Source organism: Marmota flaviventris, chromosome 4 (genome assembly GCF_047511675.1).
Source record: "Marmota flaviventris isolate mMarFla1 chromosome 4, mMarFla1.hap1, whole genome shotgun sequence".
In the NCBI taxonomy this organism is placed as follows: domain Eukaryota; kingdom Metazoa; phylum Chordata; class Mammalia; order Rodentia; family Sciuridae; genus Marmota; species Marmota flaviventris.
In genome coordinates, this window is record NC_092501.1 from 132,098,497 (window position 1) to 132,242,675 (window position 144,179).

General features: G+C 40.5%; 1 protein-coding gene across 1 annotated transcript; it reads left to right on the top strand.

Moving 5' to 3' along the window:
- Positions 1-2,806: 2,806 nt before the first annotated feature.
- Foxo1 (forkhead box O1) lies at positions 2,807-96,183 on the top strand. The gene is made up of 3 exons (XM_027928809.3): positions 2,807-3,853; positions 91,027-92,376; positions 92,872-96,183. Exons 1-2 carry the CDS (start codon positions 3,230-3,232, stop codon positions 92,362-92,364), a joined length of 1,962 nt encoding a protein of 653 aa, XP_027784610.1. The 5' UTR covers positions 2,807-3,229; the 3' UTR covers positions 92,365-92,376; positions 92,872-96,183.
- Positions 96,184-144,179: the final 47,996 nt, after the last annotated feature.

The following is a 144,179-nucleotide window of genomic DNA, read 5'->3' on the forward strand; positions in this document are numbered from 1 at the left end:
AAAAATGCCCTGCCATCTGTGTTCTACATGACAGCATTTTCTTATTTAATACATATGTCCCCCCTTTTTGAGAAGCATGTTAAGAGTTTTAATATGACAAGAAACAGAAATAAAATAGTGAAAACACATTGTGTTTCAAACATGAATGCAAGGTTCAGATTTTGTGACATTCAGAGAATTTGGAATTTCATGTGCCATCCATTAATTTTAGGGAAATGCTAAGAGGCCTCAATGTTAGAAAAATGTTAATTTTAATGTGTATGCTGTTTGGGGTTTGAGTTATTGGATTATTTAAAAGAGTTAAAGACCTAGTGTTTAAAATAGGATAAATTTGCATCAAATAGTCTGAAAAAAAAAAAAACCCACTTGCAAAAGGTAATGCCACAAAAAGCAAAGTAAGGAAATATAAAGTGTTTTTGCCTGGTGGCTGGAAGTGTAGCTCAGTGTTAAAGTGCATGTTTAGGATGCACAAGGCTTTGGGCACTAGGAGATCTGAATTCTGGTCCCAGCACTATTAACTGCCTTTGGGCAAATCACTTAAATTCTCAGTGTCTCCATTTCCTTCTAGGTAAATAAGAGGCTTGTGTAAGACTAATAATCGTAACACTCCATATGGTGTCACATACCTGTAATCCCAGCAACTCAGAGGCTAAGATGGGAGGATGGTAAGTTCCAAGTCAGGCTCGGCAATTTTGAGAGACCTTATCTCAAAATAAAAAATAAATATAAAAAATGGGGGCCGGAGAAGTAGCCCCGTAGAGAACCACTGGGTTCGATACCCAGAATAAAATAAAATAAAACAGTTCCAGAAATTTCAAGAATTTTGGGAAAGTCTATAGGAAAACTTCCTTAAACAAATACTCTCCCGTGATTGAGGCCCTGAAAAACCAGAACGGAATTGAAGGCAAAGCCAAATTTGCAGCTGGTTTTCTTTGCCAAGAATGATGCAGTATGTCACCCGCCTCTTTGTAGGGTGCGGCTGTCTGAATGGGGGCTGCTTCTGCAGAGTGTAATTGGAAAGGATGGAGGTAGGAGTTGTACTTTGTGGCCTTCCTTTGAGCTCATCGTCTGGGTTACTGAGGTTCCCTAGCGGTTGGCAGAGGAGGCCCTACCGATCCAATTTTGACAGTAAATGTAAAGAGACCACGACACTAAGAGGGTGGCAACGAACTCCTATTTCCTATTATCCGTCTCCAAATTCCCACCCCGGCTCCATTATCAGTGGAAAGCTGTTGTGATAAACGGATGATGAAGAAATAGATACAGAAATGATAGAATGAAGAGAAATAAATAAATCTCTAAGTCTTTTTTAACTTTTAAGAGGCCTAGTTCTTTTTAGATGCCACTTGAAGAATTACTTGTAAGAAAGGGGATTTTTTTTTTTAAATTTTAAAGAATTAGGAGCTGTGGTTTTAAATAAGATATTTAAACTCTACTGACTACCTTCCATTCTAAGTGATCCCATCCCTCTAAAAGGAAATACCTTCCATATTCCCCCTAAAAAAGCAAGAGCAAAACAAAACAAAACTTGAAAACTGTGTCTTCTGCTCCATGACAGACAGTAAGGCCATTGTCTTCTACCTTTGGCCTCACTGATCCTGTACAGGACGTCCTGAACCAGGAGCCCAGATGAGGAAAGGTGGGGTGGGGGTGGGGGCTTGGCAGCCTAAAAGAAGCTGGGGGTGGGGCAGGGCTGTGCCCCAAGGCTCTGCTCTTGTCTGCTTTTGCGTTTTTACTCAACACCTCATCACTTCCATCCTAAATAAAAAAGAAACATCAAGGAACCAGCTAAGCTTAATTAGGGGTAAGTAATAAAGTGACATGGTTCTCACTAAACGTTGTCCTCTGACCCCTTTGGACCTAATGAGGTTTCCGCTCAGGGGAAGAGGTCCCCACAGTATGTGGTCTAGGGTGTCTGTGGATCTGCGTGTGCGTGTTCAACCGGAGTTATCTTCTCCTGGCGCCGGGCCCCCTTTCCTCAATTTTCTTAGGTTTTTAGGTTGAAAATGCAGTGAATCCGGATAGTGGCTGAGGGTGGGCAACTGGCCCAGGGTAGATCCAATGGCTGAGACTCAGCTCCCGGGTGCCTACAGGTGGGATCCCTGCGCTGGGGCGGCGGATAGCGCACCCTCCACTAGGACTTGACCACAAGGGCCGCGGCGCTGGGGGGCGTGTGCGGACCGCACGGGGGCTGGACAACTTGACAGATCGCAGTGAAAGAAAACATTCTACAAAACCAACACCGCCGACTTCCCCACGTCGGTCTCTAAAGACGTGGGTGGAACAGAGGGGGGCGACTGCGTGGAATTCCGCGAGGTCGCCTGCGCCGCCCACCCGCGCCCCCGCATCGAGCTGCGTCTTGGGCCCCGCCCCACCCGGGTTTGGGCTCGGAGGAGGGGGCGGCTCGTTTGGGCGAAGCGGGTGACTTGTTCCACTTGGGCTTCAGGAGTACTCGGCTTTGCTCCTCCGTAGTAAACAAAAGTGTCGCCGCCGCCTCCACGCTGACTTGCCTCCTAGCAATCAAAACACTGAGAGGGGGAGAGACTCACAGAAACATTCGAGAATTACCAGAAAATAATAACAGAGACTCAAGAGAGAGAGTGTAAGAGAGAAAGAGAAAAACACCCCACTACCCCCCACCAACCCACTGCCTCCTCCCTGTGGAAAACCAGCCCCCGCCCAGGCCCGCGCCCACTGGCTGCCTGGGCGGCGGCGGCGCACTTACATTGGTTGTGCGGGTTGTCAGTTAGGGGCGGGCCGGCGCGCGCGCCGCCGCGGGCGGGGGGCGGCAGCAGATCCCGTAAGTCGGGCGGCCGCGTAGTTGCTGCAGCCGCCGCCGCCACATTCAACAGGCAGCACCGCCGCGGTCGCGCCGCGGGGGAAAGCGAGCGGCTAGCGATTCGCGGTGTCCGTCCGTCTGTCTTTGTGTCCGCGACCCTGTCAGCAGGAGCGCAGTGCTGGCGCTGCCTGGCCCGGCGGCTCCGGCCCGCCGTCCCGTCCGCGCAGCGAACCCGGAGGAGCCTGGATGTTGATGGACCCGCGAAGTTAAGTTCTGGGCTCGCTCTCCTACTCCGCCGCGCTTTCCTCCCGGTTTCCGTCCGCTCGCGGCGCCGACCTCGGCCCCCCAAATCTCAGACCGGCTCTTGGCGCCCCCTCCCCTCCGCACCCTGGTGCTGCGCTCTCCCGGTTCTAGGCTCTCCCGCGGCTGGGGGAGGGGCGGGGGGTCACCATGGCCGAAGCGCCCCAGGTGGTGGAGATCGACCCGGACTTCGAGCCGCTGCCCCGGCCGCGCTCGTGCACCTGGCCGCTGCCCAGGCCGGAGTTTAGCCAGTCCAACTCGGCCACCTCCAGTCCGGCGCCGTCGGGCGGCGCAGCTGCGAACCCCGACGCCTCAGCGGGCCTCCCCCCAGCTTCGGCGGCCGCTGTCAGCGCCGACTTCATGAGCAACCTGAGCTTGCTGGAAGAGAGCGAGGACTTCCCGCAGGCGCCCGGCTCCGTGGCGGCGGCGGTGGCGGCGGCCGCAGCTGCCGCCACCGGGGGGTTGTGCGGGGACTTCCAGGGCCCCGAGGCGGGCTGCCTGCATCCGGCGCCGCCGCAGCCTCCGCCGCCCGGGCCGCTGTCGCAGCACCCTCCGGTTCCCCCCGCCGCGGGGCCGCTCGCGGGGCAGCCTCGTAAGAGCAGCTCGTCCCGCCGCAACGCGTGGGGCAACCTGTCCTACGCCGACCTTATCACCAAGGCCATCGAGAGCTCGGCTGAGAAGAGGCTTACACTGTCTCAGATCTACGAGTGGATGGTCAAGAGCGTGCCCTACTTCAAAGATAAGGGTGACAGCAACAGTTCCGCTGGCTGGAAGGTGAGCGACCTCGGGGCGCGCGGCCAGAGCGTGGGGGCGCCGTGGGGCAGGTGAAGGGAAGGCTGTGCAGGTTTGCCCTGCCTCTGAAAGCGCAGGGTAGGAAAGTGGCGCGTGCGGAGAGAGCGGACGAGAGTGGCAGGTGTGGTAGGGGGCTTGCTCCCGACTGGTCGGGGGACTAGAGTGTCTGTCTGTGTGTGTGCGCGCGCGCAAGGGAGTTCTGGTGGGACAGGGAACAGGGTTTGGGTTTTAAGGAGTGACGAAATTAATGCCACGGAGCGGACATCGGGATGGGTAGAAAAGTTTGAGGGTAAAATGAGAAAGGGGTTCATTCGGGGAGTGTGTCTCCTTTTCTCTAGCACCTCCGAGGGGAGGGCGGCTCCTTTCCGCCCCCGCGGTGCGCGTTCCTCCAGCCTTGGGCAGCTCTGCCGATCCGTTTCCGCTGCGCGGGGCCCAGCGGAGCACTACGAGGGGCACTGGAAACCCTTCCTGGCCCCCAGGCTGCAGGTGTAGGGCACAGGCAGGGCACAACCGGTTGGGGATGGTGCGCGACGCGCCGCGCAGGTTCTGGAGGCAGTGCGCATTTTGCTTTGTTTTTGGTTTTATCCAGAGTGGCCCCGAATGCAGGGGGCCGGGCGCGCGGAGCCCGAGGTAGCGCCTCCGACACGTGCGAAGGGGCGGCCACCGCTCGTGGAGCGCCGGCGACTGGCCGCGCTGGGCGAGCTAAAGTTCAAGTGTGACCCTCGGCGGGGGCGGGAGCTGGCGGCGGCGAGGGAGGGATCGCGGGCTCAGGAAGCAAGCGCCTTTAAAGGGCCAGCGCGTCCGGGCCGCGGGTTCCAGCACTTTTTCATGGAGGGAACCGCCCCCAAACTTGATCCGGAGTGTGTGTGAGGATTGTAGTTAGCCAGGGGCTGGGAATGTTGTGCGCTTTCTCTTGCCTCCCACCGAAGTGTTGTGAAGCGCTGAGGGGCAGGGCCGGGAGCTTTGTGACCAGTGTTTGGGAGAAGTCGAAGTTGAAGTGCGCGCCTCGAGAACTGGCCAGGACCTCCTGCCTCGACGGAGGATTGTAGATTTGTGGAGCCTAGAGGCACCGGGTAGGGGCTGGCCCGTCCGCACCCCGAGGCGGTGAAGGCCCTGCTGTCCTTAGGAAGAACTGGCAGCCTGACCGGGAAGTCTGCGGGCCACGCGGCCTCCCCATATTGACAGTTTCTCACTGTCATAGGTGGTGGGATTGATACAAGGGCTCTTCAGTTGAACAGTCACCTTTCTCACCCCTTCTTGTTCCTCTTCTTGACGGTACTGCTTCATAAAGATCGGTCTTTGCCGCGGGATTGTTACACCAAGGTTGTTTTACAGACTTCCCTGTGCTTAATGTGTGTCAAAAAGGTCATGTTATTCATGTCATATTGAAGTTCCTGGAAAAGGAGCCAAGAGATCTTTTATTTTTTCCAAAGTGTGTTTTAAAGGTGTCACTTCTAACTTCATTACTAGGCATTACATGCAATTTTATCGAGTGTTTCAAAAAAGTAAAATACATTCTTTAAGCTCGACCTGTTGCATATTTTAAGTCAAAAAATCAGGATTGTCAGCCAAATCCAATTTTACTTAACATTTGAATTTAAGTACTTGACTGACTTGCTCCTATATCAATCCTATTTCAGCTATTATAAAGTATTTACTATTTGAAAAATCCTTTGTGGGGGGGGGTAGCATTCCTTATTACCATTCTTTTATGTCCTTGGAATTGCATACAACCTATTTCAGCTTGCTGGAGTTCCTTAAAGATAGAGAAGGCAATATTTAAGGATATTTTAAATTTTGCTTCTCAAATGGCTTTGCCAATGTATTCTTAAGCTAGGAGTATAACTTAAATTAAAAAAAAAATTAAAAATAGATTCCAAGGTCATATTACACTGTTGACCATTTTAGTAGGTTCTTGTTCTGATTTTTTTTAAGAATAATTATTTTATTAAAAATTTTTTTTTTTTTGCTTACTGTGGCCAGGAGACCTGTAAGTGTCTAAAACTAGAGGCCCAGCAATAGTTCCCATTGAACCTAGTGGAGTTTGGGAGGAAGCAGGCTGCCTTTCTTAAATGAGTAGATGTTTCAGGTGTAATGGGAGTCAGTGGGTGCAAGTCAGAGTGTGTTTTCAGTTTGAGTAAAAGGGTATTTTAAGAAGAAAGGAAACAACCTGAACTGTTCTAACTCATAACTAGTCTTCTGGCTAGAGTTTTCATAAAAATGAGTTACTTGCAAAACCAAGTTTTACTCTCAGATCTAAAAGATCATAAATTTATAAAAGGGAGAAATTTTACTATGACTTTTAACTTAAGAATCCAGTTTTAAAATGCAAATGAACCCATACTTAACTGTTTTAGGACTGAGGAAAGGCTGCTTTGGAACAAAATATTTCCTGCGATTTACTACTGGGAATTAGACTGAATCGTTAATTAAATATAGTTTCTTGTACTCTGCTTCCTGGGGCCTGCTTGAGAATTTAAAAAAGTCATTTGCTGCATAGGACAGAGTAATTGAAAAGCAGTTAGTGTCTAAAAATTATCTTTTGATGTAGTTCCTTAGAAACTGGTTTTATTTGAGGAATGTGCCTTTCGTGTTTGGGGGGATGTATGTGAAATCTGTCTTACACTTGTTTTAGCATTAGCTAGAACTGTCATAATGTTTTAAATAAAGTGGAACCTAAGACTTTTGGAAAACCCAGAATCTTTTAAACCAGTGCAATATTTATAAATAGTGAAACTTCATTTCCATGACCAGCTTTCTCACATAGAAAGCTTTCTAAAGCCTGGGGAGTAGTATTGTGAGCTCCAGTGGTGGTTGAGTCTTTTTGATATTATTTGGAACACTTCATTTAAAATAATGTTTTTGCTACAGTATTTTAGAGTTGTTAAAAGAGATTTTTAGACTACTTTATTATGAACTAGCTGAGTGTTTTGGTGGTAAATTCTTGGGGAGATGATGGGAAGAGTAATTTTTGGCAGTAGCTTTTTTTTTTTTTTTTTTGAGGTATCCTTTTGAGTACTGAAAAGAAGGCATCTTAATTTTCATGTAAACTTAAAACAAATTGAAGTTATTTGAGACCTGAAAATTGCTAAAAGGGTAGTAGCAAATATCACTGCATTTTATGCTCTGCACAAGGGAATACAGTGGTAAGTTAGAATCCCCTGTAGGTCAGAAATGTTTTTCCTGTCTTTGTGCTTTTGACTTCATCCAAACTCCAGAACTGCAGTTTGTGTTTAGACTTTTCTAAAGAGCAGCTCTATATTTGCCTGGAATTTCTTTGGGAGAACCTGAACTATTTGCATTTTTCTGGAATACTCTGCCCTTGGAAATTACCCAGTATTCTGGTATCATGGGAATTTACCCAGCTTTTTTTTTGGTGTAAGTGTATGCTAGCTTTTGGGGCTTCCTGGAATCCTCATAATGATTGCAGAAGAGCAGATTTTCAGTTGCATGGAAGGTAATGGGTTTGTACCAACTTTCTTGCAATTTAAGACTTACCTTGGCCTTCATAGCAACAACTTGTAGAGACTTTCCCAAACCTCCAGGATCTCCCTTGGGTTAATCACTTTTTCTTGGTGTATACAAAATTCTGAAGTTTGGTGTTATTCTTCAATCGTGAAGTAGGACCAGATAAACTTGGGAAAAAAAAAGTTTATTCTGGTGTCTAAAGGCTTGTATTCCAATGGATATACTATATACAGATATACTTAGGTATAGAAGCATCCTTCCTCTCTTTTTTTTTTTTTTGTACTGGGGATTGAACTCAGGGGCACTCAACCACTGAGCCACATCCTCAGCCCTATTTTGTATTTTATTTAGAAAGGCGCTCACCAAGTTGCTTAGCGCCCGCTTTTGCTGAGGTTGATTTTGAACTCTCATTCCTCCTGCTTCAGCCTCCTGAGCTACTGAGATTACAGGCATGGCCACAGGGTCTGGCTTATAGAAGCATCCTTCCTCTTTGCTTATAAAGACAGAAATCAAATCAATAACACAGAAATTTTTGGTAGAGAATGACTACTTGTTAATTTAGGTTTTCTAAGGAACATATGAAATATGAGAGTACTTTTTGTACATCAATAATTTTATATGGTTCAAACTTTATAAAGCTTTTTCTCACTGGCATCCTGGTTTAACCTTCCGGGTTAGACACTTCAGATGTTGAATCTTAGGTTGACTTCTTATTGTCATTTGGAAGGCATATGGACCACTTTCCTTTTTTCTTTCAATCCTCTTCCTATAACTTTGATAAAAGCTAAGAAAAGCAAAATGTAGTAAATTTAGTAAATAAATGTGCATCCATATTTCTAGTTCTGATATTAACCCTTATTCAAATGGAAAGAGAAATCTACAACTCCTTTCAGCGTATTGTGTAGTGAATTTTTACCTAAGCATCTTATTTAAATAAGGGCACAAAGTCAATAGGTTTCCTTTATTTCAAGCCATATTTATTAAAGAAAAAAAAAAATCAAGTGAAAGCTGTGAGTGTTATTAGCCTCTATAGTCTCATTATGATTTTTGTTCTGAAAATTGCTAAAGGTGTTTGTTTGTTCCCTGTGGTCAGTAGTCACTAAGCCTGGGGGATGGGTGGTGTGCCTAAACTTTTACTTTGAGAAATTACATTATACTGTCCTGGTCCTCCTCTCAGTCTGACTTCTCCCCCTGATTGACTTATTTTTCTTTCTCTTATCTGGTAAGTATACTCTAGGACCAGTTGTGGACTTTTTCTCAGGTCATATTCTAATTCTTTACTGATCAATGTCTCCATTACCTGAGGACTATAAATATCTCTTTTTTTTTTTTTTTTGGATACTGGGGATTGAACTCAGGGGCACTCGACCGCTGAGCCCACATCCCCAGCCCTATTTTGTATTATTATTATTATTTTTTTTATTAGAGACAGTGTCTCACTGAGTTGCTTAGTGCCTCACTTTTGCTGAAGCTGGCTTTGAACTCATGATCCTCCTGTCTGAGCCTCTGGAGCCACAGGGATTATAGGCCTGTACCTGGGCAAATATCCCACTTTGGCTTTAGATTTCACATGTCTAAACCCAAACTACTGTATTTCCCTTTTTTCTCACATAAGTTTCCTGTCTTTGGGTCCCTGGTTGCGCTAAATTGTTTAGTTAGCCATTGTCCTAGTTTTCAAACCAGATTTTCCTCTTCAGCACTCCCCCAAGTCTGTTCTGTTAACTTTTCTTTGTCAGAGTCTCTTGAGACTTATACTTCCCAGGCCCTAACTATTCCTGTAGGCTAAATCATATTATTTCAGGCCTAGACCATCATGTTTCCAAAACTTGGATCATCCTGTGTACCTACTGGAAATTCTGCACATTTTATTTGGTATGTAGTTTAGTCAGCTTTTTTTGCTGCTGTGGTCAAAACACCTGATAAGAACAATCAGAGGAAGAAATGTTTATTTTGGGACTCACAATTTCAGAGGTCTCAGTCCACAGTTAGCCTGCTCTGTTCCTTGGGTCTGAGGTGAGGCACAACATCATGTTGTAAGTGAGTAATGGAAGAATGTGGCTCAGAACATGATCATTAGGAAGCAAAGACTAACTTCAGCTCAGAAAATACATATACCCCCAAAGCCAAAATTTTCTATTCAGTTATATCTTTGTAATCTCAGTAACTTGGGAGGCTGAGGCAGGACGATCACAAGTTTGAGGCCACCTCGGGTAAGTTAGCAAGACCGTGTCTCAAAATGAAAAAAGCTAAAATTTAAATGTTTGGGGTTGTAGGTCATTGGTAGAATACCCCCCCCCCCAAAAAAAAAGTATCCCCCCCAAAAAAAATCTGGGGAAAAAATATAATTTATTTATTTGTACAGGCATGCATACATACATACATCGGATTGAACCTGGGGTTTTCTGAGCTCTATCCTCACCCTGCCCCTCCTCCTCCTTTTTTACTTTTTATTTTGAGACAGTCTCCATAAATTGCTCAGGCTCATCTTGAATTCCCAGTTCTTCTGATTTACCTTCCTGGAATTATAGGCATTCACCCCTGTTCTTGTCTAGTTTTAAATTTTTAAATGTAACCTCTTTTTTTTCTTTTCTTTTTTTGGTCGTGCTGAGGCTTGAACCCAGGGCCTTAAACATCTAAGCAAGGGCTCTACTACTGAACTGTTCCTACTCCTTCAACCTAATGTTTTAGGAACACATTCACTTTTATATAAATATAGAGACCCATGGAATGCAGTTTAAAGCCGATGAACTGCATTTGATTTTCAAAATAGCATATAGGATTTGGCAATACATGGAGCCAATTATATCATTGATAATGTGAATAGTTGCCATTTACAAAATATTTAGCCTTTTGCTTGTTCTGTTCCTTAAAATTAACTTTTATGACTGATGTCTTGGTAGCAGAGTGGTTCAAACAAAGATTACTACTAAACGTAATTTTCATTTTTTGAAAAATGGGAAATTGTTTCTTTTTTCTTTATTTTTTGGTATTGGGGAATGAACCCAAGGGTGCTTTACAACTGGGGTACATTCTTAGCCCTTTAAAAAGTTTTTGAGTCAAGGTCTTGCTAAATTGCCCAGGTTGACCTAGAACTTGTGATCCTCCTGTCTCAGTCTTCTGAGTCACTGGAATTACAGATGTGTTCCACCATGGCTGACATTTCATATTAGCTAAATGTTGGATATTCTTGATAACTTTCTAAATGCATGTATCATTTCTCATTAACTCAAGTTCAGAAATGAAGATTAGAATGAGAAATTTCAATGGATCCAGAAGCTGTTAAATTTGGATAGGCCAAACTCCAAATTGATGCCAACCAGCCAGACAAAACTGAATGTATTCAGAATACTTGGAGTGAGTCTGACAAGCTCATGATAAACCCCATTTTTTTTTTTTTTTTTGGTACTGGGGATTGAACTCAGGGGCACTCAACCACTGAGCCATATCCCCAGACCTATCTTGTATTTTACTTAAAGACAGGGTCTCACTGAGTTACTTAGTGCCTTGCTTTTGTTGAGGCTGGCTTTGACCTCGCAATCTTCCTGTCTGAGCCTCCTGTGCTGCTGGGGTTACAGGCATGTGCCACTGCGACTGGCCCAACGTTTTATACAATAAAAACAGGGGTGTTGTGGTGCATGTCTGTAATCCCAGCTGCTCTGGAGTCTAAGGCTAGAGGATTGCAAGTTTGAGGCCAGCCTCAGCAATTTAGTGGCCCTATCTCAAAATAAAATAAATAAATAAAAATGGCTGGATATGGCTAAATGGTTCAATCCCCAGTACCCCTCCAGAAAAACCCAGAACTGTACTGTGATGTATCAAAAGGCTGGAATACTGATTTATTAAAACTTAGCCATTTTAGAAACAACAAGTGTTAAACTATTTTACTAGTATGTTTATACTTGTAGTAGACATTTTGTTTGAAGGATACCCTGCTGGGGGATGGGAGTCAGTTAAACAAAAATAGGTAGAAATGCCTACTGCTGTGAGATTTTATTAAATGTGTATGTTACCTTTCACATGGAAAAAATAGCTTTCAGAGCATACTAGATATCACACTTGGATCGTTGCTAATAAAGCCAGGCTAACCTAGTTAAGATCAGTAGGAAACAATAGGGAAGTGGCCAATCTGATTTTTAAAAAACCATTATTAATGTTTTGGATCCACCGAAGTTCAAAATTTTGGCCTGTCTTTGGTCTTTTCATTCTGTAAGTGGAGAGATATTATGTAAAACATCCTCATCCTCAACTCTCATCTCATCTTGGTTCTGATTTGGAAGGGGAAAAGTAGGGTCCTATATCGACTTCCCAGAGGAGAGGTAGAATCTAGTTTGTCGGCCTTTGGGGAGAACATTCCTTTCAGGATAGCTTTCTGACATTGTCAGGTTAGTTCTTTAATTCTTAGGGTGAAGAGATGTCTGCTTTCACAGAGGAGAAGTGCCACCTCTGAAGTGTCGTGTCTCATTGGTCTACACACCAGCACGCCTGATCTGGGAAATGTAGTTGTCTTCAGCAAGCCCTATTTCAGTCACACATGGAAATCCTGAGGCTGTCAACTTTTTCAGCGTGATTTGGCTCCAACATCTCTGTATAGATCTTTGAGATCTAAAAAGAAAAAAAATTTTTTTCCTGCCTTGATGTGTTTTCCCTCCTAGATGATATTTGTCTTAATTACAGTGTAATTCTTTACATGTCTTAAGTTACAGAACTGGTCCTAATGACATACCCTGTGACTGTAACAGCCATAGGAGTCCATCTGATTAAAGTGAAGCTGTGATGAGGAGAGTGGAGTGGAAAGAGAGGGTGGCTTGTTTCTGGTTGTTGTTGCTCTCTTTTTAATTAGAACTTTATGCATTCTGGTCATTCTCTTTTATTTGATTAAAGGTGTTTCTTAGCTAAACAGGTTTTCCTCAATTGCTATTTCTTACATATCTGGAAAACAGGTCATGTTTGTGAATCTCTACTTTTATTACACTAGAAATTTGATTAAACATTTGATCTAAGAAAAAAATGTATATCTCTTTACAACCATGGTTACCCCATCTTGCAGTTGTTACAGTACTGTCTTGGCCCTGCTTGTAACTGCAGTAAATAGGCCAAAGAGGGCGATGAACCTTGTCAGTCATATTTGGGCCATATTTGGGTCATAAGCAAGACAGGAGCCTAAGAAAAGAAGAAGAGGAAAGCTTATTTGGATTATGGAGGTGGGGGCCTGGGTAACAATAGTGTTTTCGGTGGTCTGAAGAGTTAGTGAGTCCTGGTGGCACTGAGCTTTGCCTCCTTAGTGTTTCCCCTCTCTTTTCATATCAGTTTTCCTTTTTTAATCTAGAAAATTGGTGCTTTTCCCGCACCTTCGAAGCCTGCCATTCAAGTGGCAGAGTGAGAGGGTCTTTATCTTTGAGGGGCAGGAGCTGGGGGGGGGGGGATAGTGAAAAAACATTCTCCGCAGTATAGCTGAAAAGAAATGCATTTAGATTTCAAATGTAATTTGGACAGAGAAATTATAATTCAATCACCTAATTCCAAGGCTTGTAAATATTGTGTGTCCTTCAAAGCTTGAAAACAAAACACATAAATATTTGGGAATGGTCTGTACAAGTAAATGTCAAATACTTAAGACAGTTTGGTTGCTAGGAAGCAAGGTCAAAGGAAATGATTTGCATATGGTTTAACTAGAGACCTTATTTTGGCAAGATTCTTGAGATAGTAATAATCAAAATATGGATTTTACTCTATTTTGATATGAAAAAAAGCACAGAAGCATAGACATAAATAGTATTAAGATAGGTGCTTTCAGTCACCATGATTTTTATAACACAGATGGTATAGCTTTATGATCTTCACTCTGAAGCTTAATTTGCAGAATCATTGATTTGTCATACTGCTGAGAGCTCAGTTTCAGGTGTCAGTCCTTCTGTGCTTTGAATACTGGAGAAACCCAGCTACCTGAAGGCAAGAGTTAGTTACCTCATCTGTCTTTGGGAGTACCTTCTTAAAATGGGGTGGAATTGAGGAGGAAGGGAGCAGAGGGGAAATAGCAGAACTTGTAAATATCAACTGAGGTTGTTTGCCTACTTGGTACCAAGCTGGTTGCATCTCTAAACTTGAATGGAAAAGTTTTCTCACTGGATGGGTAGGCTGTCATGAAATTTACATGCAGTGAGTGTTGAAAGCTTCCTGTGGACCATTTTACTGTAATCTGTGACTGAATTGGCCTCTCTCCTTAAATCTTTTAGAATTTAATTTTCTCTTTAGTGGCCCTTTATGGCATTTGCATACACTGAATGTGATGATTCCTATACTCTCTTCTGTTACCTGTGTTGTTTATTAGCAATTTTTGTTTTTTTTTTTAATTTGTGGAATTGGTGAAATAGAACGAATTCTGTAGGTACTAGATTTATATTACATACATTTGTATTAACATGAAGACTTTCAGATTATAATATAACATTGATTTTAAATGTTCAGCATTTGATATCATTACATTTTAGAAGAATTAACAAGATGGTTTCTGTTTTTTCTCTCCTGAAGTATTTGGTAATGTTAGGGAAATTTTATTAGGGTTAAAAATTCTGTCAATTTGGCATGCTTTGATGGCTTTGAGATATATATATTTCTTTAATTGATACTTCATCAGCTTTGACCACACCGACCTGTAGCAGTCTTCTTGTTGTTTTCTATTCCAGTAATCCTGGGATTCTTTTTTAAGGTGGTTTATATTTCTTGAAATGTCATTTTGACACCTTTGATGATCTGAGTTATACCAAGAGCATACTTGAAAAAAGAAAGCAGAAAGATTATTCATGTAAAAATTTAAAAGCATGATTATTACAAACTTCAAGAATTACCCTGCTTGCTTGAAATGTGAGTGCACTTGGCTCTGTCCCTGATGCCATGGAATCAGAGACTGCCCTCCACGATGATACTAGCTTGGAATTCTCCCCATGCTACTTATTCAGAAAAAAATATTCTTAAAGTAATCTGTTCAGCTTAGTTGGGTTTTAAGCAAATTAATGAGTTGTTTGAATGTTAAAGTTTGTGTCATTGCCTTTCTAGTATGATTACAAAAGCTAAGGGTGGAGGGTGTGGGAGATACAGAATTAAATGGAGAGAATATTATATTGGTACAGATGTAGTTCATTATACTATAATGATTTTCTTCCACAGACTTTTCAGAAGGTGCATGTTTGAAGTTAGTCAACTTCTGAATTCATTAACCATTTGATTGCATGCCTTATAAATTACAGTTTTAAGAAAAAGTTTGAAAATAATGATTATTGTGCTATGTGGTATCATTCCACAATATAAAAGATCTTGAGTTACATTAAATGCTGACAGTATTTAAGAAGGACCCTATTTAATTTCTTCAGTGATGAAAGTATAAAGACATTTTAATCAAAGACAAGTTGTTAATGGTTATGGACTAACCATGGCTTTTACCTGAATTTTTAAAAAGAGGCAAGAAGGAAAAAAGGAAAACACTTTCAACTATGGAAATTGTGAGCTGAGATTGACTCTCTCTTTCTCCACGCCCCCCCCCCCCCCCCCCCCCCCCCCCCCGCCACCACCATTTGTCTTTCAAATACTTCATTTTAAGTAGTATTGGTAAGAAGAAGAAAGAGGGAGAAATAAAAACTGTTATTTCAGATTCTAGGGTAATGCATCAGAGGGTTTGTTTTCATGATTAAATTCTTTGTGATCCTTCACTTGTTTGAATATGCCCCTGGGATTTGAAATGGAGAAATTCCTATTCCTCCTTAGTCACATGCCTTGTTAACTTTGATTCTGTGTGGCTTGCTGAGACTATTTCAGGGATTCCCTTAAAAAAATGACTTCCATTTACCAAATTTTCCCTTCTTGCCTTTTGGCCTTTTGCAGAAAAGCTCACCTCTCCTGAGGAGATGTCTCTGCTCCCCCAAGTTGCTGTCTTGTTTCTGTGGCCTAAAGTGAGTTAGCAGTTACCTTCTGCAGACCTGTGCAGGGCACATCATAGCAAGGGTCCACTGAATCAGAGCAAAATGATTTGTTAGATCACTTATATCATACAAATGAACTTGATTGTTCTTTAGAAAGCATACCCTTATAGGCCTAGAAAACTTAACTGAATGTTCTTTCAATCTTTTGGATTTATAGTTACTAATTCTGGCTGTAAATATATTAGTAGTATTTTGGTGTGGCCAAATATGGGGCATGACCTTTGACATCCTGCTTGGCTATGCCTGGGAATTTGACATTCTTCAGTTTAGATGGAATTCCCTTGTTTTGTTTCCTGTGATAGCATGGGGAAATACACATTTTGGCTCTTTCACCCAGAGGTGGAGCAAGACAGGAAGAAAGTAAAATTGAAATGCACAAAGTGGGTATTAATGACTTTATTTCAGCTGGGTGTGGTTAAATTGGCATACTTTTATAGACATCTGAGACTATGAAAGTATTTAGTTAGTGCAAAACACTAAGAAGATGCTATAATCATACTTAGTTTTTATTTTCTTTGATCTAGATTCATTATTCTTTTTTTGACTAGTTAGACATTTTAGGGTCTTTGAACTGTTGCATTTAAGTATACATGGTGTTAATAACTAAAATCACTGTCATGTCTTTTTGTTGATTCTTTTTCTAGTCCTACATTCATCATCAACAGCTGAGAAAAGCTGCAAAAAGAAACTGGTTTGTATTTCTCCCTGAGAAAGGGTGATGTTTTGCTACTATTAACTAAAAGTTTACATCTGTGATTTTGTTTTCTAAATATAACCAGAACCACCATCAATAATTATCCTTATTGAATTACCATAGAACTCAAGTATTCAGAAGCAGAAATTGTTGAAGTCAGGGTTTTACAATATTTTCCTTTTAAAAGTCACAAGAGTTAGTGGGGTGTGGTGGCACAAGCCTGTAATCCCAGTGACTTGGGAGGCTGGGCAGGAGGATCACAAGTTTGAGGCCAGCTTAGGCAACCTAGTGAGACCTTATTTCAAAATAAAAATTAAAAAGGGTTGGGTAGAGCTCAGTGGTAGAACACCTTTAGGTTCAATCCTTAGTATCTCTCCCTCCATCATAAAAGTCAACTTTTGCTGTAAGTTCTTTAAACAGAAAACCACAACTCCCCCATCACCCCTAAATGCCCCATTAATAGGCTTGCTTTTTGTTTATTAAATTTTTAAATTTCCCATGTAAGGCTGATGTCCAGGGTAAGCTAGTCAAAATGTAGGTCTCAGGGAGTCTGTTTTTTGTTTGTTTATTTTGTTTTGCTTTGTTTGATGCTAGGGATTGAACCCAGGGGTGCTTAGTCACCGAGCCACATCCCCAGCCCTTTTTATTTTTTGAAACAGGATTTCACTAAGTTGCTTGGAGTCTTGCTAGGTTGCTAAGGCTGGCTTTGAACTTTCAGTCCTCCTGCCTCAGCCTCCCAAGACACTGGGATTACATGCGTGTTCTACTGTGCTCAGAGATTGTTTTGTTCTCAGTTACCACCTAACTGTAGAGTGCCACATATGACTTCTGGGCCTTTTTTTTGGTGGTTGTAGGGATTGAACCCAGGGCCTTGTGCATGCGAGGCAAGCACTCTACCAACTGATATCCCCAGCCCGACTTGTGGGTCTTTGAAGGTACAAATATAAATGGCTCATATAAAAAGGGCGCTGCTTTTTCACCAACCTCTTCTCACCCATCAACATTTTCATCTCCTCTTTGCTTTCCTTTTCATTTTTGGTCCCCTGATTTAAAACATGTGACTTGAATAAAATTCTCTAACCTATTAATGTAAATTAGGGGAAAAGTTTCTTTAAAGGTCATTTCTTGTTGCTGGTCTGACTTTTTTATTCACGACAACCACATTGTATTTACTGCTGCCTTTGGAAATGGTCATTAAATTATTAATAGAACAGATCCCATTTGGAGATATTTGCAAGTAGATTTAACATCTGACAAGTTATCTATAGAATTCTCTTAAAGTGTTGCCATTCTCATTTGTTTCCTAGTTCATGGGTTTTGGCTCAAGGGCTTTTGAGTTTATTGAACTGTGTAGCAACAGGTATGAAGAGCCATAGGGTCTTAGTTTGAACCAATTTTAAAGCTTATCAGCTGATTTGCTTGGTTGACCATTTGATTTTTGATAATCTACAACCTCCATACTGTTACAAAATTTGTTTCTAGGACTGGGGACATAGCTCAGTAGTGGAGTGCTTGCCTAGTATCCACCAGGCCCTGGGTTCCATAATCAGCACGGGTGCAAACACATACAGACATGAATTATTTCTATATTGAGCCTGTGACTTCTAAAATGTCCCCCTCCTCCATCCCTGACTTGTTTCTTGTTCTAGGTTTGGGAGTTACATTAATTTAGCTTAATTTGCTTCCCTTTTAGGTACTTGTAGCTTATTCCCTAAATCCTTTTTTTTTTTCCCTAGCTTACTAGCCCTAACTTACTAATAAGCTCCTCAGAAGATTTAAATTTCTATACTTGACTATCATTGTCAAAATGTAGGATCCTATACTGAGACTTCTGGATGGTAAATGACCTACAGAGAATACAGGATTCCAGGCTTCTGGGAGAGTGGCTTGAGAAAGCCTGTGTTGGTTCTTGGTTTGCTGTGTTGCATTTTTTTTTTTTTTTAAAGAGAGAGAGAGAGAAAGAGAGAGAATTTTTTAATATTTATTTTTTAGCTTTCGGTGGACACAACATCTTTTTTTGTATGTGGTGCTGAGGATCGAACCCGGGCCGAACGCATGCCAGGTGAGCTCGCTACCGCGTGAGCCATATCCCCAGCCCGGCTGTGTTGCATTTTGAGGTGAAAAGGTGCAAAAGAATTTAGGACTAGAGAATCCCGTGTTTTATTCCTTTTTCTTTTTTTTTTTATACTGGGGATTGAACCCACTGGTGCTTAATCACCTAGCCACATACCTAGCCCTTTTAGTTTTTTATTTTGAGACAGAATCTCATTAAGTTGCATAGGGTCTCGCTAAATTGTTGAGGCTGGTCTCTAATTTGTAATCCTTCTGCCTGAGCCTCCCCAGTTGCAGGGATTATAGGTGTGTTCTATTGTGCATGGCCTATATATTATTGTTATTTTATTATTTTTATTGATACTGGGGATTAAACCCAGGGGCACTTAACCTGAGACACATCCGCAGCTCTTTTTTTTTATGTTTTATTTAGAGACAGGGTCTCTCTAAGTTGCATAGGGCTTTGCTAAATTGCTGAGGCTGGCCTTTAACTTGGCAATCTACCTGCCTTAGCCTCCAGAGCCACTGGAATTACAGGTGTGCACCACCATGCCCCACCCCGTGTTTTATTCTAACCAGTATTTGGAGGGTGGTGGTAAAGTGTTTTTATACTGGGAGTAAATATGCTACAAGCCACATTGAGCAGGGCTCACAAAGAGGAAATCCCTAAGAATTATTTAGGAGAGTGAACTAAATTGAAGCCACTCTGTGTATGTTAGCTTTTTAGCCAAAAATCTGTAAACATGTGTTTATCTCTGTCTTATAATACTTTTGCTGACTTTGGTTTTGTTCTGGTAAGTAGGACCTTTGAAATGGTAGGGTTATCTGTAACATGTGATAACACATCTGATAGTTTGTATTAAGTGTAAATTTCTACTGAGTCTGCATGTAGCCAATCCTTACCATTTTGTGACATGTAGTTAAACCATATTGACATTTGGGGAGAGGAACCACAAACTTATGCAGAAACTGCAAGGTGCAAGGTAGGTAATCATTGTCATTTCAATATTGTTGTAGGTGTGCCTTATCCTCGCTGTTCTTATTGAACTAAATGCCTTTATCATTTTCATTGGTGAATCTTGAACTGTGTCCCCAGCCAGGCTGATTTAGCAAATTCTGCAACCTTTCTGCCATGTCTTTATAGAATGCTAAAATTATTAACTTTGAGACAGGTGGTGTTACTTGCCTTCACAGTTTGAAGGTTTTGTTTTCTTTTGTTGGTACTTCTTTTATTGATGCTAGGGATTGACCCCAGGTACTTTACCACCGAGCTGCATCCGTATTTATTTTGAAACAGGGTCTAAGTTGCTCAGGTTTGCCTTAAACTTGTGATCCTGCTGCCCCAGCTTCCCAGATCACTGAGATTATAGGTGTGCTGCTACATTTTGAGGTTATTTTATTTTTGGCACCAGAGATTGAACCCAGGGGGTGCTTAGCCATCTAAGCCACATCTCTAGCCCTTTCTATTTTATTTTTTTATGTTGAGACTGGGTCTTTCTAAGTTTCTTAGGGTCTCACTAAGTTGCTGAGGCTGGCCTTGAGCTTGTGGTATTTCTGCCTCAGCTTCCTTGGCTGCTGGGATTACAGATTTTTGCCACTGTGCTTGGCTTAAAATTCTTAATTTTAATTTCTGGTCTAGAGAATATGAGATCATGGACTAGAGAAGTCTGTGTTAGTATAAGGAGTTAAAATTCTCAGGGTAGTTTGTGTTTTGTGCTTGAATGACGGTGGGAGATGATGCTGCCTCTGTGTATTGTGTGAATAATTCCATAGACATTTTATATATTGGGACTTAAGAGGTTTGGTTCAGTCAAATCAGGCTCTGTGTAATTGGAATCTCCAAGGCTGAGGGCTCTCAGTTCCTGTAAACTATTTTAGAGGGCTGTGGGTGTAGCTCAATGGCATATCGCTCACTTAGCATAGGTAGTGCCTGGGCCTGGGTTTGATCCCTAGCACCCAAAAAAAAAAAAAAAGTTTAGGAAACAACCACTCTGGAAGTGCCTAAGCCAGTGCTGTCTGTGTGACTTCATCATGAGGTTTCTCCGGCTATCTTTGAATTTGTCTCTAACCCGTCTGTCTGATCAGCTAATCTTTTTCATTCGTCTTCCACATTTTCTCTCCCAGTTAATTTTTGCTCTCTGGAGGCAGCAACGTTCACAGTCATTGCCATTCTACATGGAAGCTATGTCTTTTGTGTTCCTTGGGGTGGAGTCAAGTGGGAAAGGAAGTCTAGTTCTGACTGAGTCACACATTATTGGTGATATATGTTTCAATCTCATGTCTCAGTTTCCCAACCTGAGTAATAAGTGGCCAGCCAGTCTAAGTGTATGCAAAGCGTGCTTGGAGATCCAGGACTAAAGGTCTAGTTAGATGTATTTTCTAGTACACCCTGGAAGTTGTCCTTAAATCACCGGGGTGTTTCAAAGCCCATGTTAGGGTTATTTCTGAATTCTCAGAATTACCTCTAACACTTGCTTTTTATAGTGTCCTCAGGAGCCTCCGCCAGATCAGTAGTTTGGCAGTAAATATTTGGAATCTTTGGTTCTGTTTCTAGATTGCCAACCAGATAATTCATATTTAGATGGGTCAACATTAGTGCTGTACTAACTTCCTCATTTGTAAAGTAGGCTTAATGATACTGCTGGGAAGTACCTGAAGGTCAAGTTGAGGTGCTTTGAGCTAGAAGCTGTGTGATTATGCCACATCACACATTTTAGCATTGGCCAAAATACTTGGGCTTAAAATTCAGAGGATCTGAGAGTCTGGGGCTTTCATTTTTTATTTATGACTTCATGATTATATAGAATATTTTAAAGTAAAAACATAGGTCAGATCCAAAGAAAGAATCCAAGCAGTTACCTAGAATGCTCTTTCCTTTTAATTCTTCAGCAGGTTTGATAAGGGCACTCTGGGAAGCTTGTGTTGTGGAAGAACTTATGATGGGATAGGGGAATACCTGGCACCATGGGGAAAACAGAATATAAGATAGTATGTAAGCTGGGTGCAGGTAGTACCTGCTGGTGATCTCAGCTACTTGGGAGGTTTAGGCAGGGATATTACTAGAATCCAGGAGTACGATCAACCTGGTCCGTAACATAATGAGAACCAATCTCAAAAAAAAAAAAAAAAAAAAAAAAAAAAAAAGGAAAAGAATGTAGACTGATTCCAGATATTGCAGTGGGATATATTTAGTTTGTAGCAATATGGGTAAGTTTTTCTTTATTTTTTGTTTTTTAACCAACAAATACTTTAATAGAAGCATTAAGGTTTTTTTTTTTTGGTTTTTGATGAACCTTTATTTTGTTTATTTGTATGTGGTGCTGAGAATCTAACCCAGTGCCTCATACATGCTAGGCAAGTGCGCTACCACTGAGCTACAACCCCAGTCCTGCATTAAGGTTTTTCAAAGCAAGGGAGATATAATAGCTTTAAAACAGTATTGATTGATTGATTGATTGTGGAGCTAGGACTTGAACCTAGTGCTTTGCATATGCTAGGAAAGTGTTCGCCACTGAATTACATCCCTGTTTTCCCAAATAGCTAATATTTATTATGTACTTGTTAGGTCAGGTATGGCTATAAATATTTTTTGTTTATTATTATTATTGGTAGTGGGCACTCAGTCACTGAGCCATATCCCCAGTCCTTTTTAAATTTTATTTTACTTTCTTATTTTATTTTGAGACAGGGTCTTGCTGAGCTGCTTAGGGCCTTGCTGAGTTCTGATGTTGGCTTTGAACTCACAATCCTCCTGCCTCAGTCTCCTGAATCTGGGATTAAAGGCATGCACCACTATGCTTTGCCTTTTATGTATTGTTTAAACTCATAAACATGTAAGGGAGCTATTGTTACTTTCCCCAATATGTAGATGAGGAAACTGAGACACAAAGTTAAGCAGTTGGTCCAGTGTCAAGTGATAAATGATGAAACTGAGATGGCAGTGGATTTTTGTCCAAGTCTTTGACTCTTATTTTTTTATTTTTTGTAGTCTCTGACTTTAACCACTTTGTTACTCAATCAAAGAAAATAATTATGTTTGGAATCTTGGACTTAACTAGGACTTAAGTTAAAATTGGGAAAAAAATATTATTTTTGTACTGGGGATTGAACTCAGGGGCACTTGACCACTGAGCCACATCCCGCCCTATTTTGTATTTTATTTAGACACAGAGGCTCACTGAGTTGCTAAGTGCCTCACTTTTGTTTAGGCTGTCTTTAAACTTGTGATCCTTCTGCCTCAGCCTCCCAAGCTGCTAGGATTACAGGCTTGTGCAACCGTGCCCGCCAGGAAACATTTTTGATTGTCATAACTTGTTTGAGGTAGGGGGTTTCTTCTGGCATGTAGTGATTAGAGATGGGGAATATTGCTAAACATTCTACATCGCACAGGACTGACCTATGAACAAAAAATTATCTGGTCCTAAATATCAAAGGTATTGAGGTTGAAACTGGGTTTGGTGTTGCATACCTGTAATCCCAGTGACTGGAGGCTAAAGTAGAAGGATTACAAATTCAAAGCCATCTCAGCACCTTAGCCAGGCCCTACCTAACCAGTTTAGTGAGACCCTGCCTCAAAATAAAAATGAATGAATGAATGAATGAATGAAAAGGGTTGCAGATGTGACTCAGTCATCTGTAGTAAAATCCTTCTATTTATTGTTTACTGAGTGACTTCAAACACTTGGCAACAACTTAAAAAAATAAGTAAGAGAATTCCAAATTTGTTACTATTTTGTTTACTGCATCTAAAACCAGAGGAATAAGTGGGGCCTTAGGCTGTTGGCATAGGACTCTGGGAGAGCCGGGCAGGGTTAGAATGTTAAGAGAGTCAGGGTGCCTATTTCATCAGCCAAGAGGCAGTGAACCTCCTTGAAGAGATGGCAGAGATGCCTCTCCTCTCCTACCTTCTTGAACCTTTTACATATTCCTGCTTTTTCTTGTTCTGGCTACTGCTTTGAATTTATTGTGTGGTAAGTTACCTCCTCTGTCCTCCAATCCTCATGTCCCAGCTGAGAGAGTAAAAAAATCTTTCTGGAAATAAACATTTGGTGGTATAGCCACAGATGATATTCTTAACTTTGCTATCAGTTCCGTTTGGTAGCTTCTGCACCAGTAATAAATCTTTTGCCAGGAGGGTTTCTTATGAAATATGATGTATAACATTCACGTTAGTTTTAAAAGAGCAGTTGCCCAAGTTCTTCAATTGCTTTCTTTTAGATCAACTTTCCCTTACCATTCCCATCTCCACTTTAGGTGAGATTGTGGAGATGCTTACCTGGGTGGTGCTTGTGGTCATGAAGGTCCTCCATGCCCTTCTAGGGTTCCCTGTCCCCCTATATGCTTCCATCTTGAGTTACTCTCGGGACATTGCCATTTCTCATATTTCCATTTCAAAACTTCCCTGGAAGTTTCTTGTGCTTCTGTGTCCTCATGCTCACATGCTCTGGAGTTTGCTTCACTTCTCATCACTGTTATAAGAGGGCTTGTGTTTACTAATAATATCATGACAGCCTTCTGGAGATCTGGGGTCTCCCAGGTGTGTGTTGGCAAAGCAGGCCTGTCCTCACACCTGTACCCAGTGAGTTGCTCCTGCCTTCCTGGGGCACCCCTGCCCCCACACCTCTTTTGCATCTGCCTCCTTCAGGAAGGCTGTCTTGATCTCTTCCCCAGGTGAATTGACCTCTCTGCTCTTTGGTTCTCCGGAAAACCATGCTTTACTACCTTGGGACTTTTCTAGGGTTAGTTCTTGGCCCTGTCTCTCATTTGAACTGCATGCTCTTTTTTTTTTTTTTTTGTACCTGGGATTAAAACCAGGGGTGCTTAACTACTGAGCCACATCCCCAGGCATTTAAAAAATATTTTTAGAGACAGGGTCTCACTGAGTTGCTTAGAGCCTTGCTAAGTTGCTGAGGCTGGCTTTGAACTCATGATCCTCCTGCCTTAGCCTCCAGATCCAGTGGGATTCCAGCTGTGTGCCACTGCACCAGGCTGGTCTGCATGATTTTTTTTTTTTTTTTTTTTTTTTTTGTGGTGCTGGGGATTGAACCCAGGGCCTTGTGCATGTGAGGCAAGCATCTACTACCTGAGCTATATCCCCAGCCCTGGATGGCATGCTGTTTAGGACAGAATTCTATTTACTTCTCTTTCCTGGTCCTGGAAGCACCTGAATATAGTTCCTTATGTATAATGGGCAGAAAACAGACATTTAGAATACAACAAATCAGCTGGGCATGAGAGCACACACCTGTAATCCCAGCAATTTAGTGAGGCTATGTTTTAAAATAAAAAATAGAAAGAACTTGGCATGTAGCTCTGTGGAAAGTGTCCCTGAGTTTAATCCCCAGTACCAAAAATATAAAAAATATAAAAATTAAATATAACAACTGAGTTTTTTTTTTTTTTATCCTCCCCCCCGTTTAAGTTCATGATCTCCCTTTTCCCTTCCCCTTTTCCCACTGGTCCTTGCTTCCCCTCTTCCATTCTCCTTTCTCTACTTTATTAGACTTCCTTTCACTTGTCCAATAATTAATATTTACAAACCTCAGTTTTTTGATGGGAAATAATAATTTGTTTCATATTATGTCTTTTTAATCTCATTTTATGTTGATATTTATGAGTTTTTATCTCAATGATGATGATAAAGGTTCTTATTTGGTTTGGCGTCATTTTTCTTGTGCAACCTTTAAATTGCTAGGCCCTTAAATTATTTGGTTTATTGCCATTATTGTACTAAAGTAACCCTAATCCTATTCTTTTTGTTAAATTTAGAAAAAGAAACTTTTGCAGTATTCTAGTCTTTGCTATTGAACTATGCTGGCCAAAGGAAAAAAAATTTTTAAATGCAGAATGTATAAAGTAGACATATCATTATTAATGAAATAGTAGACACTTGGTAAAAATGTGTACTGCAACTTAAAATATCCCTAAGTATGGTGCTTTCAAAATTTTAGTCTTATCTGTAATCTCTGATTTACAGGTAAATATGAATGTTTTCTGAAATTCTGTTGTTTTGGTTATCTGAACCATACATTTGGCAGTTAAAGTATTAACTTGCTGAGGATGTCAACATATTAGAGCAGTTAAGAGCTTAGGGTTTGGAGGCCATACTGCCTAAGTGGAATTCTGCCTTCAGTACTTAGCACCTTTCTCACTTGTGCAGTTGACCTCACTGAATTGCACTTTTCTCATCTGAAAATGTAAATAGTAAACTCATAGGCTGTTGTGAGAATTGAATAAACTAGGAAATGTGTTCTAGAGCAGTGTTTGGTGTGGAGAAGTGTTCTTTAAATGGGAGCTGTTATTATCATTACTTTAGCATAGAACAGAGTATATATAGCAGGCAGGAAATAGGAGGCTGACAATTTTTGAGTTGGTTAAAATTTGATAAATAGAAAGGATAAGGTCAAGGGTGAAATCTCAGCAGGGACCTCTTATAGGCTGCAATAGCCACTGCTTACTGTTGCTTTCATTGAGCTGGGCATCATTCTGTCTGATTTTCAAGTCCAGACTTCCATTTGTGAGTCAAGTTCTTAATTTTGTACCTCAGTTTCCATTTATAAGTTGGGGTAATGATGGAGGGTTGTCATGAGGATGTATGAGTTAATATTTGAAAGGTGCTTAAAGAACAGCCTCACAGAGCCAGTGTTTATGAAGTGTGATTGTTTATAATTACTACTCAGTATTCAACACGTTCTTAGGGCCAGGCCAGGCTGGGCTTGTTGTAGACATTATTTACCATCCCATCTTCACAAGTCAAGAAATGGAGCCCTGGAGAGGTTGAGGACTCTGCCCAGGGTTGTGTAGCTTGTTAAGGCAGAGGTCTAGCTGATCCTGCTGCTTTTCCTACGGTTATATGCTATTGTGGGTCTGTGACATGGATGCTTTGGGTGTCCCGGGAGGGGGCATTAGTGACAATGCAACTCATCCTAATGGCTGGGACCACTATAGGGTACTCAGGAACAGACAAGGTGCACTCTGAGTGGAGGGAAGTTCTTGGTAAAGCCATCATCCCCCATCAGAGTGTGCCTAATGGCAGGGGGCCCTTTCTGCAGAAGGGACAAACCCTGCCAGTTTTAGAGGGCAGTGACTAGAGGTCAGAAATTTAGACCAAGGAATTTCCCAGATATGACATCGTCTAAATTTGCATCTGTAGAATCGTTGTGAAAATATTTTCATTATAGTCTCAGTAGAGTATTTATTCAAATATTATAAACTGGGTTGCAAAAATTTCCATAGTGTTTGACAGACAAATTATGAAGTGAATAAAAACAGAACTGGCCAGGATTTTATTTTAAAACTGCCCCCAAAACATATATAATTAATGCTTCCTCCTGTCCCCATGGATTGCAGTATTAAAGTATTCTCAGAATGAGACTTGATAGTGTTTTATTGGGTGTAGTACTTTGTAACTTTATGATCCTAGGTGCTTGGCAAAATATGTAGTGTGCATTACTACTAACAGGGCCTGTCCTGAGGGAAGTTGAGTTTCTATTATTGATTGTAAAGGAGACTTTGTGAATTCTCTCATTTTGGTATTAGGGATTGAACCCAAGGGTGTTTTACCACTGAGCTACATCCCAGTCCCTTTTTATTCTTTATTTTGAGACAGGGTTTCACTAAGTTACTTAAGGTCTTTCTAAATTGTTGAAGCTGGCCTTGAACTTGTGCGTCTTCCTACCTCAGCCTCCTGAGTTGGGATTACAGGAGGGTGTCACTGCATATAGCTTGTGAATTCTTTTTTTTTTTTTTTTTGGCCATTCAGAAAGTTACTGTGACTAGTTATCATTCAGGTATGGATGAATAAAGATATCCACATTCAAATTTTTTTCATAATAGCTTTATTGAGATATTCACATACCCATACCCAACTCTGATTTAAAGAGTACTCTTCAGGTCGCTTCTGGTGGTGTGCTACTGTAGTTCCAGTTACTTAAGAGGTTGAGGTGAAAAGATCACTTAAGTTCATGAGTTTGAGACTAGTCTGGGCAACATAGTAAGATCCTATCTCAAAAAACAAACAATTAGTACAAGTCAATAGTTTTTAGTATATTGACAGAATTATACAACCTTCACTATAATCACTTTTTGAAAATTTTCATCACTCTCAAAGAAACTCATGCCCATAAACCAGCCACTCTGCCTGCCCCACTCTAACTCCTTGGCAAATGAATAGCCTTCTACTTTCTGTGTTAATGAATTTGTCTCTTCTGGACATTTCATATAAATGTTATTAAATAGTACATGATTTTTTTTCTGACTCTTCTTTTCAAGCATAACATTTTCTGGATTTGTCTATGATGTAGCATGTTAGAAATTCGTTCTTTTTATTGCCAAACAATATTCAGTTGCATGGAAGTACTATATTTTATTCATCCATTTGTTAGTAGATGGACATTTGAATTGTCTCCATTTCTTAGAATTATTGCTATTATGAATAAGATCGTTGTGATCATTTGTGTATAGTCTTTCTTGGTGCACATGTGTTTTCATTTCTTTTGGCTTGGATATAAACCTATGGTGAGTATGCTACTATATGCTTAACCTTTTAAGGAAATACCAAACTGTTTTCCAAAGTGCCTGTGCCATTTTGCTTCTACCATGAGGAATATGAGAGTTCTAATTTTTCGACATCCTCTGCAACACATGCTACCCGCCTCCCTTTTCTTCAAGCCATCCTAGTAGACATGAACTGATATTTTGTCCTTGTTTTGTTGTCCATTTTCTCCCTGATTACCAATGATGTTGAGCATCTTTTAAAATGCTTATTAGCTGTTTGTTTTTTAGAGAAATAACCTATTCAGATCATTTGTAGATTTATAAATTGTTGATTTTCCATTTATTAAGTTTTTTTTCTAAAATTTTAGTTGTAGATGGACACAATACGTTTATTTTATTTATTTATGTGGTGCTGAGGATCGAACCCAGTGTTTCATGCATGCAAGGCACTCACTGTATCACTGAGCCTTACTTTTTACATATATGATTTGCAAATTATTTTTCCAATTCTGTGGGTTTTTATTTGTGATGCTGTCCTTTTTTTCCCCCAAATACTTTTGGTAAAACACACAAAATACACTGTCTTATCCATTTTTAATTAGACTGTACAGTAGTATGAAGTATTTTCACATTGTTTTTTTAAACATCGTCATTCATCTTCAGAACACTTTTCATTTTGGGAAACTTAAGCTCGTACCCATTAAACAACCATTTCCTACTTAATCCCTTGGTAACCGCCATTCTACTTTGTGTCTCTATGAATGTGACTACACTAAATAGTTTATATGAGTAGAATCATACAATGTTTGTTCTTTTGTGATGGCTTGTTTTACTTAACATACATGTATCATATTTCTTGTTTGTATATGCCCTATTTTGTTTATATCTTAATGGACACTTGGGTTACTTCATCTTTTTGGCTATTGTGAATAATGCTGTTTAATGATGGGTGTACAAATAAATGGTGATGGTGTCCTTTGACGCACAAGTTTTAAATTTTGGTGACATCCAATTATCTTTTGTTGTTATTGCTTTTGGTGTCACATGTAAGACACCATTGCCTAATCCAAGGTCACAAAGATTTATGCGTGTGTTTTCTTTCTAATAGCTTATAGTATTAGATCTTGCATTTGGGTTTTTGATCCTGTTGAGTTAAATTTTGGCATATATTGTGAGATTACATTCATATTTTATGGAGTGGTGGCTCTAAACTTAGCATGAGTTGCTCAGTTTGCTTTAGGCATGCTGAAAATTTGGAGCATAAAACTTTTGACAGGGATCCCTTCTGTACAACACTGCCTCTCAGCCACCTTGCAGGATCCCCAAATCCAGCCTGTCTTGCTCCTGTATAGTGAGAACTTTGGGACAGGCTTTGGCAATAATGATTTTATATCCACTCCATTTATCTTTATTCACCACAGTGGCTTCATTCCTTCTCAGTTATCCATCCCCAGAATATATGTTAGGGAGAAAGTTCCCCTTGCACCTCAGTAAGCTGTTCTGGAATGCTTTAGTTGACATCTGGGTGGAGGCATTGCTCCTTCCCTTCTTGTCCTGACCACATTCAGGCAGAGTCGTGTCCCAGAGGGAATCTTGGTTGTGTACCTCAAGGTGACTTTCCTCCTATTTAAGAAATTAAAAAGATTTAAACAAAGAAAAGGACAGAATGGTGTTGCCAAAGCACTTCACAGTACTTTAAGGAAAAAGTAGTTTTAGGCTCTTTACTTGTCTTCCAGACCATTCATTAAAGGGTAGGCCTTTCCTGATTTTTTTCAGTGTTGACAACGTATTTTTGCTTTGTAGTAGGAACCAAACAAAGAATAACAATAGCCCCAGACGTTCTGAAGGGTCCTTCTTCACTCGCCTGTGTATAAACTACACCTAGATTTTCTGTATAATCAAAGATTCTTAGGGTTTCAATTCTCCTTGCTATTTAAATTAGCAGTGGTTGAATTCCTAGAACCAAATGCCAGCATTGTGGCAGGACTGGAGTTCCTGGTTTAGCCACTGATATTTTTATCCTCCTTCCCTAATTTTTTGAAGTAGGAAGGTAAAAAGTACTATCAAAATTTTTAAGTGTAGTGGGCATTATTTTTTAAGTTTAATACTAAGTGTGATAGAGGTTGGAGGTTCTCATGATGAATGTTGATAGGCCTCAGTACTGAGTGCAAGGGGAGCGTAAAGTGGGCTACTTATTCTGTCTCGAACTTTCCTGACCACTAGTTCCCATCTGCATTTTAGGCCCTCTGGTTTCAGAATGATTTTAAGTGTACCAGCACATATTTAATAGTCTCAAATCCTCTCATCTTTGGCTTCCTCATAGAGAACCCAATGCCCTACAGGGAAACCTTGGCTCTGTGGTCTCCTGCCAGGTTTTAGCTGAAGTCCACAGCCACACATGTGAAGGGCAGGCCACTGGTGGTAGACCCGCTTACATTTATCTCTTCTGTCACTACAGGGTTTGAAGTCTTAGGCAGTTCATCCTTTGAACTCCTCATTGCCATTTGTTGTCTGGGCCTCTTCAGCCCTTGTGGTCTAGCTGTACATAGTACAACGTGTTAATGAATTGAGTTCTTACAACTGGCAAAGCTTTGTGCTAGCATATGAAAGATGTGGTACACACAGGATCTGCCTTAGGGGAGTTCGCATAAGTGTATCTTAATTATAAGACATACTTTCGATAAACATGGTTGTCCATAGATGACCTCACAGATTATCTATAGTAGTTCTGTGTGAATTCAGGCACATGTGAGGGACATCAGTTTCAGAGAAGGCACCTGGAGGACAAATTTGTAAAGAAGGTTGAGTCTACAGAGCTCTAGCTGGGTGGAGGTAATGATACTCAGTACAAAACAGTATTTTTTAAAATTAATTATTTCAATATACAAAGTACAGGCTAAGTATTCCTAATCTAAAAATCTAAAGTCTGAGCACTCAGAAATTAAGAAACTAGTATTTCACATAAGACCTATTCAACCTGTACTGAGATATGTTACACCTCTGTTAACTGAATACAACCACCTTGAGGTTCCCTTCTGATCTTGTCAGTAGGTGGCCTTTCCCCATTTTATGGATGAGGAAACTGGGCTTCTGAGCATGTGCCGCCCCTCCCCCCATTTTGAATCCGTTCTTTATTTGTATTTCTGATACCGAGTGGTTACTACATTGCTGAGGTTGACCTCAAATTTGCGATTCTCTTGCCTCAGCCTCCTCAGTCACTGTGATCATAGATGTGTGCCACTGTACTGAACCAAGCATTATCTTTCTTAAGTTGGCTTTGATTTGAACAGTTCCTCAATTTTTCTTCATTTTTTGTGTCATTGACAATTTCAGAGCTTGTTCGGAGGCTCTAGCAGGGGAGCACAGCTACTTATGAGTACCCTTGACTGACGGAAGAACCATCCTCCTCTACCCAGGAAGGTGGTCTTCTTCAACTGGGTGCATAACTTTGGGAGGACGCACATGGAGCGGTGAGGGAGGAAGGGGACACTTGCTTAGCTAGCCACACCAGCCGAAACATCCTTGGTGATCAATGGGGTGACAGATGTCACAGCCAGATCACCCTCACACCTGCAATTGACAATTTGAAAAAATTCGGACCAACTATCTTATACAGTGTGTTTTGAACATTTGAGTGGTAGGGAGGAGAATCATTGGCACAGTGGCCTTGTGCCCTAATTGTGAGAGGCCTAGGTGGTGGAAGCTGCAGAGGAGAAAGTATTGCCAGAATTGCTTGGAAGTGGGTAGAACTGCAGAAGAAGGAGATGACTGAAGGGTTCTAGTGCTCAGGATCTGGAACATTAAAGAAGTAAAGAAAGAGGAAAGAAGGGTAAAGATAAACCTGGTAAAGAGCTGTTTTGTGTCTGGGAGTCAAGTGTATGTATGTTTTCCAGGACATAGTAACTCTGGTGGTGGCTCCCATTTGGAAAAGTGGTTTTGATCACTTTGGAAGTCAGTACAGGGGTTCCTCAAAAGACTAGAAATGAAACCAGCTGTATAACTCGTCAGTATTTATCCTAAAGAATTAAAGACAGTTTTTGTAATTTGTAAGTTTAATACTAAGGTTTAATACTGGGTGAGATAGCACACATCTCTAATCCCAGCAACTTGGGAGGCTGAGACAGGAGGAGTGCCAGCCTAAGCAATTTAGTGATCTCCTCAGCAACTTAGTGAGACCCTGTCTGAAAATAAAAAAATCAAAAGAACTGGAGATGTAGTTCAGTGGTAAAGTGCCCTTGGGTTTAATCTCCAGTATCCCAAAATAAATGGATAGATAGATAAATAAAATCAGCATACTATGTTTTTTATTGCAACACAATTCACAATAGCCAGATTATGGAACTAGCCTAGGTATCTCTCAGTGGATGAATGAATGGATAAATAAAATGTGGTATATATACACAATGGAGTTTTATTCAGCCATAAAGAAGAATGAAATTATGTCATTTGTAGGAAAGTGGATGGAACCTGAGAGCATTATGTTAAATGAAATAAGCCAAACTCAGAAGGTCAAGGGTTGTGTGTTTTCTCATATGTGGAAGATAGAAAAAAACGGGGGAGGGGAAGGTGACAGTGGCAGCCTTGATGGGGAATCTTTTGAAAATTGAAAGAAGATCAGTAGAGGAGAGGAAAACAGGAGCTAAGAGGGGAAATACTGGGGAGTAATATTGACCACATTCTTCTTTTTAAAAAAATTTTTTTTTGTAGTTGTAGATGGACAGAATGTCTTTGATTTGATAATTTTTATGTGGTGCTGAGGATCAAACTCAGTGTCTTGCGCATGCTAGGCAAGCACTTTGCCACTGAGCTATAGCCCCAGCCCTCTTCTTCTTCTTCTTCTTTTTTTAAAATGTGTTTTAGTTGTTGATGGACCTTTATTTTATTTATTTATTTATATTTGGTACTGAGAATCAAAGCAGTGCCTCACACATGCTAGTCAAGAGCTCTACTGCTGAGCTAATACAACTCCAACCCCCACATTCTTTTTTAATATCTTTGTATGTATGGATATGTAACAATGAGCCCTACCGTTGTGTATAATTCTAATGCACTAATAAAAAGTATGGTGGGGGAAGGTTCTGAAATTTTAGTTTTTGACCCTGTGGCCAGATTGCAGTTCATTGCATATATTGCAGTTGCTTGTCAATCAGCCTTGGGCAGTTGTGGATAGCCTTAGGTGGAGGAAAGTTTGTTCTCTGGTTTGAAGAAATTGAGGCTGATGTCATGAGGCAGAGTCTGGTGGACCTAGTGTAGAGAAGTTCACAGATGGGTGTCTGTGCAAGTGAAACTAGGCATCTTTCCTCAACTGAGAACCCGTGGAGACCTTTCTTTGGACAGGTTTTGAAGGGGAGTATGGGTAGAGTTTATCAACTTCCTTAAATATCCTAGTTATTTCTGTGTATGTTTAAAAGGAGACACCTCTGAATCTTCTATGCAGGATTGTAGAGTGAAGAAATTCTAGGCATCTGCAGTAACATGGAATTCTGTTTATTGCCTGAGCTAAAGAGCATTTACATTTGCTTAGCTAAGCTTGAGGAAAAAAACATTTCAGGGTGTGGGCAGGAGCCCTCTCACTAATAGGACAGAGTTGGAAGGTTAGGGTTAGGGTTAGGGTTAGGGTTGTCATTTTCACTTATATTAATAATCATTGAACTGCTCATTCCTTCGTCAGTAGGATTCTGAATATTGCATTCTTCAAAGTTTTGAGAAGTGGGATTTCTTAAATATATTCTATTTTCACAATGTCTATTGACTAGGATTTATTTTTGTTCCTTTTTTTTTTTTTTTTTTTTTTTTTTTTGCAGTGCTGGGTATCAAACCAGGGCCTGGCACACTCTAGGCAAATGCTCTACCACTGGATTACATCCCTAGCCCTGTTATTCTGTCTTAATGGAATTTGTCACATAGCAGGCATCTTTCTAAGATAGTCTTAAATTTTAAAATAAAATGTAGTAAATGTGAAACAGGTGTGTCTCTTTAGTCCCTGGTCTGGTTCATCATTCAAACTGTCTTGTCTCAGTTTTAGCATCTAAATATCTATCACTAGTTATATTTTGCTTTAATTTATCCTTAAAATATTTCAAATCAGCAGTGGTTTATATCAGATTATCAGGAGATCATATAACTATTTTCTCCTTTGTGAAAATTAGACTTTTTATAGTTGAGTCTAAGCTAATGGAGATTTGAATAATATAAAAAGCTCTGTTTGATTGATTGATTGGTTGAGCGGGAATTGAGCCCAGGGGCACTTTATCATTTTTAGTCCTCAGCCCTTTTAATTTTTCAATTTCCAATTTTTTTAAAAAAAATAATTATTTATTTATTTTTTTAGTTGTAGTTGGACACAATACCTTTATTTATTTTTACATGGTGCTGAGGATCGAACCCAGGGCCTCGCATGTGCTAGGCGAGTGCTCTACTGCTGAGCCACAACCCTACTTGTGGCTCAATTTTCAATTTTAATTTTTCAGTTTTCCAAAGTTGCAGAGGCTGGCATTGAACTTGAGATCCTCCTCCCTCAGCCTTTCTCGTAGGTTGAATTACAGGTGTGCTCCACTGCATCTGGCAGAGCTCTGTTTTATATTTGAATTGTCTACTGAACTATGTTCAGATTTTCTGCTCTTCCTAACCTGATTGTTAATAGTAAGAAATTGTGGACACTAACTAAGCAGTACTTCGAATTTGCATGAAAATGCGGACCTATAATCCCAGCTACTTGGGAGGCTGAGGCAGGAGGATATCAAATTTGGGGCCTGCTTGGCCAATTTAGAAAGACCCTGCCTTAAAATGAAATAAATAAAAAAAGGGTTGCTCAGTGGTGGAGTGCTTGCCTATCATGCATAAGGCTTTAGGTTCAATCCCAGTACCTCATCTGTCTAACTCCCCCAGAAGTAATCTATTAACATTGGAAACTGCAAGCAGTATAAATTATTGGTAACATATTTCTTTTTTTCTTTTCTTTTTTAGGTAGAGAAAGGGATCCCTTGAATTAATGTTTTTTGGATGACATATTTTTAGAACTCAATCATTAGTACATTTGTGTATGTCAGACTAGTTGCAGCTCATAAGAAACAAATTAATTGCCTCACTTAGTGTAGTGATGGCATATTTTTATTTTCTTTCTCCCTCCTACTTTGAATCCATATTAACATAATATATTTGTGTTTCTTTCCATTTAGTGTGGCAATCCCATTGTATTAAAGCTTTAGACATTTTGTCTTTACTAAAATCTACTTAATCTATCACAGTAAAAGTACTTTCATGGTTTTTAGTGACTTAAACTTATAGATTACTAGACTTTTTGTTATTTTCAATTAGCATTCAAACCATGTTTTATAATTGGATGGCAAGGGCTTTGGAGGCCAAATCATCATCATCATCATCATCATCATCATCTTTTTTTTTTTGTACCAGGGAACTCAGGCACTCTACCACTGACCAAATCCCCAGCCCTATTTTGTATTTTATTTAGACACAGGGTCTCAATGAGTTGCTTAGTGCCTCACCATTGCTGAGGCTGGCTTTGAACTCGAGATCCTCTTGTCTCAGCCTCCGAGCCACTAGGATCACAGGTGTGTGCCACTGTGCTGAGCGGAAGCCAAATCTTGATACTGAAATTGATAATTTTAAAATTTCTATCTGGTGGATTGCCAGAAGTGTTCTTCATTATGTACATAAAAACAACCTAGATGCCCTTCAATAGATGAATCGATAGGAAAAAAATGTGGCATATATACACAATGGAATATTACTCAGCAATAAAAGAGAATAAAATAATGACATTTGCAGGTAAATGGATGGAGTTAGAGAAGATAATGCTAAGTGAAGTTAGCAAATCCCTCAAAACCAAATGCTCAATGTTTTCTGTGATACAAGGAGGCTAATTCATAGTGGGGTAGGGAAGGGGAGCGTGAGAGGAATAGATGAACTCTAGATAGGGCAGAGGGGTTGGACGGAAAGGGAGGGGACATGGGGTTATTAATTATTATACAAAATACATGTATGAAGACACGAATTGGTGTGAATATACTGTGTATACAACCAGAGATATGAAAAATTGTGCTCTATATATGAAACAAGAATTGTAATGCATTCCGCTGTCATATATAAATAAATAATAAATAAATAAATAAAAGTAAAAAAAACTATGCAAAATTCTCACTTAGAGTTATTTCTATTACTGAAATACTCACTGAAAGTTGAAATGGTATATTCCACTACATGGTTATTAAAAAAAATACTAGATTCTGGGAATGGGTATTCCATGTACTTTGAAAATTTCTAAGAAATAATTTGAGTGGAGTTGATAAACTTAAAAAGCATTAAATTCTGATGTAGTGTCCTTTGTGCCAAATTGCCTGGCTAATCATTTGATTTATGATGATATGGGTACTCTGCTGTGGAATTAATTCTCTTCTCTCCCCGTTAGCCAGAGTGCCATTCTCATAATGTGTTATGAATAAGAACTAAAAAGTTGGGCTGGGGATGTGGCTCAAGCGGTAGCACGCTCGCCTGGCATGCGTGCGACCCGGGTTCGATCCTCAGCACCACATACAAACAAAGATGTTGTGTCCGCTGAAAAACTAAAAAATAAATATTAAAAAAAAAAATTCTTTAAAAAAAAAAGAACTAAAAAGTTCTAAGTGATAGAATAGGGTATGTACCTGGCAAATGATATTTTAGATATTGTTCTTTTTTGGCACAATTTTTAGATGTTATAAAGTAAACCAATTTTTTTTTTGCAGGTTTCTGAATCTACTTATTTATTTATTTGGTACTTATTTGGTACCCAGGGTTGCTTAAACACTGAGTTATGTCCCCAGCCTTATTTTCATAGCAGCCAGAAACAAGGTATTCTTTCAGCTGAGAGCTTGAATGTATGAATGTGCTGCCATTTCAGACTTAAAGTCAAGAAGATTGGCATGATTTTTAAATCTTTGAGTCATACCTTTGAAGCACATTAATACCTTAGAGAATCTCGTAATGGAGAAGTTTCTTATATAATAAGCAGAGTTCTCTTCTTCCTCCATGCTGTCTTATCGCTCCCAGTAATTCTTGGGCAAAATAGGAATAAACTGGAAAATAATTTTAACAGATTTGAATTTATTAGTAATGATGATTTATAGCTGAGGCAATAATGAAATTATGGGAGTTGGCTGAATTGGTGACTTCTGTTTATCTTTTGCCAGAAAGGAAAGAAACTCCTTGAGTGAGCTAGCATTTCCCAGTGCTAATGTCACAGTGTCTTTCACTGAAACATCCTTTGTATAAGTATCTCTCTTTTGCCCTGGTCAAATTTGAGATGTTTATTTTAGGATGAAGAGTAAGTAATGGAATATAGGCTGATATTTGAATAAGAGAATATCAAACTTACTAATTAGAAGTTACACCAATTTTATGTAATTCTATATACAAAATATTATGTAATGCTGAGGAATAAGGTTAATTGTTTTAGATACATTTCCTGTAACCCCAAATATATAGACAATAATAATTTCAGCAAGTGTTTTCGAGTTTAAGGAATGGGAGGAGCCCTGGGTTAATACTGCTTTCTGCTGCTGGAATGCCATGGAAATAGAAATTGAGCTTAAGTTGTAGACAGGCTAATGAGATCACTACCATTGAATACTTATTTTGTGTGAGTTAGTAAGAGCAGATCTAATTTTAATTCTTATTCCATCCACATAAAGTAGATAATGCTTCTTTAAATCAAGCTTAGATATTTGGATAGATCACAGAATTAATAAAAGTTTCAACCCGGAATCAAATCCTGGTTTGTCTCCAATGCTCTTGGTTTTCATTGCTGCACTATTCCTGTTTTATAACTGTGCTGTTGAATAAAATGGCAATTACTGTCCTTTCTACCTTCATCACTCAGCTTAGGTAATCATCCATCAAAATGCTCTTCTATAAAGTAGAACACAACTTGGGAACTGGGAAGAATAAAGATGAGTGGATATTTTAGTCTGGATTGGTATTCTACATGCAAATTAGTGTTCTTCAGTCTTGAACTGCTCTGGAAAGGATATTTAGATTAGCAGATAGTATTTTGATAGGGCATGTTGGATGTCGATGTCCTTTTTGTTGGTGAAAGGCTTGAAGTGTCTGTGACATCTAGCCTTCTCTGTTTCTTGTTCTGGATAATCCAAGGCTTAAACTGTAGATGCCTCTCTTCTTTCCAGAGAATTTTATGGACAATGCATCTCATTTATTGTGCCCATGCATGGTATTGAAAAAATGTATATCTTAATTGTTTAGAAACTTAGAGGTTAAAAATAGAAACCATGTTTTTTTTTGTTTAGTCCTTAGTTTTTTGAAATATATACATTTTTAGTTGTAGATGGACACAGTAACAGTACCTTTTTAAAAAAAATATTTATTTTTTAGTTTTAGGAGAACACTTTATTTTTATGTGGTGCTGAGAATCAAAGCCAGTGCCTCATGCATGCTAGGCGAACACACTACCACTTGAGCCACATCCCCAGCCAGGACACAGTACCTTTATTTTGCTTATTTATTTATTTTTATGTGGTGCTGAGGATCAAACCCGGAGCTGAGGATCAAACCCATTGCCTCACACTTGCTAGACAAGTGCTCTACCACTGAGCCACATCCCTAGTCCCCAGTCTTCTATTTTAAATCCATGCAGAAATAAATATTTTTGTACAATATTTAAAAATATTTATTCAATTGTTTTTTAAAAATAATTTTTAGTTGTTGATGAACCTTTATTTTATTTATTTGTATGTGGTACTAAGAATGGAACCCAGTGCCTCACACATTCTAGTAAATTCTAGAGTTACCCCTGAGCCACAACCCCAGCCCCATATTTGTTCAATTATAATACTAATAGAATTCAGCAGTTTGTTGTGGGAAGATTCTGTATGTGTTTGAATGTTGGGGTAAAGTTCTGTAGAGTAGAATGGGATTTTGGTTGAAGAAAAAAACATCTGGGAAATTTGATTTATATCTAGTATTTCCTATGAGAATCAGTCTCTACTAATTACTTCCAGGGTACCTTGAAGTTATGTGCAGTGTATAGTCTTGGTTCCTTGCTTTTTCTATATTTATACCCTTCCCACTGGCTCCTAATGTAGACTTATCTTGTAGTGCAAGTTAATATTTCTCATTATTTGGTCTACTTCATGTCTTAATTTTATTGTGTGTTCTTCCCATCATACTCCCTTGCACCTAGTTTTCCCTGATCAGCTGTGCCCAAAGCATAGAATAGAAACACAACTTATTGCCCTTCTGTATCTTGGTCTCTTTCCAGTACTCATCTCCCGTGATAAATACAATTGCTTGTACCACACATTCTGCTACTTCCTGTAGTTCTTTGGCCAACTTTCCCTTTGCCTTTCACTTTTCCCTCTGTTGTGCCTCTTTGCATCTTGTAATTAGAGTTGTCTGAGCACACATCTCTAATCCCAGTCCCCAGTCACTTGGGAGACTAAGACAGCAGGACTGCAAGTTTGAGACTAGTTGGGGCAACTTAGGGATACCATCTCTGAACAAAAAATTAGGAGGGCTAGGGTTGTAGCTCGGTGGCAAAGCACTCTTGGGTTCAATCCCCAGTGCTGAAGGAAAAAATAAAATAGACCTACATTGTCTCATCCTTAAGACTCATTTCCATTCCTTTACAGAACTTTCTAGAAGTACCTGCTTTGGTTCCTTATGTCCTCATTAGTGTCTCCATTTCTCTTCTTCATACTTCTTTTAAACATTAGACCCTCTGCAGAGCTCTTTGGTTTTATTTTTTGTTGTGTGTGGGAGAGTATGCAGTATTATCTTAGCTAAAGATACTTATTTTTTCCAATTTGAGTAAATATTCTACATTACCAAAGGACTTCCCAGTACTTGGAAGCAGGTAGTTTTTCCTTTCTTTCTGTATCCCACATCCAGCTTATAGTAAATTCTATCATCTTACCTTTGAAATACACTTTTTGGTTGTTTAACTCTCAATATCTTCTGAAAAATGCAACCTTGGGTGATTTCATTGTTGTGGGGACATCACAGTATACTTACACAAACCAAGACAGCTGTGATGTCACTGAGCCATGTAATCTTATGGGACTACCTTTCTCTGTGTGGCCCATCATTGATCAAAACACTGTTATGTGGCCTATGATTGCATTTTCAGATTCTTGCCACTTCTCACTCTATCCACTGCTGCCCCTGCTGCATGCACTCCAGTGTGATTTCCCATCTGGTTGGTTTCTGTGTCTCCTGACTGGCTTCTTTGTTGCAGGTGTTCCTCTTGTTGTCTGTCTTAAGGGCATAAAGGCTGAGGGTCTCTCCATTGGTATATGGGGCAGACCCCAGCTATTTCTCTGACCTTATTTACCCTCCTTGCATATCCTTCAGGTCACATTGCCCTTCTTTTAGGCCAAGCATCCTCTTGCCTTGGGGCTTTGGCATTAATCCTTGGCCTCTGTTGGGAATGCTGCGTGACTGACTTCCTTCACCTTACCTCCCTTACTTGGATGCCACCTTCTTAGTGATGTCTGCCATGACCACCCTGCTAATAATTACAAGTCCCTGCATTCCCAGTATGTACCACCAACCCTCCTCTCTGCTTTATTTTCCATAGCATTTGTTGCCACCTACCTCTTCAGGGTATTCTCTTGTCTGTCTCCCTTGCTTGAATACAGGACATAGTAGCTGCCCAGCCCTGTTTTGTTGCACAGATTCACTTTTCATGCACCTCTGTGTTTGCTATGTGTTTCCGTGTCTAGGTTTTCTCTGTGTCTAGACTAGGGTGACTGGAGGTGATCACTGGGAACATCACCTTTTTTATCTTCCACCGTACCATGTCTTCTGGAGCACTGAAGACACCTCCTTACACTGTGTGTTGATAAACCTCCTAGTTCCTTAAACATGGTTTTCATATAGGAAAGGACAAGCTTCCCAGGAGAAGCTGAAGGAAGTATGTTAAATAACTGGCCTTATTTCATCCAGTTCAAATCCAGCAAGTCTGGATGGGTCTTAGAGAGTCTTGGTGCTCTGTAGTGCTGTGGATTTATCCCCTGCTTTCACTTTTCTTTCAACTCTGATCTTCTGGTTCATTTTTTTTTCAGAGTCTAAATGTTTTCTGAATGGCTAAGATGGTTAGAATGGTGGCCATTGGATTAGAGAGGCATTGCTGTGCTGTGCTTTCTTCTCTGCAGAGCCCAGAACCTGGCTTTCACTGACTGTGCAGCACCAAGAAGCTTCTAGCATCATTCTTAGCAACAAAACTTTTCTATAAGATGTGTCCCCTCTGCCTCTGTGCTTCTATTTATAAAATAAGATGGATGGTGACTACACTTTCAGGCTTTTACTGCTTCAGCGACCTTGAGTCTTATAGGCCACTCTCTTCTGGCTCTCTGGGTAGCATTTCTCTTTTCTCTTCAGTACTTGGGATTGAACCTGGGGTCTCACATATGCCAAGCAAGTGCTCTACCTCTGAGCTTCATCCCTAGCTTTCTTATTTATTTATTTTTACTTTTTAGATAGGGTCTTGCCAAGTTGCCCAGACTGGATGTGAACTTGAAATGCTCCTGCCTAGTTCTCTAAGTAGCTGGGTTTACAGGTTTTTGCTACTGCTTGGCTCTGGGTAGCATTTTCAAGTGAATTAAATGTGGTACCATGTTTTGAAACAGGTTGGGCTGCGGTGGGGGTCCTATTCCCTGCAGTGTTCTTGACTTTCTAAAGTGAACTGAGGTCATGGTCAGCCCTTATCCTGTTGGTTGATTGTATTCAGTCTTAAAATTCCAGTCATCGGAGGAGGGGACATTGGGGTGCATAGAGCAAACAGTTTGGCTTTTCAAGCATCCTGGAATGGCTAGGTAAGTAAACTTGCATAGAACCACTGGCACCAAATTGGTTCCTTGGGACTTTTCCAACATTTGTCTCTATATTGAATTTTGTTCTTATTTCTGAAACAGTGGCCACTGAAATCAGGAACTAAAACTTCTGGAAAATACCTTTGGAAACTACTGTGTTGCATTTAGAAAAAAGGTAACTAAACTACTAATAATTTAAATACTGGATTAAATGTTAGTCCCCCCCCCTCTTTCTTCAAAGAGGAGCCTGACTTACTTTTGCCGGTTAAAAAAATGAATTATTGAATGGTACCAGCCAGAGGTTCAATTTTAAATTCAGTGAGGCTATCACTGGGTCCTGATGGAGGACTACAACTGGACAGGCCAGGCTGCCAGGCAGTCAGTGAGATGCTCTGGTATGGACCCGTCATGTTTGTTCAAGTGACCTGAATGAGCTTCCTCTTTGAGGATCTGTTTTAAACACAGATGCTAATGCCCCATAATCATTTGCTAAGCTCAAACAAGTGAGAGTAGGAAATTCAAATTCATAATGCTGTGACTTGGCCACAGTGCCCACACACATATCAAACTCTTAAATCAGAGAGACTGCCATATACAGTAGTACTGAAATTGCAAATGGGAGCTGAGTTGCTGTTGCTGTGGGAACTGTAACTTTGAAGTTCCAGACTTTGATGTGATTCAAGTCTTAGACTGAAGTCCCTCTATGTGTGGTAACTTTTTTTTTTTTTTTAAACACCAAACTGAAAACAAAAATCGATTCAGATTGGGTTGCAGAAGCAAATCTTAAAGGGAGGAGGCTTCTTGCAAACCACATGTAACTATGTCACATCCTTATGTGCCTAAGGAAGAGAGAGATGACACACCAGTGACCTTTTCACTGTATCTCTTTTTGCTTCTAGCCACACTGCCCTCCAGCATACATGCCACCCCCCAAATTTGAACAATTTGCCTTTGCCATTGACCTAGTGATAATCCCCAGGGACCAATAGGGTCTACATGCATTAAGTGTTCTTTCCTACCCAGATCCTGAGCTTCAAAATCTTTATCATCTTGAAGCTGTCTTAAAATTGTGACTGATACAGCTTTGGTTCTTTGCCTTGGTCTTACCAGTGAAATAAATGGGGACAGAGTAGAGTTTATGGGTCATTTCCTCTTTAAAAAGTTGCCATTAAAATTCTAGATCAGTTGATATATCAGTAATGGAATTGACTTACAACAAACAAGAAATGTGGTGCCTGAAATGCTTAAATTTCTTGGCTACAGAAATTCGATTGCCAACCTTCTTTTTCAAAGAAATCTTAGGCTACTAGCTTAGTTGTGTGCATGTGTGTGCACATAGTAACACATGCAACCCCCTATCCTCATCTCTTTTGTTTTCTTCCTTCCTTAAGGTTGAAAACCTGAGGTGTCAACCTGATAATTTCATGGAGATTCTGTAGCAATTTCTCCTTTAAAGTGGTAAAGTCTTTAACATTTGTGTCACATATGTGTGCCTGATATTTTTTGTTTAGAATTGGGAACTGAACCCAGAGGCATTTTACCACTGAGCTACATTCCTAGCCTTTTACTGTTGATTGATTGAGACAAGTTCTCACTAAATTGCCCAACTGGCCTCAAACTTTTAATCCTCCTGCCTCGGCCTCGGGAGTCTTTTGAGATGACATATGTGTGCCACTGCTCCCAGCTTCCACTTGAGTTTTATAGCACCCAGTGGGAGAGGTAGGGAAGCCCACATTTTGTCTGGGAGCTCCATAGTGTGACAGCTAATGAATGAAAGGTGAATAACTGGAAACCTCAAATTACTGCCTTTTGTACTCAATCCCTAAGAGTCTACTGACCTGGCAGTACCTAGCCCACTGTTTCTTAAGGTTTTTATTTTTTGCTGTTGGTAACACTGTAGCTTGATGGGAGGAAGGTGATAACAGGATTCATGAGAGGGTGTAGTTTTTGCTTTTTGAAACTCACTCATATGGAATCTCACCCCCCATCCTAAAATATAACTTGTTTTTGCCTTCATATTTGTCCTTTCCCTGTTATACCATTCATGCTAGGTGCACAGGAGAGTCCGATGAGCAGGGAATGGGCTAGTAAGTCTGGTGGAAGTCCTCTAGCAGGGCTTTCTCCTTTCAGCACTGATTCAAGAAGATGGGATGTGGGCGTGGTGGTGCGTGCCTATAATCCCAGTGACTGGGGAGACTGAGGCAGGAGGATTGCAAGTTCAAGGCTGGCCTCAGCAACTTGGTGAGATCCTACTCCAAAAACAAAACAAAACAAAAAACAAAAAAGGACTGGGGTTGTAGTTTAGTGGTAAAGTTCTCCTAGATTAAACCTCCAGTACCAAGAGGGGAGAAGATGGTGGAATCTTGACTCAGAAGTAAATTAGTAGGCTGAGTGTGGTGGCTCCCACATGTAATCCCAGTGCCTCGGGAGGCTGAGTCAGGAGGATGGTGAGTTCAAAGCCAGCCTCAGCAAAAACAAGGCAGTAAGTAACCCAATGAGACCCTGTCTCTAAATAAAATCCAAAATAGGGCTGGGGATGTAGTTCAGTGGTCAAGTGCCACTGAGTTCACTCCCTGGTGCCAAAAAAAAAAAAAAAAGTAAATCAGTAGAAGTTATAGATTTGTCTTCAAATGTATTTCTCACTGAGAATCTTAAATTCTATATTTATTGGTCATATTCTAAAATATACACTATATATACCTAATATTGGCTACAAAATTATTTTATTTTTTAAGATTAAGATAGTGTTCTATTTTTTTAATAATATACTGAACCCCTTGTAGTAGCACTTAGTGCAAATTTATTTGTTTCCTGAAATTGTGTAATGAAGTGGCATCAAATGATTTCTAGAATCCATGAAGTCATGTGAAATGTGTTTAAGAAAGAGGACAGAGTAAAATATTGTTCTGAGAATATATTGTTCATTTACTTTAGTTATTTTATCTCCAGATAATGATTTTTATTTTTTCCATAATGGTGGGATTTGTTGTTACACATTCATACATATACAGGATATAACAATATAATGGGGCCAATATCATGCCCTAGTATTTTGCCTTTCCCTCCCTTCTATTTTTTTAAATATTTATTTTTTTAGTTGTCAGTGGATTTTTATCTATTTATATATGGTGCTGAGGATCAAACCCCATGCTTCACACTTGCTAGGCAAGCGCTCTGCCACTGAGCTACAACCCCCACCCCAACTTCCACTGGTTTCTTTCTTTTACTCTAGTTCTATTTATCTCCCTTTGATTTTCATGAGGACACCACCACCAACACCATTCTTTACTCCCCGCCCCCCCCAGCTTCCCCATATGAGAGAGAACATATAACCCTTGAGTTTCTGAGTTTGGCTTATTTCGCTTAACATAATGTTCTCAAGTTCCATCCATTTTTCATGTAAATGAAATAATGCCATTCTCTTTTATGACTGAATAAAACTCTGTTGTTTATATATACCTAATTTTCTTTATCCATTCACTGATGGACACCTAGACTGGTTATAGTTTGGCTATTGTGAATTGTGCTGCTGTAAACATGGGTATGCACGTATTGCTATAGTATGCTGACTTTAATTCTTTAGGATAAATACAGAGGAGTGGTATAGCTGGGTCATATGATGGTTCCATTCCTACTGATTTCCATAGTGGTTGTGATCAGTTTTGTAATCTATATCAGTAGAGATGTCATTGAATAAGCATTTTTTTTTATGAAGATGTAACTTTCTCCTAACATGGAGTTGAAAAGTTGTAAAAAACTAAGACTTTGGGTTCTAGAACTTAGGTATATGTTTGTATATAAAAACACGTAATTTAATGAAATCTGGCAGCCATAACAAGTGGTGGGAAAAGATTTTGGCTGTCTTTTTAACAACATTACCATGTGGTTGACCATTTAAATAGGCAGCACTTTATCTAGATGAAGTGAATGCACTTGATTGGTTATCTTGGCAACCAGGGTGTTTATTGGTCACGTAATTTTCTGAGCGTTTATATTATTTTTCCTTCTAGTTGTTTTTGAGTTGTTGTTTTTATAGCCTATATAGCTTTCTTTTAAAAGTGGATCATACCGTAGGGCTTTGTTAATGAAAAATAATTAAAAACGGTAAGGCAGAATGTCTTAGTTATTTTTATATTTTCCTGTAAAAACAGCCTCAGTTAAGTGAACCACAATGAGCCATGATGTATTTCCTCCATCAGGATGGAAAATAAGCCATTTATTATTTCAGGTCTGACTCACAGTGAACCTGCTGACACTGGGATGTTTTAAAATCATAATCATAAGGAACAGGTTAGGGCAGAAACTTGGACGCTGGGTCTAGGATTACCTGATTATTACAATGTTTTACAACTTGGATGCTTTACTGGCACAGTGTCCTAAACCTCACACACTAAACACCCCCTTGTTGTACAATTATTGCTTGCCAGTTGAAGATGATGCCAAAGAGACAGATGCCTCATCATAATTACCATTTTTTAATTTTAATTTTGCTATTATAGACATATATAAAAAGGTTATCTCCTTTCCCTTCCCCCAGTAAACTCTTCCCCCAGTATACTCATCTTTCTCCTCACAAAAGGAAGTCTGGGTATGCTTAGTTAATAAAGAGGACAGCAGAAGAGTGAGGGACATGATAGGTGGATACACTGTGTTTTCAGTGTTGTAAAATGGGTAAGATACATGGAATTACAAAGAAAGTCACTTCTATCAAATATAGTTATCAAAATTGTCATGGCAGTGGATATGCTTCTTTATCAATACATCGAGTAACCAGACTTGGTTATTAGGTAATGAGTAAACACTATTCTTTGTGTGTGTGTGTGTGTGTGTGTGTGAGTGAGTGTTTTGCTGGGGATTGAACCCAGTGCCTGGCAGATCCTAGGCAAGTGCTCTGCCACTGAGCTATACCCTCAGTCAATATTTTCATTTTTTAAAATATTTTTTTAGTTGTAGATGGACACAGTACCTTTATTATTTATTTATTTATTTTTATGTGGTGCTGAGGATCGAGCCCAGTGGCTCACGAATTCGAGGCAAGCGTTCTGCCAGTGAGCCACAATCCCAGCCCCGATATTTTGAATTTTTGACTGTACCTATAACTGTGAAGATCAGATTTCTGTTGGTACTAAAGTCAGAAGTACTACTAGTACTCTAAGTGTTGCCTGTATTTGTAATGGAAAGAAATACCAAGTTTTCAACGAGTAGGAAACAAAAAATATGTGTTTGTTTCTATTAAAGAGCACTGCAGTGGGTTCTAGCCATGAACTAGAACAGGTTAAAAAACAACCACCACCATGGCCTTGAGTGATAGTTTTTTCCCTGAAGAATTTCTTTAGACATTAGTTTGAATATATGCAGATCCAATTTTCCTTGAAGATGGTGCCATTGGTTTAAAACCAGGGAGAAATGTTTAATTCTGTTTTCCTAGTCAAATTGTAGTTATCCATAAAGCCTAAAGTGGAAAACTGAACCTTTATTTTCCTAAAAATCAACTCCTTTGTTGGCAAAAGGTGGATGCCGGTGGAGCATGGTGGTTTTGGAGGATTGCGAGTTTGGGGCCATCCTGGGTAACTTAGACCTTGCCTGAATACAAACAAAAGAGGCAGATGCCTTCAAATCTGTTTTCTGTGGTGTTGAGGAGGTGGACTTATTCAAGCATCAGTATTCATGCATCATTGTATATATACTATAAAAGCATGTAAGACTATGTATATTGGTGTACATGTGTGGGTATATAATGTGGAAGTTATATCCTTTCCAAGGTAAGTATATCCATCTTGTTTTATTAGACAGAAGAAGGTTAATTTTACCAATTAACCTTCATATGGCAAGCAGAGGGAAAAATGAGCAGTAGGTTCCTAGTTTGGTATTCTGTCCCCTTACCCACCTTCCCATGGTCTTTATCATATAATGGGTGTGTCACACAAATGTAATTTTTTTTTTTTAATATTTATTTATTTTTTTTAGTTATTGGCAGACACAACGTCTTTGTTTGCATGTGGTGCTGAGGATCGAACCCGGGCCGCACGCATGCCAGGCGAGCGCGCTACCACTTGAGCCACATCCCCAGCCCACACAAATGTAATTTTATTTCAGGTTTACCGAACTTCAAAAATTACATATGATCCTGATAATTTAATTGGAGTAGTTTGAACCACATTGAGCTGTATAATGGAATAAGAAAATGACGAAACCGAAGAACATTTACATTGGTTGTCATTGTTTAGTGTTACCCGGATCTGGAGGTCCTTTAAACATATCTGAAGTCAGTGTATTTATTTTAGCTTTCATTCTAGCTGAGGATTTTTAAACAGCCTTTTAAAAATCTTTAGTGCCAGCAGTGAAAGATAACAGGTACTTCCTTCCCACCTATCTTTGGGATTCATCATATGAGCTGAAAATTATCTTTAATAAATTAACTGTGATCGTGACAAATCTTACTGCTTTGAAGGGAGAAGGAGGCATTTCGTGAGGTGATACTGGAAGGATAACTTTTTCTCCCACCCTCTTACATAATATCTACCTCAAGAATCATTAAAATACTTGGAGATGACACTTTAATTTGGAGACATGTTCTTTTCTGAAGATAGTTTGAATGAAAGATAGCCTAGAGAATTTAGTAAGTGGAAATAAGAAAGAATAAGTGATTGCTACTTTCACAGTGAGCTGATATTCAGAGAGGATACAACAGTGACAGATAACCAGAAGCATGTACTTTTGATTTGAAGGATAAAACATATCAGTCAAATTTTGCTACATAACAACCAACCACAAAATCTCAGTGGCATAGAACTGTGAGCATTCATTTCTTGCTCATGTGTATGAGGTTGCCTGGATCAGCCTGCTTTGTGTGTCTCATTTTGAGCCTCTGGTTGGAAGGTGAGTGACTGGGATAAGTTCTCATGAAGATGTCTATAGGTAAGAGAGTGATGCCTTGCTGCACAAGTACGTTTCAAGCTCTGCTTTGCTAATGTCAGGTTCACTAGCAGCCTATTGCCCGAAGTGACCCTGATACCAAGAAATAGAAAAGTGTATTTCACCCACCAAGAGACAATGGAAATGCAGCTAGCAGGGAGTAAAAAATTGAGACCAATAAGTCTATCCTACCCCAGATACTAAAAATATTAGCAGCTGAGGGGAGCATTTGGTCTTGAGATTATATGGTACGGCTTCATTGTTTTTGGCTTTTGTTCTTTCCCCTGCCCCAAGAAACACCGGTTCAATTTTTTTATGGATGTTGATTGAATTTATCACTCCTATGGTGGATATATTGCTATCAATCAGGTAAGGGGCAGGAGAGAGGGGAAGAACATTGATTCAGGACAACAGACTGGATTCCCTATGTGGTTTAGCAGCACACCTGCAGGTCACATAGTCTGTTTCTGTTTTGGACCTCTTGTTCTTGGAAAATAAGTGTATCTCCCTAGCTTCTTTTACCAGTAGAATTCAGATTGATTCCCTGTCTGTAAATGAAAGTTTCATTTATTGGTACTTCTAATCCTACCTTTATTATGTTGCTTTGTTTTGGAAGTGTGTGAAGCATGTTGTAAAGGGCCAAAGTCATCAAAAATTACTTCACTAGACACCTGGAGCTACATAGTAAGACAAGAATAATATATATACAGACTTTCTACCCGTGTGTACTATATATACTAAACAGTGTGGAATAATGACTAATGAATGACATGTTTGGGATTATGGGATCCCTCATAAGGCTCGATGCTCCCTGAAAACCTTATTTTTTCTTTATTCATTCACTCTCTCCGTCATTTTTGCTTTCCTTTCATTCATAGTGCTTAATGCAAGTCCCTGACTCATAGTAGAGCACACTTGGAACAAATGAACAAATAGGGGAAGCCCCTTGGGAGAAATTAGTGAGGGAATAATTCCCTGACCTCAAAGTATCTCCAAGAAGAACGTTAATTTTTTTTTTTTTTTTAAGTCTCCATAGTTAGTGACTAGGATGGGGACAGCTCTCTGCTTCTGGGGTTTTGGAATATTATGGTTGTCCAGAATTAAAACATTGATGAAGACATTCAGTCCTTTGCTGTGTTTGTGTCTTTAGTACTTGCTGGCTCTTGGGAGTTCCCAGAAGGATAAAGTGTTGCTATCTTATAGTTTCTGTCTGGAAGGCAGATGTGTAAGTAAAGTTGTAGTACATTGTGCCTTTTTCCCTACCAGAGGCCTAATCAAGGTACAGGGAAACCAAACAGGAGAGTCAGGGAAACATGGGTGTGGTCTCCATTGGGGAGTGGGGAGTATAGGCCAGACCCACAGGTTTATGGAAATTGTAAAATGGCACAGTATATTTCGGGGCCCTAGTACAGTCTGAAGGGAAAGACAGGATAAATCAAGACTGTGAGAGCCTTGCATGAGCTCAATCTTCTGCAGAACTTATTTGGCACCTGCCTCTCCTCTCCCCCTCCATAAAAGAGAACATGATGTGCTGTCACTTAAAACTGACAAAAGTTGGTGTACTTCTGAAATATGGCCAGTTTCTGTAATAGTCTGTTTTAATTAGATAGTCCTTGGTGACAGGATAGGTGTCGTGTGGTCTCAGTGTGAAGAATGATAGAACCTCAGTTTGGAAAATTGTCAGCCTACTATGTTTGAAACTACTTTGGTCACTAAAGTGATGGATGTTATAGTGGCGGGTGTGTTTGTGTATGTGCGCGTGCCAGGGATTGAACTCAGGTACACTCACCACTAACCAAATCCTCAGCCCTACTTTGTATTTTATTTAGAGACAGGGTCTCACTGAGTTGCTTAGTGCCTCACTTTTGTTGAGGCTGGCTTTGAGCTCGCGATCCTCCTGCCTCAGCTTCCCGAGCCGCTGGGATTACAAGTGTGCACCACCAAGCCCAGCTGATGGATGTTATTTTGATCTTCAATTTTTAAATTTGTTAACCTTGTTTGACAATATCTGGAAAAATTGTTTTTATGGTATTTTGGTTAAATAACATGTCTTAAATAGTAAAACCTACTGCATTATTGTGTCAATATCTTTTCTTTGGTCCCATATTTGTTGATGTTTTTAGTATTACTTGATCCATCTATGCCTTCTGTATTATTAGGTTTATACTTAGTAGCTTTAAACACTTGTCAGCTGATATTTAGAGGCATCTCTTAAGTGTTTAGTGTCAGTAGTGTTAATGGTATAATTTGTGGCATCCTTCCACATACTTGGTTATTATTGTCAGCACTGCATTTCTGTTGATCACCAATGATTTTGTTCTTTCCTTTTTGCAGTCAATGATGACATGGTCTTTGCCTTAAGGAGCTAACCAGTCCTGACTTGTACAGTCACTTATAAAGGTGCTTTGCCCTCACTAACGGCAAGTGAGGGGAGAGTACCTTGGGGAATTAATGGGACTAGAAAGGAGATTAGGGGAAGCATCAGGAAGAATCAAGGCCAGTGTTTAAGATGAGCACTGAAGTAAGTAATTATTTTGGCTGGACCAGAGAGGAGATTCTGGGTGGTAGGAACAGCCTGAACAAACTCAGTGTGGTTGTGATACGGTTGAAATTGGACTATTGGAAGTAAAGCTGGAAAAATGGGGACCATGTCCCTATCATTGACATTTGAGACTAGGGAGCTATTGAGCAGGAAATTTTCCTTTTCCTACTTATGAAAATAATGTTAAAAATTTTCAAGCACTGAAACACTTAGAATTGCAACAGAGCATCTATAAATAGACTGAAATTGTCCTCAAAATATCTTGGAAACATTCACTTACTCCTGGATCAGGAAATAAAATGATATGATTAAGCAGTGATTCTATGTGCCCCCCGCCCCCCACCCACACACTTGGTATCCAATCCACTGAGCTACATCCCCAACCCTGTTTATTTTTTGAGACAGGGTTTCACTAAGTTGCCCAGGCGCCCTCAAACTTGGTGATTCCTTCCTGCTTAGATGGGATTTTAGGTATGCACCACTGTGCCCAGCAAGCTGTGAATTTTAAGAGTTTTATTTTTCTATTTATTTATTTATTTACTTGTGTAAACTATACTAGTAGCTGTCTTTTAGTATTGGCTTTATTCTGCAGTGTGATTTTACTGACTACAAGTGAGGACTGGTGATAGATATTTTAAGATTTGTGGGGGGATATTTGAGTTGCCAGTTTTATCTTCCTAAAAGGATTTTAACATAACTAAGTATAATTACTTTTTCTGAGAATGTCTCTTTTTTTTTTTTTAATATTTTTTTGGTTGTTGATGAGCTTTATTGTCTTTATTTTTATGTGGTGCTGAGGATCGAACCCAGTGCCTCACACATGCTAGGCAAGCTGAGCCACAACCCCAGCCCAGAATGTCTCTTTCTTTATTGTTACAAACTCTATGAAATCAAGTTAAAAAAAATTTTTACTGGAGTATTAAGAATGATGAAGAACATCACTATGTATTTTTATGTATTTGACTTTTAGTTATTCAAGAAATAACTAGTTTTTAAATTCTGGAACAAAGATTTCAGGTTTTAGTGGCATTTAACAAATGTGATTATTCATAGCAAAATATGCATTCCTGAGGCGGTTTGAAAACCAGAGGAAATAGTGCAGGTCAAATAGGAACCAGTAGAATTTTAGAAAGAGGAAGTTAACATATAGCTGTTTTGCTCTCCATAATGTTCAATAAATACACTTTTGGTTTCTGTCTGGAAAAAACATCTCAACCTAGTGGCATGTGGTTTGTTCTTATATGTAAGACTTTTTAGGGATGAAAGTAATATTTACAAGTATGAGAGAAAATACAGAGCTTTCTGTTTAAAGATATATTGCCTGTTATGTCATTTTTAAAGAAGAAAAGCTTCCAGTACTGAGAGACTTGCGGCAATTACGTAGTGTCATCTTTGAATTCTATGGGTATAGATTGTGTGGGTGTGTCTACCTTTCCATCCTTGCCTGAAGCTAGGTGTTCTTGTTTGAAACCATTCTGGTGCTGGGCTAAAGGCATCTGAATCAATTCTAATATAAATGTAAATAGCACATAGGAAGATAAACATTCTGAGGTCACATATAGACTATACCATGTATTCTAAAGGCAAAAAGAATTGAAAAAGAAAATAATTTGGCATCAAGCTAACTATGAAGTAATTGGGAGTCACACGTGGTCATAGGGGAATATTAATTAACAATATATATTACATATTTATTAGCACCATTCATATTTTCCTAAAGATGGGCAGGTGGTTAATTTTAGTACTTCTTGGATAACAGGTTTTTTTTTTTTTTTTTTGTGTGTGTGTGTGTGTGTAGAATTTGCAGTACTATCATGTTCAATATAAATTACATACTTAAGAGACCATCCTGCAGTCTTCTCTGTCTTTGCCCCTGTCTTAAACTTACATTTCTGTGTGGAGATCAGCGTTTGCCATGTAGCCCTTCTCTCTATCACTTTACCAAGAACCACATGAACCCATGCTCCTGATTCCCTGGAGAAACATTCCTCCTGGTAAATGATAATCTGGCAGCCTGAGTCCCCTCCATCCACCCCTTCTTCCCCATAGTTGTTGAATTCTAGTTTTCTTGGAACCCAGGTATGCTTTTTCAGACATGTTTGTGTTAATAAAAATTAATTAAATATTAAATGAACTAATTAAATATGAATGTGAAAATTATCTTCATGAAAACTAAGTTGAACCCTGAGAAAAATGTAAATTGCTGATAAATTAGTTGTGGTCAGACCCTATAAAAGATTAGGGTCTATGAAGAATTCTGTGGTTGGATTGGTATGCAAGGGTTCAGTTGTGTAGATTTCTCCTTCACTTTAAAAGAGATAAAAAACTGTAAATCTTTGGTGACAATACATTGACATTGTGGGTTTATAAGACTAACCAGAAGCCTACCCAGAGAACCTTGTTTCAAAGGAAGCGTTCTACCTTACGTCAAGTCTTCAAAATATATTTATAGCTATATTTTTAAGGCAAATGTTTAGTATTTATATATAATATCTATATATCCATGTATATCTATAGATTTAGACTTAGATATATAGATATATAGATATACATCTAAATCTGTAGATATATATGGATATATAAATTCATTACTTACAATTCACCTTTTTTGATTTATTGACCAGCTAGGGTTTTGACCTGATTTGAGTTGTTTGGGCTGAGATATTATGTATTAGGCCACCTAATGTCAGTGTCATTAAGAATACCGATTGCTGCTGGGCACAGGTGGTGCACAACTGTAATCCCAGCAGTATGGGAGGCTGAGACAGGAGGGATTGCAAGTGGGAGTAGTTTAGGAAGGCAGGTTCTCAAAATAAAAAGGGGTTGGGGATGTAGCTCAGTGGTAGAGTGGCCTGTGTTCAGTCCCTAAGAAAAAGAACAGTGATTGCCAAAAGCTGCCTCTGACCTACTTTATTCGGGCTGCATTGTTTTATTCTTTTTTTCTTATAATGAAACAATAGATTTATCTTTAGCATGAGCTAAAAAATGCCTAACTGTAAATAAAAGGCATAGGCCTACTTAGAAGTTGGAAGACACCTCAGAAACTACTGCCAGTGTCCTAAATTAGAACTGAGAAATGGCCTCACAAGATTGAGATCAACTTGAGAGTAGCTGTGGAGTGCCTGAGGCTGAAAGTGGATGAGTTTGGTGTGGGTGTGTTTTTTCTCATATCCATTTCTCAAGAAGCTGCCATTTAGGATTAGGACCTTGGGCTCCACCCATTTTATGGTACTGTAACTTATAAAAGACTTTATCATGATGATAAGCTTGGTAATTTTTTTTAATGTACTTTTGGGCCATCTTTCCATGTGTTTCAGGATGTGCTGCTAACCCATATCTTTTTGACACAAATCCTAGAAGAGACTACATGTTTGGCAGGTAGTGGCTTAAAGGTGATGTGATGTGTTAGGGACTTTGTAAATCAGGCCTGCTAGCTAGAATGCACTGTGTTGGAATGAAATTAAAACAAGTTTTTTTTTTTTTTTAAATAAGTGATCTTGTGTAGAAAAACAAAAAAGCTGTATTAGCAATTGAAGATAAATCTCTGCCCATTTGGGTTTGAAATAATTTTTTATATTGCTTAGGTGAGTTTCATCTCTTTTACTTGAACAAGTACATTGATTATGCATCTCCCCTACCTTCCACTTGTAATCTCCAATGGATCTATATTAATGAGTTTTAGGCTTTGAACCTAAAGTTTTTCTTGTTCTAAAAGTAAGACTGGGGAGAAACAGAAAAGGAAGCCTTTTAAAATTTCCTTTGGAAGCTTTTATTTATCTCATACTTATTCCTTTTGAAATTTTCTGTGTATAGCAGGTATAGTGTTTTTTTTTTTTTTTGGGGGGGGGGGGTAGATGACTAATTTAAATGCCAGAGACTATGTTCAGATTCACTGTCCCATAGTTATTCACGTCCTAGTTCCTTCACTCATATTCACCTTCAGAAAAAAGTCAGGGAAGGGGAAGCATAACCTCCTTAGAGTTAAGGCGTAGGTTGGTTATTGAATTTGTAGTTTAAAAAGTTTTAAATTTTAATTAGTTTGTTCCTACTGTGACAGAACTGAAAAATTAAAAAGAAACCCAGAATGCATCTTTTTAACTTACTGATGGGACTAAGGTTTTTCTATATGCAAGTTCAATGAACGCCTCTTGGCTCTGAAATATGGGTATGTAATTTCATTATTAACAATAATGCAAAACAAGAATAACATCTTTTACAAATGGATGTTAATAAAATTGTCAGTCTGACAAAAGTAATCATAACCAGTGAGAATTTTTAGCAGGAATTTTTAAAAGTATTATATTGAAATATCAATGTTTTTTGTGTTGAGTCATTCGAAAGATTGATTTGTTCAGATTTACTTGGGAACTTGAGCACATTTGGCTTTAAATTTATGTGTATGACTTAAAATTTATCATTAAAAAATCTGAGACATTGGGAAAAGAGCCACGTTTTAAAACATTAAAACAAGTGTTAATGTTTTAGCAGTGCTTCCATTTTCTCTTCTGTGCATTCTCTTTCTAAAATCACTACTTAATGTTGTACATAAAACGTGCCAGCTTGCTTTTGATGAATGTTTAGTGGATAATGTTAAATATGAACATTGGAAACTTAACTGAAAGTGATTTGAGCAGATAAATTACCTTAAAGCCAAAAGCTAAATTCCCTTTTTATGTTATCTATTGTCATCATTTAGAGAAAAGAAACATTGCTCATCGAAGGGATTCTTATTTAATACCTTTCAAAGATGGCGCTTTACTGAGTAAATTTATTGTTATTTGTCGACCGAGGAAATTACTGTTATTATTTGTGGTCTGGTGAAGGGAGAAGATGAATGCCAAAGGAAAACCAGAGGTATTGAGTTGTAATCTGTGGCGGAGGAATAATCTTACATGTGGACTGGATATACTGCAGGCTCATATTTCCAAACATACTGTTACATTGCAAACACTGATCTTGGAGTTTGTTTTTCTGTCTCCTTTCTCAGCTTTTATTCAGTGAATTTCTCAAAAAGGAACACTGCTGATTGATTTAAGATATATGATAATTAGGAAATTTAAGTAAAAACCTAGTAGATCACTTTTGGACAGAAATTTGAATGACCAATTTAGAGGATTATCTTTTAAATCCCCATTGGTGATGGGCAAATTGAGACTTGAGTATCAAAAACATTTTAGTAGTAAATTAGACAGTTTGGAAGCCTCATTAACTCTTTCAGAGTATAAGCTACTATTTACTCTACCCAAACAGTAATTTACTAAGTTTAGCAAACTCAGATAGTAATTTTCAAAGTAATACCTTGTTGAGGCTGCAAAGAGTTAATGAAACTTCTGAAGTATCTTGCATTATCTGGGAGAATGACTCAGCATTTGTAGTAGTTGGAATTGAGAACAAGCATCTTTAAATTGGATGTCTCTTAGGTGGGAAATGTTGCCAAATTGATGCTAAAGTCTTTCAGTTTTCAATCAGTTCTTTTTTTTTTTAGTTGTTGCTGGACCTTCATTTCATTTAATTAATTTATTTATTTATATGTAGTGATGAGGATTGAACCCAGTGCCTCACACATGCTAGGCAAGCGCTCTGCCAGCCCTCAATCAGTTCTTTTTTCTTATTTTATGTGAGTGTTCCCCAAGGTTCACTTATGCAGTGTTTTGGAGCCTCTTCTCTTCTCCCTGTGCTCAGCCCACCATCTTCACATGCGCAGCTGGGTTATGGAAACCTGTTTTAGCTGCTTTGTTCTTTATCTTCCGTGACCTCCTTTCTGCATCTTTTCCTGAGCTTTGGTCTGATTTGTCAACTCAGTAGAGACCAAAAGCCTAGCTTCCTTTTGCCTTAAACTTTTTCTCCCCTGAAACTGGTTTTCCCTCCTTCATCAGGTTTTGAATAGCATTTGTATAAGATTTGCTTTTAATGCAAGAGACTTGGGGGGAATTCCTTTGCCATCACCGTGGAGCCTCAAGATGTGGTTTCTTGGAGTTTCCCCTTCCCCACAAGGACCCTTAATATTCCATCATTTCATACCTGGATAACTTGTCTTCCCACCTTGTGCTGCCTCCACTTTCCTTCTTCACTCTGCTCTGGGAAAGCTGCTACATCAAATTTGAGTCGTCTCTTTAATTATATCTCTTACCTCCTCAGACATCTTTGGATACTAGTACTACCTCAAGGATACAGACATCTTTGGATACTAGTACTACCTCAAGGATACAACCTGTATCTCCTTTGCCTGGCATTCAAGGCCACTCATCCTTGGAAAGGCACAGTTTTCCCTCTTTCTTTCCCAAACTCTTCTACCATTTCTTCCCATGCCCAGGGCATTCTCCCCACTTGTAGATACATTATTCATTCTGTTCTCTAAGCCAGGCATCACACTGATCCTTCTAGAACCACTCAAGGAAAGATGCTAGACACATGGTACATGATTCCATTTGTGTGAATTTCTGCAAATAATGAAACTAATGTAAGTATTAGAATTGAGAATAGTGATTAACTGTGGGGAAGGGGCTTCTCAGATTGGGGAGCAGGAAGAAAATGATGAATTGCTGGGAACCGAGTATACATACGTAAAAATTCATCCAGCTGTACCTAGCACATTTGAGCTTTTGGCTATGTGCAGTTTAAACCTCAATCAAGTAATGACTGAAATAGTGTCTACCTTCTAAGACTGAAGGGCAGTATATGTTATAATGTATATAAAATGCTGAGCACAGTGATTGGCACGTGGGGTGGAAATAGTCCATCTTCTGATAGATGGAAGTAGTCTTTCCCAGTCTGAATAGTGTGGCTGATAAATTCCCTGACAAGACTTTAATTTTGCATGCAGTTTTGTCTTGGAGGCTTTTTCTTTCTCTTCTTTATTTTTGTATTATGTTTTCTTTTATTGCCATGTTTATTGCTCAGTTGGTATTCTTGATTTAGTGGATACTTGCTTTTATTTTTCTTGGTATTGTAAATGTTTGATCATCATTAGCATGTAATAGATTAAGCAACACCCCCAAACACTGCACACATGCAAAAAACAAAATAAACAAACCCTTTGAGTTTATTTTTAAGCTTACTGTATTTAACACAGTAAGCTTCAGTAAGCTTAAGATTTATTCTCCCAAGTCTTCTAATTAATAGGGAATCATCCATGAAGGGGACTTACAGGTGGGCATAATACAACTTAGTGTAAATAAAACTATTTCAGCAGATCTGTTTAAATGGACTTAAATAATTTTTAAAAAACAGAACATTTTAGCACTGGTGCTTGTTAAATGTCTGTACTGAAGCCTGAAGTTCTGCATTTGTAACCAACTTCCAGGTACTGCTAAAGTTATTGGTCCCAGAGCCACACTTAGAGAAGCATGGAGGTAAGGGCATATTCAAGTTTAAAGACGTGACATTTTGAAGGGCAGAGCAAGAACTTAGCTCATAAAATTTAAGCCACAGTTTTTGAGTGGGTAGTGACTATGTGAACCAACCACATTTATGTAAATATTCCTGAAAGAATTCATTCAAAGAAGTATTAAATCCTAACATTTTGGTGTTGTGATTTTTTTTTTCATTCCAGCAGACACAAGAATGGTTGGTTCCTTTAGTTTGTTTTTGTTCCCTCGTATCCTTAGAAAGGGTCATGAATTCAATCAGAATTTTTGGGAAATGAAATTTGGAAATAATTCAAAATCATTTGTGTGAATGTCCCTCCTTAAAAATTAAAACATGGGGCAGGGGTTGTGGCTCAGCGGTAGAATGCTCGCCTAGCACGTGTGAAGCCCTGCATAAAAATAAATAAATAAATAAATAAAGTAAGTGTATTGTGTCTAACTACAACTAAAAAATAAATATTTAAAAAAATTAAAACACCAAAAATCTAAAAAATACTGCTAGCAATAGACAGCAGCCCTTGCCCGTTTGTTACTGCACTCCATGCACAGAACTCTACAAAATCGCCACCGCTTTGTACCATTTTCAGAGCCAGTTTCATGACTTCAGTGTCCTCCCACGTAGTGTGGGTAGATTTCCATTCCCTCCTCTGAACTGGGACCTCTTTTATTCCCTTGTTCCTTTTTGCCTGTCATAGTCTGACTTGGTAAAAGATGATTTTATACCTGTCAGTCTTTAACCTCTGTCAGCCTATGATTTGAAATTGAGAAAAATCCAAGTTATAAATTGAAAAGTTGGGAAAGCAGTGCACTTGGGGACCCATCCACCCACTACCATCATTTAAGATTAATAGGAGAATGGGGCTGTAGCTGCTGGCTTCTGGGCACATTCCTTTTTGGGGACTGAAGCACCAGTAGCACACATTAAATTACTTTAAAGAGTGTGTAGCACACCTCTACTCCCCTTGAAAAGGCCCTTTCAGCTGGAGAATGAGTATATGGACTGTGAGAGGAGGGGTGAGGGTGAGCTTTCACACTGGTGAACAGGGCCCTGCAGATGCTCCAAGGCTGGCTGTTTCTTTTTGCCCTGATCAACAGAAGAGACTTACACATGCTCAAGGGAAGGTTCTCTGTAGGACAGGACCTTCACCAAGGGAAAAATGTAGGGTTTCGGCTTCACTTTTAGCTCAGTGTTGTCATTTACATTCAGGAGACCTTGTTTAGGCTATGATTAGGACCTCTAGATGTTGGGCTGTCATTTTCAAGTCCTCATCATTTACAGGGTGCAGCTCAGGCTGATAAAAATGGGCCCTGGGAGTTTATGAGAAATGTGTGTATTGAATTTCATAGATGGTTCTAATAACAAAAAGGTTTTCCTTGTCCTCATCATTCTCTTACTGGGGATATCTTGTACTTAGGCCCCAAGGCTGTGTGACTTAACTCATTAAAATCTGTGATTCTTTGTCTTTATGGTGACAATAATAATTGCAGTCTTAAATATGTTGCAAGGGTAATGTAGCAATTGATTGAAATAATCCATAGGGGACGAATGAATATTAAAGTGTCAATCACATACAACTAATTATAAATAATGGTGTTGCAGATTTTTGCTTTCAGTAAATAGCTGTCCCTTGTGATCAATCTAAACTGGCAGCAAAAGGACCATTCAGTCCATTCCTTCTTATACCATGCTTGGGGAAATGAGTTGCTCTTGGCTTAGAAGGTTTCCTCCTTCTTGATGTGGGTTGAGGGAATAGGCTTTCTCTTCCTGCTCTTTGGCTACTGTACTGTCTTCCAGCAGAAAGAGGATAGTAGGAAGAGCGGATGATTAATGATGAGATGGTGTTAGAGAGAGTAGAAAGAATGGTTGTATCTATGATTTACTATCTTCTCTGAATACCACAGTGCTTAGATCAGTACATAGAAGTCTAGAAATCAAGAATTATCAGTGATGTTCAAAAAGTTGGTGTAACTTCTATATATTACAGACATAAGAATGTAAGCTTGTTGGGAGTTGAGTTTGCCTAGTCCTTGTATAGTACAGTGTGTGTTGGGATTGGTTGGCTCAGTTGTGATGGTTATTTATTAATTTATTTTTTCCTTGTGCACTAGGAATGGAATCAGGGCACTCAACCACTGAGCCATATCCCCAGCCCTGAAAATCCCACTGTGAACACTCTCTGGGCCAGGCACTGAGCCACGAGGTGCTATAGCACATGATCCCACTGGACCCAAACTGGCTATTTTTCTTATTTTATAGTTGAGGAAACAGAGTTAGAACTAGTACTTGGCAGGGATTTGAGTCAAGATCTTGGACTCCAAAGTCACACTTTTTTTTAGTCTAAATTGTTTGTTTGTTTGTTTATTGATTGATTGTGCTGGGGATTGAACTCAGGGCCTTGTGCATGCAAGGTAAGCGCTCTACCAACTCAGCTGTACCCTGGCCCCTAGTCTAAATATTTATTTCCTCAAATATGAAATAGTCCACAAAGGCTTATAAGATAGTCTTCAGAAAGTCTTTTTCACAGAGGCACATGAGACTGCAGAAAGATGGTGCTTGAGTGTTGTTGTCAAAATAATTACATGCCTCAATGAGAGCACCCTGATCCTGGTTATGGACCCCAGCTTTCTTGTGAATTGTCGGAGCAAAAGTCTTTGGACTTTAGAAAATGGCCCATTGGAAAGCAAATAAGCTTTAATTTCCTTCTCATGTAAGGAGAGATTATCTTCCATGCAAATGAACACTTTTGTCCAGTTGGCTACTCAATAGAAAGACATAAGTCATGTTTCATAATTCTTATCAGCCCTTACTGTCCCTTTTTTGTGTGACAATAGACTATTTTTCCCCAAAAACTCAGAGCAAATTTTGTTGTACTAAATAACCATGATACCATGTATTGCATGCTTTGTACTTATTTTGGATTGGACGGACCCTTACCCCTCACCAGATTCTGCCTCTAACCAGAGGGATCAAAAGACTCATATGTCACTGTGGCTTACAATCCAGTTGTGAAATGAAAAGGCCTTAAAGTGTAACTTTCATACCTTCTTTGTTTATGGTCTTGCTATCTAGAGTGTAGCATGGATCACAGACATCAGCATTACCAGGAGCTTGTTCAACTCTTTTGGCTTTACCCCAAAAATACTGAACAGGATCTCTTGTGAAAAGCATTGGTTTTTATAGTACTCAACCACACTTGGTTAAGCTTGTTGAGCTGACACTTTTCCCCCCCATTTACAATGCCTGTTTTGAGGATTAAATCTTGTGTTTTTAGAGCAAGGCCCTAGAGTTCAGATGCCTCAAGTGTAGCAGTTTAGCAATAAGGGGTGTTTTGCCATTTCTAGAAAAGTCTGATTTATTTGTTCCACTCCTAATATCATTCCATCTCCATTTTCCCTGTTTATATTGAGTTTGTACTCTATTGTAATGTGAAGTTAGTAGGATGTTCCTTTGTGTGGGGATTCATCTCGACTCATAAAAGTATAAAAATAAATACAAATACTCAGCAGGGTACAACAAACATAAATATCTCTGTAGATACCGTTAAAGCTAGAAGCCCATTAACTAGTTTGTATCAGCCCAGTGGGCCTTCTTCCTTCTTCATACCTCCTCTCTGCCTTCTTCTTGTGCTCTTTCAGGGAGTGGTGTGTGAAGGGATCCCATTGAAGGATGCTCCCCATGGAGGCAGGCCGAACCTTTTCATTTGTTGCCTGTGCCTCTTACTCTTTTATCAACCAGATTTAGACAACCTGGGCCTGATTCCTGTGACTTCCTAGCCTTGGAAAATGGGCAGATACTTGTCTCTTATGCCTCAGTTTTTTCACCTATGAAATGAAGTTGGATTCCAACACTTCAACACCCTCTCTAGCCAGCTCTTCAGGGACCTGTGGCCACTTCTATACCTGCTTCTAAAATAGCCCCTTCTCTTTCCAGCCTGACTGTAGTGGCTTCTGCCTGGCTCCTTCTGCCCCTACATATTCTTCTTAAATTCCCGAAGAGCATCAAAGTGATCAATATGGGTCCTTTTGTTCATTGTCCATTAATTCTTTAGGGAGAGTAATTTATGTTCAAGGAGGCAGAGCCGAAATTGTGGATTTATTTGATTTTTTTATTACAGTTGTCTTGGAGGCCTTCAAGCAAAAGGCACCTGAATAAACTCTTTTCCCCATTTTTAATAAGATTGAATTCACTAAATCCTTTTCAAATTCAGAGAAGTAAGGAAATAAATCTTAGATTATTTTCTGTAACTAATTGTGGGTAGTTGTCCTCAAATCAGCCCTTTCCTAAGGGGACCATATTAGTCAGTGTTCTGTAATGGTGACAGGGTGCCTTAAATGTCTAAGTAAAGGTAAACTATTCTGAGCCAATAGTTGAGTTTTACTTGAAAACCAACGAAATGAGGAGAAGGATGTTAGAGAAGGCGCTAAGTCCTGGATTTTTGTAATGTTGAGGTAGATTTTACTGGAGGATTCTTGAGTCATAGATTTTAAATAGTCTCATTTGTAATGCTTTGTTCTGTTCTTGAGGCATAATTGATATTTTAGCAGTATTTTTTAAAGTAAGTTTTTATTTTTTTATACTTTATTTATATGTGGTGCTGAGGAATGAGCCCAGTGCCCCACACATGCTAGGCAAGCACTCTACCACTGAGCTACAGCCCCAGCCCTTAGCAGTGTAGTTTTATAAGCAAAATCATTTTATGCAGTGAAGTGATTGCATATTGGGTTGTTAATATCATAAGCCTTTCTTTTTAAAATTATGTTTAATAATGTATAGCCCAGAAACACTCCCTGTACACTTCTTTAATCTTTGATAGCAAGACAATTGGGGCCTGCCATAATTGTGAAGAAGTACAGTAATTTAAGGTATTAGAAAATAGGAATGAGGATTACTGAAATTGGAAAAAAATGAAGGTGTAATTGATTTTTTTCAGTTCTTAAAAAGTCTGGTTTCTTAAGGATGCGAGAAATACTACAGAAAGGCAAACAGAGAGTAAGACAAAAATTTTAAACCCTCAGATGCTTATAGGGTAGGGATCACTTGACATGAATGATTGCTCTAGGTGTGTTCCTCCAAGAAGCAAGAGAGAATCAAAGATGTACAGAAGATTTTCTGGAGAAATGCAGTAATCAAAGCACCCTTCTAGCTTAGTCTTTCTTCCTCTGATTTCACTGCTATTAAAAAGAGAATGGTCTTTGTCTTGGATATTTTAAAACTGCATTACTTTCAGAAATTCAGGCTAACTCCTTCAAAGATGCTGCAGGCTTGTTTTAAAACAAAACAACAAAATAAAACAAAACAAAACAAAACAAAAAAAACCAAATTGTATGTTGAGCAGGAAGCAACTTTCTCTGTGTCCTGAGTTTAGTTGTTTAAATGAAAGACCAGACCCAGGTCCTGAAATAAGTTTATGTGGAACGTGAGTGCTGTTGGAGGAGTAGCTGAAAGTAGCAGGAGGATGCAATGAGATGAGGTGAGCACCTTCTGGCATACAAGAGTAAACAGGTAGTGTTGATGGGCAGGGATACAAGCATCACAGTTTGGGAGAATTCAGCAAGCCTAGTAGTTTATTTCATTTAATCTACTTGCAAAGCTCTAATTTACCAAGCTACAGAAACTAAAAATTTCTAATACTCTGCTATAGTTTTAAGTTATGTACTACACCTGGGAAGTGCATACAAATAGCAGCTCCTAGGGAAGGTGTGAGGATTTAGAGTTAAAAGTTGAATAACACCAACTCGTGCCATTACAATGTGCATAGCTTCCTGTTAATTGAAAATTCAAAGTTTCTTGGCAGGAGACAAAGTTATACATTAAAGTAATTGAAAAGACCAAATGGTTACACCCAGAAATATCTATAATGATTTAGTGGGGGTGGGGGCAGCAGTAAGGATTGAACCCAGGGGTGCTTAACCACATCCCTAGCCCCTTTTTTATATTTTACTAGAGACAGGGTCTCGTTGAGTTGTTAAGTGCCTCGCTAAGTTGCTGAGACTGGCTTTGAACCAGCTATTCTCTTGCCTTGGCCTCCAGAGCCATTGGGATTGCAGGCATACACCATGGCGCCCAGCTATAATGATTTTTACTTAGGGCAAAAATGTGCATTGGAATCTCTGACCTAAAGTATTATTTCACATCACTGAATGAAAAGACCTTCATAATAATAATAATAAGCTCCTTTCATTCTGAAGTGTATTCAGAGCAAAAGTATTTTTGTAGAAAAGTATTATTTCTCTTGGAGTTCTTTTCTTGAATAGATCAAAAGTTGAAAAACCTAAGATGAAAAGTATCTTAAGTTGAATATCATACCTGGATTCCTACAATAACAGTGAAATCAAGAATGTACAGGACTTTTGTCACTACATCTCCTTCGTATTCATGCAGGCAATACCAAATTTCTTAAGACATGCTAGGCTGTAACTTAGGATTGGAGACTTGCCCCAGCAGCGGAGACAGATCATAATTAAATAAATACAATATAGAGTATGTCATGTGATAAATGCTTTGAAGAAAAGCTAAGCAAGGAAAGGAGGCAAGTTATGGGTTGGTCTCATTTTGGTGACAAACACCTGCCAAGGTGAAGTCTTCTTTTGAATTGTGTACCATATACATATATTTCCTCATCAAACATACATATCAAGGAAAAAACATGACTACACTATGTCATTCTGTCATGTATATGAAGATTTTGAGCCCAAAGATGGAAAGGTTGCTGAATATTGAGTTAGGGGCTTTGTCCTTATGAAGGAAATGCTCCTTTCAGTTATGTAAATTTTTATATTGAGGGCTTTGACAAGTTGAGATAGGACCTATTGCTGAATTGGGAAAGCACTCTAAAACTTAGTGACTTAAAAAGCATACAGTCACCTACTTCTTGGTTTCTATTGATCAAGAATCCTGGGCCCAGCTTGCCTGGGTACCTGGAGGGGAGGAGATGACCCAGAATCTGAATGTCAGAGGGCTTAGAGGTTCCTTGCCCTAGACAGCTCTCAGTAACTGTCTCTCATAAAACAGGCTCACGAAGAACAGGGCTTCCTGGTTGCTGGTTCAGCTCCTCTCCTCCACCTGATATATCTTTCCAGTTACAGTTTCAAAGTAAGTGGAAGGCAGTCTCTGTGTGCCCTTGACAGATGATTGCCTTCTTCAAACTTAGTGACTGACTTTAACTCTGAAAGAGGGGCATTTTGGTTAATGGTCCATTTTGGAAGTGAAGTTATTTTGGGGACAGTAGCTGCCTGCAGTCTTCAAGTAAGAAGACAGCCAGGAGTCTCAGCAAAGGAGGAGGTTGATCTCTCTGTTTGTGGCATTTAGGCACAGTGTGCATTGTTTGTATCATTGGGTTTAAATGTTACTAGTCTGGGCCAATTCCTTATTATATGAAAATAGTCTTTGTTGTTGTTGTTTTGCCACTGCAAACTTGTAGATTTTGAGCAGATATTAATTTTGATTGCATTTTATAGCCAAAAAGTAAGGCTCTGGTAACTATTCTAGTTACTGTACTAGTATTTTGCTTTCCTCACATTGTTGTTTCCAAATACTCCTTAAACATCTGCTGCTTCTAGTCCTGTCCAGTCATGTTCTAGTGACCAGCCCCAGAACTCTGACAGCTCTTCCTGTCTCTACTGCTCAGCCTGGTCCACAAGAGCTGAGCGCTTCACACAAATGGTGGGGCTCCCCAAAACCATTCTACTGTTGACACGCCAGAAGCACATTTCCTCTTTCTTAACTTCCAGAAAGAGTTACTGTGGTGGCTTTGAAATTTGTTCTGAAGAATTCTGATAATCTATTCTGATTTATTTAGAAGGCAGCAGCATTCGTTTTTTGACTTATGTTACTGGTTAATTAACCAAACTAGAACATGTTTCCTTTTTACAAATTAAATACTGAGAGAGTGACAAAGACCAAATATTTTACAACACAGATCTTTGAATATTGGATTTTATTTTGCAACAACTTCCGGTTTTAGTGACAATTAAATGCTGTACCTATTATTAGCAAGTTTTGAACTTTAAGTAAATAAAAATCTACATGAAAATTGTTTCTAAAAAATAATAATACAGGCTCAACTTATATAAGCCTCCCCCCAGTGCAAATTTCATGCTGGGCTCTCCTACTTTGAATTAAATAGAGTTATTGAACTTTTGTGAAAGTAGATAAAAATATTTGAGGTTTCTTTTAATGTACATTGTTGTAGTCTATTTTGTTGTTGTTGTTAAACCTTTATTTTATTTATTGTTATATGGTGCTGAGGATCGAACCCAGGGCCTTGCATGTTCTAGGTGAGCGTTCTACCGCTGAGCCCCAGCCCCAGCCTCCATTGCTGTAGCCTTTCCTTTCTTTTTTTAAAAATAGTTTTTAGTTGACATAAAATTGTATGTATTTACAGGGTACCATGTGATGTTTCTATGCTTGTATACATTATATAATGTTTAAATCAGGGTAAGCATGTCTATCTCTTCAAGCATTTATCATTTATCTGTGGTGGAAATATTCAAAAATCTTATCTTCTAGAATTTTTGAAATAGTACATTATCTATAGTTAACTTACTATGTAATAGAACCCCAAAATTTATTTCTCATAACTTCAATTTAATACCCTTTGACCAACTTTCTACTGCCTTCACCTCCCCCCCCCCACTTTCCCCATCTTCTGATAACCAGTAGTGTTTCAACTTCTTTGATGTATATTTATTCCATTTATGAGGAAGATCATGCAGTATTTGTCTTTCTGTGCCTGACTTATTTCACTTAATATACTGTCCTTCATTCTGTCCATGCTGTTGCGAATGACACTGTTTTACCCTCCTCCCCCCTTTATTTTATTTTATTTTTACTGGGGATTGAACCCAGGGTGCTTAACCACTAGCCACATCCTCAGCCCTTTTATTTTTTCATTTTGAGACAGGGTCTTGCTAAATAACCTAGGACCTTGCTAAATTGCTGAGGCTGACCTCAAACTTGGTGATTCTCCTGCCTTAGCCTCCCAAATTGCTGAGATTATAACCCCATGTCACCAGGTCTGGCTCCCCATTGGTGCATTGTAATTATATATAATGGTAGGATTCATTGATACATATTCACACATGGACATAATATATAATTTGACTGGTATTGTTCCCCTATTTTCTCTGCCCTGTTTATTTTCTGTGTTACTGGTCTCTTAGAGTTTTCATGAGAATTCATCCTTTTCAATTGCTGAATAATATTTTGTTGTGTATACACACCCCACAGTTTCTTTATGGATACTGATGGATAATTGATTATTTCCATTTCTTAGCTATTGATGGAAAAATAGTGTGTAGTACATCCCTTTTTGCACTCATGTCTTGATGATCTACCTTGACTGCTTGTCAGATGGACAGTATGTATCAATGATACTTCAAAGTCAGGTTTCTTGTGTTGCTGAACTCTGTTTATGTTAACTTTGTGGGGGATCTCACTTTTGTTCTCCCAAGGAATACTCCATATATACCATTCTGAATTCTTTAGAGAAGATTTTTTTGAAGATTGCTCTGATTAGTCTTTGGCCTTCTGTCAATATGTGTTGAGGAGATAAAGGGGAAGTTACCATATTGCTTCTCAGTATCTTCAAGTGGGCAATCTTAGGGTGACTTTTAGGCTTGGACCAAACCCCCCACACCCCTACCCCCACACCATACACATTATATAAGGATGAAGATTCATTTCAGAGCTTAAATATATTTTTTCCTGGACATTGGGGTTCTGGAAGATTTGTTTGCTTCTGTTAGTGGTGATTGTGGATGGGTGTAACCAACCAATTCATTTCCATTGTTTTCCCTCCTCCCCCCACTCAATGGAAAAGGAAAAGATAGGCATAAGATTTTCTTTCACTTGGCACATCACTTGCCCTTTTCAGATTCAGGTGAATTAAGGTTTGCTAATGAAAGTAGGGAGGACCATTTTGCAAATACAACCTTCCTGAATGTACTGTTTAGGAACTTATAACCAGAGTCTGTCCAAGAGCATGCTGATCATTTGGAGAGGAAAGATGAGCTTCCTGTAACCCTCTGCCACTCAGTTTCTATAAGTTAAATGAAGATTCTGTTTGCCCAAACCCCTAACCTTTTGTTAGTTGAGTTTAATCCTTGATATCCCTGGCCTCCTCCTGCACCTTAAATATGAGGATATGGGCTACAGTTAAGTGCTCTGTGTAATTGGGGTATCATTTGAAAAGCACCTCTATCCTGGAAAAAGTTAGTATTGCTTCTCTTTCACACGGAGGATAATTTGGCTTACCCCAAGGTAATACAGTAGCAGAGACACTTCTGTCATCAAACCCCGATCATTTTTAAGATGGGGAAAGGAAACTGTGATTGCCAGAGATAGCACTTTAATTGGATGGGTTTCATAATTAATGTCTCCTTAAGTGAAGCCTTCTGTTGCATTTGCCTTTCCAGACCATTTGGTAGAAATTTAAAGGAACAGAGGAAGAACAGTGTATCTCAATTGGCAGCAGGAAGAGTAGACATGAAAACACCACAAGATAAGCAGCTAGTCCCTTTGTCAAAAAGTGGATATTTCCTCCAAATACTTGGAGGTGATACAGTCTTTTATCTAGGTAGTCTTGCTTTTGGCATTGAAGGATTGCCTTGGGATCATCTTAGTGGACATTTTATGACTAATCACAGCTTCTGTCTCCATTCTGAAGTCTTTCATTTTAACAAAAATGAAGAAGAGATGAATAAAATTTGGATAAAGCCTTATTTCTTATTTGTATTTGAAGGAGAAGATCAAAACTCTCAATCTAAATATCTCTTTGGCTTATCTGGATTTTTCACTCATTGTTTTTTGTGTCCAATCTCTTACTACCTATTGATACCTGCTTCTTAGTGTGGTCTACTCTGATCCTTGTTTCTTCTTTGTTTCTTGAGTAGGTAAGTAGGTACCTGTGACTTCAGGAAGAATGTGGTAGGGGAAAATATGGAATAATGAGCCCTTCTGACTCTGGATTCAGCAATTTAACATTGGTGCAGTAGGTGGAGTTATTCTTGGAGCCCCAGTTTGAAGATTGCTATGCAGAAACCCATCTGTGCCGTTGGTTGCCAACATTTCTGGTACAAATATTGTCATTTGCTCTTGAGGCAATCTGCTATTTCAGTCCTAGATGTAGTTTTGTAATATGCTGGGCAAAATAGCAGAGAAAAAATATCTTAAGTGGTGGTATAATCTTCAGTTTAAAAACACTTGGGCAATGTTTCCAGTAGAGGATTGTTCAGCATGTCTCCTTTCTTCGGCTGTAAACATAATCTAAATTCAATTTTTTTCTCGCTTTCCTGAGCCCTGGTTCCCTTGTGCTGACTTTGCACATACTCATCAAAAGTAAAGCGAATCTTTGTTCAGATAAAAGGCTTACATAATATTTCTTTAAAATGTGTACCCTGTGGAAGTTAAGCCTGCTATGTTTGTTTTGTTATTATTGTTTTTTTTTTTTAAATGAGTGACTTGCTCAGAAATTATTTGGTATGTGAGTCAGCTTTATGTTACAATAACAAAATTCCTGAGCTGGGCTATTTTATAAAGAAAATAGGATTATTTAGCTTATTGGCAAGGGTCCCCCTTGGTTGCATCATATCATGGTGGACACTCATGTGTATCTCCGAGTCTGTGGTCCTTCTTCCTCTCTTTATAAAACCACCAGGAGTCAGTCATGGGAGTACCAGTCCAGTGACCTGATCTAATCATTTCCCAAAGCCCCTTCCTGTAAATACCATTATTGGATTAAGTTTCCACCATCTTACTACCATTAATGTAGAGACTGTAGGATTAAACTCCTTCATGAGTTTGGGGGACCGTCCATATTCCAACTATAGCACTTGGTTATAAAAATTTTCAAACATGATACTGCACCACCATTTCCTACCTGGTATCCTTCCTTGTGCCAGGTCACAAGAGTCACATCTTTCATGAAGGCTGCTAGGTAGGTTGGCAGAGGGTGCTTCTACAGCCACTATGAGTGGGTGCTTTCTGATGGTACTGGAGTCTCTCAGAAACCTTGGGGATGAGGTACCACTACTCTACTGGCCTGAGCCTTTCTTAGAGAGGGAAAGCATATCCTGTAAGAAGTAGTATGTTTCCTTCTGTTTCTGTGGCTTCTCATTTTCTTCCCAGCCTGATATATAGTGAGAAATCCATTTTACAGTGACTCAGTATACATGGGCACACACAAAATATAAAATAGAACTTTATTTGCCCATTTCTGTGAGTTATGCTTGCTCTAGTTTATTATTATTATTATTTTTAAAAAGAATAGAAAATAAAAAGAAAAGCTGGTCCTAACTCTCTAAATTGATTTCACTACTTTATGGATTGAGATCTAAGAGTTTTAGCTTGATGGCTTTCTCACTTTCTTTCAAGACCTTCAGGTTCTGGCAGTAGCCCTGAAGTTAGGGGAGAGGTAGATGCATCTGTATGTGGAAGATTGGCCCACAGGGGATAAATGAAGAGGAGGGAGTTCACAGTTCATTTGGAAACATATGAAGAATTTGGACTGAGCAGGTTGTTAAATAACCTCTTTCTGGATTGGTCTTAAACTAAACTCAACAGACCCCAAACACATAGTTTGCTTCTTAAGTCCTGATTTTTTAGACTAGCCAGGATGGAGCTTGGCACTTAGGCTTCATAGTTACCCATTGAAAGCAGGCTGCTGTTGGGTTGGGTCACTTTCCTGGATGAGGTTTTGTGTTCCTTTTCTTCCAGATCAACCTGAGTCAGGTTCACCTGACCTATGCTCAAGTGTCCACAGTAACTTTGATCACACGAAAGTACATTCCACTTTTCATTTTCTCAGAGCAAATATGAATTTCACTTTGACCCTGAAGTCATATGAGTTGTCAGAAATGTGAAAGAGTTCTAGAGATGTCAGCGTTTGATTAAAAAAAAAAAAAAAAGTATTACCTTGCTATATACATTTGGAGCAGTTGAAACTGGTGTGAGCTGACCACAATAGGGCTGTCCTCTGGAATAGTGTTCCTCCCACTAAGGCTCTGACTTGCCTATGGGTTTATGGAGCAGTAATCTTTTCAAAACTATTGTGAAGTTGGTACAGTGTGTGTTCAAAGGAAATACCGTATTTTAAAGGGGAAAGCGGGGGAGGCAAATTCCAGGAAATTAGAAGGTGAGGGTGACATTCCTCATTCACTAATGCCTCTTCTGTTTTTCTTTCTCAAAAACAATGACTTAAAAATTGGTTCCAGAACTAACTGGCTTTCATCCATACCTCACAGTTATATTTTTTAGACATCCTTCCTTAAAAATCTAATGAATTGATTTATTATTTGATGTTAATGAGCAAAAGTGCTATTAACCTAGCATTTTTCAAATTTGCTTGCCATATGAGTTACCAGTTAGGAATATTCTGGAACTTTGTTCTCTTCCTGTTGAATGTGAATCTGTATGGAATAGCATGGTTGCTGTCTTAGGATGTGTATATGTGTTGCTGAAGCACTGAGCTTAGTTGTACCCTCATCCCTAGTTGATGTCTTTTCTTAGAATATTGGAACTAAAAAGAATTATGGACATGAAGCTGGTTTAAATATTTGCAAATTTGGTGTTTGTTTTAATACAGATTCCTGGGCCCTATTACTGTGCCTATTAAATGCTAATATCTAAAGTCTTCTAGAAGATTCTGACTTTTATCCTGGAGGGGCAACTACTTAGCTTCCCTCAAGGAAGAGAAATGACTCCATGTGCTTGGTTTGGGGACCAGTTTATAGCAGAACAAGAAATCCTCTTTTGGCTGGGGGTATAGTTCAGTTCTGTAGAATGTTTGCCTAGTATGTGGGAGGCCCTGGGTTCTGTCTATCCCCAGACCTGCAAACAAAAATAAACAACAACAAAAATTCTTCTGATACATTCAAATAATATTGTCTTTGTTCAAATAATATTCGTTCAAATAAATGTCTCAGATGCTCACTAGGTAGGCAAATACAGGCAGTTTAAGATGGGTGAGCAGGGTCCCTACCCTGAAAGTTTGTAGATTGTTGCTTAACCTTTCTCAAAGGATGAGTTAGAATCATCTAGTGAACATTTTTTAAGCCATATAGAGTGCCACCCTACCTACCAGGCGTGAGCCTGCACTGGTATCAAAAAGTATAGGGAGCCAGCTCGTATGCTTTCCTTGTTGGCTACTGTCTATTTGTCCTTCTCTTACAATTCTGTGAAATATTCACAGTAGGTGGGATGTGGGGGGTGGAGGTTCACCGGATTGGACAGGGGGAATGGGGAGAAGGGAGGAGGGATGGGAATGGGAAAAACAGTAGGATGAATCAGAGAGAACTTTACTATGAATATACAACCAGTGTGACTTCCAAACATCCAGGAAGGCTCAGAGGCTAATATATTTAGTACCCATATTCTACCTGCCAGTTTTGACAAATACCACGCATCTTGGTAAAAATGCCCCTACTGCCTCCCCAGAGAGAGTCACTACTTCCAGAGCTGGTGTCTAAGGGGAACCTTTCCTGCCTGAGCTGATAGGTGGGGGTCCATAAATCCTGTGTAGGCTTGCCTTAACAGACACACACACACACACACACACACACACACACACACACACACACACAATATGAATATTCAGTAGCTTTGTCTTCTTTAAAAAGTCAGAATTATGTTTTTGAGATCTGACCAGGATTGTTATGTGACTTGCCCTCCTCACTGTACTTAACAGTAAAATCAGGAAATGGAAGCCAGAAAGTTTGAAAAACCTTGATGGGAGAATTTATGTTGAATTTTTAGTATAGAGCACTGTAATTTATGTAAAATAGTTGAATTGGTGATGCATTATTTTGAAAAGCCTAATATTTGCTTAATGACAATTAATTGCATGCCATAAGAGAAGTTGTTTCTATTTTCTATGAGCATAGTTGCTGCAGTTTAATCCAAACAGGTGAAAGTTAAGATATATGGCATAAAACAGGAAGCAGATGGTGGCTAATTAAAGTTCTGTTGATGATAAAGGAATGACTGATCAAGGGACAGCTGATTTCCCAATTTAAAAACATATTTGTACTATTGTATGGGGAAAACCCTCTGCAAGTTCTCATGGTATCAAAGGTGAAGGCATGTGTTATAGCAGCCAGCATGTGCTGTTGGTGCTCTGTGCTCACTTTGCTTTCGAGCAATGTCTCTTCAGGATTTATCCAGTGTCACAACCTGGCTAAGATACCTGGTAGTACTGTGGATACTGGTTACATCCTGGAAAAGCTGAAGGTCCTCTTCTGCATTCTAATCCCAGCTTCAAGTACGATTAAAAAATGTTGGTGCCCTGCCATACCCGGTGCCCTGCCATACCCTAAGAAGGCCCATGTCTACCTAACCAAACACTGGGTTTACGTGGGTGAAGATGAGTGCTTAGAGATACCCTGGAAATTTTTCTTGGAGCCTTACCTTGTTCTAACATTTCTTTGCTTATGACCATGAGAGTTCAGGGACTTTCACACTTATTTTGCTCAGTTGTGCCTTGCTTGGGAGACTTTCACCTTCAAAGGAAAGCATCTTTTGTTTCTGCTGATAATAATGGTTGCATAAACGTTAAGAGCAAGTGCCCCGCATATGTTTTGCCTTAAGAGCACACCAGCACTGGGGTGCTCTTCTAATATGTACAGGAAGGTGGCATGAGGTTAGATGAGGCTTGCTTTGCCTGAAGTTGGGCTAGACATTGGCTTGAGATTCTTTTTTGTCAAATATTTCTAAGTGTATTGTAGGATTACTCATTTTAATTCCTTACAAAAACCCTTTGAGGTGGCAGCTGTCATGCCCATTTTGCAGATGGGGCAATTGAAGCCTAGAGTGGTAAAATGACACAGCCAGGGCCACATGTTTGCTAAGTGCCAGAACTGGGTCTGACATCCAGGTGTATCTGACAAACCTGTGTTCCTCAGCACTGTTCTAGTTTTGCATAGAATGTGTTCCCCATCCCCTGCTTAAGGAAAGATCTAACTTTTCTGGGAAAAGTAAAAACCTTTAGGACATAGTTTGCAAAGTGCAGCTTCTTATTTGGTTATTATGCAACTACATATATGCATACGCAGATGTGTGTACCATCCATATATGTATTTGTGTATCCTATGCCACTTGGATTTATTCCACTTGGTGGGGAATTTTTTTTTTTTTTTTAAGTGAATGCACAAGAGGAAAAGCCAAAGTTTTTTTTTTTGTTGTCCCAGTATAGGGTTATTCTGCTTGTAATTTTGACACATGTAGTTCACCACAGCAGCAAAACAGAGAATGCAAAAAGGTAAACTAGAAAGTGAAAATCCCTGTCATGTTCACCAGCCAGAGGCAGTGTCATTGTATTCATCAAGATAATTTTGTAAAATAAATAATGGACCACATAGATCTTATATAATTGGTAATAACACTTTTTCTTTTTTTTAAGTTACAAATATTGTGGAGTAGAGGTTTTGGGGATTTCATGTTTGATTTCCAATGCCAGATGTTGTACAGGAATTTTCCAGCCCTAGAAGCTTTTTTTTTTTTTTTTTTTTTGGTCTAGTGGGGTCCTACCTTTATTCTCCTACCCAGTGTACAAATGGAGAAAACCTACATAAATGGTCCCTCAGCCTCCAGGTTCAGTTCCTATGATCCCACAAGCTGACCCTCATATTACTGTTCTTAGTCTGAGGGATGGTGTCACAGCTAAAGCTAGAGTGGTTTTTGTTTTGTTTTTAACCTGGGAGAAGTCTTTGGATTCTTTTTTCTCATTCTGCTATCTTCTATCCTAAAATACTCTTCCTGTCTTCTCCTGCCCTTTCTTCTTGTTCCTTCCCATATCTGGTTTCCCTGTCTTCTTCTCGCAGAAGGATTTAAGGAGGTGGAAGAGGTTTGGTCCATTTCCCCTCATAACTCTGCTCAGGGTATTATTGAAGATACTAATGGTTGACTATTAGTGTCTGGTATTTGGGAAAGAGAGGTTGGCAGTGGGTCCTGCTTTATACTTAGTGCTCTGACCTGGCTTGGATGGTCTGTGTCTACTTTGTCTTTCAAAGCGCAAGAGGCACCATTTTATTATCTCCTCCTTGGCTTTGTAAGCCACCTAGAATAGGTGTATTGTTTGGTTGGAAACCCCCTTTCTATTCTGGACTTTCTCATAGCATTTCACAAATGTGTAGTACCTTACCCTTTTTAAAGCAGTTGTATCAGTTACAACTCCTCTATGAGGTAGTTAGACCAGGCATTATTTTCCCATTTTATAGACAAGAAAGCTGAAACATACAGGATGTAAAATTGTCCATATCATATATACAAGAATAAAGTCATTCTTAGGTCTACTACCTCTTGACCACTAACTGTGAGACCAGCATTTTCCAAAGTGTGCCATGAAAAAAATGTGCTCTGTGGGGAACTTGCAGCAGAGAGTCCATGGGGGGCTGTTACACAGGCATTGGCTGGAGATGCTTTAGCAATTAAGACTAGCCCAGAGGTAGGGTTGGATGGGGAACCAGTGCAGGGAATCCTTGTCATCATGAGCAACATGCCTCTGGTATTTCATGGAGGTTTTAAATAGAACACACAGAAGTTCTCAGTCTACAGTATTAGCATTCTAGGATCATTTGTCAGCTGTGTTAGGTGAAGATCCATGAACTATCGCTGAAGTGACAGCGTCCAGTATTTGGCACTTACAGATAGACTTAAGATATATAGACCCAGAACAGGGATGACTTTCATTGCACATCTTGGTGTGGTGTTTGGTGAGGCCTTCTACATCAATCCCTGCTTTTATTGCCTTTTCTTTAGTATTTAATATTCACCTTTACTTGAAGTTGTTCTTACTTGGTTGTCGCTGGATGAGAAGTATTTGGGGAAGGGGGCTGGTAAATATAAATGCCATTGACAGACTCCATACCCATCTCATGAATCGGCTTTCCTAATTTCATTTCAGCAGAAGTACAACTTGACAAAACTTATTTTGAAGTAAGTTTGTTCCAACCAGGCAGAAATGATTATTTTATATTGAAATCTTGAACCAAGGTAGCCAGTTCAACACTTTAGAACTGATCACGGGTGTCACAAGCAACATTTCCTCCCTTCTCCCCAGGACCAAGTGAAGCTGTTCCCAGCATTAAGTGTAAATCTAAAGTTCATGTACAAACCTGACATGGTGGTGCATGCCTGTAATTCCAGGACTTGCAAGGCTGAGGCAGGAGGATACAAGTTTGTGGACAGCCTGGGCAACTTAGTGAGACCCAGCCTCAAAAAATAAAAGGGACTGGAGATGTAGTCAGTGGTAAAGTACCCCTGGGTTCAATCCCCCATGCTCCAAAAAATAAACAGGACCTTGAAAAGCTCACTTACAGTATTTTGAAATCCTGGAGATAGAAACTCAACATTAACAGAGATGATTTGTTTGCTTTGGTGAGGAAAATAAAAGTATCCTGTTGGAAGGGATGCCTAGAAGAAATGCTGTGAAGGCATTTCTCTCAGCAAATGCTCCCAGGTGTCCTCCATGGAGTGTTAGGTCACCGTTGTCCAAAATGTTCAAACAATTTGTTTAGTTTCCTTGTCCGATAGTAACTTTGTGGTGTGGTTGAAAGTTGCAGAGTGCTAACTTGCTTTGGAAAAGAAGGAAAGGAAGCAGTAGGAGGTCAGGGCATCTGATGGTAGAGGAGGAACTATGGATGGCATCAGCTGAGGGTAAGAGTTACACCACAACCACCCGCTTTTATAGCTGAATTCTGATGGGGGCCTTCAACCCTTTAAAAATACTTTCCAGGGTTTCAGCATCTTGCCTTCTGGTGTGTTGTGTGTGTGGAAGGGGCAGGAAGCTGCAGTGTCTTTTACGATAATAGGATGTTTTGGGGGGTTATGGTTGGGAGTCGATTGCCACCTCTTTGGCCTCACACCCTTGCAGTTCAGCCATGGGTCAGTCAGTCTTGGCCCTGAATCCTCTTAGGCACTTCCAGGGTATTGACTAAGTTATGAGTAATTTGTTGTCACTTTCTCCATATTTACATTGAATAAGCCATGGCTACATTGTAGAGCATTATTTCCTTTTAACTGTTAAAAACAACTTGAAAGATGTTGGTTGAGCCTAGACAAATGACCTCAAGAAACAAAAATAAACCATCAAAATGTAAGAGCTGAATTTGTATGCCAAACGTTCAGAACGATAGATAAAATACTTGAAAACACAGCAGACTTCATGAAGGGAGACTTTTAAATTTTATTTTCAAAACAAATGGTCCCCTCCCGAGTATCCTGCCCTCCTCTGGCTGAGAACAAAATTAGAGATAAGACCATGAGTTCCAAAACAACCAAGTATCATATTAGTCATAAGATGAAAGACAAACAGCTGCCTATACATAAAACCCCATCATTTTGAGAGTGAGGAAGTCCTAAGGGTGACACTTGTGTTTAGAATCCCTCCTCTCTGCCCAGGCTGTAGAGGCATTCTGTTAAATGGGAAAGGAACCGGGCATGCCTTTCATGATGGGGAAGAACCGTACCCAAAGACAGCAGCTTCCTGAGATGCTTTGTTCATTTCGTTTTGCTATAACAAAATATCTGAGGGTAAGTAAGACAGTAAGAAGAGAGGTTTTGGTTTATCATTCTGGTAGCCAGAAATTCTAAACTGGTTCTGTATGATGCCAGTGTCTACTGAAGGCTCCCGGGCTGTAATGCAACGTGGCAGGTGGCATTACATGGTGGGAGTAAATGTGAGGGTGATGAGTGGGTGGTTTTGAAAGAGGTCATATGGCAAGAAAAGAAGCAAGATCTAGGAGGAGGGGCCAGGCTTGCTCATTTATAACAACTTCCTCTCAGGAGAATTAACCTGTGCCTGTGAGACCAGCGCTAACTTAATCTCTTCACCAGGGTGGTCGTGACGCAGTTACCACCCACTACGACTTGCCTATTCGAAGTCCCACCACCTCGGGGACTGGGCTTCCAACACATGAACCCATAGAGGAACAAACCACAGCAGATGCTTTTACTTATCAAGAGAAATTTATGTGCACATAAAAATACAAACACCCACACATATTTAAATTTTTGGATAATCAAAAATATCTTCCTCCTCTCCAAGTAGAGCCTAATTCTCCTCCTTTCCCACCATTGGGGTGGGAAGATGATTTGGCACTCTCTCTAGGTTGTCCATTACAGCTTCATACTGTTGGCTTCTGACCTCTTCCTTGGTCTTCTGTGTGTTCTGTGTAAATAAAATACACGCTCTGAGCTGGTGTTTTAGGTTCCCCCATTCTTTTTCTGAACTCAGATATACTCAGATATAGTGCTAACCTCCTTTCTTCCCCAGATATGCATTGCTAGCATTGTAAATTTTTTTTCCTTAACAAATACTGATAGCTAATACTCATTGAACACTTTGTACCCATGGAACACTTAATACTCAGCAATTCACTCAGTGCTGTTAGTAATTTCAAGTCATTCATTTAAGAGAACTCGGACATAAAGTATGATGACCAGATTGGAATACAGATTTACTGTCACAGACACTTAAAACACATGGTCTTAACAATCACATGTATGCCCATCAACTTTAATGCATTTTCTGCCTTCACATCAATAATTTCCTTCTCCTTTTCTCCAGCAGTCCAAATCCTGCCTTTCATTCATGTTCTAGTTCCAATTCCAGTTCTGGTCTTTTCATTCTTGTTTTGAGCATGCGCCACTATACATTTTTTGTTGTCACCTTCCATTTGTATAGCATGACAGTTGGAGGCAAGAGTTTCTTATGCCTCTTTGTCATTCCACAATACCTAGTATACAGTGGGGGTTCAGTTAATACTTGTTGAATGAAATTGCTTCTCTTGGTATTGATTTGGTTATGTTCCCAAATCCTAATGTATGTTGTTAAAATGTGATTGGAGATAAATTAATTCTGTAATTGTCATTAGATCTACTTCAACTAGGGTTTTGCTCATGGTCTTGCATAGATTTCTCAATGATAAGAATGGAGGTAAAAGTTTGTCTTTGGTTTGTACTCCCAATAAAAATGACCTACTCAACAATCTGAAATTTTTCTCCTTGGTTTGTATCTTTATCCTATTCCCCCAGCAGAGGTTTGGAATCTGTTGGGACAGACCAACTGGACATGTTCTTTCCAGCACTGATTCTCTGCGTGCTTCTTCTGGGATTGTCAGGTGTATATCTAATTGCAGCTGAATAATCCAACCGAGGAGACTCATAAAAAAATGTATATTTTGTTCTAAAATTGCTTGCTACATTCCTAGCTTAATTTATAGCTATTTTGAGGACTAAAATGGATATCTAATACATTAGTGTCTGTCTGCATGAATTATTTGATAGAAATGTATGATACACTTTTTAAAAATAATTAAGACATAAAACTTAGAAGGTAGGTAGGAAGAATTATTTTTTTTCATTCATGGAACAGTTTTGAACCATCTATTGCTATCTTAACAGGGTTGTCAGAATTTTACTAAATTACTTTTCTCTGTAATAAAAATACAGAAAATGAATTAAAATACCAGAGAATACATGTCGGTTTAGAGAAAAGTAGTCTTAGAGGGCAGTTGAAATTGCTTAAGTGATCTGTTAATCTGATTCTACTGCTTACATCTTTGTTGTTTTAAGTGTCTGTGACAGTAAAGCTAGCAGTTTCTTCTAGAGAACTGTTTTATTCTAGAATATCATGAATTTCTTGAAGAATTCTGTAATACGCTTGAAATTGTTAGCATTCCTTATATTTATAACATGCTTTGTATTTTCCAAACATGTTCTCATTTCATCTTCTCAGCACACCTTTGGGTCGTATGGTACTGAGGCCCAGGGCATCGTACAACTCAGGTTCACATGGAAAGTTAATGACCTTACTTACAGATACATACAAACTCTTTCTACTCAATCATATTGGCAAATGTATAATTTCAAGAAAAGAAAGGCACTCTGCATTGCTTTGTGTTGCCCAGTAAACATATATAGTGATGAGTCACACATGCACATATATCTTAGAGTACCATTTTGAATGTAGTAGCTTGGAAAAGATTTTTTTTTTTAATTGTAGTGTGTGCAAGAGTCCATCCATAATAGTAGCTATTCAGTTCTTTTAGAGGAAGTTAAAAATGATAACACTGAAAAAGAAGGAGGGCTAAAATTCCAAAGAAAGGAGTTTAAGGTGTACCATCACTAATTATTGGTGTGTATGAAACTCTCATTTTCTACTGGTTTGAATCATCCTAAGATGGTTCATTTGATTGATCATTCATTCATCCTTTGCTAGTTTGTCTATCGCATTTTTAAGGCAAAACTAATTGTACAGAATGCTCTTTTTTTTTTTCATCCCCCAATGTGAGTAATCAGTGTGTTAAGAGCTCAGTACCTTCCTAAAAATGATATTCCTAACTTAGAGGCAGCTATGAGTTTTTATCTTTGGAGATTTATGAAGATAGTATTATACTTTGAATTCATGATTACAGTTTTATTCATGTTTCCAAAAAAAAGGCAGGGGTTCAAACTGCATTCTTAAAAGAGTTTAGTACAAAGAACTGCCCTCACTCCTATGTAGGCCCTTGGGTGGTTCAGTGTTCCTTTCTTGTCCTGCTTAACACACTTTCTTCTCTAGAGCCCAAAGAATTCATAGTGGGATGTTCTAGGTTATTTAAAGCTGACACAGGACATACTTAACTTGGAACTGTCCTTGGCCTGTCTTGACTAAGACTAGACGTAGGCTGCCAGCCCTTTGTGGGCATCACCAAACTTACTTCTGTGACTATGCAAGACAGGAGGCTGCTACTCATACACCTTTTATGTTCAGTTTAGTTTTCAAACAGAGGTGTATTTTTTTTTTTTTTTTGGTACTACGGATTGAACCCAGGGGCACTTTACTAATGAGCTACATTCCAGCCCTTTTTATTTATTATGTTGACACAGGGTTTGCTAAGTTGCTGAAGCTGGCCTCACTAGAACTTGGGTTCTTCTCAGACTCCTAAGACTGGGATTACGTGTGTGTACCGTGGCAGCCATAGGTGGAAATGTAGCGCAAAGCATGGTTGCTGACATTGGGCGAAACTTGGTCTTATAGAGAATTAAGGTGTTTTGTCTATTGTGGGGAGGCATCACTTTTGGGTAGATACATTGTGGAGGGTCTTGAGGGTTCACGGCACTCCTGAGATGTTTGCAGATATTTTGGAGTCCTTGAATAGGCTGGGGCTGTGGTGGTGCTGAGAGAACAGCAGTTGGTGTGGGTGGTCCCACATCTTTAGTGTTGTTTGGAAGGAGGGTATAGTGAGTAGGGTTGCTACACAACAGACAGCTACTGAGTCTTATTAGAGTAGAGTTGCATTCTACTTAGTGATGTGGTCCCTGTTGCTTGTGGAAAACCTGGGAACAGCCCTGGCTTGGGCTGTCTCCACAGTGGGGGGAATTTTACCTTAGTGTAATCCTGGGACCAAATAGTTTTGCTAGTATTGGGTCAGCCGACAAATTTTGATACCTATATGATTTGGGACAAGCTTTTAAGAATTTTTGGGAGATAACCCCCAGCAGTGTATACTTCATGGTCATGAGTCATAGTTGCATTTGGCTTCCTAACTAACAGAACAGGCAAGCTGATGGATTCTGTGCAAACCTTACAGGAGAACCCTACATTGCAATTATTGGTGCTCTTTTTGTAATTAATATCATCATCTCTGGATTCCAAAATAGAAAACAAAAACAGAACAACAGATAAGCCTAAACTTTGTGCTTTATCTTATTCTATTTACTTAGAGTTAGCAGTTCTTAGTAAATACACTATGTATCCAGTGAATTAATTGTTCCTTAGATTTTCCAGATAATAGACATATTCAGAAGAAAAAGCAATTTTAGCTAGTTCATTCCTATGAGTGAAATGTTGTTCTAGAGATTTTTTAATTTGTCAAAGTTTCAGTTTCAGTGTTCTTCTGAATATATCCATCAAGTTTTCTTTTTAAAAAACAATTTAGGGCACACATCTTGAGTATACATTTACCTAACATGAATAGGATTAATGAGCTCATCACTATAACTCTGACCAAATACTTTAGAATTCACTTTAATTTTTAAAATTTTAGAAAACTTTAAAATTGATTCAGCTATTGATCTGCTATTGCTCCCTTTTATGCTTAATTTAAGTTCTTCATTGGGAGAGAATAACTCCTAATGTGCTCTTTGTTTTTGGATTTTATCTTGTTTTGCCTTATTCTTGAGGTAGCCAAATAGATAAGATAGTTAATTGCATTGTAATGCTGTGGGTTTGTAGAACCATTGCAGATTAGGAAAAAAAAAAAAAAAAAAAAAGGTATGGCCTATAAAATAGACACAGATTTTCATTAGGAAACAGCAGAATTACTTTAGCAACAAATGAGTTTCCTCTTAATATTCTCCTCTGGTGGGGCCCTGTGTTTGTGAGACAGCCATTTGGCGAAAGAAGGAAAGAGAGTGTGTATTCTAGGTAGTTAGGTAAATTGAAGTTTCTGAAAGGATGGCTCTTTTAGATTACGAGATGAACTGGTAGAAGAGTTATAGATGCCCACGTGGCCTTGGCAGTTACCTGTTCTCTGTGCTTCCCTGGGGAGGAGGTGGTGAGTGAGTTAAAGGGTCACCAAGCATGCCTGTATGCTGCATGGAAACGGAATTAATCCCTGGAGAAACAAGCTCCACTTTGAAATCCTTGGGAGCCTATGGACCCCCTTTTTAAAAAAAAGACCAAGGCATTTTTAAAAATATTTTTTAATTGTAGATGGACACAATATCTTTATTTATTATTTATTTATTTTTATGTGGTGCTGAGGACCGAACCCAGTGCCTCACACATGAGAGGCAAGTGCTCTACCACTGAGCCACAACCCCGCCCCAAGACCAAGGCATTTAAAAGAAATTTAGCTAAGTGAAATTTAGTCTCTGGATATTCACCACTGGAACCTTATTAGCCAGGGTTGATGACACTCATTGGAAATTTGGCCTTGTTGGCTTGTGTGGCAGTATTAGGCCCAAGCCTATGAAGTGTCATGTTTTCCAGGCTCAGCTTAAGCAGAGGCAGAGGTTATAGAAGGACAGTGATTAAGATGAATGCCTGGTGATTTGGTGATCTTCCCCTAGATGCTTGTTGGTTGTTTTGTCTTTTCGGAGACTTTGTTTCTGATAGTGCATAGAGCACACAGCACTGAATGGTATGAGATTTCCATGTTCTCATTCTGAAAATTAAAATTTTTGTCCTACCTTCCATGAAACTGTAGTAGCTTCCTTTGATACAGGGCTTTCCTGTGGGACACAGTTAAGATTCATGGTAAAAGGAAGCTTTGTACTTTTTAAAAATTATTGCCTTCTGAGAAGCAAAAGCTTGGTATAGTTTAATACCATTCAATGCACTTTCTGTTCTATCTTGGAAGGTTTTTTTCCTTCAATTCTAAATGTATGAAGTTATAGGCTGAAGTGTTATTCTGAAATAGGATATTGGCTGATAAAAAGGATATTCACTGGCAAACCATAGATCATCCTCTGTTTTCTCCATTGAGAACATCCTCCTGCTGGTCCTTTAGGACAGTGGTGCCACCACCTTCCTTCTTTGTTTCTTAATACCATGGACCCATCACTTGTAACTTGCCTCTTTACCAAACATGCCCTGCAATATGTTGTATGTCCTGGAACTCCCTGCCTCTCCTTCAGTCTTGGAGGCTCTTTTAGGGTTTGTTTTTCATAAAGTATAAATGGTCAGGAGTGAGTGGTGTTTGAGAAAGAGCATCATTCTGATAGTTGCCATCCTGGATATGATCTCTCATCAGTCAACTGGTCTGTCTCCCTCTCCTTGAACAACTGCGTGGACACACTTTGTTCCAAATAGGTCACCAAAAAAGCTGACAGAATACACTAAAAATTCAAACTTTTAAATCTATAGTCTTCCTACGGAAAGAATTTTCTGTAAGTGAAGGATTGCAGCTCAGTTGTGAGGACATGGTAATAAGCCTGAGGAAGCCTGTTAAACAGGAAGTTTGTGATGAATGACTTAATCAAGTTGGAACCATTCATGATGGCTTAAAAATTCCTGTTTATATATTCCTTTACTTCCTATAACAAAATAGCCAGTGTTTATTGCCTTAACTTTGCATCAGGTTGTGTGTCAGGTATATGCATGTATGCCATTTAGTCCCTCACAGTCCTCTGTGATACTAATGGCTGTTTTACAAGCATAATTGCCCAGAGTGGTCCAGCCAGGGCTGACTCTAGAGATGACATCTTAGGTTGTGCTGTACTAGGCATCTTCCAGATGCATAAGACTTCTCTCAACACCCAAGTTCTAACCTGTGTCTTTTTGGTATTGTCTTGCATGAGAGCATTATCTCCCATGATCTGAGTCAGATAAAGGTTTTAGAGCTAAATGTATTTCTGTAGTGGTTTGACAAACTGTAGCTAAGGATTAGATTGGCTGGGGAGAAGGTCATTCATTATATGTTCTTGATACTTACTTTAAATTTCTTCTAGGACTAAAGCCACATGTGGTTCTACTCTTTGTAAATAAACACCCATGAGTTTTCCATATGCATTTTAATATTCCAGAACACCATTTTCCCTAGAAAACAAACAAACCCCACAAGTATTAGACGACTAGAGTGTTTTCGGTTTTATGAGGCCATGAGTCTCTGTCCATAGTTCTGGGATCATAGAAAAAACTCTTAAGACCTCAGTGTAAATGGGTGTTCTTCAGGATGTTCATGTGTAAAGGAAGGTGTTCTGGTAGGTGAAATCACCTTAATGAAAGAACATCAGGTGTAAGTGTAAATTAGCCCTGCAGGTGTGTAAGTGTATAGATTATCTATCTGTAGCAGACCTTTGTTACAATACCTTTTTTAATGTCGGATTACATGCTATTGATAAGGTGTCTATTGACATTACTTGTAATTGACTAGCTAGGTATGGTGATGTATGCCTGCAATCCTAGTGTCTCAGGAGGCTGAGGCAGGAGGATCTCAAGTTCAAAGCCAGCCTCAACAAAAGCAAAGCCCCTCAGAACCTGTCTCTAAATAAAATACAAAATAGGGCTGGGAATATAGCTTAGTAGCTGAGTGCCCCTGAGTTCAGTCCCCCGTTAAAACACCCCTCATACACGGGAAAAAAAAAATTGACTAAAGGTCACGTGTTTTCCTTGTGTTTGTTTTATTTTTAAAAGTTGTTGTTTTACTAGCAACTCTAATGGGAACTCGGTGTTGAATAGAGATTTTTCCTACTTTCTCTTTAGTTTATTTTGACTTGTGGAAGTGTAGGAAGAGATGGTGTAAAAGAGAGGAAACAGGAGGAGGGAATAAAGGCCATGCTGGGAGTGTCTGCACAACAATTGCACGCATTGAGAAAGTTCACAGAATTAGATAAGATGTTTTGGGAAAATTTAGCTTATCTGATATTTTGAAGGAATTTTTAAAATTTCTAGAACAAGTCCATTTAGTCATATGTTATGATCTCTTAGTATGACGTTCTTTATGTTGGATCCGATGGCTGTCACCAACACCATTGCTCAGAGCTGGTGGCAGTTCCAGGCAGCTGAGGCGGGAGGTGGAGGGGGGTGTCTCTGGGGATTTTGCCATTTCCTGGGAGTTCCCAAAGCCTCTTTACACAGTCTTTCCTAGGATGATGTGTCTCTCTGAAATTCACACTTGAACTGCTATAGCTTCCTGCCATAAAGGGTAACCCATTGGAATAAAAGCAAATCATGTTGCATAAATTTATCACTCATTAAGGCAGAAAATGAGTTTTGTAAACTAATAAACAGAATTATTTCTGCTCCCTCAAGGGGCACACTTTAGTCTGAAGTGGGTTCCTTTGATTCTTCATAATGATGGCAAATCCCAAGAGGTGATTTTGTCAGCCAGCAGCAGTGTTACAGGTACAGTTACACAAACTTGTTTTGAGGTCTTAACTGGAAAAATAAACTTTTCGTGCCTCAGTTTCCCCATTACTAAAGTGGGGTCAATAATACCTGCTTCATAGGGTTGTTCCAAGGATGAGATCGATTGACAGCAGTAAATTATAAAGTAGAACATATGTTATGCTACATAAGCTTGAAAGCCAGACTGTAATGAACATGATGTGTTCTGCTTACGTTGATGGTTTTGTCATATTTTTGATTGAACACAGAAACCAGAATATTCTTAAAATTGCCAAGGAGAAACGTGGAATAGAGCACCAGTCGTAATACCCTGGCTGGCAGGTGGTAGTCTCCATACAGGCATCTGAGCTGGTAGCTTTGGTGAAAGGACAAGACTCAGGGAACCTGGGATCAGAGAAGCCCAGGGTGAAGAGAAGTGTCCAGGAAGATCAGGCTCAGTTCAGCTCTCAGTGGCAGGAGCAAAGAGCCACAAATAGAAGGCAAGACCACACCCTTCAAAACCAGGCCTTGGAGGTGGGGTGGGGATGATAGGAGGTGCAGAGAAATTCTAGACTCCACTCAAGGCTGGTTCTGCTCTCTTGTTCTTAGTTGGAGTGTCAGGCTCCTAGAAGTCTATTATAATACACTAGTGGTCTCTAAATGATTTTTAAAAAAAACACGTATATCCTTTGACACAAGATTTATTGATATAATTCAAATATATTTTATACATTAATATAACACATTCTTGAATATGAATTTTAGAAGAATGAGTTAAAATTTTTAAACTAGGTGCAGGGGGATGTAGCTCAGTGGTAGAGCATTTGCCTGGCATGGGCAAGTTCTAACTGAGTTCAATACCTAGTACTGCATAAATTAATAAATACCAATAAATCAAAGTAAAAAAAAATTTGTAAAGATTGCCTCCTGAACTTCAATGCCTGGCTTTAGGTTAGAGTTAAGAGCACCTTGGGCAGGACATGTGTAAAATGATTTTGTCCTATGTTCTCAGGGAGTCTCTGGAGGTCCCCCTCAGTGCCTAGCTCCTTTGGCTGGGTGGTAGAACAGCACAGTGGAGTTCACTCAGAACGACCTCCATGGAGTCTCTGACAGAGACCATGAAAAGCCTGCTATGATACCTGCTGCTACTTTTTCCACGCATGCTGCCCGTGTCCAGAATACCAGCAAGCATGTGCGGCGCAGTAGCAGTGTCTTAAGGATGCTTGAGGATTCTGGTGCCACTGGTCAGCAAATACATTGATGGAGACAGTACCTGGTGTGTAAAGAAAATACCATAACTTTTCTCCCAGACCAGCCTGTCTTTCAAGTAAAGAACATAAAAGCCTCATGTTAGTGGGAAAAGTGGAAGGTATGATTATAAGGAAATGAGACCAACATTTATAATATAGATAAGTCTGCAAAACAGATTATTCTGTAGATACCATTATCCTGGTAGTGATAACAATAACATCACTAATTTTGATTGAGGCAAGCATTTTATACACGTATTATTTTATTAAATCTTCTCAAAGCCTTGTCAATGTAGGAGCTATGAGTCTGTCCAGCAGATGCTCCAGCGCCTACTTGATGATGCTGCTGTGAGGAGATCAGGCACAGGAAGATAGACAAGGCTCCTGTGTTCACATTAACAGTTCACAGTGCATGGGGAGCCAGATGCCCTGGGCCCCACATAGCAGAGGCATAAACTGGCTAAGCAAGGTGTCCCGTGTTACAGAGCTGCTGGATGTATGGATTATCAAGAAATGCTTTCAGAAGAAAAGGATATTTGGACTGAGACAGAAGCTGTGTGTGGGGGTAACAGCTTTGGAGTAAAAAAGGTCAATGATCCTGGACAGTCCTATGTGTGTCATTTGATCTCTTCTTAGGTCATAAAACTTACAGAGGGCAGACTCTGTCTGATCCTTCTTGTGTCCTTCTCCTAGAACAGTATAGGTTCCAATGTGGATTGGCATTAATTGCTACATGAATTATGATACATGGTGTGGATGTAAGACATCATGCCTCTCTAATGTTTTGGGGATCAGTCAGCAGCACACGTTTATTGAGTATTGGCTCTTTCTCTGATAGCATCATGCAGAAACACAGGATTGGTGTGATTGGTAGTACATGAGTCTTGGTCCTCACCCATTGCCTTTTTCCTCAGGTAAGAATTGTTGGGAGTTCAAAAGCAAAGTGTCTCAGAGTCCAGCAGTCTCAGATGGTTCTGCCACAGTCTCATGTGTGAATAACACTCTTGTCCAGCATAGAAGTACAGACACAACATCAGTAATAGCAGCACATATTTTTACAAGATTCATCTTTCCAAACCCCGCCCCATAGAAATCATAGCTTCTTTAATGTCCTCCTGGCTGTGTGAAAAACAGGAATTTATGTAACAAGCCCTGCACAGCGAACCTTTTCCTGTTCGGAAAAAAAAAAAAAAAAATTTTTTTTTTTTAATTGTTGGCAGAGTTAGTAGACAGCTCTCTTACTCAAAGAGTGACCTGAAATGTCCTCTTAGAAAAATATGCAATGTGATGTTTTGATAAGTAAGGGATTGCTATGGCTTTAAAAAAAAAAAAAAATGAGTACTGAATTAGTATATGTCCCACCTGCATTAGTGAACCTTCTTGAACTTTTTTGATTTCATTGTGATGTCTCCTGTGGTATTTGTTAACACTGCCCTCAATTGCACTTGCATCTTGGGTGTTGTAAAGCTGCACTCCACTCTCCCCAGGTCAGTGTAGACAACCAGGAAGCTGCTATCTGGGAAGATCTTTCTCCTCTTTTATCATTAACTAAATGTGACAGGGACAGGAGTCAAGCTTCCTTTCTTCCAGAGGTTTCATCTGAGCTTATCTGTGTGTCTATTGTGTTCAGAGAACAAAACTGTCATGATGGAATGTTGTGCAAATGCCCAGACTTCCAGTGTGTAGACAGCGTTCCAGGGTGCAGGGTCATAGCGCTTGGCTGCATTCCAGTGCTCCTCCAGGCAGGCTGCTGCTTTTAAGAAAGAGTTGAGAACTTGGGTTGCTAGAGTTTTGTGGGCATAGCAGATAAGTCTGTAGCTGAGAGAGAGAGAGAGAGAGAGAGAGAGAGAGAGAGAGAGAGGAGGCCTTTCTGTGAGATTTTGGGGATCTATGGGAATGAAATTGAACACAGAGAAATGTAGTCCTCAGCCTCTTCGGGAAATCTTTTATGGCCTCTGTGTCCTCCTTGTGGCATGTCTTGAGTTGGGGATAAATCATAGGTGGGAAGAGAAAGTCTTGGAAACAAGAGACTGTCACTGCTGTGTGCCCATGCACCTGCCTAGCATCCAAGCCAGGAAAGCTTTTGTTCAGCTGTATTTGACCTGTGTCCTGGGCACCCTGGCAGAAGAGCTTGTCACATAGCTGCTGTGCTGCAATTCTTGGACAGAATGTAGCACCGAAAGCATTTTGAAATGTGTTTTTTTCAGCTCTGACTATTGGGCTTCCTTCTGATTTTTGTGTCTTCTTTTAGAAAGCAAGGTTTTCTACCCCTCTTTCTGTTTTCCACCTCCTTCAGTGAGAAAGACAAAGAGAACTCAGGGTTGTGTGTGAACCTGGCACTGTCCTGCTGTGCAGAGGATCTGCTCTGGTGCAGTGGTGGGTACTTGGGGGCATCCTTGCCCCTGGTCAATAGCAAGAGGATATGGGTAGTGTACCTACTTCCCTGGGTGACCACAAATCCGGACAGAGCCTTTTTGTGGCTCCAGAGAGGGACTGCAGGGAGGGAGGGTTCTCAGTCAGCTGAACCTTGCACCCATTTGGCAGAGGAGGCCAAGGAACTCAGGGGTCTAATATATTCAGTGTCCTGCTCCCGCACCAGAGATCAGGCTCCTGAGGCTGCTGCTTGAACAGACAGTGACTGTGCCCCAAACTGTGCTGGGGCAGAAACTGTCAGATAAGCTCTATTTGTTTCCCATAGGCTCTCCCAAATGTCAGGAGTCTGGCCACGTGTTGAGTAGGAGAATTATATTGGGGCTTCCTTGTCTACAGCTGAAGCCTAAGAAACTGTGGTCCTTTTTCCTCATATATTTGCAGTTGTGGGTTTGTCTGTACAATATACCTCTAAGCTCCCTCTAAGCTCTTCCCATATCCCTCAGAAAAAGAGTGGAGACACACAATTTAGAATTGTGTTCCTCCACTCCTGTTTGTCCTCTCCAGTTACCTTTTTGGACAGAATATAGCTCCTAATGCAAGGTCATAGAGTTAGTTGGTTATTAGGGTAGAGGGGTACTACTTGAATGGAAATTTTTCCTTTATTGGTCAGTTAACTCTCTCAAATACAAAAAGATTGACTGTTTCCTGTTATCAACTTGAAAGGCTAATGGAATTCCAAGGTATAAAGTTTTCAGGCTTCTAGGTTTTAACTGAGAATATATCTGGTTTCATCTCCCCACTCCCACAATAATGTGGGCCCAGTGAAATAAAACTTCTCACTTGGTATAAATGGCCTGTTCCATTTTAAGAGAACTAGCAATTTGAGGAATAATGGAATGGGAAGGGGTCGTGATGGTACTTTGATATTCACTACTGTTTGCATAGCATTACAGTGTGCAAAACTTTAGTGTTTTTTAAAAGATTTTTTTATTTGTAGATGACACAATACCTTTATTTTATTTGTCTATTTTATGTGGTGCTGAGGATGGAACTCAGTGCCTCACATGTGCTAGGCAAGTGCCTACCATTGAGCCACAACCCCTGCCCAACTTTAGTGGTTTTTAAAACCAGTCCCTGTAATTTCCCCATAAAATGTAGCCATATAAAAAGGTGTTTTTACTCATGCTTATTTAATTTAAAGATATAGGTGCTATTTTTCCTACACCAGCTTGAGATCTTTTGTATTGGGTCTAGAGCTATTATGACTGTTCAGATTCAATCTGTACCATAAATTCTTCTAAAATTTTACCTGTCTTCCATATAAGACATGTTGAATAGTTAACTTTCCAAGTGGAGAAGTATTATACTTCTGACATTATGTGTTTGCTTTACAGAATTCAATTCGTCATAATCTGTCTCTACACAGCAAGTTCATACGTGTACAGAATGAAGGAACTGGAAAAAGTTCTTGGTGGATGCTCAATCCAGAGGGAGGCAAGAGTGGAAAATCCCCCAGGAGAAGAGCTGCATCCATGGACAACAACAGTAAATTTGCTAAGAGCCGAGGCCGAGCTGCCAAGAAAAAAGCATCCCTTCAGTCTGGCCAGGAGGGTGCTGGCGACAGCCCTGGATCTCAGTTTTCCAAGTGGCCTGCGAGCCCTGGCTCCCACAGCAACGATGACTTCGATAACTGGAGTACCTTTCGCCCTCGAACTAGCTCTAATGCTAGTACTATTAGTGGGAGACTTTCTCCCATTATGACGGAACAAGATGATCTGGGAGATGGGGATGTGCATTCTCTGGTGTACCCACCATCTGCCTCAAAGATGGCTTCTACTCTGCCCAGTCTGTCTGAGATAAGCAATCCTGAAAACATGGAAAACCTTTTGGATAATCTCAACCTTCTGTCATCCCCAACGTCATTAACTGTTTCAACCCAGTCATCACCTGGCAGCATGATGCAGCAGACACCATGCTACTCGTTTGCACCACCAAGCACCAGTCTGAACTCACCCAGTCCAAACTACCAAAAATATACATATGGCCAGTCCAGCATGAGCCCTTTGTCCCAGATGCCTATGCAAACACTGCAGGACAACAAATCAAGCTATGGAGGATTGAATCAGTTTAACTGTGCACAGGGACTCTTGAAGGAGTTACTTACTTCTGATTCTCCTCCCCATAATGACATTATGTCATCAGTTGATCCTGGGGTGGCCCAACCCAACAGCCGGGTTCTGGGCCAGAATGTGATGTTGGGTCCTAATTCAGTCATGCCAGCCTATGGCAACCAGGCATCTCATAATAAAATGATGAATCCCAGCTCCCATACCCACCCTGGACATGCCCAGCAAACATCTGCAGTTAATGGGCGTGCCCTGCCCCACACGGTGAACACCATGCCTCACACCTCGGGTATGAACCGCCTGACCCCAGTGAAGACACCTTTACAAGTGCCTCTGCCCCACCACATGCAGATGAGTGCCGTGGGTGGCTACTCCTCAGTGAGCAGCTGCAATGGCTATGGCAGGATGGGCGTTCTCCACCAGGAGAAGCTCCCTAGTGACTTGGACGGCATGTTTATTGAGCGCTTGGACTGTGACATGGAATCCATAATTCGGAACGACCTCATGGATGGAGATACCTTGGATTTTAACTTTGACAATGTGTTGCCCAACCAAAGCTTCCCGCACGGTGTCAAGACAACGACACACAGCTGGGTGTCAGGCTGAGTTAGTGAGCAGGTAAGTTCACCCCAATATCAAAAGGCCTCTTGAAGAGTAGAACTTAAAAGAGAGGAACACGGTAATTTGCCACGTGTCTCCATGGTTAGGACTTTCTTGATATCAACTGACTGTCCCTTGCAGCAAGACATCTTTTATCCATTCCCCACTCCCCTTTTTTGCAGCTTATCCATTTGCCTTTTGAGCTTAAAAATACAAGAAAGCATCTTTTTAACTGCTTTAAAGATTTTTTGACAGTTAGATGGCTTCATCTTTTTAGTAGCTCTTCAATAAATGAGTACATTTGATACAAATCAAATGCTGAAGGGGTCTTTTTAAAGTGGAACTTTTTTTCCAATGAATGATTTTTTAGAGCAGTTTGAGAAAGCACTAGCTTCCCCTAGCCCCCACCCCAAGTATGTGTATCACTCTAGTTTGTGAAGTTGAATTGATTTTAATTTGGCTGTATTTTCACTGTGTGTGTATATGTGTGTATGTTTGTGTTTTTCCCCCTAGGCTACACTTATGAACGTACTTCAGATTGTCTGACAGCAGGAACTGAGAGAAGCAGTCCAAAGATGTCCTTCACCCCTCCTTTAGTTTTCTTGATTTAACATACACACACACACACACACACACACACACAAAATCCTTTTTTCCTTTCGTCAGACTTGGCAGCAAAGACACTTTTCCTGTACAGGATGTTTGCCCAGTGTTTGCAGGTTATGTGCTGCTGTAGATAAGGACTGTGCCATTGGAAATTTCATTACAATGAAGTGCCAAACTCACTACACCATATAATTGCAGAAAAGACTTTCAGATCCTGGTGTGCTTTCAAGTTTTGTATATAAGCAGTAGATACAGAATTGTATCTGTGTGTTTTTGGTTTGTTGTTGTTTTGTTTTTGTTTTTTGGAATATCCATTTGGTCCAAGGAAAGTTTATACTCTTTTTGTAATACTGTGATGGTCTCATGTCTTGATAAGTTGAACTTTTGTTTGTACCACCTGTGTTCTGCTGAAGTGATCACAAAGAACTAAGATCTTCATTCTGCACCTCCATTAAACAGCTTTGGACCTGTTCACATGCCACAGGATTCACATGAGAACCAAGTAGCCTGTTATCAATCTGCTGAATTAATGGACTTATCAAACTTTGGGGGGGAAATAGATTAAATGCCAGCCTTGTACAGGTCTTTTCTATTTTTTTTTTTTTGTTGTTGTTGTTGTTTATTTTGTTATTTGCGAATTTGTACAAACACTTAAAATGGTTCTAATTTCCAGATAAATGATTTTTGATGTTATTGTTGCAACTTGAGATCATTTTTGGAATAGATATTGAACTGTAATGTTTTCTTAAAACTAGAGTCTACTTTGTTACATTGTCTGCTTGTAAATTTGTGGAATCACAGGTATTTGGGGCAGCACTCATGATTTTCATTTTGTATTTCTAACTGGATTAGTACTAATTTTATACGTGCTTAACTGGTTTGTACACTTGGGATGCTACTTGGTGATGTTTCTGACTAATCTTAAATCATTGTAATTAGTACCTGCATACTCAACGTTTCTGGCCCTGTTTGGGCAGGAAAGTGATGTATAGTTATGGACACTTACTTTGTGTTTTGTATTTAGAAGAACTTAATATGTTTTTATGTATGTATTTTTAAGAAATTTCACCTTATCTTGCCCTGTGAACTATGTGTGCCGCATAGTGTCCAGTCTTCTGATAGATGCCTGTGTGTGGCATCGTTGCAGTTACTCCGGGGAGGCCTCATAATGTTTGGAAATCAGAAGGGGCACCTGCATCTAAAAATAATACTCTTTTGTCAAATTTGGGGTTTCTTTTAGCTTAACCTTTTTGAGTTATGCTTCAGTAAAAGTGTTCCTTATAACTGCTCTGATTTCGGTCCTGATGGTTGATTTTGTAGCTCTGTCTTGAGGAATCATGTTAGTCTTCACTCTGTCCCTTTCTCTTCTGTCCTGCAAAGTTGAAGGGAAGAAGTTTTAAAAGTGGGACTTAAGTGATTTTTTAGAATGCTTTATGTTCATAAGTACAAATGACAACCAGATGGAATAGAACTTGTTTAAAAATTGGGGCAATTAATTGGAAAACCATCTGTAAGCTGTATATTTGAATTTATTTTAAAAGCTTTAGTTTAAGTAAAGAATTTGACAATTTCTTCAGCCTTTAGCAACCTAAACTATAACTGTGAGCATTACGTTTTAATACTTTCCAGTTACCTGAATCTGATAGACTAGGTCAATTGGCTTCGCCTCCCATTCAGTCTGTTTCAAATCATGTAAATCATGTGGAAAGTCTGAAATCATCCCAGAAAGAGACAGGTGCACACAGTTTTCCTTTTGCTTTCTTGAGAAGGCTCTGGTTTCTGTGCACACAGCCTAAACCACCCTTGCTTTTTTCCTAGTATGTTAATTGCATCTTCATTGGCTTCATTTTTCCTGCACATTTAACAAGAACACATGTGTTCATGATCGATTTCCAGCAGTAGGCCGGCTCTGTTGTAAGCTTCTCACTGTGATTTTTACTGTTCCAAACACTCTAAGCAGCCACCCCTCTGACCATTTTCTGTTCGGGCACTCCAAAACATGGCTTGTTTTAGAAAGCTTAGTTTCCCCCAAGCAGAGCCTCCTGCATACATAATAGAACTTGTTGGTGTTGAAGAACTCGGGTGCTCATTTCTGTTCCTGTGTCTTCTCATTTTCCTTCCCTCACATACCATCGCTTCACCATTACAGAGGGAGCCTTGGCGTTCATTGCAGAGGCATCTACAGCTGAAATCACTGTAAACTCTTACTACTTCGTAGAATGACTTTTGGAAGGTATTTCTTCCTCCTGAGTTTGTCCTGCTCACTCTACAACCCATGCCCCATTTTTCTTGGTGTTAAAGCCCAAATATAAATCCTGGACACCTCTCTGTGTACCGAAAGTCCAGGGAAAAGCATCTTGTCTATTTGGAAAGTAAACATCATGTGGCCTCCGGGAGTTCTTTTTCTGTAAGAATACTGACTTTCTGGAATAATTAGTATATTATTGTACATGATTGCTTTGTGAAATGTGCAAATGATATCACCTATGCAGCCTTGTTTGATTTATTTCCTCTGGTTTGTACTGTTATTAAAAGCATATTGTATTATAGAGCTATTCAGATATTTTAAATATAAAGATGTATTGTTTCCGTAATATAGATGTATGGACTATATTTAGGTAATAGATGCATTACTTGGAAAGTTCTGCTTTGACAAACTGACAAAGTCTAGGTTGATTAGCAAATTGTATCTCAGTTAGCAGTAAATCAGTGGAACATGCCAAGAAAAGGATAAGGATACTTAAAATGGAAATAGTTCTCCAAAGGTGTACAATTTGGACTTGTTCAGCTGCTCAGTATATGTTACCAATATTCCCTCAGGCTCCCACCCCAAACTTGAAATTCTTCTAGTTCTTAAGAGTTCCTAATTTATAACTGATTTTAAAATTAGAAGTTTCTCTAGTGGTTTCAGTTTGGGAGTAATCATTCAGTTAAAAGTACAGTGTGGTTTATGCAAACAAATAGCTTGGCATTAAAATTGGCCTCTTCTTGAGGTGGGGCCCAGCCTGGCACTGTGGCCAGGGTGGCCATGTAAGTCCCGTCAGGATAGTCACGCCCTCCCGCATTTCCACATGAGTTTAGTAACAGTGCAGATTCCATGTCCCTGTTCTGATACCCTCTGAGAAGTGCCTGATGATGCTGATGTACTTACAGACACAAGAACAATCTTTGCTATAATTGTATAAAGCCATAAATGTACATAAATTATCTTTAAATGGTTTGGTGTCTTTCTTTACTTATAATTGTTAGAATAAGCTCTTCATTAGAAATTTTTGTTTGTTTAGCTATCAAGTACTTGAGTTAAACCTTTTAATCACATGTTTATTCAAATCTGGTATTTCCTTTGGAGGAAAGGGGAACAATCCCTCTAGAACCAAGCCTTGCCCCCGGAGATGGAACAAGTACAGTCTCTGCTAACAAGCAGTCCTGGAGTACTTAATCGTTGAAATGTCTAAAACTACTTCTGCTCCAGTAATTCCGAAGTAAATTCCAGTAAAATCTCATGGTAGAACAGACCGTGCTGGAGGTGAAAGCAATGTGAAGGCGAGACAGGAGGGTCCTGAATAGGAGGCCACGGGCAGGCAGACACCAGTAGTATGGAGGAGATGATGGCCTTCCAGGTCCAGATGTGCTACTGTCACCACTACACACCTGGTTAGAGGAGGATGATGAGTCCTTTCAGTGATTGCAGGTCAGAAGTTTCCATGTTTGCTCAGAATCTGCCTGAGGAATGAACTAGGATTCCAGTAACATGGTTCAAATGCATTTTATTTTATTTTTTTTAAAGAGAGAGAGATTTTTAATATTTATTTTTTAGTTATCGGCGGACACAACATCTTTGTTTGTATGTGGTGCTGAGGGTCGAACCCAGGCCGCACGCATGCCAGGCGAGCGCGCTCCTGCTTAAGCCACATCCCCAGCCCTCAAATGCATTTTAAAACAAGGCTTAAGCCCAGGTCTCTGCTTGCTTTGAATACTAGTGGGCAGGTGGGTGAATGAATTAGAATAACAAGGAAGTAATTCTTTCTAATATTTATCTCTTGAGACCAGTAGGTCGGTGATCTTGCAGGGTTGTATTTCCTCCTCCTCCTAAAGTGGAACATGGATCAGAAGCCTGCTGTATAGAACAGGTAAAAGCATATGTTCCCGGATCCTGAGGTTCATGCACAGATAAGTGTGAAAACTGCTGACCAAGTCCAAATGCAAAAAGACCTACTTCCAGCTTTCATAACCTGTGCATTCACAGAAAACCATGCATCTGATGCATTTCTTGAGAACAGTGCCCACATTTTACATTACTTTGTCAAGAACACAAGCAGGAAAACCTTCTTGAGTGATACCTTGGGAGGAGCTTGTTGCTTAGCTCTTTAAGGGCAGAGACTTCCTTCCTTTGACAATATCTAGGTCCCTGCTGTAAAAAGTGATGGTAGTAGATCAGGATGTGTACCTAGGATTGCTTCTTGACCTGTGAACCAGCCACACTGAGGACTTTGCCTTGGCTGTTTCTCCGTGTTTGAGGTGGACTGTAATGATAATTAAGCTATTCAACCTTACAGTGGTTGGTGTGGTCACATTAGGTAGGTGGACGGCTGAACCAAGCACTGTATTAAGTGGCAGTCTCTGAAGTAGACACTGTCATATATACATTGAACCTCATATCATTTGAAAGTGCTTGTTAGGGCATGTGAGCCTACAGTTGGGCTGTGGCCTCTAAAATGAGGGTGTATTCATGGTAGGTTTCCTTATTATGATTGTTTCATTATTTGATGTAAAAGTTGCTCTAGCAATAATGTATATATATGGAATCAGGTGTTTTCAAGTTTAATGCATTATGTCCCATCGTCCCATTTATGGAACACCTATAGGAATTTAAATCGAGCAACAAATATACCACTTGTGGCAACTTTGAAAAATATTTGTGGTTTTAGAGTTCTTCTGAAGAAAATAACAAGTGAATAATTACTGAGCATATCTATTAATGTTAATTCATTCGTAATATTAATATTTATGATAAAAATTATACAATGAACTCTATATTATTATTTCCAACCTATTTTAAGTCACCTATGTTGGTCTCATTGAACTATTCATAGAAATTGAAGATTTGGGACTTAATGGGTTAAGTAACAGGAAAATGTGTGAGACTGGGATGGGATACAAAAGAAGGTAGGTATATCCTGGGATGAAGGAGGAAGGGAGGCAGGTGGTCCTGGGTGGTAGTGGGCAGTACATCTGAAAACCAGATATGAAATGGAGCCCACCAAGGTGAGAGATGAAGGCCTGAGGATCCATAGGCTAGAGGAAGCTATAGACTGTCAGGCATCTAGAAGGTAAGAACTCTCCCTTTTTGAAGCCAGCTGGGAAGAGGACACCTTCTGTGCAGATGTCTGGTTTTGGCAGTATGGTTGTGAGAGGAGGAAGCTCCATTCTGGGAAGGCACCCACCTATTAGAGGAGAGAGGGCAAAAAAGAGATTCCCTGGACTTAAGCCAATTTTTCTTAGCTTGATATTCCCCATGAACCTTCAGGCTGAAGAAACTTACTGACCATTAGTACCTTTACAGGTTCAGAAGTCCCAAAAGTAGAAGTCTTGCTTGCACTAGAGATTTTCATTCTTCAGGGAAAGAAAGGCAACTTTGTGACAGCTTGCTATTCATTCTTTACATTCTTCATGAGCTTCAGAACCTACATCAGCTTTCAGAATTCGCACAAAATTAAAAGTTTGCAGATAGGTAGCTAGGTGCCTTGTTGGATTCTTGGTTCTATGACCATCTTGGGAATTGTAACTAATAAAATCACTTCCCAAGTGAAATGATGTTAGGTGAGCAGGCAGCTGGTGGGCCATTTTAAACCAGATTTGAATTGAGATAAAGGAGAGGTCCCTTTGCACTTCTGTGCTTGATTCCAGAATAAGCCAGAGTTGCCTGCCCATGGGGTGTTTGGAAAGTGGAAAGCTTCCCAATGCTTGAGCAGTCATTTCCCCACAGATGGGTAAGTTGAGGATATTTTCTGCTACCTGCCTTACAGGTTTGATGTGAGGATTAGAGGGTGAGGTAATGTCTGTGAGTGGCTTCCTGTGCCTGGGAGAAAAACTGCTCATGTGAGTTGGTGTCAGCTTAGGTAATAGTAGGTTTGGGGGATTTGCTTCCTTAGTGGGGCTCCTGGATAGTCGGCATCTCCCTTGCAGGGTAAATAGGAGAGCTTTTTGGTTCATCTTCTTTCCTTTTTTAAAATTTTTACATTCTTTTATTGACACATAATTGTACATAATTTATGGGGTGTGTTGTGATGTTTAATGTATACAAGGTTACAGAGCATTATGTAATGGTCAAATCAGGGTAATTAATGTATCCATCACCTTAAACATTTTTGGCTTAGGTGAGGTTTCCCTGAGCATCTGCTCATTTCCACCACCCACCATCTAAACTGCTGTTCTCTTCAAGGCAGTGTGAGCCTAGGGCCCCTCCCTGGCCCATCCCTGACCTGTCCTTAGCCTGTCGCAGGATGCTTCTCCGCCTTCACCTGCTGTGAGCTTTAAGCTGAGCTGTTGCATGAAAATCAGTGGGCCCTACTGCAGCTGCAGAGCTAGCCCTCTTGCTGAACAGGACTAGCGGTGGCTTTCCCATACCCCTCTATGGTGAGGGTCATACCGGAGTGGAGGTTGGGGACAGTGCAGCAGGTGAGATAATGTCTCACCCCAAATGCCCTTCTTTTCCTTCTCAGACCTGCTCTTGGGGACAGAAGAGCACATTGGTTCCTGTCCCTGGAACTGGAAGCCTTTTCGGGCGGGGATGCTTGGTTCATTCAAGTTTTTCTGCATTTCCATTTGCTGTTCTCCATCTCTTAAGCAAGGGGAGTAGGTAGCTTGCCAGACTCGAATTCCAGGAGAGTTATTAGGCTTTCCTCAGAAACTCTAGAAGTACTACCAGTACTAAATTGTGAACCTGATACATGCCCAATACAAACTTGTGATAATTGTTCTCATAAGAGTTCTTCACCATGGACCTATATACTAAAGATGTTCAGAGACATTTTACCTTACTTGACCTTGACCTCACCCCAGGGCAGAGTTAGACTCAAGGTCTCCATGTGCCTTTTGTGCGCTATCCGTCTGCAAAATAGGGAAGGAGGAAAGGAGAGGAAAAGACTCATGTTGAGGAGGATACTGTTGGGTGCCTGGGCCCAGTGGCTCAGTTCCCAAGAACAGATGGTTAAACTTGTGGGAATTTTGTGAGCTGATTTTTAATAACTCTGTATTAACAAGTTAGATAAATTCAATATTAAGTAAATTTTATTTAAAAACCAAAGTAGTAAATATTCAACACTTCCTAATGATTGTACTCCATTTTACCCTGGTCAGCTATTAAGGTTATCACAGCTGCTGTATCTCTCTGGTAAGGATACTGTCATGGTGTGCTTAAGGATACTGTCGTGGTGTGCTGCTGCCACATATGTTGAAGCCCAATATGAATAAAATTTGAACGAGGCCAGGCACAGTGGTGCATGCCTATAATCCCAGAGGCTCAGGAGGCTGAGGCAGGAGGATCGTGGTGAGTTCAAAGCCAGCCTCAGCAAAAGCAAGGCTCTAAGCAACTCAGTGAGTCCCTGCCTCTAAATAAAATACAAAATAGGGCTGGGGATGCGGCTCAGTGGTCGAGTGCCCCTGAGTTCAATCCCCAGTACTGAAAAAAAGAAAAATGTTTTTTGAATGAGGGTTTAAAGTAGTGTAAACAGTTAAATCAGTTAAGTTTATTGAGAAACCCATTGAGAAAATAGGTGGATTGGGGTACAAGACCACTTGTCAAATCCTGGCCAAATTGCCACTGTATGTTCACTATAGATAAAAGGGTCTGACAAAACTTAATGCATTCTGTGAGAATTTTTAATGAGGAGTAATGTTTATTATTGGTAAGTTGTTCACTGCACATCCTTTGCATCAGCAAATGTGAAATAAATTTAAGTATATACAGGCATGCCTGGTTTTCCCACAGAGCAGATTAATTATTTAAATAGCACACACTGACTGGGTGTATGAAGGCAAGATCTCCAGTGATTTTGATGAGAGAACTGGGAGTCTGGGGGTAAGAGAATGAGAGAACAGGAGGTTGAGGGGGGCGAGGCACAGTCAGGGTAGTAGTGACTGAAAGCTGTAAGGTACAGGGCCCTAGGGTGGAAGGGGTTGGGAGATGCTCAGGCCTCAAGGTTGGGTGCTGTGTGCAGAGTAGATGTCAAAACTAACTAAAGGGACAGTGGGATTTGGGATGGAGAGAATCTCCATGCAAGTGCCAGACCCTTTAATTTAGGGGAGAAATCAGCAGGTAGATGTGAGTGACTGGAAAGGAGGAGCTGGATACTACAAACATCAACACAGAGGCCTCTTAACCTGAGGATGAGAGGGGGCATTTTCGACTTGGAAACAAGGATGTCAGTTCTGCTCTGGAGACTCATTGTAAACGGTATAATGACACCCGCTTACTGGTGTTAACTGAGAATTAAGTGACCTGAGTTAACCTTCTGTTATGGTGACCAAACAATTTGGTTTGTTAAAGACAGGCTGTTGTTCCAGTACAACTATCAAAAACTCAAGTGTTCACATTTGGATGGTTAATATATGTTCACCCTGTCAACCAATACTGCTTTCATATTAATTGCTCCCTAGAAATCTCACTTCAAGAGCTCCCAGTGGTTGAGAGGACTTGGAGTCCCCTGGGAAGAGGCTGTCATGGATTAGAGAGAGGAATGTTAGGCTGGTGTCCCCAGAAGCATTAAACTTAATCCATTGCATATGTTATGATTTGAATATTTCATATGTTGAAATCCTTACCCCCAACATGATGGAATTAGGAGGTAGGATCTTTGGGAAGCAATTAAGTCATAATTAGTGGACAAAGCCAGATTTTCACCTAGTGGGATTAATGTCTTTATAAAGAGAAGTTGAAGAGTCGGCTAGCTCCTTCACCATGGGAGGACACAGAAGGCACCGTCTTTGATCGGGAAACAGCCCTTACCAGGTACCAAATTTGCTGGTGTCTTGATCGTGGACTTCTCAGCCTTCAGAACTACAAGAAATGAATTTTCATTGTTTATAAGCCACCCAGGCCATGATATTTTGTTATAGCAACTTAGATAGACTTCAATCAAGGGCCTTCTCAGCCTTGCTGTGCATTTTCTCTTCCTCTACCTTATGCGCTGGCCACACTCATGCTTCCAGCCTTTTCACATGCTGGAAGGTCTAGTTATCTAGAATGCCTTTTACTTTCTTCCCTTCCTAATCAGGGTCTCATGCAAAGCCTTCCCTGCCCTTCAAGCCCACTCTAATCAACTAGATGAATGCAGGACCCCTTTTCCAAATACAGGCACATGGCTGTGTTTTGCTCTGGCCATACCATAATGATCTTCATGCAGCCTGGCAGCATCCTGTCAAGAAGTTCAGAGCCAGGCCTGACTTTGGGTCATCACCAGGCTCCCAGTGAGCTTAAAGCAACTGCCAGTGCACTTGACCCCAAAGGCATTCCTCTGGTGAGCCAAACGGCATCTGCCAACATTCCAACAAATTAAAAGCAGACCAAGAAGCCTGAAGTATGTCGACAAGTCTGGAGCTGCAGTTCACTTTCTTCAACCAGGGAAAGTACAAAGTCAAGGGAGGGGAATGACCAGTGATGAAATGGCACGAGGGACCCTTGGCTTTGACCTTGAGCCCAGAGAAAAGTTGTATGAAAAGTGGAGGATTTTACAGCCACCTCCACCAGTTGCAAAATCCTCCCTTTTCATACAGCTTTTTCTCTGTGTTTGAGGATAAAGCCAGCCTTTCACCTAGCTCCCACCTCCACAAAATGACACAGACTAATTAATGTACAAATGCCATACAGTGAAATGCCAGTTCATCTGCTGTCTCCCAAGCAGGCTTGTGGATCCATAGGAACAGCTAAGTTGTGCTGCTCTTAGCACAGTTACGTCCTCAGAGTTTATGAAAAAAAAAAAAAAAAAAGGCAACAGCCACCCTCGATTAGATCATTGACTTGCTTCCACACTGCCTCACCTGGAAGGACATAACCACTGTCATTTGTAGTTTTTGATCAGTGTTGTATCACTGGGGTGTCTTCTTCCAACCAAATGGTATTGGATAAAATACGTGGATTTCCATTTTCTGATTTTGTTTTTGGATACAAGGGATTGAGCCCTTAACTACTCAGCCACATCCCCAGCTCTTTATTTTTTTATTTTGAGATAGGTTCTTGCTAAGTTGCTGAGGTTGGCTTTGAACTCATGATCTTCCTGCCTCAGCCCCCTCAGCCTCCTCAGCCTCCTCAGCCTCAGGCAGGTGTGTGCCACCATGCCTGGCCCGTGTTCTGATTTTTTAAAAAAATATTATTTTGAAATATCTGAAAATTCAAATGGTTTTTGAAATATTTTGAAATGAAATATTATTTTGGGAGGAAAGCAATTGATTTCCCTTTGCAAGACAAAGTTTTCTGGGCTTTGTGATACCAACCTACCCAGATACCTACAAAACAAACCAGGAGGCAATTCCCAAAGTCAGGCAATTCTGTTGTGAAATAATTGTGAAGTTGTAATAAAACATACCCTGGATAGAATATTTCATTTATTCTTTTAAACACTTCTTCTGAGACCTCAATAGTTCTTAGAACACTATGGATTACATTTTAGATTAATATTGTTCTTTAAGTTTCTAATTCCCTTCTGACGCCTGCTTGCCTTTCTTTTTTTTCCTTCCTTCCTTCCTTCCTTTCTTCCTCCTCCCTCCTCTTCATCCTTCCTCCTCTTTTTTTTTTTTTTTTTTTTTGGTCTTAAATAATTGGTATTCCATTGAAAGCATGGACATAATTTTCAAAACCCTGGATAGAGCTGCCTGGAAGCTTTAACTGCTATATGGAATCTCATGTAACCATCATGTGCCTTTTTTTGGAAACAACAATCCGAGCAATTGTCCTTGCCTTTTGTAAGAAAATCACATGATTAAAAAAAAAAATAGATGACTAGCAATAATTCTGTTGTCACTTGGTTACTGGCAGGATAGGGAGAAGGAGGAAAACTTAAGAAAAATGCTTTTTTGGATCCCTCAGACACACCAATCTGCAAACCTTCCTGTAGTAAATAATTTCCTTTGTCATTTCTGGGTAACTATAAAAAGGCTTCGGAATGTATCCAGGCCTGGGTATTCTGTTGTGTAATACTTTTGGAGTCTGTGTTACCTTACTTTGCTCCACAAACTGGCTCAAAAGTTACCAGTCATTTCCCCTCTGCTGGTTCCAAATGTTGGGGATACTGATAGGAATTGAATGAGGGAAAATTCAGACTGTTATGGATAATAATGTCCGCTTCTGGGATTAGAACCTCTTGATGTATTTGACAGCAAAAAGAAGTTCGTGTCAGCTTTGGATCCCAAATGGGCTGTTTTGACCACTGTTGGTAAGCATTGTGAAATAAAGCTCCCTCTGCCGCCAGTGTTCTGTCCAGAAGAGAGCTGCAGGCTGGCCCCAGAGGGTCAGTCTTCTAATGACAGGGAGGACTCCTGTCACTTTGTAGATTCCAGATAATGAAGGCTCCCAACCATGTTTGAAAGCAGCGAGGCTGGCCAATGACCAGCACAAAGTTAGTGTTAGAACTGGGTGTTTCTCTGTGAAATGAACTGATTCCCCCCAACCCCCAAGGGCAGTTCTGAGATTGTATAGGAAAAACTATAATCAAGAAAAATGGATGGATTATTAGGAAAGGCTTTTTATTCAAAAGGTTTTGTGATTTTAATGGCACTTTGCATTTGTGATACAAATGATATCAAAGGATACCAGATGCTTCTGCCTTGTAGATTCCTCAGCTTCCCTTTGAATTAAAAAGAATAGAGCAAACCCATTTGCCCTGACCACAGACTAGTAAAAACCATGTCCCTGCAAGAGATGAGGAGTCTGGGGGACCTTGAGGGAACCTGTTGGAAAGGAACTTCAGAAATGACACACATTGCTTCTCTGAGTGAGCTGCTCACTGTGGGCAAGAGGATTACAGTGCTTGTGAAGGTTTATAAAAATACCGATTCCAGGGCCCCAGATGTACAGAACCAGAATCTTGGATGGGGGGTGTGATGAGGGAGAAATCTGAACTTACTCCAGATGGATTTTACGAATACTGAAGTTACCACTTTTGGTCTATGGAAATGTGATAGAGTGTTCTCTTCATTAACTCCCTCAACTGTTAGGCTGATTTGGGAACCCTAAGAAATCGTTGGTGAAGAGAACAGACATGTTATTCTTCCTCTTGAAGCTCACTGTCTTCCACTTCTCTCTGGGCACATGGTGAAGTTTAGCAGAAACGTGTCGTGAAGTAGTCTTTAAAAACAGACTGCTTGGATCAAGTTTCATTATACTTTCAAATTCTGAGGCTTCCTCACTGGCCCTTACCTACCTACCTACCTTGGTGGACAGCCTGCCTCCTGCTTGCTGGGGACTTCCCCATCCTGACCTGGCTGGGCCTCTCATCTGGCATAGCATCTTGCTGGCACAGGGGTTCATCCCTGAATAACACCATGGAGTGGCATTGAAGTAGTGTGAGCCAAGAACAGACCTGGAAATGGTCCATTTGATCCAGGGTGGCCACACAGCTGAACTAAATGCATCCAGGCTGAGGACAATAACAACCCAGTCCAAGAAGGGTCTGTTTTCCATTGGAAACAAGGAGGCCTTTTTTCTTGTCCCCTTTCCTTTTTGAAAAAATAGCTGCAGGAGAGAAGTAGCTCATCTTGAGAGATCTTTAAGGGTTGTAGTGGAGCTTAGTGTCCCCCACAGAGCTCTGTGGTCCAACCTGGGTGGACACTGCCTGGCTCCTGGGAAAAGCTGCTACAGCCCCAGGCTAGAAGCCTCTCTCCCAAACCCATGTGAGGAAGGAGCAGCAGCCAAGGAGCCACCCCGGAGGAGGGCTAGACACTCCATGATGATAACACATTGACACTTAATTTGGGTGGCGTCCTTAAGCTGAGCACTGTTCCACAACTCAAGAATGTTCCGGATCACTGGAAGACACCGCCTCTGTGGCTGCCTGGATTTTTTTTTTTTTTTTTAATTTCGTTTGAACAGTGTGCCCAGAAGTAGGACATAAATCAGTCTCTAATGCAGAGAGAACCATATCCAACACAACCTGACCTTTTCCCCTGACTTGGGTGATGGTTGGGAACATTGATGATTGAGCATAGTGGTGTCCAGCAATGTCCTAAGGGCTGTTGAGGTGGGTCCTGTTGTTAGACTGTGTCCTGCCTCCCTCCTTCCCTTCCTTCTCTCCCTTCTGACCTCTCTGTTCCTCCTCCTCCTCCTTCCCCTTTTCCTCTGTCCCTCCCAATCTCCCTTCTATTCATTATCATGGAAGACTTCAAACATAAACAAAAGAGATTTAAAAGTATAATGAATCTCCATGGGTACTCATCATCTGGGTTTAGCTCATGTCTAAACTTGTTTTATATATACACGCCTTTAACGCTGGATAATTTGGAAGATAATCCCAGATATCTTACAATTTCACCATTACACATATATGTAAAGAATGATACAGTGAAGTCAGGCACAGGGGCACACACTTGTAATTGCACAGCTTGGGAGGCTGAGTTGGAAGGATCACAAGTTCAGAGCCAGCCTCTGCAACTACGAGGAGCTAAGCAACTCATTGAAACCCTGTCTCTAAATAAAATACAAAATAGGGCTGGGGTTGTGACTCGACTCAGTGGTTGAGTGCTCCTGAGTACCAAATTAATCCCTGGTACAAATAATAATAATACAGTAAATTAGTAAATAATTCTTTAAATTTTAAAATATTTAAAAAATACTTTAGACATTTACCTTACATGCCATCAGACTCAAATATTACACTGAGTCACTCAGATAACTGTGAATCAGGTTACATAATATTTGTTGTGGTTTGGATATGAGGTGTCCCTTAAAAGTTCCTGTGTTAATGCAAGAATATCCAGAAGTAAAGTGATTAGACTATGAGAGCTGAAACCTAATGGTTTATTCTATTTTGAATAGACTCCTGGGTGGAGTCCATAGGCAGGCATGGGGTGGCTGGAGGAGGTGGGTCACTGGAGGTGTGCCTTGGAAAGGTTCATATTCCCTGTGACTGTTTCCCCTTGCTCTCTTTTTGCTTCCTGGCCACAATGAACAGAGCAGTGCTCTTGAACCAGGCCCTCCCGCCATGATGTTCTGCTGCACCTTGGGCCCAGAGCAATGGATTGGCCCACCATGAACTAAACCTTCGGAACCATGAACTAAAACAAACTTTTCCTCCTCTAAGTTGTTCTTGTCTTGTATTTTTGGTCAGTGATGAGAATCTAACTAATGCAATATTTTTCTCACTCATTCCTTTGTGTCTTTTTTATAGTGTCCTGCACAAAGAAGCAAACATTCATCTGATTTCTCTTGCTACTGGTTATTATTCTATAATTCCTTAGAAATGAAATCACATAGGAGACTTTTTTTTTTTTTTTGCTGCTGACTTCTTTTACACCGGATATTATTTTTAAAAATTTATCTATGTCGTCCCATGCCAGAGCAAACTGTGGCCCTGAATTATTGCCTGGTCTCTGTGCCTGTGGGGTGCTGTTACTGAAGCCAGTTGCACAGTAGAAAAATAAATAAGTAAAATGTGTTCATGTTGGTGCTTGCAACCATAGCTTGGTCCTTTTCATTTTTAAGTAATATTCTACGGTAGAGATAGTATACCAGCTGATTTATTCATTCTTTTGTGGATGGACATCCACTTTTTTGCACCTTTTGACTGTTATGAATAAAATTGCTATAAACATTTTAGACCAGATTTTTTGTGCACATGAATTTTCATTTCTCTTAAATACCTAGGAATTAGGTGCAGGATCACAGACTCATAGGTACATGTGATTTTTTAAGAAAATGGCAAAATAGTTTTCCTTGGTGGTTGTACCATTTTTCCTCCCACCAACAATGTATGACAGTTCTGGTTGTTACTCAGACCTCTCCAGAATTTAGTAATGTTCATCTTCCTACTTTTAGTCATTCAATTTTGTGTAGTGGTATCTCACTATGATTTTAATTTGCATCTCCCTAGTGACTAATAATGGTGAAAGCTTTTTCATGTACTTGTTAACCTTCTTTTACAAAGCGTCTTCAAGTATTTAGTCCATTTGAAAAATTGGGCTGTTTATTATTATTATTTTGGGGAGGAGAGGTATCAGGGATTGAACTCAAGGGCACTCAACCACTGAGCAACATCCCAGCCCTATTTTGTATTTTTTTATCTAGAGACAGGGTCTCACTGAGACCTCTCACTTAGTGCCTCACCATTGCTGAGGCTGACTTTTAATTTGTGATCCTCCTGCCCTAGCCTCCCAAGCTGCTGAGATTACAGCTGTGCACCATTGCACCCAACTATTATTTTTATTCATTACTTTTTTACTGAATTATAGATTTTTATGTATTCTAGATATAAGATTTAGATGTTCGGGCTGGGATTGTGGCTCAGTGGTAGAGTGCTCCCCTAATACGGGCGGGACCTGGGTTCGATCCTCAGCACCACATAAAAATAAAGGCATTGTGTTGTGTCTGTCTACATCTAAAAAAATAAATATTTTTTAAAAAAGATTTAAATGTTCAATATAGAGATGCTGGTATACACAGAGATTATATATGATATATAGTCAGAAGTTTACCTGTATTTTCTTTCAATTTGCTACATATTTTGACAGTGTCTTTTGATGAACAGTAATTTGAAATTTTGATGAAGTCTAGTTTGTTTGTTTATGGCTCATGCTTTCTCTGACTTCACCAAGAAATCTTTACCTACATTATATTCTTTTATGTTTTCTTCTAATCACTCTGTTGTTTTCATGAGAACTGAAAAAAAAAAAAAAAACAGTAAAAACTAAGAGCATAACCACAATACCATTATCCCACCTAAAGAAAAGAAAAATCTTAGTTTTATCAAATATTAAATAAGTCCAATATTCAAATTTTCTTATTTTGTGCATTTTTCTTAGTTTATTCAAATTAGAATCCTAAATACTATATACTACAATATATTGCTATTTTGATATGTCTTTTTAAGAGTCTGTTGTAATCCATAGAACCCCCCTTCCTATTTTGGCATTTGGTTGAAGAAACTGGGTCATTTGTCCTGTGCAGCATCTTACAATTTGGATTTTGCTGATCACATATTCATGGTGCCATTGTGAGGATTTCTCTGTGTCTGAATATCCTGAAAACTGGTGGTTAGATTCAAAGGCTTGATCATACTTAGGCTCACTTTTTCTTAAGACTACTGCACCGGATTCTGTGAGTTGATCGGATGGGTAGCCCTAGATGTCCAGTTGTCCCTCTCTTGTATGGTGCTAGTAGTCATTGATGATCATGGTTCTATCATTATTTCATGAGGACTATAAAATTGTGTCATTCTATTATTTCTTCGAATTCATTCACTGAAACTTTCTAGAAGAGAATTCCCTGAAACAACTGTTTGAATAACCTGTGGACTCCATCTTGCATGTTTCAGGAATGCTGATGTTTTGATCCGTTTTCTATCATTAGCTTTTATGTGTCGGCTCAGGGTTAGGCAGCAGTCTCTGGGATGAGCTCTTTTTTGGCAGGTGCTAACCTAAGCACTCATCAAATGCTCTGGGTGGGAAGTTTTACTCACAGGTCTTCTGGCTTTTGGCATAAGAGAAGAGATTTATTGAATGATCTCAATCTTCCCCATGGGTTTCTTCCAGGCCATTATCTCCAGTGTGGATACCTGGAAGAGTTCCCACCTCCTTTTACTTGTCTAGTTTGAAAAGAATTCTACCATTAAATGCTTTTCCCTGTGTGAAATAATATGAACCCAGGATGAACACTCAACTCATGGCCTGTGGACTATAAGGGCCATAGTCACAGCTTGAGTTATGCCACCTCTGATGGAGTCAAGCCAGACATTTAAACAGATCATTTGCCCTTCAGAGAGGCTCCATTTCCTCCTTGGTAGAATAAAAAAAATAATTCTGGGGTATGACTTTGTGTCATAGAAGGATTCTGCAGTTCTAGACCAACTGGCCACAGCACAGGGAGATGGTGGGAGAATCCTGGTGGATACCACCTTAGTCCAGTGATCAAGGTTAACATCACCAGTAAAATAAGACGCATTGATGACTTGTCAGTGATGCACTTAGAAGGGCACATCCCCTCTGATATCCTTTCCAAAAGTGTGCCATCTCAATCTAAAGGTAAGAAAACACCAACTATCCTACAACATACCTGGCCAGTACTCTTCCCAAGTATCAAGGCCCTGCAAGACCAGGAGGTGCAGAGGAACTGTCCCAGATTGGAGGAGACTGAGCAGACAGGGTGAGGGAATGCAATGAGGAGTCCTGGATTGGATCTTGAAACAGAAAGCAAAGATATTAGTGGAAACTCTGGAGAAATCCAAATAAAAATTATGGTTTCAGAAATAGTATTGTATCTGTGTTAATTTCCTGGTTTTGATTACTAAATGTTGGTTACATAAGCTGTTAGCATTGGGGGAAGTTGGATGAAGGATATATAAACACTCTTACTACTTTGAAAACTCTTCAGAATATCTTAAAATTATCTCAAAATAAAAGGTAAAAACAAAAGTTAGAAATATAAATATTTGCTAAAAGTAACAAAATAAAACAAAACAAAAACCAGGAAAAAAAAAAGTGCCAAAGAGGTTTGGAAGTGAAGTGAACTCCTGATTCATTTTGTCTGGGGTGGTGGAATGAAGTGAACTATCTCTAGGGTGTGAGGTGTGGTCCTAGAGTTGGGGATGGGAACCAGGGGTGCCTCCTTGGTCTGGTGAGCATCCTAAGGGCCTCAAAGTTGAGAACGTGTTGATAGGCAGGCCTTGGCTGGGAAGTGTGGCCACAGCATGAAAGCAGAAAGTACAGTGGAGTGAGTGGGTAAGACCGGTTGGAGGTCATCAGTCTTCAAGGGGGTGGAAGAGGCCAGGTCCTCATGTCACAGGAGTGAGGGAAACTGGAAGGCCAGGCCAGGTAACTGAGCAACAGGGGATTCACCCATTGAAGAAATCAGGGACGTTGAGTCTGAACCTGTTCCCATGAAGATGTCTCAAATAAATGGGATATTTTATAGGCCTTTGTGGAGATTGAGACCGTAATACAGGAATGGCCAGGAGACCAGTGTATGCAGAGACAGACGGATGGATGATCCCCACCTTCTAGGGACATTTATTTTGTGGACCTGGGGCTCACCTGAGAAACGGGTGTGGCCTCCGTTCTCTGACCTCAGCTTCTGTCTGCTCAGCATGTACAAGGAGGATTCTTCTCTCGATAAGAGAGAAAATAATCTCTTGGTCAGACTCTTTCATTTTCTGGGAACTAGCTTGTTGGCCCAACAAGGTCCCTGGGCTCTGGGGTGGTTAAGGAAACTTCTGTGAGGACCTAGAAGCTGGGAGCGCCCATGGGGATGTGTGGTACTTGGCCCGGTTCCTGTCTCTCCTAGCGGAAATGCTGTCTCTGGAGCTTCCCCAGGTGTTTGGAGAGCAGGTCAGGATTTGAAGATGAATGCTTCTGTAATGAGTTTGCTGGGTTCTTATGTCATGGCTAGACAGCCCCCACTGGGCCTGTTTGTTGTCCCTTTCCCTTTGCTCCCAAATTTTGTGAGGAAATTTGGGGAACTTCTGACTCATCCTAGCAAGTGGCATGCAAAAAGTCATGACCCAAGGGGCAAATGGGACCCAGGTAGGTGCAGACAGTCACATGGCTCTCAGGGACGACAGGCCTAACTGGGACTGTGTGGCTGGGTGTGATGGAAAACAGGGCACAAGTTTCTTGGGAGCAGGTCAGCGCTGGCTGGGAAGACGTCTGCCCCTGTGTTTGAACAGCCTGACAGACAGTCATGGAGCTTAGCAGCTGTGAGGTGCATCACGTTCATTCCTGAGGACTTTTGGACTTAGGTTAACCCTGGGGTCTTGAGACGAGAACTCCAGGGGTAAAGAGTGAAAAGAAAGCAATGAGACAGCACTTATTTCGAAAAGGGAATAAGCTTTCTGCGTATTCCATTCTGGAGACTCGACTCAAAATGCATGAGCTTTCTGAAGGAATGGATCTGAGATGGATTGCCATATTTCTTCTTCCAGAAGTTGAACCCCCTAGATGCCAAATAAACATCCCTTTCATCTTCTGGAAGGCTAATGTTTTCACTTGGTTTCCTTTGGATACAACAGAGCCAAATGCTTCATGGAAAATCAGTAGCCAAGTATGGGAGGAAGATTGGCCCCCAGCTCAGCTACCCCTTTCTCTTTATAACTGGGATTCAGACCTACCAAATTATAGGAATTGGTAGAGACCTCAAAAATCATGTCCTGTGCTGCACACAGTCTCTGGGCCTCTCTGTGTGCCAGGTGGGGTGCCGAGGGTTGGAATTTGGACACGCTGTTGTCAAAGCCTGGCTCATTCATTTGACATTTATGTAACCTCGGGCAACTGTCTTTGCAGAGTTGAGCCTTTCTTTCCTTATTGACAAAGTGGGATAAGAATACCTTGCTTTCTGGCTTCCTATGAGGATGAAACCGCCCAGTGACTGAAATGAAATCTGCTCCGTGTTGGGCACAGAGACCCCGGTCAGTGGTGGCTGGCTTCCCACTCCTACTTGCCAGGGTTTCTCTTTTTCTCTGATCATCTTCCTTTTCAAGAGAGGAGGTGGAGATGAAGCTGCCTGGCCATGGGAGCCGATGGTCAGTCATGGTCCGGATTCAGACTGGACTTCTGTCCAGCCACCCTTCCATGCTCCTTCCATGACGCCAGGGCGGACCAGCAGTGTGGGCTCTGAAAGGCTGCCACCGTCCTTTGAAGTTCCTTTTAACATCTTGGACGTTTCAGAATCATCACTGGAAAATTCTGTTTGCCAGACATGTGCCCTGCCAGGTCATCCAACCACCCAAGCGCCTCATTTAATTCATTTATTTTTTTTTGCCAGTGAAACAGGCTGCAAGGCCCTTCTCCAATTCAGTCTCCACAAAGCCTTGGAGTTAGGAATCATCATAACGTCCAGTTTTGGTTACAAGGTTTGGTGCCAGTCATGGTGGTAAAAGCCCTTGTATTATCTCATTTTATCATGGCACCTACTTTGTGAGGAAGGTATTTTTATTCCTATTTCCCTCAAGAGGAGTCTGGGATTAAAAAAGGGTCAGAATCTACTCTGGCTCTGTTCTCAGAAGAACCGAGCCCATCCATCCAACTCAAAGGCCATGATTTTTTGTCACTCTTTGTCACCATGTTGTGTGGCTCGATCACCTACATCCGGAGGAAATGGGCATTTTCTTTAGCTCAGTGTCCAGAGAAGGTGACTGGATGCTCATACTCAGATGTTGAAGGACATGTCACTCACCTGGCAGGTGAGAGCCTAATACAGCTCCTGGGAGGTGAAGTTCGTTAGCCCATGGACACAGTTATGAATTTATTGCCATCTCCCAAATTCTTTTCTAGAACTAATGATTCTGAAATAAATGATCCAGGATTCAAGAAAAAAAGGCTGAGCTGGAGTGAAACAAACCATATAAAGCCATAAGCAACCATTACACAGAATACCTGTGAAATCTTGAAGACTTCTCAGGGTTGTGTTACCACTTGTGGATATATGAGTTCTGATGTTCAGGCAATAATTTAAAAGTACTTAAAGAAAAGAGAAAGAGAGCGAGGGAGATCATTTCACTGTGCACTGTAGTGCATGCCTTTAATCTTAGCAATTTGGGAAGCTGAGGCAAATTCAAGGCCAGCCAGGGAAATACAGCAAGACCCTGTCTTGAAACAAAAAATTAAAAGAGCTGGGGATGTAGCCCAGAGCACCTCTAGTTTCAATCTCCAGTTTCTGCATCCCCTCAAAAAGAAAAAAAAAATTCATTAAATTGGGTTGAAGCTCTCTCTGCACCAGATGGGCTATAATAAAGGACGTGGTGCTGAGTCACCGTGTTGTAGCTCGGGGACTGCACACACCATGACTGAAGCAGGTCCAGATCGTTGCTCAGCAGTTCCACTCCCACTTGTGAGGCCAAGTTCACGTCCTGGTGCTTGGCTTCCATTTTTGTTGCAACTTTTCCCGGGATGGGAGGCAGCAGGTCCACCCTTGGTGGTTTTGAAAAGGTGGGATCTGAGCTATGGAGTTACTGTTCCTTTGCCATCTATTCCCACAAGTCATTTTGCATTAATAACAAAAGTAAGAGGCTAAGAAGTAAATAAGGGAAAGCAAAGTGTTCATGAAAAGATTTTCTCTTCCTTATCATTTCTTTTTTCTCCCAAATATATATTTTTTTAAAGTAGAGCATTATAATTATACAGAGTGGTTGGGTTCATCCCGACAACATCATCTATGTGTGGAATTTGATTTCAGTTCACGTTCCCTCCCTTTCCCCCTCCTCCTCCCCCATTCTCCCTCCTCTATTCTACTGATCTTCCTTTTGCTCATCTATTTATTTATTTTTGCCAAATTTTCTTTCCCCCCCCCTCACTTTTCATTATGGAAAATTTCTAACATGCACCTGGTCCCCATTCATCCCCATACCAGAGTGTTTTGAAGAAAATGCTTAAAATCATCAGTATTTTTTAAAAATAAATACTTTAGTATTTAAATAAATACTTCAGTATTTATTTTTTAAATGAATACTTCAGTATTTATTTTTTAAAATACAGCCCATTTTTAGAGTAATTCTTTATTTTTTCAATTTATATTTATATTTTTACTTGTTCTTTTTAGATATTCATGAAAGTAGAGCGTATTTTGACATATTATATATACATGGAGTATAACTTTCCATTCTTGTGGTTGAAAATGGTGTGGAGTTACACTGATCTCTTTATTCTTTTTTAGTGTTCATTTTTCCCTCTCAGTCTAATATTTCTCTTTTCAGTTTTATTGAGGTATAATTTAATTTCCTATAATCTTCACCCATTGTAAATGTACCATTTTATTTTGGGTGAATTTAGATGGTTGTGCAAACATCATACAACCCAGTTTGAAAACACCTACATGCCAGGATGTTATTGGGGCTGTGATTGGTTGATACCTTTGAATTCGTAAGTTTGCCCTCAATCTCTTTTTCTCCTTGCTTTTTGTTTCTTAAGTGAGGAAATGTTTTTTGCCTTTAGAATTTCCACAAATCTGAATTTTATCATTGACATCATTGTAGTGTCACCAAATATGTCCCTTTTCCCTTTTATTTCCTGTAAATTGGGTTTAGAGATTTGCTCCGATTCAGGTTAATCATTTTTCAGCCTGGTTACAGCTCAGGTGTTGTAATTGTGCTTCCAAAAGGATGCTGTCTCTTTTTGATGTTAGCAGCTTTCTATGGTTATTGCCTGTTATTCAATTGCAAAGTGTTGATTTCCTAATTTCTTTCTTCCTTTACTACCTGGAATAATTCTGTAAAGATAAACTTCTCTTAAACCATCCCATTATCCTAAAGTTTAATTTGAATATACAAAGCAAGATAAATGCTTACTTCTTTTGCTTTGGTTACCATTTTCCAAGACGATGAGTTGATTCTCCAGTATCCTTCGAAGGCCCCCCCCCCCCCCCCCCCCCCGTGAGTTTTGTTTTGTCTCTTAGCGTCATTAGAAAGTTAGAGGCTTAAATATACTGGATTTTAGCATTCAGTCTGTTGTGTCTATTGTCTTCCTTGATACTCAACTCTTCCATCTTGGGCCCCTGGGACGTTAGGCAAGTTGGCCCTTTACACTTTAATTTATTTTGCACATGGAACTGATAGGTTTTAGCATTTTTGTTTGTTTTGGGTATAACAACAATTTCCAGCTTTTATCCTCTGGTACATTTTATGCCACAGATCTGGAACCTGCCACTTCTCCAAGGAGCCTGGTTCTTTCCATGGTAAATTGTGTGAGAGATGACAGTTTGGATACTAGGGTGCTCATTAGTATTGGATAGGTCATTTTTCACTAGGATTTTAGTGGACAGAGCTATAAAAAATGTTTAAGAATAAAATACATCATCACTGCATACTGTTACTTCCAACTGAAATTCAGATTCATAGATTTTGATTTAGCCTAATTGATTTTACATTTGTGTCCCCTCTTCTCTGAACATTCTTATTTTCAATCACAATATAAATCACTTCTTTTCTTTATCAATATAGGTGGCAGTCTTAGAATAATTATACTAGCACTATTATAAACAACATGCCTACTGAAAACATTGTTAAACTTTGTAAAGTTGTTTTTTTCCCAAAGATCTTCTACTAGGAAATATATGGTAACGTTGCTTAGTTTTAAAATCACTTGGGAATAATCTGTGTGGCCGTTCTGCTAAGGGATACAAATTGGGGTTTGTTTGCTGTATTTCACTTTCAGTTTTAAGGAAGTACTCATTTTGTTTAACAGCTTTATTGAGATATAATTTACATAACGTAAGTTCACCTGGTTTAAGTGTACAACTAAATAGTTACCAGTAACAATTACCATAATTCAATTTTGAATGTTTCTGTTCACCCAACATATTGAAAAGATATCTTCCCCTCCCTCCATTGAGTTGTCTTAGTATTTTTGTTTGAAGTCAATTGACCATAAGCATAATGATTTTTTTTCTTTTTTCTTTTTGCAGAGAGGAGGATTGAACCCCATACCTTGTGCAAGCTAGGCAGGTGCCCTGCCACTTATAAATACCTCCAGCCCCCGTAGGATTTCTTGATTCTTAATTCTCCCTCATTCATCTATATGCTGATTTTTACATTACCTTCCATACTGTCTTGGTTACTGTAGTTTTATAGTAAATTTTGGAATCAGGAGAAGTAAGCCTTCGATTTAATTCTTCTTTTTCCAAATTATTTTAGCTATTCCAGATTATTTATATTTCCATATAAATTTTAGAATCAGCCTGGTGATTTCTGCAAAAAAATGTCTTCTGAAAAAAAATGTCTTCTGGGATTTCTGTTAGAATTTGCACTGAATCTAAGGTGAGTTTGAATAGTGTCATTATCTTAAAAAGATTGAGTCTTCCAGTCTGTCATCAAGAATGTCTTTCCATTTATATAGATCTTTAGTTTCTCTTAGCAATATGTTTCATAGTTTTTGTGTATGTCTTGAGTTTTTATTCTAAATTTATTTTTAAGTATTTTCTTCATGTTCATGCTGGTGTGAAGGTAACCATTCTTAAATTTTATTTACATATTGCTCATTAATAGTATTTAGAAATACAGTAGATTTTGTATGTTGATCTTATAGCCTGTAACCTTGGTGAACTCGTTTATTAGATCTGGTAAGGGGAAGTGTGTGTGTGTGTGTGTGTGTGTGTGTGTGTTCTTCCTTTGAATTTTCTTCATACAATGTTGACTGTGGAAATAAGGGTTTTATTTCTTTCTTTCCAAACGAGATGCCTCAAATTTCTTTCTTTCCCTCTCCTTCCTTCCTCCCTTCTCCTCCAGCTCTGCCTACTGATTAGAACTTCTAGTGCCAAGTCGAAGTGCAAAGTGATAGGAATAGACATCCTCGGGAGAAAAGCACTCAGTCTTCCAACACTAAGCTTAAGATCATGTAAGTATATTACATCAGTCAGCGTGTCCCCTTAGCCTCCTCTTGGCCAGGTCTTTCTTTCTATGGTCCCAGGATCAGCCATTTTTCTAAGGAACACTGGTTCCATTCATTGACGAATGGAATAAGACACCAAGATCTGGGCACTAGGTGTACTTGTTGCCTCTGGTGTGTCATTACTTTCTTCAGGTGACCAAGCAAGTGTGGATACTAACCAGTGGATGTACGTGTGCTTATAAATTACGTTTATGTAACCATATGTGTCCATATTAAGCTAAACACAGGGTCATGCACACGGGTATCTCCAACCCTCATTTGGTGTCATGCAGATCTCTTTGGCCTTCCCTCGTTTATAATCTCCCTCTGACTCAGCCATCCATTTGCTTCATGGTTCAGTTCTAATATACATGTTTAGCAGCAGCAGAATCTCACCTGTTTCTGGGTGGGAAACAACTTTATCAACTAGAAAGCAGTGCTTATGTGCCGTGTCTTTGCTATTAGTCTTAAAGATCCCACTCGTTTCTAAAGTTACCTAGGTCAGCAGCTTTTTTCCCACACCTACTTCAATGAGGTAATTTCATACATTTGTAGTACAGTTAGACTGTTTTGTCACATTCTGTGTTTCATCCTGGGATCTTCCAACCTCCTAAATGATGTTTTTAAGATTTTCATACATTCAGGCTATTTCTTTCTTCTGTAAGTTCAATGGGTTTTGATAAATGCATTATTTTGATCTTTGATTTCTTTCGATAGAATCTTGTCATTTTCTGCTTATAGATCATGTACATATTCTGTCAGATTTATAACTACCCTTTAATTTATTTTGCTATGATTGTAAATAACATTTTTTATGCTTCAAATTCCAATTGTAAATTGCTAGCATAGGAAGAGAATTGACTTTTTTATAGTAAGTTTGCAAGCTGGCTCTATTTGCTTATTAGTTCTAACAGATTGTGGTAATTCTTTGAGGTTTTCTATATACACAGTCATGTCATCTGTAATTGTGATATAAGGAATAGTTTTATTCCTTATATCACAATCCATATAACTTTTATTTTATTTTCCTGTCTTATTGCACTTGTTAGGACTACTGGTACAATGCTGATTAGGTATGTGAGAGCAGATATCTTTTCCTGTTCCTGAAGCACTTGGTGGAGAGTGTCTAGTTTCTCACCATTAAATGCAATAGCTGCAGAAGTTTTGTAGACTTTCTTCACTTGGAGAAGTTTCTCTTCCTGCCATTTTGCCAAGAGTTTTTACCATGGCTGATTTGTTGGATTTTTTTAGAAGCTTTTTCTCCACCAATTGGTAGAATCATGAGCTTCTTTAGTTTGTTGCTGTGGTGGGTAACAATGCTTGGTTTTTGAACATTGAACCAGCCTTGCACATCTGGGAGAAGTCCCACATGGTTGCAGTTTATAGCTTTTATACTTTGTTATAATCAGTTTGGTAATGTTTTATTGAGGCTTTTGTGTTTATGTTTATGAGAGATATTATAAACTAGAATCTTTAACCTGTTAAAGTTATTATTAAGATAAAATTCTGTGAAAAGTAATATGAAAACATAAGTTCAAGGAAAAAATGGAAGGTTTTTAACTGATCTCACCATTAAAAAGGATATAAACTATGTTTAACTATGTTTATAGTTTTCCTTTCTTGTAATATTTTTATCTCATTTTGATATTAAGGCAACATTGACCTTGTACAATGAGTTAGAAAGGGTTTCCTCTACTTCCACTTTCTGGAGAACATTGTGGAGAACTGATATCATTTCTTCTTTGAATGTTTAGGAAGATTCACTGGTGAAACCATCCAGACCTACTGTTTTTTTTTTTTTTTAGGAAAGTTATTAAATTTTTATTCAACTTATTTTATAGATATAGGTCAATTCAGATTATCTATTTCTCCATTGTAAGGTATGGTATTTTATGTCTTTCAAGGAATTGCTCCGTTTCACCTAAGTAATCAAATTTGTAGTCATAGAATTTTTTATAATGTTCTTCATTATCCTTTTAATGTCCATGAAGTCAACAGTGACAATTCTTACCACTTTTAAATGTACTTCTAAAATTTATCATATATAGTTATAAAGAATAAAACTTCCTGCATATTTTAAAATGCATTGCTCTTGTTGAAATATTGTTTATATCACTTTTTAAAAGGTATCAATAGAACTGGGTATGGTGGCATCTGTTGGTGATCCCAGCAACTTAAAAGACTGTGGCAGGAGGATCACAGGTTTGAGGCAAGCCTCAGCCACTTAGCAAGATCCTCAGCAAGTTAGTGAGCCTCTGTCTCAGAAATAAAAAATAAAAAGGACTGAGGATGTGGCTCAGTGATAAAGTTCTCTGGTTCAATCCTCAATACCAAAAAACAAACAAAAAAAATTTTTAATGTATCAATAGACTCTAAATACCATATTAATTTGATATCTACCATCCTGTATTTAAATCTCTATAAAAAGTTTATCTTTAATTGTTGGAAATATTACATCATTCCATTTTCTTTTGTTTTTTGGTTGACAAAAGTATTTATTTATTGTATACAATATGATGTTTTGAAACATGGATGTGTTTTGGAATGGCTCAGTTGAGCTAATTACCTCATGCATTATCTCACATAATATCCTTTTTAATGGTGAGATCGATTAGCAGCCTTCCATTTTTTCCTTGAACTTATGTTTTCATATTTTTTTCATGCAGGATTTTACCTTAACAACACCTTATTTTATGCTTGAAAAACTTGACACTTTCTTCTAACATAAAAGGCAAAATTTTATTGGAAATGCGTCTTGTTGTGAAATAGACTAGGTCTCACTTTTAAGATCACTAATTAGCTCCAATACCCATGGCTTAATATGACTTATTGCTTGAATGATACGAGGTTCAACATCAATTCTGTTACTATTTTCGTTTTCGTAGATGTAAGAGCTAAGAAATCTTGTCTGCATATCTAAGTAGATAGGAGGAGAAAGACTCGGTTAGAGCAGTGTCACTCAATTCTATGAATTCCTTTGGAGTTAAATGCCAGAAATCACTTGATAATCTTTTGTCAAAAATTATTTTTAGATATCTATAGTGAATAACTCTATTAGAAACTCCTTCCTTTTTGTTGAAAGCAATTAATTAGAAAGTACTTGAACTGCAAGAAGATATTTTATTAGTCATTAGAATTACTGCACTTTCTCAAATGCAACCTCAACATTTCAAATTAACCTTTGCCTGGCACCCTGGAGGTTTTGATGGACAGGGCATCATTATAAGATTTTGGGATGAGGAGAAGTAAATATTTCTTTTAGAAAGTGGGGAAAGGAGTATTATGAATGGGGAGAGGTGGGATTGTAAGATTGTTGGCCCTGGTCATACTATATTTAGGAAAGAATGCAGATAGATCTTGAGATTCTGAAAATTATTTCCTTTATAACTTTCTAAATGTCTAGGTAATTCCTTAGAAAGAGTTTGTGTACCTTGGAGCAGGTACCCTATTCTGAAGACCCTTTTATGGAAAAAGCAGGAAGGCATCTGTATTAGCTTCATGTTAGTATAATAAAGTACCTGAGATTAGTAACTTACAAAGAGAAAAAAGGTTACTTTTGGCTCACAATTTTGGAGGTTCCAGGCCAAGACCAGGAGGACCCATTGCCTCAGGCCTCTTGTGGGCATGCCGATAGCAATGACAAGAAGCACCTGCCTTGACCTAAGGACCTCCCCTGAGGCGTCACCTCCTAAAGGTCCCAATACCTCCCAAAGGTGCCAAGACCAAGGACCAAGTCTTTAACATATGGGCCTTTGGGGTACACCTTTCCAAACCTTAGCAACGTCCTTAGTAAGATGACATTCAATAAGAGAACTGAAGGAAATAAAGATGTAACACCATTCAGCTATCTGGGGAAGAACACTCTGAAATTCAGTCAATCAACAGCATGTCAAGTTTTGGAGTCCAAGGTGGAAATTTGGGATTGCATTGTGATTTGAGAAAAATGGCTTTCCACTGGAGGGTTTTGAGTTTGGGGATGACAAACCTTTATTTTAAATAACTCTCTCTGGCTGCTTTGATCATTTCTATGTGGAAATATTATCCCCTTTATTATTTCTGGGTTGTTTTGCTAATCCTGTTTCTGGGTTCACAACTGTGGATGATGGTTTTAGCTGTGCAGGATCATGAAAATAATGTGACCCTTGAGGAATTTAGGCTGTTAGTTTGGCTGGGTGTGGTTCCGTCAGCTTTTATGGGCCTTGGAACTCTTATATTCGAAAGGAAGTCACCTCCTTTCGGGCCACCATCCCATTGCATTTGAGCCATGAATGTTGAGGTTTGAGAGTCAGATAGATGTAGCCAGACTCCAGGTGATCACTGGCAGAGGCAGATCGCGGCTTCTGGTTCCCAGGAAATGGACCCTGAACTCAGGTTTGTGTGTGGGGAATTGTGCTCTTTCAAACACTATCTGTGAGAGGTAAGGGGAGCCGGGCTGAGCGGAAGGAGAGGCTGGGTGGGCTCCAACACAGTTGCTACAGATGGCTCTTTAGAGTTTTCCCCATTGAGGCAGGAAACCCAATCCTTGATACCTTCTGCATCAATGAGTCAATGGTTGTGGGCCACCCTTGGGAAAGGGATGTGGACCTGGATCAGTAATTGTTCCTGAGGTGTGACTTCACTGTGATCCATTAGCTGCCAAGACTCCAGGCAACCTGGGGAATGAGTGTCTCAGGCTTGAAAAATCTGGGTGGCAGACCACAGTATCCACTACAGAGATGATTCACTGGAATAACCCTTTAATGATCATTACCAATACCTCAGCCCTAGACACCACCACTTTGAAGTTACAGAAACAGAGGCCCAGAGAAAGTGCAAATATGTTTCATCAATCATCTTCTCACACGTTAACTATAAAACATAAACATGACTTCAACGCTATGCCTTGTTTCGAAAGGAGGGAGAGTATGACACCTATTCTGTTTTTTTTTTTTTAACCACTTTCTTGGCTTTTGTGTGTATTTGAAATTTTCCACAATAAAAAGTTTTTTTTTTAAAACCACATTTTTTTTTTTATGTCTGGTTTTAACAATTTTATTCTATTGGATAGAATCTAAAAGAATAGCCTTTCTAGATCAATGGTAGACTTCTGGCAATATAACTCTTCAGCTTAGGGAAGAGGCATTGCCCAGTCACAAAAATGCCCGGCTGAACCCATCTGCTTATGATCACCTTTGGTCTCCCTGTGGAGGACAGCAGGTCTGCTTGAAAGAGAACCAGCTAAGTGAACGAGCAGGCCTGGGTTCAAACTCTGGGCCTGCCTTCCATCAGCTTTTGTAATTGTACAAGGTTGCAAAAGCTCTCTCCCCCAAATAACTGGGACTTATTTGGGGGTTAGAAATAATTCATGGGAAGTCTAATGCATAATCAATGTCCAACGTAGTGATCATCGTCATCAATAAAATGTTACCCTGGGAAAGAGTCTTGTTTTGTCTCCTTGTGGGAGAGAAACTTTCCCTGCAAGGTATGAGTCCTAATCTCTAGATTTCCTCCCTGGTGTCCCACGTCACACTGAACTTTCACCTTTTAATCCTTTCATGCAAGTTTATTTGCCAGCTTATCTTTGAGATTTGGGTTAAGAATTTGAAATAAATGTTTAAACATGAGAATTTGGGAAGGAAGCTTAAAATGTCTCTCAGAAATCCTTTTATTGATGGGCTGGACCCTCCTATTTGCTAGTCCTTTGGAATTTGTGTCCTGGGACCACCTGGTTGGCCAAATAGAAATCATCCATGACCAGGCTTCTGGCCCCTAAAATGGGAAAATCCACTCCGTGGTGCAAAGTCAGGCCGATAATAATAACAATAACTCCATACATTAATATTTTTCAATAGTATTTTTATTAAAAGGTGTTTACTCCTAAAAGTGACACAATATGAAAATCTACCCATTTCTTTTAGATGCTATTTTATCATATTGCCTATTCCATAAATCCTTTGGCGGTTTAAAATATATAATTGATCATTTCTTTTGATGTATTCTAATAACATCTGTGTGCTAAAGAGGTGGGAAAGAACATCACCTGGAGACCAAGGCCAAGGTGAAGGACTCTGCTCCAAGCACAAGAGTTCACTTCCACCCAGGGTTCTAGCCATTAATTAGACCCAGGTTTTTCTGTGGTCAGATTATGATCTACCCATTGATCTTGAAGTCACGCCTGGTTGATTTCCCAGCTGACAACTGCCACCTGCTCCCCTCCCCATGGGAATTTCCCGAGAGGAGCCTGGCCAGCGCTGACTCAGCCAGCCCACACCTCCCCGGCTCCCAGCAGCCGCCACTCACCCACCTTGATCGCACTTGAAGGAAATCAAAAGTAACACCTTCTTGGGAAAGGGCTAGGGCCTCTCGCCATAGATGATACCTCCTCCCACACAGCTCTGGTTCAGATTCACAGATCAGGCTGAGTTTCAATCAAGAGGGGCGGGCGGTGTGGACCAGAGCCGAAGGAGAGTCTGGGGGAAGAATCTCATTTCCTGGTGGTCCGTGGGCGTGCTAGACTTTGAGTCTCTGCGTCCCTTACTTCTTTGCCACAGAGCACACAACACTTGCTTTTCTCTGTGGAGTCCGCCTATTTCTCAGTAGGGTTCTGAGGTCTGAAGTTTCAGCGGGGGGGGGGGTGGGGTGGGGGGGGTGGGGAGCCTTTCATGAGCTAGAACAGCATCCTTGTCTTCGTTGGTCTGAGCTCCTGTTAATTCTCACTACCCTTTACTGAGCATTTACCATGTGCCAGGCATCACGCTGAGCAAAGCGGTCAGTGTGTCAGCATGCACCAAAAAATTTAGACCCGTCGTCATCATAGGGGAAGATCAAGAGTTGTTTCATCCAGGGAGAGGCCCCAGGGGGGCTGTGAACTTCTGAAACGGTATGCAAATTTTAGTGCATGTATTTCTGAGGAGTGAATCCCTGGCTGGGTCCCACCCTCTCTCAAAGGGACCAATGATAACAAAAGACAGGACCACAGCATTGGCTCCTGTTTTCAGGGCCCTGCTCCTGACTCTGTTCTCAGCCCACCCAGCAGGCAGTTGAACAAGCCCAGTGCAAAAAAAAAAAAGAAAGAAAAAAGAGAGTTCATTGATCCCTCATTTCTGCAAGGTGCTGGAGGTGATGGTCTCCCCTGCAGCTCCTCACAGGTAGACAGGACTCACAGGTAGACAAGAGCCTGATGAAGAAGAACCCCTGCAGTGAGAGCCCATTCTGTTGGACTCAGGGAAGAGAACCGGATGCTCTGTCTGCCTCTCCTCAGAACCTTTCAACCTGCTCTGAAGAGGACACTGGGTCTGGAGTCTTCTCCAGGCTCTATTTCTTGAGCCTTTCAGGCCGCTCCACTGCCAGCTTTTGCTGCTGCTGCTGCTGCTGGAAGATGAACCTGGGGTCTAGCTGGAGGTCTGCAGAGAGGTTCTCCAAGCTGGGGAGGGGTCTGATGTTGTCATGATTTTTTTTTTTTTTTTTGTAAATAACAGCTTCATTGAGATTATTCACATACTCTAGATCCACTCATTGAAAGTGTATAATTCAATGGGTTTTTAATATATTCGTGGTTGTTCAACCATCATCACAATCAAATTTAGAACATTTCCACCACTCCAAAAAGAAAACCTATACCCATTAGCCTTCTGATTGTCTCCTAACTGCTGTCTCCCTTGCCACCACCTCCACCTTCTATCACTGATAGGTTTGCCTGTTCTGGACTTCTCAAAAATAGGAAATCATACAATGTGCAAGTGGTTTCTTTTAAGGTTTTCGAATTTCGTTCATGCTGTAACATTGATCAGTTCCTTTTTTATTGTTGAATACTATTCAATTTTATGGACATACACAGTTATGTATTCCTCAATTGAAAGACATTTTAGTTGTTCCCACTCTTTGACTAATTATAATAATAATGCTACAAACATTTGCATAAAAGTTATGTGGGCACATGTTTTTAATTCTCTTGAGTATATATCTAAGGTTTGAATTCTCAGATCATGGAGTTGGGGATATAATTGTTGCCTAACATGCATGAGGCCCTGGTTGGATGCCCGGCACTGCAAGAAAGAAAAAATTGAAGATGAGTTGCCAGATCATATGGTAACTATATATTTAAGCTTTTGAGGAACTGCAGACTGTTTTTCCAGATAGTTCCACTGGAAACACTCCTCCTAGCAGTATATATGAGAGTTCCAATTTTTCCACATCCTCACCAACACTTGTTATTTCATTTTTTGTTGTACCCCTCCTCGTGGGTATGAAGTCATATCAGATGGTTTTGATTTCCATCTCCCTAATGGCTAATGATGTTGAAAATATTGTTATGTATCCATTGACCATTTAACATATTTTCTTCAGAGAAATGTGTATTCGGATCTTTTGCCGATTTATTAATTAGGTATTGGTCTTTTTATTTTGAATTGTATAAGTTCTTTATATATTCTGGATACAGATCTCTTATTAGATATGTGATTTGCAATTTTTTCCTCACTCTGTAGGTTGGTTTTTCACCTTATTGATGGTGCCCTTTGAAGTGCAGAAGTTGATTTTGATGATGTCCGATGTATCTATTTTTTTGTGATTGTTGATGGTGCTTTTGGTTGTTAAGCTGAGAGATCATTGCCCGATCTCACACCACAATGACTTAGGCCTGTAGTTTTTTTATAAGAGTTTTAATAGTTTAGATCTTAACATTTTGGTCTTTGTCCCATTTTGAGTTAAATTTTATATGTGGTATGAGGAAGGGGTCCAATTTCATTCCTTGGCATGTAGATACCCTCTCTCCCAGGACTTTTTGTTGGAAAGACCACTCCTCATTGAAATGTCTTTATCATCCAATTTTTTTTTAATGTTTATTTTATTGTGATAAAATTGTACATAATATTTACCATTTTCACTATTCATTGTTATTTTTATGGCATGGAAAAAATAAGAAGCTGAAGAAATTGCAGAGTTTTTTGATGATTCTTGGGCTGTAATGATTCATGGGAGCTATGTTGTGCTGTGCAGCCATTAACATTTTCTCATTTAATCCTCACAACTCTATGAGGTAGACTATGGTTATTTCTCCTTTGTTTTTGCATGTGTGGGGGGTGCTAGGGAACCCAGGGCCTTAGTGCATACAAGGCAAGCACGCTACCAACTGAGCTCTATCCCCAGCCCCAGGTTACTTCCATTTTAAAGATGAAGAAGTTGAGACTTAGGGTAGAAGCTTACCTGAAGGTCTACTGCTCATAATCAGTGGTCCTGGGCTTTGATCCAGGCACATCTGACTCTAATACCAATTATTAATAGTTATCAATGCTTGTTGGCTCCTGCTGGAAATAATAGCATCTGTGTGTCAGCTACTATCATAAGCACATTCCTAACATTTCATTTCTACATTAACTTTAAGAGGGACATGTACTGCTCTCATACCCACATACAAGTGAATAAACAGAGATGCAGAGGATTTTAAAATAGCCCAACCAGTAAGTGGTAGGGCTAGAATTGGAACCCAGCATTTAAAAAATTTTAACCACCACAGGATATTCTTCAAAGCTTTGTTGCTCTTATTTTCAGTTTTCAACGGTGGCTTCTCTTTTTGGATATTTTTTCTGTCTATTCATTTGTGATTTCCACAAACAAGGTGCTTTCATGTACCTGGGCTCCTTGACTCTGGGGTTGCTCATTATAATAGTCTTGAAGAAATTTCTTAGAGGTTTTTTTTTTCCTGTATTAGTGAAATGAGCAGCTTTCATAATGTAGAATGTCTGCCTCTCAAAGTAGAGGAGTTCTATATGATAACAAGGGCCTCGATATCTTTTAGGACCCAGCCAACCCTGCCGGCGGGGATCTCATTTAAGGCAAGATGGATGAGTGTCACCCTTCAGGCCTGTGTTCATGACTTACCCAGCACAATAAATGGTGCAGTTCAAAAAGATGATGGGCTCTGTGCTCCTAAATTTCACTGTTCCTTTTGAATCATGAAATGTCAGAGCTCATTAATTCCACTTGTTCTTTTTCGCAGATGAAAAACACTGCGCCTCCCAAAGGGTATGAGACTTGCCCAGGACTTCTGATCCCAGGCCAAGGCATTTCCTGGTCCCTCCCGACTCTTGGCCATGTCAGTGTATTTGTTTTTGTTTTCTTGGGGGTTTATCTGTCCCCAAGTGTCTGCTGCTCTTGTCTTCATAGTGGAATGCAAGATGATATAATGCTTTTTAGCTGTTTCATTGTGAATTTACTCCAGATAGTTTTTGTTTAATCACAACAATATTTCCTAAGTTGCCAGGCAACATGGTGATGGAGTCTCAGGTTTTGGTGCCAGCCAATGAAACAGAAAGGGCTCTCTTTTTTCCTTCCAGAATGAGCTTCATGTGCTCTCTCTCTCTCCTCCCTCTCTGCCCCCCTCTTTTTCCTTTTCTCTCTTTCTTTCTAGATTTGTGTTCACTTTGGGTTTAGGTCAAAGGATCCAATAGGCATAAAAAAAAAATAGGAGAAGCTAATTTAACAGAAAATGTACACAGAATAAGAGGATAGATAGTGTGGACCTTTGGATGTGTATGTGACACTGGGCAAAGTGGGGAATGTGGCACCTTGGAGAGTGACTTTAAAACTCAACATAGACCTGACTAAAACTGGGGAAGGAAAGACTTTTGACTAAGACAGAATTAAAAGATTACAAGCCACCGTGCTTGGTGGCGCAAGCCTATAATCCCGGCGACTCAGGAGGCTGAGGCAGGACGATCGTGAGTTCAAAGCCAGCCTCAGCAACTTAGTGAGTCCCTAAGCAACTCAGTGAGACCCTGTCTCTGAATAAAATATTTAAGAGGGCTGGGGATGTGGTGGGGATGTGGCTCAGTGGTTAAGAGCCCCTGGGTTCAATCCCTGGTACCCAAAAAATAAAAGATTACAACCACAGAGTGGTTCACTTAGGAAGAGCATGCAGCCCGTTAGGAAGAGCTGGTGTCAACCTTGTTGCCAAAGGAAAAGGTGAGACACCAGCACACTCAGCCTTCCCTCCCTGCTTCTCACGTGGTCCTAACCCACTCGGTAATTTTGTGATTGTAGGAGTCAGTGGGAATGGGAGGATGGCAGATCCTGGAAAACAATAACAAACGAGTCGTGATGAAAGACTAAGAAATCACGTCGTGGTACTTAGTGTGGCGGAGGCAGAATGTCCCTAGTTCCTCACTGGGTCCTTTGCAAGCATCCCAGTCCCACTGTGGCCATGCGTGAGTGCTACCTGTTGCTTTCTCTCCTGTCACCTTCTGCCCCTTACACCTCTCTTAGGATGTCACTCCTTTTCACCAGGAAGCTCATTCACTTCTGCTGGTTTGTGGCCTTAAAAGGGGGCCAAGGTCTGGGACGCCCACCATACAAACCCTTTAAGTCACTGCCTTTGCAAATAAGTGCCTTTTATCACCCTCATCTAGACACCTCCCTGCCCTGCATCCTGGTGCTGGGGCTCCCTTCTCTTCTTTGGGTTCTAGCTCCTCTTTTTGAATACCTTCTTGAATAAAATAAAACCCAGATGTTTGGCCCTGTTGATGAAGGCACGTCCCCTCCCCCTCACTCCCCTACATCCTGCAGCAGCGTCCACAATGAGTTTCCTTAATAAACAACACTCTTCCGGAATTTCTCTGATCTGATTTCCTCTGCCTCACCTTTGCCAGAATCACACTTGCCAAGGTCTCCGATGACTCCTAACCCCCAACACAAAAAGCATGACTGTTCCTCCTGCTTTCATTCATTCATTGATTCATTCATTCAGTGGTTCGTTCATTCCACGGAGCTGGTTGCAGACCTATCATGCTGCACACACACTTACATTCTACTGGAGGAGAAACGAACAAGCACACGTTTATGTCTGGCTCTTGCCCTGATTTGGGGACAGGAAATGCTCCCTAGCACTCTACAACTTGGTTGGCTGGGTCCGTAATATATTGCTTCCTACCTGATCCAGGTTTGCCTTTTTTTTTTTTTTTTAATATTTATTTATTTTTAAGTTTTAGGTGGACACAATATCTTTATTTTACATTTATGTGGTGCTGAGGATCGAACCCAGTGCCTCATGCATACTAGGCGAGCACTCTACCGCTGAGCCACAACCCCAGCCCCAGGTTTGCCTTTTTATTTTATTTTATTTTGTAATTGCAAATGGACAGAATGCCTTTATTTGTTTATTTTTATGTGGTGCTGAGGATCAGTGCCTCGCACATGTTAAGTAAATACTCTGCCACTGAGCTACAGCCCCAATCCAATGTTTGCCTTTTCATTGAAGCTACACTCATGTCTTTCTTCAAAATTTGGCATGTTCTGTGACCCTGTGTTTATTGAGTGCTATAATACAACACACAGTTTTAAATATCTACTCTGTGCAGATCAAGGCAGGAAAAAAAACGGGAAAAATTAAAAAGATTGAGAATCTAGCAAATGATCATTTCAAGGAAGGCAAAGATGAACTTTAAAAAAGGATGGCAAAACAGAACTTGTCACAAGCTGGAGTGGGTCTGGTCTGTGTGGGCGTCATGGATCACCTACAGGTATTTAGGATCTCAGGAGTCAACTTCAGGGTGGCTCCTTTAGCCAGAAAGTGCCAGAGGATGGAGCTGGTTATTCCTGCCTGGCATCTGTTCTGATTGGCTGGTGCCAGAGCAGATTTACATAAAGATGATCCAAGCCTCAGCTCGGGTGCCTTGACTTTCACAGCCACATGAAGGCCCCAGGAAAAGGTGTTTGCCTGGTCACACGGTTTTGTGAAACTTTGTACAAACAGGATAACTGCAGTTCATGAAGACATTAGCTCTTGCTAGTGTGATTTCTCTCTGCACCATGCTCCTCCCTTGAATTGGTGACTGCAGGCATTTGGGGATCAGGCCGAGGGAAGTGGAGCTAGTCAAACATTTAGTTTGGGCTAGAAGGATATATTTAAGAGGCTCACAGTGTAGAGTTAAAGGTTTCTAGCCACTCTTGTGTAGGAGTAGTTTCAAGAAATGCTTCCAGTGCCCCGTGTGCTGACTCAACCACTGTCATGACTGGACTGATGTGAACAGTCACTTAGGGCACCTGGCACCAGACATATGTAGGTAGTAGAAGATCACTGAGGTTTGACATAGAAGAAGCCAGAAGCTTCCTATCATCAGACATGTGAGATTTTAAACGCAGGCCTCACTTCCTGTCAATGCCTTGTCAAAACAGAAGTTCTTCCCTGTCCTTTTTCATGCAGCCTATATAATTATTAATGTACCTTATAAACAAATCATTACGTTTTCATAAGATGCTCATAGAAATATACTGATGTTAACAAGGGAACTGCAACAAAAATTTAAATCATAGTAAAAAACAATAATGTATTAAAAATATAAAAACCTTTCAAAAAAATAATGGACACACTCTCAAATTCCTTTTTTTTTATTACTAGGGATTGAACCCAGGGGTGCTTAACCACTGAGCCACATCCCCAGCCCTTTTTTTGTATTTTATTTAGAGAAAGGGTCTCACTGAGTTGCTTAGGGCTTCTCTAGGTTGCTGAGGCTGGCTTTAACTCTCTACCCTCCTGCCTCAGCCTCCCAAGCATCTGGGATAACAGGCGTGTGCCACCGGGCCTGGCACTAATCTGATTTTTAAAATGATAAAAGGATCTGATTCTTGACAAGCATGACTCTACCATGATGGGCCCTGCTCTAGTGGACTCAATTATAATTCTCTTCTTTGCTCCATTCCAAGGGTGAAGAATCTATGGGGAGCCAGAAGATGCTTTCTCTTCAATAGAGTTAATTGCTGGGACTTTTTTTTTTTTTTTGACACCTTGGAGACAGGTATCTGGAAAACACATTCAGGAAAGAAGACTTTTAAACCACCCTGGAAAGAGTGTGGCAAAGCAGATTTTACAGCTAGCGTAGTAGAGAAAGCCAGGCAGCAGAAAGTGAAGTGCAATTTTGTGACGTACAAAAAATAGCCACCTACTTAGGCCGCCCCACAGGAATAGGAGAGAGCCAAGTACCTTGGAATAATAGGGTTAAGAGGAAGTTGGCTGGTGAGTGAGGCGAATGTCCTGCTGGCTGATGTTGGCTGTGAAGCCCTGAGGAAGAGAGGCCAGGGCTTTGCTTTCCAGAGCCAGCTGAGAGGTGCTGTGACCCTTGTACCCTGCTTGGCTGAGGCTGCAGCCAGACTTTGAATTGAAATGAAAATATCCTTCTAAGGGTATTTCAGGTTCAAAATCCAGTTGGCTCGTTGGAGGAAAAAGGATATTATCTGATGACAGATAGCTATGGCCAGTGTCTGGCTGTTACTCATAGAATCAGCATATGCTGGAAATTCCAGGGAGGTGTGTTCCAGAAACTCTGCATTCCAGCTCTTGACTTCTGGTTTAGGGAAACAATGGGGTGCCCGGAGCAGAGGGTGTGTGCTGTCTGTGGAGCTGGACATTCCTCTCTAGTCATAGCATGACGGGGACTGTAAAGCCATGCCACCATTCCTCAAAAGCTTGGGAATTCCTCAGAAAACTAACCCCCAGTGTAAGATGCTTCTTCAATTCACTTTGCAAATATCTCTGGTGAGTTTGCTCTGGGCCAGCCATTTGTGCTAAGAATGGGAACAGAAAGACACAAAAGATACGGGTCCCTCCCCTAAAGCTTTTGCAGATCTAATAAGGGGGCTTATAGAATTATGTTCTGACAAAGAATGACCTAGTGGGAACTGGCAGCTACTCACTAATTCTCTGGAAGTTGGCATTGGCTGAGTGATGGTGAATGAATTTTGGACTGGAAGCAAAGATGTAAGTTAATTTGGGGCTCCATGACCTTCTGCCTCATAACAAATCTGTTTCCATTTTATTCCGCTTTTCAGCACATTGAGGTCCCTGCCTCACTGTCTCATGGGTCTCTTGATGAGCAGAAGTACTGAGAGCATCCAGTAAAGGTCACGATTCTTTGTTACTAATCTTGTAACCATCTACTAAATACAAAGCCCTCCAGTGTGCCTTCCAAATTGGGCCATTGCTGCGTGGATGGCAAGGGAGCCCGTATAGTAATGGCCCTTAATCTGGGGGCCAGAGCACCAGCTGTTGGGAACTTTGCCAAAGCCAGAGTGTACTTCAGTTAACCCAATGGTGAACACACGGGTTCTGCTGTTAGCCTCCTAACGGGATGTGCTTCTCCCTCCAGGAGGCCAATTGGGCCCAAACAGTGAAGTTTTCAGAGCTGTAATGTGAGCAGATTCTGAAGCAAATGGTAAGAAAGCCAGTGCTTTATAGTCTCCAAAGCTGGAAATGATGCTCTTCTGGGCCTCAAAGTTGAATGGCTTGTAACGGTAGTGCGGAACATTTTTACACGATGAGGTACAGACAGTTCTCTATGGTGGTCAACAAAACCAGCTGACAGGACTCCGTGTTTGGAGGTAAAGGGAGAAGGTTTGAGAACGAAGGACCAAAGAAGTGCATAAGTGTTCCATAAAAAGTTATAGTTGATGGTGATAAGGACTAGCATTTAGCTATAGAGCGGCCACTAAGAACTTCGAAATTAAATAGCAGAAGTGAATATACTATAGTTTTCAACCTCTTATTCAGTGGGATTGTGGGCCAGCTCCTAAGAAAAGACCAACATAAGTACAAGAGCAACCAGGTGACAATATCCAACCAAATGTACACTTCCTTCTTTGCTCCTGTGCTATTTTTCTTCTTCTTCTTCTTTTCTTTCCCTCCCTCCCTCCCTCCCTCCCTCCCTTCCTTCCTTCCTTCCTTCCTTCCTTCCTTCCTTCCTTCCTTCCTTCCTTCCTTCCTTCCTTTCTTTTGGTACTCGTTATTGAATCCAAGGCCTTGCAACATGCTAGGTGAGCACCCTACCACTGAGCTATACCCTGAACCCTTTTCATTTTTATTTTGAGACAGGGTCTTGCTAAGTTGCTCAGGTTGGCCTTGAACTTATGGACCTCCTGCATCAGTCTCCTGTTCAGCTGGGGGTATGGCTATGCACCATGGCGCATGGCTCAGCTTCTTTTTAAACTAGTTTGAATTATTTGTATAGTTAAAAGTTAATGCTGATGTGACAATTTGCTTCAGAAAAGCAATGACCCCAACAGGTATTTCTTGATATGTTCAAATTCATTGTTACACTTGATAGCCTCTCGTATCTCTCAGACTTTCTTCCTAACGAGAATCTTAAACATTTTCTCTGTCTCGGGGAGGTCTCTGGATATACAAAGTGCCTGGATGTTTGTGTTGCTTGATGATGTTGATGATTGACAGCTGGCATTCTTAGTGCTTGCTGTGCACCAAGCTCTTTGTTCTGCACCCTGCATTCTTGAGCTCATTAATCATCACCACTTAGATTGAATCAGGCATCTCCTCTGGTGATGGGGAGACTGAGGCAATGAGAGTAGTAAGTGTCTAGACGGTGCACACGGTGGTCAAGCCGGGAAAGAAACCCAGGTGTTTTGGGCTCCAGAGTCTAAGCTCTTAATCGCTCTACTGTACTGATGTCATAATACTGATAAACCCTGATGACCCTTCATTCCTGTCTTCACCGGATGCATGTCAAGCCATAGAAATAATCCAGTTTTCTTCCCCAAAGATGCTATTATTTCTTTAGAGGATGTAGCTCAGAGATTTTTTTTTTTTTTAATTGGATATCTAGTCTTCTTTTGACCAGATACTTTGCTTCCAGGTCCTGGAGAGTATTTTTTTTTTTTTTTACTTGTTCTAATTAGTTATACATGACAGCAGAATGCATTTTGACTCATTGTACATAAATGAAGCACAACTTTTCATTTGTGCTCTGTTTGTACACCAGGCAGAGTCGTACCATTCATGTCCTGGAAGGTATTTTAAAGATGGTGTTCATTCTTGTTTTTAGTTGTTAATAGACCTTTATTTTATTTATTTATTTTTATGTGGTGCTAAGGATTGAACCCAGTGCCTCACCCATGCTAGGCAAGCGGTCTGCCACTGAGCCACAACCCCAGCCCAAAGATGGTGTTCCTTCTGCCCATTACAGACACCTCCTTCCTTTTTAAGCTACTGAGGGGAAAAAAAAAAAAGGTGGAAACCCAGTCTGTTGGGCCAAGCAGGTCTGGAGTGGAGTCTCTGATTCCGACCTGAGCATCCTCATTGATTAAATCCAAGATACTTAAGGATCTATGGTCCGGAAAACTCGTGGAGGTGACACAATTCGTTTTATGCTTGGCAGGGACCTGATGAGGTTTCATACAGACGGAAGACATTTTGTTCTCTTGACTGGAGGGCGTAGCTGATGGGTTGCATGGCTCTCTCCATCCAAAAACTTGTTAAGAAAAGGATTCTCCAGATTAGGCAACTGAATCCTTCTTTAAATTAATTTTTTGAGATACCCTTCGCTAAAAAAATGGATATGAAACAGAACAAATGAAAACTTGTTGGTGGCTGGCCATTTCCCCGGAAAACTCATTGCTGTCCTGTGGGTTGATATTTGAGGGGGGGATGGGTGAGAAGCACACGTACTTGGTCTGGAGGCAAGGACAAAGACCAACCTTTGTAGGGAATCCCCAAGATGAGGAGGGGGATCCTCACAGAGGTCACTGGCCATCAAGGGGGAAGGGGCAGAGTATGCTGGGACAGGAGACCCCCTTACTGGGTTACTCATAACCTTTCTGCCACTTATTGTCATGGATGTATGTTTTCTCATCTCTTTCTTTTTCCTGGATACCTGGGCAGTAGATGGTGCAGAGATCCCCTCGTTTACTACAGTTGAAGCTGTGGAAGTTCAGAGAGCTCAGCTAAGGCGCCAAGAGTTAGTTGGCTGTGTGGGTTTGGGTTTGAGGCCTCTTGACTGTGAACTTGCTTTGTGGTACACAATCCAGATCTCTGATGTTATAACAGTGCCCTGAGAGCAAAAACTTTTTTCTAAAACATTGGCTCCTAGAGGGTTAAAGAGAAGAACAGTTTTGAAATTGAATAATTTAAAAATGCATTTGATCATAGAGTCTTACAAATGGGCAATTTGTTCTTGCAAGTGAGCCTAGAGATTAAGGGATTTAACTTTTTGTGTGCCTCTCTTTAAAAAAAAAATCTGTTTTGAGTTTTAAAAATTATCTAGAAGCCCAATATTTTTCATTGTTTCCCCCACAATGAAGACATATTTCCGCTTTCTTTCTGATTTTTCTATAAGACATTCTCATTATATAACATTCAAATAACATATACAAATATAAAGAAGACAGTAAACTGGACATGGTTGTGCATGCCTGTATTCTGCCCAGTGACTTGGGAGGCTGAGTCAGGAGGTCCACAAGTTCAAGACCAGCCTCAGCAACTTAGCAAGATCCTGTCTCAAAATAATTAAATACATAATTTGAAAGGTGTGGGGATATAGCTTGGTGGTAGAGAGCCCCTGGGTTCAATCCCTGGTACCGCCAAAAACAAACAAACAGAGTCTGGTGTAGGAAGGCTATTCAGGATGGAATGATGAGGAGCATATGTGTGTGTGTGTGTGTGTGTGTGTGTGTGTGTGTGTGTGTGTGTGTTTAGACAGGCTTATGGAGAAGGGCTATCAAGAAATGAAGCTGGGGCTGGGGCTATAGCTCAGAGGTTGAGTGCTTGCCTTGCATGCATGAGGCCCTGGGTTCGATCCTCAGCACCACATAAAAAAATAAATAAAGATACTGCGTCCATCTGCAACTAAAAAAAAAAGAAAAGAAGCTGGAGAGGTGGACGGGGGCTAGATGAGGCGAGATCCAATGCGATGGCTTTATTACGTTTGCCCTGGGAACACGGCAGGGCAGGCACACAGCAGATTGGCCTCTTGAAAGATCACAGAGGCAGCAGGAGGTGGACAAAGTGGATTTGAGGACAGACTGGCACAGAGGAAGGCTGTGGCTGTAGTTCAGTCAGGAGCCACGGGAACCTGGTGTGAGCAGAGGTGCGGGGGGATGGGGAGCAGGGCTGGGGGAGGAAGCGGAGGCGCCTGGGAAAGGGCAGAGGAGACCAGAGGCCAACCACGGAGCTGGGCAGAGGAGCTCCCCACCCAGGACCCCTGCTGGAGGCGGGCTCTGCGGAGCCAGGGAGTCTCTTCCCCATAGTCTTTTCTCAGGTAGATACAGAGGCAGTGGAGAGAAAGTTTGTCATATTATTTGGAAAAAGGAAAGAATAAAATGTAAAATAAATAAATAAAAACATTGGGATCTTTGAAAAAAAAATGCAGGAAAAGTGTACAACATTGGTTTGGCTTTCTCTAGGGACGCTGAAGCCAGATTTAAAATTAGGCAGTCAGTGTAGTTAGGTAAATCGGGTCTAATATCGAGTGAAATCTAAAATGGAGGCCGTGTTGAGAATGAATTTCCGGAAAAGTTGAACAACTCTTGAAATGTTAATGAAGTCCCAAGAAAAGCCCAAGGCCCAAAGTCCATCCCAAAGAAATGTTAATGAACAGCCCCAGCAGATTTGAAGATAGCCCATCCCAAAGAAGTGTTAATGAAGTCCTTCCTGCCCAGATTACTCCTTTGGCCCACCTGTGTCCCACCCGTCGGGCCTTCCCACCTACATTCCATCACTGAAAGAACTATAAAAAGGGGAGACAACATCCCTTCCACGGATTCCACCTCTTGGGTCCCCTTCTTCCTCCTGGAGAAGTCTTTTCTGCTGTCATTTAATAAACTTCTAATTTCTACTCTGACCTTGCCTCGGCGTGCTTCTCTGGTGTTATTCTTCAACATTGGGGAAACAAGGACTCATCACCGGTCAACAGCGGTAACGACGCCATTCAGAGATCCTATAAGAGAGAGCATTGCGGAAAGGAGCTGGACATAAGCCTCATAGATGTTGGGGTGTGTTGCCCCAGCAGCAGGGACAGCAGGGCACAGCTGATGGCTCTCACTGGGGTCCTGCTCACTGATGGTCCCTCTCTGGAACTCACAGGCCAAGGTCATGTCCACTTCTTGGGGTGGTCTATACCCAGTGACTGGTCAGTGTGGGGTACAAAGGCAAGGTCTCCACTTAATTTGGGACACTTATGTCTCCATGGGTCACTCGAGGCTTGGATTCTGACTGCATTGAAGTCCACTCTTCTGCCTCCAGTGCACTACTCTTTACCCGACCCCCACAGGTCTAGAGCTACAGAGACTCCTTAAGGGCCTTCCTGGAGCCAAGAAGCAGCCCATCTGCAGCATCAAAGGAGAGCAACTGAGGAACTAGGGTTGTGGCTCAGTGGCAGAGAGCTTGCCTAGCATGTGTGAGGCGCTGGGTTCGATCCTCAGCACCGCATATAAATAAATAAAATAAAGGCCCATCAATGTCTAAAAAAAAGATTAAAAAAAGAAGAAGAGGAGAAACAGAGTGGACGCTGTAAGTGGGGCAGCCACACCAGAGTTCTCTTTTCCAGAAAGCTCAGTGACAGGCATCTGTCATCAATGAGGTAGGTGATGGTATTTTCCAGGACTTTGGGGCCTAGAAAATGGTCTGGTCAGGTCCCCAGAGAATGGGTTTTGATGTCAGACAGATCTGAGCACGGACTATCTTATTGTTCTATCTTATTGACTCTGGGATTTTGAGAAAGTCACATTACGCCTCTACCCCTCAGGTGCTTCATCTGTTAAGCAGGAATAATGGCCCCACTAATGTGGGAGTCATACTTGCCATCTGGATGTTGGGGACAAACAAAATGGCTGTTCTTGCTTAGATCCCAGTGCTGGGTGCATAGTAAGGTTCTCGGCAAGCAAGGACCAAAACACGGATGGGAGGTTTCGGTCAGGGTGGCATCAACAGTAATTCAGACTTCCAAATGCAAGGAAAGAAGAGTAAAGAATAAGAAAAGTGTATCATGGTAGAACCAGAAGGCTATTGCTGCCGAGACTTCACTGGGTAGACTGATCCAGGCTACCCATTTCCAATTCCTGGAAGCTAGCCTGGCAAGTAGATTCAGTTAAGAACACTTTAAAGCATCTACCATGAGTGAGAGAGCTGCCAGGGCAGGATTCAACATAATGGCCACTTTCTGGAGACCCTGAATTATAACTCTGTTAGTGGCTTGGTTAAGAAATTTATGAGTTAAAGAAATTTTTTAATCAAATATATGTAATCATTGAATACAGGGGGGCATGGAATGTGCTCAGAAGAGATTCATTAAATGAAATGTTCTATAAGACACTTCAAGTTAATTGTTTTGGGCAGCAGAATTTATATCATACTATGTACGAATGAGGTTATTTGGGACAGAGGATGTAGCTCAGTAGTAGGGCATTTACCTAGCCTGTGTGAGGCTCTGGGTTCCATACTCAGCAATCATCACACACCCACCTCCCACACCTCCCCCACCTCCCCCCCCCCCACACACAGTGAATTATTCTCCATTCGCATTTGGTTGGATCCACCAATATGGAACCCAGGTATCTGGAAAGCTTGCTGTCCTCTAACTATCCACTCACTTGGTCCACTATTGGACTCAGCCATTATCCTTTTTATGGTCTTCAATCTCTGCCAATCTGGCTCCCCAAGAACTTCTTTATTAATTTCTAGATCAGAAGGGGCTCCAGAAGTCTCTTGCTTCTGGATCTTGTCTCCCTCCTGGCATCTCCTTAGTTAGCCCTGATTTGGAGGGTTCATGCCAGGTTGCCCTGAGTCTTGCTCTTCTTTCCTGCTTTCCTCCGTGGTATTGTGCTCAAGCCTGGAAAAGCCAGGACCACGGAGCCCACGTCTACCCCCACCCAGCTCAGTGCTTTCTGGCAGAGCCTGTCCCTGACTTCCTTCTGGGAAGCCCACGTTAACCACCGATGGTTTATCAGCTAATAAAATAGTGTGGTGGCAGGGAAAGAGGAAGAAGGGGGAGAAGGAGAAAAGGAAACCATCTATCCAAAGGAAATTTAAGATAACCGCATTCCTCACCTCTGAAATAATTGGCCCGGGGGTGGGGGGTGGGGAACCTGTGTCTGATATTTCAGGGTAGTTTCCTTCTTAGGAATCGCTTACATTCCAGATCTTAAGGCAGCCACTTGGAAATCAGAACTCGCTTTCCCAAGAAACACTGTTAATACCTGGTGATTCTCAGCCAGGGCCAAGGAAGCCCTTTTGCCATATGGACCTGAAGTATCATACTAATAAACCAGTTAGCAGCCCGCCAGCCCCATCTACAACAGGGTCTCTGTGATCCATTGATGAAATCTGTGCTAGGTTTGGAATGCCAGTGACAGCTGGCAGAGGGGGTACCATCCTCCAGGGTCTAGCAATTGGCATAATTAAAGTGGCTTCTACCTTCTGGAAGGGCTGCTCCTACACACCAGCATCCTCATAAAGAAGGTGCCTTTTGGGGGCAAACACATGCTAATTAGCAAAATTTGCTCAGTGGAGGTGAAGGTTGGACTTCAAAACCAGCCTTCCCTGCAGCCCGTGGCTCGCAACCAGAGGGTTAGGACGTCATTTTATATATATATATTTTTTTTCTTCCTGCAGAAAGTCCATTTTGTATGCATTCACCGCAGCTGCCGACCTCAAGGACTTGACTGTTTTTATAATGATGATGAATAAAAGCAGAGAGTCTTTGAAGAAAAAAGTTTCATTTTGATTTTCCAAGACGAGTCAGCAGCGGCCCCAGAGATTTTCCAATCCTTTGCACCCCGCACTCCCTGCTCGGAGCTTCACATTCACGCGTTGTTTGCTGTAGCTGAAAAACGCCTCTGTCTCTAGAAAGCTAAGTGGATGCAAATGGATTTGGAATTGTCAGCTTGGAACAGTCTCCAGTGGCCTGGAGCCCCGAGACAACTCTGACAGCTCTGACAGAGCCACCCTGTGCCTCCTCGGCTGCTTGGCTGGCTTTCGCCATGGCGGCTCTCTGGGAAGGAGCTCTTCGTTTTTGAGGCTACAGAAGATGAAAGCAGAAACCATGTTAATTATTGCAAAGTGCTTTTTTTTTTCTTACTTTCAAAAGTGCTGCACTAGCGTTAATTAGTTATTCCTACTTACAACACTCTGGCGAGGTAGGTCAGAATTATTGCTCCTCTTCTACCTTGGAGGAAATGAAGACACAGAAATTTAATGACTCCCCAGGGGACCTGGGGGAAGTTGGTCTCCTAGACAGAGTTAGGCTTTCCACTTGGTGTGTCTGGGCTTCACCATATCTTGTTGCCATAACCAATATCCTAAGAGCTTCGTGGGCAGGGATGACTGCCAAAAGCGGTTGGATTTGCTAGAGGTCACTGTGTTGGGAACAAAGGGGGAAAGAAAGGGTCACAGTTCCTTTTGTGGTCCACACCATGGTCCCTGTGCCTCTCAACGAGGCAAGGTTTGGGAGAAGGGCTTCTCATGGTGAGATGCCCCTGGAGAGGGATGGAGCAGGGACAGGTTCTAGGCACTCCTGACCCCCAGCACATACTTCCAGGTTCTTACCTGCCCGGGTCAGAGATGCTGGAGCATCTCTCATTTCTGAGCAGAAAGAGATTACATGCTGGGAAAAGACCTGCAGGGTGGCAGGAAGAGGAGGCGCGACCCTTGGGATCAGCTCCTGGATCACATTCTGCCCCTTCAGTCTCTGTTCTTCGTCTGTAAATTAGAAGTGAAATATGAGTGAAGGAACTTGAAGTGTCAGCACAGGCTCTCTGATGGTTGTCACCAAATCTCCGTTTAATCTTTTTTTTTTTTCCCCTTCTCTACATTCAGGCCGAGCTGCAATTTGGTCTTTTCTCTTTGGGACCCCCTACCCCCACCCCGCAGGCACACGCGCACGCACACACACTCATACACACCACCCCCCACTTCCCTATTGGAATCTCTGGATTTGGGCTGAGGTTGTAGCTCAGTGGTAGAGCGCTTGCCTAGCACGTGTGAGGCACTGGGTTCGATTCTCAGCACCACATATAAATTAATAAATAAATAAAGGTCCATCAACAACTAAAACAAGAAAAAAAAAAAAAAAGAAATCTCTGGATTTGAGCAGCTAGCCTGTTCACTAGCAGACTTCACAGACAGCCTTGGGGTAGAAGGCCACTTTGAGAAACTGTCCACAAGGCCTCCTTCTTCCTGCGCTGGAATTCAGAGCTCCTGGGCCTGCTTGGTCTAAGGAGGGCTAACATCTTATGGGAGAGAAAGAGCGCTAAGAGCACAGGGTGGAGGAGGAAGGTCCAGATCCCCAGGGGAAGGCAGGGAGCAGCTTTGGAAGAACCTTAGCCTGCCCACTGCCCGCATCCACCCAGGAAGGGGCCTCAAACTGGGCTTCTCTTGGGGTTGACGTGGGGAGGAGAGAATGAAGATGTTCAGTTTGGGATCTTGGCCTTCTATGGTGGGTGCAGCTTCTCTCACCTCAAAGCTTGCAGGTCCCCTGGAAGCAGCCTCTGTACTTGGGCACAGCGATGCCCTTTCTGGGGAAGGGGAGCTGCTCGGTCTTGCATGAACCAGTCCTCCTCCAGAGAGAGAGGTGAGTTGTGTGTTTTTGTGCCTTCCTGATGCAGTGAGAGGGACATTTCCTCTGACCCATAGTGCTCCCAAGGACCCTCACATGGTAACTTGACTTCCTATTGGGGCAATCCTAACCACTTGAGTGCCAGACCTTCTGGAAAAAAATCTCTAGTCCTTTACCCACCTGCCTGTTTACTTCTTGGTGACCTGGGACAAATTATTTAAATGGGTTGGTGTCTTTATTTCTTCATCGATAAAAGTAGAGTACTAATAGTATCTATCTCGTAAGGATCCAATGGGTTGGAATAGTCAAAGCACTGAAAAAGGAGCCAAGTTAGCTGTCCTTGGTATTATTAACTTCAGTGTGCACGGAAGAAGGCAGTGCCTGGTTACAGTGCAGCATTCCGTTCATTGCCCTTGAATCCTGGAGAGCCCCAGGAGGTGGGCATCCTTCCATTGCCATCTCCCTTCTTTCTTGAAAACATTAATCATGAGCCAGTGGTCAGAATTAAAGGGCTAATTCTACCAAAGGAGGAGTCTTGCTACCTAGGGAATAAATTCCAAATTTCTTAGCATTAAATTCCACATTCAAGGCCAGGCTCAGGATCTCCTGAGAATGAGTCCAGGAAGGACTTTCTCTCCATTCCTCCCCATGGGCCCCTGGCTGTGGATTAACCTCATTGCTCCTGTACATCTTGAATTTTCATGCTTCTTCTGTGTTGCTCTTTCATTTCTTCTAACAAGACCCACTTCCTGTGTCATCTCTGCTATAAAGCCTTTTTGGTCTCCTCCCTTTACCCCTCCGAATCAAATCACACCTTTTTTTGCGGTACATTTACCCCACCGTCAAGATTTGCCATGCCTGTGCCTGTGTCACTCGTGGGCTTGGATTCATCCCTGCCACCCGTCTTGCCTCCTTCCAGTTGCCCTCCAAATGGTGCTGGAGTCATGATTCTAAAAGCACAAATGGAGACCTTACCTCTCTGTTTTAACCAGCTGCTGTCATCGCAGGCAAGGTACTGTGCTCAGTGCCTTACATTTATTACTTTACATGAACCTCAATGAGCTATGAGGCGGGCACTATTATGCCCATTTTATAGATGAGAAAATAGAGTTTAGAGGATTCAGCGTCTCTTCTGGGGTTATACCGTTAGGACAAGAAGGAATTCAGTTTGAGGTCTGGCTGGCCCCTTAGGCAATATAGCCTATTCTGCATTCCACCAACGAAAACCCTGAAACAAGATAGAGTCACGCAGCAGACACTGAGGCCTCTAGTCTTGTTTCCTGCACCATCAGGAGTGCACCGATTCAGCTTGATAGACGGATGTTATTCCCCTGCCCTTCCCTCTAGGGCTGAGCCTTAGCATTTGCTGCTGCCTTTTCCCCGGAATGCCCAGCTGCTCAATTTTTGAGTCAGCTCAAGTGTTAGCTGCTCTGAGAAGCCTCCCCTCCCTTCCGCTCTCCAATCACTCAGGGATGATTAGGGGTTACCTTCCTGTGTCCCCCACTCTCAAAGCCTTCCCCAGCTCTTCCTGTGATCTGCTGTGGGTTCTGGTGCAGACCCACTTCCTAGGCATTCTGCCTGGAGGACACAGGCTTTGCTGTCTTCATCCCTGTGTCTTCATCCTCAGCCTCACTCTGGACCCATCCAAGAATGTGTGCTATCAATGCTGCGGAAGGAATAAAAAGTTGGAGAAATGATGAGAGTTTTTCTGCCTTAGAGGCCACAAATTCCATCTTTCACGGCATAGATCCTGCAAATTCTCATGGTGCTGGGCAACAGGGGAGAGGTTTTTGGGAAAACCAAGCTAATATTCTTCTGACCTCTACAGAAAAATGGTGGGTTCACAGCAGGTCACCTGATTGATTCCGAAGACAGTTCAAGTCTATACTCCAGCACCAGAGTACTGGATGCTGGACCATTCTACAGAGCTCACTTTGCCCTATGCCATCTACTGATCTGGTGGCAGAGAGGTTAAGTGTCTTGCTCAAGAACTAAGGGACAGATCCTGAGATGGAAACCAGTGGCCAGTTGTTTCAGATCTGGAGCCCATTTCTCAGCTCTTGAGAAGGCTCTCATGGAGGGTGGCCAGCTCTAGAGTCCTTGGGACTCTCTGGGTGAAGCTGAGAGCAGATCAGCAGCCCTACTTGAGGAGCCGGAGGCTGCTCAAGGTACCTGAGCTGCTGCTGGGACAGGAAGTAATACTTTCAGAGCTTTAGCCCCAGAAACCTCAGAAACCTTTTGATGATGCATTAAATGTCAAGTATATTGTTGAGAGGAGAGGAAAAAAAAATAAAACCAGGTATGAGCCTTTGTTATCGAGATGACAGGAGATACCTAGTAATATCACAGGAAGTC

Excerpts from the sequence above, each read along its gene's own strand:
- Foxo1 (XM_027928809.3), top strand. The coding sequence starts at position 3,230 with ATGGCCGAAGCGCCCCAGGTGGTGGAGATCGACCCGGACTTCGAGCCG. Across the intron at positions 3,854-91,026 it reads ACAGTTCCGCTGGCTGGAAG|AATTCAATTCGTCATAATCT; the intron begins GTGAGCGACCTC and ends TTTGCTTTACAG.